This window comes from Haemaphysalis longicornis, unplaced genomic scaffold (assembly GCF_048455015.1).
Source record: "Haemaphysalis longicornis isolate Haplotype H1 unplaced genomic scaffold, Haemaphysalis longicornis Haplotype H1 scaffold_3, whole genome shotgun sequence".
NCBI lineage: Eukaryota > Metazoa > Arthropoda > Arachnida > Ixodida > Ixodidae > Haemaphysalis > Haemaphysalis longicornis.
In genome coordinates, this window is record NW_027526335.1 from 169,241,444 (window position 1) to 169,385,305 (window position 143,862).

The window sequence follows — 143,862 nt, forward strand, 5'->3', positions numbered from 1 at the left end:
CAGTGTTTCCGTGAGATAGACAACCGCTCAGCGCCGTCGGTATCGTCGTGAAAGCCGAGCTTGATAGAGAAACGACTGGGAAATTTCCACTGACCATTTTCGCGTCGAGTAGGCAGCACTGCAGTGCCTTAGTCATTAAAATGTCGCATATGTATTGCCTTGGTTTAGCTTCGTTCCGGGCCCTCGCGCATACAACGACGGAGGCGTCCCGCTACACAGCAAAACAGCGCGGGTTGTGTGCCTAGCTATGGAGGCAGCATTTCTGATACAGACGAAATACGAAAGCGTCACTGACGTCTCTGGACACGTTAAAGAACCACAGTTGGACGAATTTTACCATATTCTCTACACGGCGGGCATTACCACCTCACACTAGCTTGGGCGATTTACACTACTCAAGCAACATTTTATGCTACGCGTAGGCTCTTCGGCCCAAAAGGGCGAGCGTGTGCGTTTAACACAACCTTTTATTTTAAAAGGCGGTAAAGTAACCACGCTCTCGGGAGTCGTGCGGATGAGCAAAAAAATTACACCCATCTCCCCGAAGGGAACCATGAGTAGGATGCGGAGCGTCATGGGAGTTCCGTTTGCGTTTCCGTGATGTTGGTTAGCCAAATTTGGTGGAAATGTAGTGAACCCCGTAATGCTCATATATCCTACTCATGGTTCCCTTCGGGGAGATGGGTGTAATTTTCCTTATTGCATGCGTATATACGCCAGTCAGACGAGATTGAAGTGGTATCTAAAGGTCTGTTAGTGTTTGCGCTGATGCTCTCACTTAATTGCGTCAGCACACTCACTGACGGGGCTGTTGCTTCCATCGTACTTCATCTGAAGAATCACGGAGTCAAGCGCAAGCACAACCGGAGTCAAGCGAAGCATGCGGCCAATCGCTAGGCCGATCCCTAGGGGCACCCTGCCAAAATCATCATCAGAAGTGCTGCGGACGGTGCGCCCTCCTCTTCGCAGCTTCGTCTTCTTCTCCTTCTTCGTCTTCAGCGGTTCCACTATGGGAAGATGACGACGGGGGCGCATGCGCAGGTGGTGTGCGGACGCCGGACCACCGCCGACGCCGCGGGACATACCCCCGAGCATAAGACGCTCCGCATCTAAAAGAACCTGCTCACCGGGCGTTCCCCGCGCAGCGAGGCCATGGATAAGGCAACGCACCGCCAGCGAAGCATAAGACAAAACGCGTCATCCCTATTTCATATTTGCCGCGCTTTCGAGGCGCTTTTTCAAAGAAAGTGCTACGAGTTGTGCCGCGCCTCAGCCAGATGGCGCCACGGGTCCCGCGACCGAGAAGACACGACCGAGGACGGATTACACGTGTGATGTGTGACCGAGAAGAGAAGACGCAGTCCCCTCGCGAGGGGCACGATCAAATTCAGAGCATTTCCGGGGGCGCACGTTTGCGTTACGTTAATGTTGTTGCACTTGTGGCAACTGCTGACGAGAGAGCGCTCGTCAGCAGTAATCTGAATGAGTCAACGATATAAGGCGCGATCGTAGCGTTCCATTCTGTGTCGGCTTTGTGGCGCAGTGGGTAGAGCACCATGCACATTGCGTTCCGCCCGCAGGATCGATGGATCGAAACCGGGCGCTGGATAGTATTTTTTTATATAGTAGGGAGGGGTGCGGTGCGGACTACGGACGTCAACGCGGGTGACATCGTCAGTTACTGAAATGCTCTGCATTAAAAAAAAAAATCTCTGGGCCACAGTGAATTAAAATTGAAGCTTATCTTCACGGAAGTGCTTTGTGCTCGAAACCTGGCGACAGTACATTTCTTACTGCCCCCAAGCAGTTCCACTTGAATTTTAATCTTTTGCCTCGAGTTATTCGCAGCAAGGAAACTTTGACAAAAGGCGTAGAAAATTTTGACAAAAACTGTGCGTCCATCCGCTGACGCCATGGGTGATATACAACAGTGCAGTACTGCTGCCTTCGGCCATTGTTACCCTGAAAACAAATTATTTTGCGTCCATCTTCTTCATATATGCTTCCCAACAGTGTTTAAATATATTGGGAGCATAGGGACGTTATTGCCGGACATTATTCCCGAACGCCACATCTCCATAATCGCTTGCACTGTGGACAGCAAGGGGTGTGTTTCGCGCGGTCACTCATATCCTTGCATCCATCGTCATTATCAACTGTAAATGATCATCATCATCCCCTCGCTTCGGCTGCGGACGAACGTCTGGGCTCGGCGACCGAATAACGGCCTTCTTGCGAAACGCCGTCTCTCAATATTTATAATGTGGCAGTAATCATTTTACTCCTAATTCGAGCTCTCTTCACGGTAAACAGAACAAAGCAAAGCCTTCTCAGAGCTAACATACGAACCAACTTCGTGCCATTTCCGAAAAATTCCGGACAACGTTCACAAACATCACTTGAATGGAGGAGGTGTAGTGCACCTTGGTGTGGCACTAATGCTGCATGCAGTGCCGATTAATGCTGGTCGTAGTGGCCGAGGCGTTCTGTTGGTTCTGGGGCAAGTCTCGTGTCGCGCCAAGAGTGACACTAGCTACTAATCTTGCGCTATGGCACAGTACCGCGCTGAAATTGCGTCAAGCCTCCTTGATGGCGGCGCGGTGTCGCTCCTTGAGTGCGTCATTCCAACCAGCAACACGGCAGCCAGCGTTGCTAACCGCGAAAATGAAGTCGTTATTTCGCCCTTCGGGATCAGGTATTGGGGGTGGAGGAGGCCCAGAGGGCCGCCGCGACCGCCACGACTTGGCCCGGCTCACCCGGGTCACGCAACGTCTGCTCCCAGATGTGACGGGAGGGAAGGAGGCGGTATGAGACTGCGGGGCATTCTCCGAGGGCATGGTAATGTGTGACGAGTGCCCCTCAGGATCGACAGGTAGGGGCAGCAAAGAGGTGTGGATGAGTGTGCATGAATTGTGTTCTGTGTGGGAAAGTGCGCGTGTGTCAGATGCGGAGCATGCGGCCTGCCTCCGGGGAGAGGTGTGGGTGCGGGGGTTGGTATCGGCGGCGGAGGAGCGGCAGTGCAGGACAATCAAACAGCTCTGTTTTCAGGCATTACATTCTGGACCACAATACCGGTTGAAATTCAATTGTCTCGTTCCTTAACTCCTTTTCACTGTAGATTAAAAAGCTTTTTCTTTGAGAGCTATTCGGATTCCGGCACTTAACGCAACAAGGTGTTGTATTATGTAAGCATTGTACGTCGCCTGAACAACTACGTAAGTTGTGTGAGTTGTTAAGCATGGTACCGGGTACCGCGGTACCATGCTTTTTTTTCTCTGCCATGTTTTGGATTTTATTGTATAATGTCTACTACACAACCACAATCGAAAGGCTACAGCACTGTGAATTTTTGTACCATATAACGTTATTACAGGAAGTCCCCCCGACAGTGCTTCACTTTGGGACCTTCTTCTGTATGTATCCATTATTGTATTTCAGTGTACAGTCGAGAGCTTTATGCCTGTAAACACGGGAGCGCGTGCCGCTCAATACACGCAGAGCGCTCTGGGGAGAAACTGGTGTGCTCTCGCAGGTTGTGCGTTTGGCGGGCGCACTCCCTGAAAGCGCTTTATCGCACGGCTGTCTGCTGCATTACTTACGTCACGGAGGATAACACTTTTTTATCACCCAATCAGGCAGCGAAAAGCAAATGTTTTAATGCGTTGGCTGCGTTCCGCGCTTGATAAAGCCTTTTAATGGACGCATGTATTCCCTGGAATCGTTTCCAGATATCTAACGTATCTACCGCAGCAGACAACAGCGCGATCAACCGTTGTCAGGGGGTGGATCCCACAAGTGTACGGGGGACGACAGTTCGCCATCCCATCGCTAGACCGCTCTGCATGTAGTCAGCGACACGCGCCGCTCCCGTGCTTACTATCATAAAGCTCTCGACTGTATTAACTATATTTTTTCAATAAACCTTCGAACCTTCAACCTTCAATACTCCAGGATTGCATGAGGAAGTTAGCTTGCCTGCAGGGGCATCGCGTGCAGGCGTAGTGAAAATGACGACTAAGTCAACAAGTTCACAAGCACGTACGTGCACCACTTCATTATACGCCTACGCCTGTGTGGGCTGGTGTCCGCACCGCACTCACGATGTTGGATGGAGGATTTTTTGAGAGAATTCGCAAGACAATGGGAGAGATGTTACCGCCAATAAAATTGCGGATGGCCTGCTGAGAGTCAGATAGGACGAATTCGGAGGTGGGACGCTGGGTGAGCGCAAGGGCGATGGCTGTTGTGTTGGTAGTGAGGATGGTAGCCGCCGTGACGTTTGGTGGCGTGTGCTGGCCAACAACAGCTACACAGTGTGCCGGTTTATGGGGGTAGTGGCATCAGTGTATAGTGTGCATGGTAATGGTGAGTATGCTTGGCGTGGGTGTTGGCTCGTGCTAGTCGCGGGGCTGCATAGAAAGTTGGCTGCATGTGGCGAAGAATGGGGCGGATTTGGACGCTGTTGCGGATATGGCCAAGGCAAGAGCACCCAAGTGCGGAATTCTGAGTTAGTCCGTTCAAAAAATGTCCATTTCGCGCCCGTTTCAGTCGTGACGTAAGCGCACTTGCAAGGCCTCTGACCAATGACGTGCGTGGAAACCGACGCCTCGCCTTGCTTGTGCTACGTCACACCTGATCGTCTGCATCCAGCCAATCAGGGCTCGCTCGAAAAGTACACTTTTAAGCGGACATGAAACGAACAAAACTGAGAATTCAACACCAGGAAACAGAACCTGACAGGAGAGCCAGCAAAAGAAACAGCCCATGAGAGCGCCGTGCTGCTGGACACCTGTGGTTTGTTGTTTGTTGGCCGAAAAAAGAAAGGAGAATAGAATGACGCGCTCCAGATATTATTGAACCGAGTCACAGAGTATACAACTGCACACAACGCAGTGCAGAAGGGGAGAATATGGAGGGAAGAGAACAGGATAGAAGATGAAAGAGTATAGCGGGAGTCGTCCCTTGGAGGCGGGAGAGTACACACCGAAGCACACAACAGCTGAGTCACACACTGCACAGCCCAAATCGTAATGTACGGGCGTTGAACACTGCTCAACACTCTGCGCCACGTGAATAGGTCGTACTTCAGAAAATCCGCCTGGGCGTCGCACTGACGCCTGCTGTACGAGCAACATGGGCCTCTAGCCTTGCAGTCTCCTCTTCGACCTGCCCCTACGGCCCTGCCCCTGTTGCAGAGCCGACATTGGATCACTTCCTAGAGTCGTGTTCAGGGTTATAACCAACACGAGCTCGACACATCACAGGACATCGCCCTGGCTGCCCTCCCGATATTCATCGGTGCACGCACGGTCACCTTTACAAGAACCCGTTAGACTTCATTTCCGAAACTAGACTCAGCAGTTTTCTGTTGTGCAAGAAGCCACCCACATCATGTCGTTATTTTTTATATTTCTTTCTGTGTCGTACCTATACCCTGTCATTTACATAATGTTTCTATGTTTCTTTGCCCTGTCGCAAGATGGCGCAATAAAAAATGGTGACGGAATGCCTCCCCTGGTCACCGCCGTCACGTGAAATCTGGGAGGCGAGATTCCACAGGCATGCGGGTGATCACGGGCACAGCCAGCCGCAGATAGCGTGAAAAACCGAAAGCGAAGTTAAGCTGGAGAAAACAAATCATGAGGAAAAACATGAGTTGCATCGCGGCCTTGCGAGGAGCCGGCCGCTGTTCACGTGAACACTGGCGGTTTCTGCCAAGACGCGGCACGAGTGACATGAAGAAGGAGGGGACGAAAGACGCGTCCCACTAGTGTCCTCAACTCACCCAAGCGCAAGAACGCACACGGAGACTCACTCCTCAAGACTCACACTGTCCCTTGCCGAGCGGTACCCCACCACATCCACCTCTCCCTCTTCCCCTCTTCCGATAGTGCGTGTGGAACTCGCTCCGCTGTACCCTAATCAATTTCGTGCTGCCCTAATTACCCTTTCCTTTTAATTTCCTCTGCCGAGTAGTGGGAGGGGGCGCTGAATAGTTCTGACCTGGGGACACAACTCTCCCACGTGGACAGGTCTTAGTCGCCGCTAGGCTGCAGCTTGTGGCCACCGCGGCTTTCTGGTACCCTACTGCGACCAATCAAATCAAATCAAGACCTTCATTAGGACAAGGATGACATAGCAACCTTCGCCGGAAAAGGAGGAAAGGGGGTGGGGGGGGCAGTGCGGTGATTTACATGCGACGGTCAATGTCTGTGGAGCGGGCCAACTCCCACAGAGACAGCAGCCTCAGCCTCCGGAAGGTGAACCGTTGCATGTAATTAGTGCCGGGCATTCCCATAGCATATATGCACCGTGGGTCCAGCCCCTGTGGAGCAGAAGGGACAGGTAACCGCTGTTGCAAGTGGTGGGTCCTGGTCAGCATGCTGATGGCGCTTCGGCACGAAGGCCCGCCACTTTGCCAGCACATCCTCCGTGAGTGCGGTTCCAGGGGCCCAATTCTTGAAAAGGGGGGCGTCGTTATAAAACGGCGCGGTAGCGCCATGCAAATGCATGCTGGGTACTTGTGCTGGGGCGCCGCTTTGAGTTGTTGAGGTGGAGCGAGAATTGCCCTGCAGGGGAGCACTGTGGCAAGTGCTCAAAGCGACGCGCACTGCCCCCCGTCGTTCTGCTTGTCGTTTTGAGTCTTTTCTACAGTGCTCCCCTGAAGGGCCGTACTCGCTCCTCCTCAACACCTCAAAGCGGCACCCCAGCACGAGAGCCCAGCATGCATTGGCTATAGGCGCTACCGCGCCGTTTTAAAACGACGCAACTTTTTTGAAGAAGTGGGCCCCTCTCGTGCCTTGTGCAGGAGCACTTCGACGCCACGCAGCAGTCCTGCCGGCAATATGGAGCAGGGTCGCGGTGAATTAGACTCCACAGGACTCACTTGGAAGCATCCTTAGCTGCAGCTTTGACCTCTATTGGGTCAAGATCGCGACCTTAAGGTCTCTCTCTCTCTCTCTCTCTCTCTCTCTCTCTGTCTCTGATTGATTGATTGTAGGGTTTAACGTTTAACGCGCCGACGCAACGCACGCGATGAGGCGCGCCGTAGTGGAGGGCTCCGGATTAATTTTGACCACCTGGGGATCTTTAACGTGCGCAGAAATCTCGCACACACGGGCGTTTCTCTCTCTCTCTTTCTCTCTGCTAGTCTGGTTAGACCTCCTTTGAACGGTCCTTTTATGGAGTGTGTTCGTCGCCCTACATGATACTGGCACCAAAGCGCCCTCGTAGCTGAGGAGGATCGCAGCTGAGGGCCCTTAATTGTGGGTCTCCAATAGTAGGTACATATCGAGCGCCGTCATTCTTCGCACTGTTGCTATATGGTATCGCTATTTCCGTTTTAACGTTGAATAGTGACAACATTTGTAGTTTCATCTCGTACGTCGTATTCATCGTAACATATATGCTGCGAGCGTGCACGCTATGCGTGTATGTTAGCGTTGTGCCCATACTGTAAATTGGCAGCGCGTTTTCTCCTTGTCTTGCCGCTATATAACGATTGTTTTGTTGTCCATTCGAGATTACGAGTACGACTCACTCTCAACGCTGCAAACGGTTAAAGTCGCGCAGTTAATCAAAGGACAGACAACCGGTTTTTGAGGAGTCCGTGTCCTCTAGCTCATGTGAAAGCCAGTGTTTTATATAGTACGTGGGGTAACACCTACGAATTTTAGGGTAAATTCCTTGGGGTCACCCCAATAAAATTCCTAGGGGTCACCCCACTATATAAAACGCTGGCTTTCACATTTATTTATTTATTCATTTAAATACTGCAGACGGTTTTTCACCGTCCTAGCAGGAGAGCTAGGACGGTGAAAGCAAGGAGAGCTAGGACGACCGGTACATGAGCTCTTAGAGAACCCGGACTCCATAAAAACCGGTAGTCTGTCTCTGTACGTCTAATTTTACACAGTGCATTAATTGGCAGAAATAATCTGTCAGTAAACTTTCTGAAATGTGAAATGTGGAGCCCGGTGGTGTCTGAACCTGGCATTGCCGAACGTGTACAAACAACTCTGCCAGTTTCTGGATGGCTTATCCGCGCTATAGCCTCCCCTCCGCATAAATCTGCCGCCGTGTTTTCAAATATGCACGGACTCCATTCAGGCAAGGCAGTTCTGGTACACAGACGCGTCGCCAAGTTTTGCGACTTGGCCTGGTATGTGCATCGCATATTGTGAACTCATTTCTGTGCCCCGTGCGAGTTCTGTGAAATCGGTGTTTGACACCTGCCCACACCGACGCTGACGTGGCCTGCCATCCCCAGAGGATGACTAGGCCACTACCCCTGCTCCACTTGTCGCAGAGTGACACCCTTATCATTCTCAAGGGGTCTCTCCGGCGCTCCACGCGTGCCCTCCGCGTGCGTCGGACCTCTTTGACGGTTTAACCCTCCGCGAGGAGGTGGCGTTTCGGGTGATCCGCGTGGGCGCAGCTTTGACCCCGACGATTAGGACCCAAGTTGCCCCGGAAACATGTACTTTTTGTCCAGCCCCTGCCACTGACGCTACCCTGGACAGTGCCTTGTGGACATGTCCGGGTCTTCACAGTCAGCACAAGTTCGCCACTCTCTCTGCCCTTCTTGAGGGTCCTCTCTCGGACCACCCGACCGTTGCCGCCGGACGCAGTACGGTTCCCAATACCGGCCCTCCTGAACTTGGTTGTTCAGGCGGAACTTGTAGGATTTACGAAGCTTATGCCGAAGGGCGTAGTTGCGCAGTAAAGAGAAAGGAAAGACCGCGCTTAAATGATATCAATGCTTTACGTGGGGACAAGTTTTTAAAACCCCTTTTCATCTCACGTGTTGCCGCACGACTCACTGACATGATGGTCAGCATTTATTTTGGCAGCACAGGTAAGGCTGGTAGACCGAAAATTCCACTTCAGTACGTCCAATGGGACTATCAATAAAATTGTTTCTATCCAAGTTGTTCCAAATGGTGCCCTTTGATTGGGAATAAAGAGCATATATACCCCACAGAAATCAGTTGTCTGTGTTCACTGTTTAAAATGTACAGGATGCGTGCCAAGAGTTGTGTCCTTTCAACACTTCAACTGTGGCGCTTCTTTTAGATCCCGCTGTAAGCACAAAGTTGACATGGCTAACTGCCAAAACTGCGAGATGACGCCGTGGAGCAGCAACCGCGACTCGCATCTCATCAAAGTGCAGCAGACTCCTTGTACAAGGATGACGCAGGCTATACTGAAATGTTTCATTAACAAAGTTAACTTTTCCGCAAATGTATTTTGAATAAGCCTCATTTGCAAGTTCCGTTTGGGTCTGTTGCAACTCCATTGGTGCAAGAAAAAATTACAGGGGATGCTGACAACCTTCGAATGATTTAAACGTGAAAGCGTACCTGCCGACATACGGTTGATCTACTCTTGAACTTTCAGTTGAACTTTGCGGCCACACCTGTCGCCACTTGACCAGACCCTCAGAAACTCGTTACGCTCGCTAGCCACCACCAGGAGCTTCCTGCTCATTTGCTGTTGAACTTAGCAGATGCACCCATCACCACTTGACCAGCACCCTGGAAAGCACCCTCCGAAGCTCGTTCGGGAGCTTCTCGTTGAACTTTGCATGTGCACCCATCACCTCTTGAGCAGACCTTGGACAGCACTCTGCAAAGCGCGTTCCGCCGCTCGCTAGCCACCACCAGGAGCTTCCTGTTCATACGCTTTTGAACTTTTATTGTAGTGTGTGGCCGCACCAGTCACAGACATTGGACAGCACCTTCTGAAGCTCGCTGCGCTAGCAAGCCATTGCCAGGAGCAATCTGTTTGCAGTCAGGTGCTCCAGTTCTCAGAACGGCTCATACTGCACATTGCTCCTTGTTCAAGTCCTCCTCCCGCACTGCTCTTTTCCTTTCCTGGCTAGCGATCCTGGGCTTACGCACCCTGGCTCATGCAATTTTAACATTTTGTACGATACTGTGCAGCTCACGCATTCCATGAAACAACGATAGAAGGCTTTTGCCTTAAAAGTCGCAGCCATGCATCTTTGGCACATTCAAAAGTGCAAAAAAAAAAAACCTGCCCACATGAATGTGTGTAAAACAGTTTTATTTGGCAACAGCAACAAGCCAGCCTTGGAGCCGCTTGTCTCGCATGGAGTGACCAACATTCAACCTTCTAAAAAGAAACAGCCGCAACATTTTATATAAAAAAAATGGAGTGACGAGGACACGGGAAAAAAATCTCTACAAGAAAAAGGGTATGTTACACACTATTTACATTAGTCGGTTGCAAAATATAATACCTTGCTGGATGATAATGGCAGTTTTTCGCGCCTCCCAACCTGGGAGGCCTTGTCAGTGTTGTCCTTGGCAGACATAACAATGACTGCACGCGTCAAAAAAAAAAGCAATCGCTACCCTCGCGGACTTTCTTGTCGCACAGGAAAGTCGCGGAAATGGTATCTGCACACACAAACACGCACTTCAAATATTTCCACTCGAAAGGACAAGCGGGAATCAGTTTGTCCAACACAGACCCACACAAGCAGGTTTGTCTGCGCTGTATGTTGCTGCGTCATTTTTTCAATGAAGGCACACAAAGCAGTCTCAAGCACCGCATGGCGGGGTTGTCTGGACGATGCAAAACTCATCTGCCCCGGACCACTATATCGGAACAGACCCAAGCCCTTCACTACAGCAGGTCAAACCACAACATGTGTCGCTCCGAACAGAGATCATTCTTAAATGGCTGGCTTGAACAAAGAGGCATTGCAAAACCACCTTCAGCACACTGCGGGAAACAATGGTACTCAGGAATTGATGGCACAGCTTCGAGACTTGGACCAAGTAAAAAAAAAAGAAGCGGTTGACATAGTGTGAAAACCACTGACCCTTCACTGAAGCAACGAGCAATTGAGGGCCACCCACGAACATCACCTGTTCCGTCTTTGAGAATGCATTAAAGTGACGTGCACTTTCACATACCCACCGTGGTGTGACCAACTTGTAGCCTCCAGTCTAGCGACGGTGGGAGTGAAAGCACCTGCTTTCTAGCAATCCCACTTATTTCAGTTTCGAGCGGTCTACCAACAGCACAGAAGTGCCTTCGGTGAAGTGACACCGAACAAATATGAATGCCTAAATGTCGGCAAATCGTGTACTGCCAGTAGCAGTACTGATTCACTTCCAACGCTGAGCGAATGGAAGTCAATTTATTCGAACACGTAAAAAATCAGCACTAAATAACTAATAAATAACATTTAATCCCATGTCACTGACAAAGAAAGAAAAAAAAAAAAAACCTAAACCCTGGTGAACTGTTCATACAAACTTCAAGAGTGGCTTACTTCAACTCGAGAGTGGCCTGTACAGCAGGCCAATTACTAAAAATGCAGCCTCGCTTACGGGCATGCCCAGAGCTTGCAACTGACTGGCTGCCCAGACTAGTAGCCAAATACTACAACCACTGCGCCGGAACACAACGGTTAACTTGGGCGCCAAAGAGTCTCCCTCTAATACCTGAAACATGACTTAATCCCTTTATTCCTTTTTTTTCACCCTTAAACTATTAATCAGGGACTCCAATATTTTGTTATAGCATTTTGTTATCTGCAGAACTCCGAGAACATGCCAGACTCTTGGCTTGTGGCACAAAGGAAGCGAGGCTTTGTTACCTAAAAAGTTAGAAAACAACGCAAAGCCAAAACTCTTTTTTTTCCCCAGGATTAGCTAGAAAAAACTGATCGATAGTACCAGAAACATAAGCAGCTCGCGTACACCAGCATTGCACAAAAAAAAAAAAAAAAAGGCACACCAGCAACCTAGCGCATGACCAGCAATGCAAAAGGAAACGGTAGGCACAAATACGCGTGGCCTGTTCCTTTTCTGCTAAATGTTCATCCACGAAAACTCAAGTTTCACAACCGCGCCTACCCTTTAGCAACAAGCGCCACCCAAGTTCCTGATTCGTAAGTTTCCACCTTTGCGACCGACACCAAACAATGCAAATCTGACTTCCGAATTAATCTTCTTTCCAATCTCACCCTGGCAGCACCGAGCAGTGGGACTAGAACTGCACCACCCTTGGCATCGAGCAGACACTTTCAGCGCACCACACGACACACACATCAGCCCAGTCGGTTCGTCGCGCTTTAAATTACATAAACCTAAGCCTAAAACAGCCAACCGTTAAAGCCGCATCTGTCGTTCGAAACAACGCTTGCAAACCCGGGCAAGCTTTTGACCTTGGTGCCGTCGCATGCTTCACGCCTGAACATTAATCCCGCGAGGTACGCGAAACTTAGAAAACCGTGCAGAATGCAAGTTCGACACCCTTCACCACAATGAGAAGACCTCGCTGCACGTGGGTGAAAGACAAGTGACCGTCGGGAGCATGTAACAAGACTCCTCACGTCCCTTTTGTGACTACAGTGACACCAAAACAAATTATCAACGATTGACTAAACGTAGCCTGAAGAACCCAATACTGATGGCATCTCCGGTGGGCAAACAACATCTTACAAGGTGACCTAAAAGAAACGTTAACAAAATGACGAAACAGCTCAGGCATAACTTATGCTTCTATCCCACTGCCTTAAAAAGAAGCGATTGCTCAAAACCTCGTAGGCGCTACACGTACAGTGCTAAGGCCACAGTGCTAGTAAGGCTTCGCTGCAAAAGATGTGCGCACTCCCCCACACATTGGCAAACACGCGGATTAAACACCAACGTCGAAAAAGCGAGTTCCTTGAAGCCGCCCGAGAAGCAGTTTGCAAAAAATACACTCTTAAACGTCTTGCCAGAAGACCAAGCGAACACGACCATTGGCTGCCGGAACGGGCGGCGGTCTAAAAAACTCACCTCACAAAAAGCATAAATATAAAAGGCAAAGAAACAGGACAAACAGGAACACAACATGAAGGCGGAAACTCGACACAGCACTGTCACGGTCACAGGAAAATGACGTCACGTGGATTCGGTGCACGCGCGCGCAGGCAAGGATTCACCAAGGACTTGCCAAAGCTTGAACAACGCACGGCACGGAGGTTTGATTTCTTTCTTCCCTTTCTTTTTCTTTCTAGAGGAGCAGTTCCTCTGGACACCGTCACGCGTACACGCACGCGCAACGCTGACGGGGCAGTGCGAGCGAGGGGGTATGGCGTCACCGGGAGCCGACGACGTGGACTGAAACGACACAGTGGCTAGTTTTTGTACTTCTCGGCACAGACAAAACAGGGGAGAGGGGGAAAGGGAAAGGTCGGAGGGGGTCGGCCGTCACTTGGTCGGGCAGAGGTCGGAAAAGTCGTAGTCGTCAAAGAGGTCAGCAATGCCTTCAGCTTGGTCGAGCGTGAACGCGTAGTCTTCCTCGGACAGCGGAGGCTCGAGTTGGACAAAGCCGTCGGCAAGCAGCTGGTCTTCCGTCTGCAGGAGCAGCTGGCGGCCACCCATGGGCGCAAGGTCGTCCTCTTCGGAGATCAGGGCTCGCTTTAGGCACAGTTCTCCTGCGAGTTGCAGACGAACGCACCAATGCTTGTTAGGCAGGTGCGAACTAATTAGAACAGGTGATTGCCGGGAGAGGTAAAGCACGTGACAGTAACAGGCGCAGAAACCTTGCATGTACTGCATACATTAAGACAATCACCCCTCAAGGCTTCGTTCTCGTACATATTATGCAGACAAGAACACTCACGCAGCAGACGATCACTAAAAGAGACAGCAGATGAAAAAAAACAAGAGTAGAAACATGTGCAAGTTTCATGCGAGATTACGACAGATCACATTTGCAGGCCAATCTGCTGCAAACTAGAATGTGGTTTGTGTTAGATGAGACTGAGATGTCAGACGAGATTGAGGTAACACAGGGAGTACTGCAGGGATTAGTCTTGAGCCCTCTCATTTTTTAAGTTTAAATGAATGCTATGTGTGCTGATATTTCACTCCCTGCGTGATTATTCACCGATGATTGTGTGTTATACAGAGTCATCCATAAAGTACATGATTGTTTGGCCATGCAAGAGGATCTGAACAAAGTTGCCAACTAGTGCAAAAAGTGGGGTTCAGGTAACCGCATGTTTGCCTTTTACAAAAGAAGTACTTGAAACATTTTTCTCTTGAAACTAAGTAACTCCTGCATGTTATGAATGTTACATCTATTCTTGATTATCCATGCACTGTACTTGATTATCCATGCCCATGCACTTTTGTCTAAAGTTTCTCACCAGAAGTTACAGGGCAAAATTTAGTGGCTCGTTTTGTGTTCCATAACGACCCTCCCAAGCAACCACGGACGTCCGTGGGACGTTCGAAATACACCCGAACATCCCATGCCCAGTTTGGATGGCCACTGTACGTACGTCCATGTTTGTATGTACATTTTCGGAGGTACAGTGGACATCCAGAAATGGAGGTATAAGTCTGAATGACATCTGCTAGCGGACATACAAAGTTACTATGTTGCATTGTTATTAATTTAATTAATGGCTTAAATTGAATATAAAAGCAAAAACAAAAAGCTACTTTGCTTTTGAATTAGAAAGATTTTGTAGATCAACACCCTGACTTGTATATTGCAAGTTTCATCAGCATATTTCTAAAATTAAGCTGTTTTTTTTACGTTTTTGAAGCACCTCATCAGGGGTGGAAGCAGGGTCTAGCTTTATGGAGCAGGCACAGGAGCAGCAAAAGTCTTATTTCGGAGCAGCTTTGGAGCAGCAAAGATCCCATTTTGGAGCAGGTTTGGAGCAATTTAGGGGCTACTTCAGAGCACACTGACGGCCTTAAATAATGCGGCTGAGCGCACTTATAGGAGCAACTAATCTAAAAACTGCATGAAAAATAAATCAAATAGGAGCTGGCACCTTGATATTACCCTTTACTCGGGACTGAAACCTGCTTTTTGCCAATTCCTTTAATTGTAGCGACTTTTTGGTCTTTATTTGTATAATAATCAACACTATGTTACTAACAGTGGCTTCTTTTTTAAATTTTTTGGTAAAGTAGTTTCGAGCTAAAACAATCGCGTACAGTGCGCCGCCCCGCTGCCGCCGTCGCCGCAACCGTGAAATCAGGCGTCGTGAACGTGCCCTACCCGCGCGGCGCTCGCCGAGCGCGCATCGTCTCGCATCGATATTCCCCAACACGAAGACGGGCGCCGTACAATATGATGCCGTATTTGCAGCAAGCCGCCGCCGCCGCGTCGACCGAGAAGGCAGGCATCATAGGCAGGCAAAGTTAGGCAGCGAACAAAGATGGCGATTTCACGACGCCTCATTCCGTAATAGACGCGAAGGCGAAAGCAGGCACGGCATCCCATCAAGACGCCCACTTTCGCGGTCGAGTCGGGCCTCGTCGGCGCGCGAACGAGTATGGCGGCTATGTGGCGCGCTGCACGCAACTGTTTTAAAGGAAAGTGATAGCGTCCGCCGCAACACTCTAGACGAGCGTGCGCATGCGCTCAGTGTCGCAGAAGAGCCCTTCACGCGGAAGCTCGCGTCGTCGCGGTTCTCGGTTCGTGCAGGTCCCGAAAAATTAGACTTCAATCACCACAGTAACTGCGTACTCGCGCAAAAATAATAATAAAAACAAACTACTGATGCGAAGGATGTGCGAAGGATGTGCGAAGGGGTCGTTCGTCTTACTTCGAGCAGCTGCAAATTCCAGAGGCCATGCCTCAAGTTATATCACTAGATAACTGTTCAAAGTACTTTTACTCATGCTGGTGACAGCCTTCCGGGAAAGCCGCGGCGATAACAACGTTGCGATAAACTCCACGAGGAAACCACGAGTGCACCGAACTGCCGTGGCTATGGATGCGGCGTGGATGCGGCTGCGTCTATTGTGTAGCCAGCGCTCAGTGTTGCCCGGACGACGACAAGACTTGGCTAAATTTGGCGTTTTATGCTCTCAATGGACAATAATCGCGCAAATTGCCGTTTCTGCGCAGCTTGGCAAATTGGCGCACAATGGCGCAATTGGCGCAGCAGTTCCACCCCTGCCTCATGGACTAAAACGATAACCTTTTCGGGGATGGATATATAAGAATTGATAACCGCTAACGGAACATGTGAAGCAAGTTCACTGTGTTCATGTATGCCTCTCAGCCCACTAGTTTGTCGGTCTTGTGCAGTGAGTATTAACTAATCACATTAATTATTAATCATATAAGCTTCTCCTTACGTGACTCTGGAAATTTTTTGTGAACATCCAATTTCGGATGTCCGACTAGACGTACAGAAATGTTAAATCCAAACGTCCCACGGACGTACATGGTACATCCGTTAGTCCCGATACGAACGTCCAGAGGCAGACTGGACGTACGATGGACTGCCGAAGGACGTCCGGTGGTTGCTTGGGCTCGGCATTGCAGTGGGTCACGTGCAAAAGAGAATCTTGGCAGGGAACCATTAGAGGAACGAAGAAAGACTCTTCAAACAGAATTTCTATAATGTATATCGTTCGAAGACTGGTAGTGAATGAAAGCGATACCTATTCAAGCCTGATGATCTCTCTCTTTGCCTAGATCATGTGAATAGTGTTAGATAAGCACAATTTATGCAGATATGCTAACAATGTCATTGTTTCTTCCGGGCAACTTCGAGCTAGAATAGCTTACCCTAGGATACTACCACAATTACGTCTAAGATGGATTTTTTCCCTTGTTATACATGCCTTGTTGGATTCAAGTCGTGTGCTCATGATGGATATGTTGTCTCAGGATGTGGTGTATTCCTTTGCATTCATTGTAAAAATGACTTGTACTGATTGTTGTGTATTCATTCTCAAAATCTGCAATAAAATCAATAAACCAATGGACCTCATGTGCCAAGGACTGCAAAAAACTGGAAAGCAAGGGAAATTTCCCATAAGACTATATTTATAGGTAAATTTGAATGAAACTTGCAATTTTCGTTTATATTGCAATTTGCTGATCTCAACTATGTTACCAGTTTTCTTCCTACTGCACCAAGTCGTTTTCAGTACAATATTAAATTTTGAAGGGAGCTAATTACTAAGCACTGCCCATGTGAAGAAAGTGGACTAACCTAATTTCAAACGTTAGAAATAGCGAACAACTTTATAGTTTCAAGCCATACAAATGTCACCACTTACGTTACGAGGGGAATAGTGTTCTAACTGGATGCCAGCATTTAAGTTAACATGCTCAAATGGAACCACAGAGACCGAAATGTTTTTGGCGTTGTTTCCAGGAATTTCACATTGCTTCATATGACCGAGCCAGTGTCCCCTCTTGCTGATGCCTGTCCTGGAAATGGTGGTGTTTTTTTTTCCTTGTTTTGCACTTTTAGCCAATGTTGAATCCAATACAATTCAAGAGGTTGCTACAAGAAAGCACCACCAGCCATTGCCGCCCCTGCCTTGGTGTCAGTGCTAGGAGCGATCGTCTTAGTTTGCCGTGCATTCGTATATGCTGCAAAAGGAACTCAAAGCAAAATAGCAAAATGGACCACCTGCCCTCTCGCCGTTTCAAAATGGAGTAATGCTACCCACGAGCGGGACAAGGACTACAAAGTTTTGCTGTAACAAAACTTTTGAAAGTTAAAAATAGGAGGCAAAATTGAGGTATGATTCCCTCGTCTTCAGAGAAGAAGCCGGTAACATTTTGTATACGTTCTTAAAGAGCAAAAATAACTCTGGACGCGCGGTGGGCAACAGACTTGTCCGAAGAAGCTGTCAAGACTGCGAAATCCTACAGATGGGGAACTTCAACACTTCAAGCCACTAGCTAAAAAAAATGGAAGCAATGATTTGAGAGTCCCCGAGCTGCGGGTAACCAATGAAAGCCAGAAGATTGTGCTGATCTCCCATGAGCATTTCCCTCTGCACAACATCGCAAACATGGGCGAAACAACAGTTCGAATGGATACTCTGGCAAATCGGACCAACAGCGTTGTGGGAGCCAGCACGATACAGATTTCGAGCACCGGCTGCGCCAGATGGGGCTTTATCGTTGCTTTGGCAGCCTGAGCCTCTGGCCACAAGAAACCGGCTTTCGTCATACTTAAGGAGCCGAATAATACGATAGGAACATTACAAGCCCCTGCGTCCCACATAAGGACGACTTTTCGTTTGCAATCTTGAGAAAATAAAGAGTGGCTAGGGAAAATCTGGGGCCCCAATGCTGACGACATGCTGCAGCTGCTGGTGTTGTACCACGCCCCTACAACACACAGGACGCACGTGGCAAAGGAACGCTATCGAGGAGCAAGACACTGGCATGATCTACGTACCATCCACTTGCACCAGTATGCTTTGACCAGCACAGATGTTTTGGAATAAGTTCTATAGTGAGCCATCGGAGGACCTGGCAGGTCTTTATGCGAAAGGAAGAGAAGACGCCAAAGGGCAACCTGTGAAAGGCAACACAACAGTACGTTCTCGACTTTCTAGACGAGGATTGGTATTCTGCTCCAGAAAACTGTTTCACGTTCTGTTTGAGAATGTGGCATCGCAAACGCACTCAATGGGTCTGAAGAGGGCAATCTTTGTGAACTGTTGTGAACCAAGAGCTGTTGAACGAGGGCAAGAGGCTCCAACCAGTGTGACGGCAGTGCCAACGCTTTTGTTTGTTTTATGTTTCCAGCAGAACCCATAAGTCGTCGGGCAGATTAGTGAAGGGAAGACGGATGGTGCGACTTCCCTCTGTGTTTGTAAACACGACTTCCTCCCTTGTAAAAGCCACTGTGCCTTGTCTGCCTCAGGAAGCATGCACGCGAGCAAACTGATGTCTATTGTTTCTGTGTTGAATCTGTGTGAAACGTTCGCGTGTATACTGCGGCACCCAGGATACGGCTTCAGGAGCCTGGAGACCCAGGTTTGTAGAGGGAAAGTATTTGACTGTTGCACCAAGCATTTAGCTATACAGTCGAATCTCGCTACAACGAAATTGACGGGACGTGCAAAAAAATTCGTTGAAGCGAAAATTCGTCGAGGCAAAATCTGGCCCCAACACAGCGCAGAAGGGCAAGAAAAATAGCACCGGATATTTCCGCGTCATTGGAAGCTTAATACAATGTTTAGAAAAAGGAGTGACGTGCAGCAACACTGTGATTATTCAGATAACAAACATACCAATGGTTATCTGTTTTTTTTTTTTACCAGCACGCAAAGAGCGCGATACTGAGGAGGCGGGAGAGGTGAAGAAATGAAGAAATGCAGGCGCAAAGTGTATTGCTGCACAAAGCGTTTCTACCGAGCTGATTACTTGCAGACAGCTGCTAGGCGGTTAGAAGCCCCCCTCTCACTTGTGGCAGGAACAGCGCCGTTATCTTATCTTCTGACAAGGCAGGGCAGCAACTGACCTTGGCAGGCAAGCCGCGCGCGCTTGCATTTAAAGCAAACGCGCGCTTGCGATTTAGATAGGATGACGCGGGTTGAAGACTAAACACGAAAACATTATTGAAGAATTGTAGAAGGAAAACTGCAAGGACAGCTGCTCACAACACATACATGATGGCACTGCGCCAGCAGCAGAGCACATTTGCGCGATTTCAACTGGATATGGATTGGCTATCGCTCCGGCTTGGCAAACTTGGCTTGCACCTCATGTAGAAACGGCCTGCCACATCGTTATCGCCATCAAACAATGGCGTCCACCTATGAGTTTTTTTTTTTGTTTTTTTTTTGGGTGGCAGTGTGGGCGCACCGCACAGGTTTTCGGTAAAACTAAGCATCCTGAATGTATAAAAAGTTACGGATAGCTGGCGCTATGCTTATTTTATTGTAAAATAATTGCTCAAACCCAGCCCCAGTCAGCGAAAATTTCGTTGAAGTGAAAGCAAGCCAGACAAATGGTTCGTTGTGGCGAGGGACTTTGTTGCATTGACTTCTATGGCTAGCTGACGGGGAATTGGAAATATTTCGTTGAAGCGGACTTCGTTGTAGCGGGATTAGACTGTACATAATGGCAGCTGCTGACCACTGCACTGGTCAAGACACTACCTGTGAGGTCTGGGAAAATGTCAATGCTTTTGCTGCATTCACGGATTCACAAATATGTCTTTAAACTGCAAACATTTTCTGATGTAAGAAAAATGTGTGTCTGGAGGATTTCTCAAAAGAACCGGTACGGTTATTGTTCTTGTTCCTGCTTTAATTGCTCAACATAGCCACAGGCAGGTATGTGCTTTAGTGCACAACAGCAGCTATAATTTTTGGCAAACGACTTCCACTTGTTTCCTTGAAACTACTGTAGAAGAAAGACAAAGCACAAGTTTTACAGGACCACCTATTTGAACGTCCTTTCCATAAAACTCTAAATCTGCATATCCTGACCGAAGCTGCTGTTTCACCCGTTTAGTGTGACGCCTTGTGTAAACATTTAAGGACGCTTGTGTCATCATTTTAAAGCATCTTTTAAATATTTTTGGCAGTGCAACTATTTACAATGAAGGCACGCATATCCGTGCGATGCTCCACGTGTGTTTTGATGCATAGCATCCCTCATCCCGACACCGAAAGGCTTAATTATTAGGAAAGCACTCACTGCGTTGAATTGAATATCGAGCGTTTTTCGCAGCTGTGACCTGCCAAGTAAGATGCCGATACACAAATGCATCTATTGTTTTGTACCTTGTATTTTTTTTTTTGCGGCATACTGTATTTTGTACGCAGCGGTGTTGTAAGTGGCTGATCCGTGTACTGCCTCAAGTTTTTATTAGTGAACTGACAGTATAGAAACACGTTAAATGTGTTCTCGAGTGCTCAATAAATAGACCTTTATAACTATTACAGGAGTTATATGAACTCAATAAAACATATTCTCTTCCTTTCGGCTAATTTTAAGCCTCTGTAACGAAGCCTCATTGGATGGCACTGCACATTTTCATTTTAATTGCGAGGGGAAAACCAAAGCCACCATTGCTAGGTGGTGGCATGCATTCACTTGGGAATGGAATGGCTGTGCATGAGGCTGCCAGTGCTGCCTATATATAGGGTTGTTCGTTTTCGGATTTTATATTATTTTTAAAATCTGGGGGCAAAAACCGAGTGCTATTTCTCGAACTGATAATCAGGAACAAATTGGGCTTTTTCTTTTGCAAAACCATTCTGAAACTCGTTTTTTTTTAGTTAAATCCACAGATGTACTAAGTAACACAGTTTATTTTAGACAGTATTACAATCTTTCTAACTGTTAATGCAATAACCAGGAACAAATTGGGTTTTTTTTGTTTTTCAAAACCATCCCGAAATTCGGGGGGGTTTTTTTAGTTAAATTCACAGATGTACTAAGTAATACACACAGTTTATTTTAGACGGTATTACGATCTTCCGAACTCTTAAATGTAATAAATAAAGCTGGTGTTTATTACAAGCTGGTAATCGGGACATCAGGGTTTTCTAGAAAAGGCTTTCTGAAATTTGACATTTGTTTGGAAATGAATCAGTAATGATGACAATGTAAAAAAAAAAAAAGAAAAAAAAAACTGATAGCTTCTAAGAAATTAAACATTTTATTCACAAAAAGCTGGTCATAATTTTCCACTCATCCTTGTTTACAAACTTTATCATCTGCTTGCGGAACATGTCGGTCTTCTTTTGAGATCTGTCTGATCGCTGAACGTATCTCAACTGGGAGGAACTACCTTAGACAACACAGCTTACCTTAGCTAGGCACAACAATGTCAGCACCGCATTTGCCAGCCCGGGGGAACAAGCAGTGGAGTCATGCCAATACTCAACGAGTTCGGAATCTGTGTTTTGGGGGCTTGTTTACAGCAAATACTGGTAGAGAACGGCAGACCGTCAGCGCACGATTGTGCAAATTGCTGCTTTGAGAAGGTCCATTCAGGGAGAAACCGGGCTTAACCCTCTTTTCCTTAAACATGTTCGGTTCGAGGTGTAAGAATTGGGTAAAAAACGAACAACCCTATCTATACGGTCTGCGGGAAGCCAGCTTGTGTGGCAGAGTGGATGACTCTGCCAAGTATTCACCTAAAACGTACTACCTGCACTTTTCCGACCTCAACATGTCACAAATTTTATTTCATCAAACCTGAGGTTGCGCAACGTAACAAAGACACCAAGAACTTGTGAGCATTAGCATCACATGGTCCAAGCTATGTACACAGAATGTCAATGGCAAGTCTGGGCAAAGAAAGAATTTCACCTTCCAATGAAAAAATGAGTAAAGACTTTGGTCAAACAATTTGGAATCTGGCAGTTATAATGTCAATTCCATTGCATAGAATGTACTGCGGCCAAGTACGGTAGAATGGTGTGGCCATCCAAGCTGTGTGCACAAAACATCAACTGTAGGTGTAACTTTTACCTTCAAATCAAAAAACAAGTAGCAATTCTTGTCAAACAATTTGGAATCTGATGGTTCAAACATCAGTTTCATTGAACACACAAAGTGCTGTGGCAAGCGCAAGACAAATTTAGACTGCAGTTCGTATGCGCTCGGTAAAACAATTTGGAATCTGATAATCAGAATGTCGGTTTCATTGCACGCAACGTGCCGAGGCAAAGTTTAATACGTTGGATTTGACCTCACATGCGAAATGGATAGGAATTTCGGTCGAACGATTTGGAATGAGAAAGTCCAAATGTCGGCTCCCTTGCACACAACGTACTGCGGCCAATTTGTGCCCACCGCAAGCCGCTAGCTGGCGTAAGCGCCCCACGCCACTGCCCTAATCGAGGCAGAGAGGTCAGCGTCCCGACCTTGCGAGGGTCCTGCCGAGAGGGAGAGCTCCTCGTGGCTGGAGGTGGAGGGCAAGATGGCGGCCAGGGTGTCCGCCTCGCTACTGCCACTGGTGCTGGAAGAGTCCATGCGGTCCTCGGGGTTGGACAGGTACACCTCGATCTCGCCCTTGTCGCTTTTCAGCCAGATTTGCAGGCCCTGCAAACGAAGCGAAGCACGGCACTCCGTCACTCACTGACAGCATCACCAGCGTTTTGTTGTCATTCGAAATTTTTTACTCTCAAAGGGGCCATGAACACAAAATACCAGGGGTGCAACAGCCGAAACACAGGGGTGAGACAGCTGAATCAGATTTGGGAGCAGTTTTTGGAGCAGCGAACTCTCGATTTTGGAGCAGACATTTATTACGTCACCTTAGGAGCCTAAAAATCAAATTTTTGGCAACTCGAGGGGGGGGGGGTGCACTTTTTAATGGGTTTTGAACATACATAACACTGAAACAGCCTTTCAATGAAGTTTTTTCTACTATAGTATCACAAGGCACGAACTGCACTATCTTTTTACAAGCCATTAATAAATTCTTAGGCTCCATGCATAGATAGCATGGCGTGCCGTTGAAAACATCGAATCGAAAAACTAAGCAATCATAACGCATTTTCATTATCATGTGAATGCTGAAATTATTATACTTGTAATCCCAGACTTTGCTTTACACACAATTGTGGAGGCATGGCAAAAGTTGCGCAAAGCGAGACAATCTTCGCACCCCATCAGCCCTCCCATTTCAATCCCCAAGGTGCGCATTCACTACGATCGCAATTTGAATAACGTTGGTATGTTTAGCCACCTCCCTCTTGGCATTAAATTTCACTTCAGATAGATAAACCATTATTACTAGCGTGCAATAATAGCCCGTCCCGCTATCGTCCACTGCTTGAACATTTTGCGGCGATGTAGCCTGCACCGCCACTTCTGCAGTGTCGATCGTCCCATTTCCGCCACGCGCAAGCTCGTTGTCAAAGGCAGCAATAACTCAGCGTTTTATTATAGCACCGCAATGAGCCCGAAATTTCACTTCAAGCACGCACCGCACCTCTCACTCGAGGCCGAAACACTGCGAATTCACGTTGTTTTGGATGAACTCCCATTCTTCCAAGTCACGCAACTTCCCTCAACAGATGAAACGACTAAATGAAAACCCAGCCACCCCCATAACCAAAACCACAGTACAAATCGGCGAAGAGCACTCTGCCTGAACCACGAGCAACTGCTTCGCCCGACGGCCATGTTTTCCAATATTCACCACACCAAGATGGCGGCGGCCAGTAATGTCGTTCTGGAGATATACCGCGCTCCGAAAATTGGTGTCTTTTCATCAATTTTCACCAGTAGTTTGTCGCCTGAGTACACATACGTATTTTTTCTACAGGAATTTGCAATTGTTTTAACTTTAAAAAAACGCACAGAATATAACATGTGCAACCCGACATGGTGACCTTTGAAAAAACTATCTTGGGGACAATTTTATGCAGGTGTTTTATTGTATGACCAATCAATTAAACCTTTACAAACAGGATCACCTTGGGGGGGGGGGGGGGGGGGGGGCTGGAAAATTACGCCGTCAGTAAGCATTTTTCCCCGCTGAAACTGACGGCAGCGTTAAAATCCTTGGCTCTCAGACTGTTTTGGAGCAGTTTGGCACAATTTTTGCAATTTCCAAGCTTTTGGAGCAGCCTGGCGCAGGAAAGCAGATTTTTATCAAAAGTGCGCAATGTGCGCAGCTGTCTCACCCCTGTAAACAGGATTTGGAGCAATTTTTGGGGCAGCAACGTCTTCGTTTTGAAGCACCAAAACCCAAATTTGTAGCAGTCTATTACAAAACAAGTGCAAACTATTCAACGGCAGCGCAGACACACTTTAGCTTCAGTGGACAAGGTCCTCATAAAGTGACCAACAGACCCTGCAGAAATCTGCAGGGCATGGTGTATTTGTGCCAGCCTACAAAGCAGGTTCATCCAAATGCTTAAACTCTTTACAAGATCAAGAATCAGGCAAAGAAAGAAAAAAAAAGAGAGAATGTTATTATAAAAACTGCAAATGATATTTTTACTTGTACTCCAAAATGCCCTCATAAATAGCTAGTCCTAACCTAACTGTATAGCAAATAGCTTTACCACCTATGCAGCACCTGGCTACACTAAAAGCAAATACAGTCGAGTCCACTTATAATGATAGCGTCTATAACAATATATCGGACATAACGATAAACAGCTATGGCCCCGTCAACTTTTGTAATCTTTCTATGGTAAAATAAACCGCTTATTACAATGCTCCAGTGCCACGATATCAGACATAACGATTGAATGTGGTTATATTGTGCACCAAAAGTGCAACAGTGACGACTTTAATGACGCGGTTGCGCGGCCTACTCAGTCTTTGTAGGAGGCCCAATGCGTGACACAGTCCCTCAGGAACTTTGTTTCCGCCAAGGACATTTACCTCAGCTAGGTGAAGCACCTGTAGATGCTCTTGGAAAAGATTTCCGCTAGCTGCACATGCAGCCAACAAAGGTGACCGACTGTGGCTTCTTTTCCGCAAATTAGTAGTATGGCCTTGCTGGCATGCGAATAAAATGTTTTGAGCTCTCTTCCGTCTTTTTATTTCACAACCCACTTATAACAATTATTGGTTATAACGATGGGATTTCCTTGGCACTTGGATATTGTTATAAGTGGAGTAGCCTGTACGATAAACTGTTCTTAAATACCACCAGAAGGTAAGTAGCAGAAGATGTTTCATGGCATCATTGGTATTACATCAATACTTTGCCTTCCGACATTTTTTTAGTTCGCCAAGCTTTCGGAGAGTCTGCTCAAGGCTCCCCGCTGTTTGCTAGTTTTGTGCAGCGCATCGCCTACGAAGCTCTTGCCGTCGGCGCACGGGCTCTTCTTGCTGTATGTGCCGGACCAGCGCATTTGGGTTGTGGCCTATTAAACGTGCAGTAGTTTACAGCAGTGCCAACAGCTCTATGAACACGCACTTCCGAGCAAGCAGCTGAACTGAAGGTGCTCACTGATATTGGGTTGTCAGCGGGTGCACTTTTAGTCGGCCGCCATCACACCTGTGCCCTTTTCGCATGTTTAATGGTAGAGGGTCACCACACCCGCGCCGAGGTCAAAATCATTAGACGACCAGCCTCTGCATTTCAGCGGTTGGTATCTTCAAAATTGGCACGTATCAACGACATTTCATGCAAGAGCGCTCCACTACACAAGTGCAATAATGACGTTTTCATCGGATGGCGAATGTTTTCACCGGATATACCGGTGGCAGGCCGAGCACTTGTCTGCGCTGAAGTCCCTTCGCATGTTTTAGAGCGACTTTGGTTTCAGCATAGGTACAGTACTGCAGTGAACTAAAATTCCTTCATCGCCTCTTTGCCAGTGAACTAGAATAGGCATAGATGGCATCAGTGGCATAGGCTATGGACTGCGTATATATAAAGCGCTGTCTGCTCTACTGGATTGAATGATGTATGAATAAAGTTCCTAGAATATACCCAGTATATTCTAGGCACTACGGTATGAACCTCACGTATGTTGCCAACGCGTCCTTTATTCCCCACTAAAGATTGCGAAACAGAAATTTTGCACCAAGTAGGCCGTTTTGGTGCATCTTGGCTCAAAACTATGAAATTGTATCAAAATGGTGCAATTGGAACAGCTGTTGCACCCCTGCAAAACACAAGGTCAGTTCATTAAAGTTGCATTTGATTGCATCAGTTGAATGCTAGCGTGCAGTTAACAGACTGATAATGAGATGTATTTCTCTTCATGGCAAAACTACACGTGGGCGCTGAGGCGTGCCCTGGAGTAAGTTTAGACTACATGGGGATCTTTAACGTGTGCCAAAATCTTGACGGGCGGGGGTGTTTTCACTTGTCGCCTCCACCTGAAAGGCGGCCACCGCAGCCAGGAGTCAAACTTGCGTCCTTGTGCTCAGCAGCCTAACTTCTTAGCCACCGAACCACCGCGGCAGTTACAAACGTTCCTTGTGCCTAATCAATCGGCTTAAAGGGACTCTGCAACACGCTTTGAGCATGCAAAGAAACTCGCGCAACGTTTAGATTACTTTTAGACGTTTAGGAATACCTCAGCATGTGAAGCGGTAAGCTCGCTTTCTTCATTTTCCCTCATTATGCACCATTGTAATTACATCATTACAGTGGTGGCTCCCTACTGGCTGTGGCTGGTCAACTTTACGGCTTATTTCACGCGTTGTCAGCGCTCTGCAGTAACCTCTTCTATGCCTGAACCTGCACGAAGTTTCGGAGTTTCTTTTGTTTTGAGTACGCACAGGGTTTGAGTGAAGAACTTAATACTTCCCTTTCATATACGCCACTCAACAACAAACGTTTATAGCTTCAAAAACACCGTACCAGCCTGAGCGCGCACTTGCAAGCCGGCAGACATGCCTGCTTTTTTTTTTTTTGTTGCACCACACCAAATATAGACCCCTTTACGTTGGGAAGGAAAGGAAAGAACTCCCTGGCCAGTGATATATAGAAGTCTGCTGATGAGAACGCCACAAGCGACCCCCTGTGAGACAGGTATCATAACCAAGAAATCAATTTTGAACAAGACTTACCTTTCAAATAAACACACACACTGATTATGTACAAGAGTTGCGCTGTGTTTATTTCTTCCCAAAGACAACCTCACTCAAGAGTCCAAAGACACATTTCCACCACACGCTGCCTCGGAGTCCAAACTGTGATTGCCGACTGCGTTTTCGCGCTCCAAAAGCAAGTTATCCTCGGTGTCATCGAGCAAGTTTGACATCTCCACCTTCTTGAAACCCTTGACGGTCGCATCAATGTCAATCTCGCTCCACGTTTCCAGAATCTAGGTGCAAAGAAACTCGACTGATGGCCTTTTGATTTTGCCACGGCATGGCGCCACAGGCATGGTTGCCCGTGGCCCCATAGCCCACATACCGCCTCCGAACATTACCCCTGAATGGTTTGTTGATTGACTGATTGTGGGGTTTAATGCGCCGAAGTGACACCTGGGCTTTGAGGCGTGCCTTAGAGGAGGAGGGCTCAGAATTAACTCTGATAACCTGGGGATCTTTAACGTGCGCACAAATCTCGTCACAACGGGCGTTTTCACTTTTCGCCAACATCAGAAAAGCAGCCACCACAGCCAAGATCGAACCCATGTCCTTGGGCTCAGCAGCACAATGCCTTGGCCGCTGACCCACCGTGGTGGGTGGATACGTCAAGAGGCAGTAATAGCATGACAGTGATGTTTGTGCATACTCCTTAAATCTCTGCACAAACATTTTCAACCTGGTGGCCACCAAACAGTCCACCCCCAAGAAGTGACAGAAGAAGAAGCGATCCGGTCGTCGTCGTTAGGCAGTTGAAGTCAAATTGACCATAAGTCTGTCATCATCCATCGCTTTTTTGTGCACTCAGATGCGGATGCCACAGGAAAAATTTCTCCTTGGAAGAATGTTCTGTTTAAAAATAATGAAAGGCACCAGCTTTCCTTCACCTGCCATCACAACCGACACCGCAGTGCACCTCTGCTTTTCAGCACCTGACGTCTTGATGAAGGCGCTCCATGCACCCTTGTCGCCTGTTGTGTTTCACGGCATGTTGAAGCTCAGTGGGATCTGATCAACATTTCCCATCCCGTTTTCGTTGGCAGATTAGGATTGCAAACTGGTGATGGTCTGAAACTTTGTCTTCACTGGCAGAAGGCAATCGCTGGCACAATGTCGTTTGCTGTTTGAAGGTCAAATCACTGTATCGCATAGTTCAGTGAATGCTTGCTTGGAACACTCGCGCAGGGAAACCCTGCCTCCTGGAAATTGTGGGCACTTGATTCCGAACTAGTTCCATTGATTACGGAATTCTTGGTGCAGCTTCTTCTGTAATTCAGCAGCGCCTCTTCGATGAACAAAAAGTTGCTGCCCTTCAACCTAGTGGGTCTCATTTGTAGCCTTCAACTTGTTGTGCTGGCACTTTCAGCATCGGAAGCAAATCTTCTCACTTCCAAAGTGCCGGCTGGCCGCACAGTTGCCAGGCTTCATAGCATAGTAGACTGCCTTAAACTTAATTGTAGCAGTATAACTCAGATATTGCCAGAATGGTGAGGAGACTGGAAAAGCCAGCACCGTAGGGAAATGGCAAGTAACTTGTAGTTGCGGTTGCTGTCCTAACTGCTGCTGCCACTCCCGATTGGCTACATTCCTTCTTATTGCGCACCATCGTTTCTGTAGCGTTCGATAGATGGCACTCGGTTCATGGTATGCTACTCATGGCAGCAATTTTAGGGTGCGATTCGATGCAAGAAAAAAAAAATCGGCCCTTGGTTTACAAATGTTGGGGGTGCGTTCATTATGCAAGTGAATACGGTAAAAAAAATCGACGAGGAGGCTACGTTGGTAGTGGTTCTTGAGCATCTCGAAGTAGTGCAAACACAACACAGACACAAGAAGGAAGTAGACAGGCCACAGTGCTGACCTGCAACTGAAATTTAGTAGAACTTGCGCAAACTTAAATACTAACAACCTCATACCCATGTGATCAGACATTATGGAGACGTCACAAACATTATTGTTTTTTCCCCTTTTTTCTTCCGACACATGTCAAGTACCAACCACATGTACGATTGAATGCGCGTATTGCATTTTTCTACAACAGAGCATTTTAGAAACACAAACTCACTCTCATGTAAATGAAGCAAAGGCACACTCGTACACCAATCTCCACTATTTCTTATACTGTATGTTTGGATAATTTATCTTGTCAGCTCATCTTTGGGCACAGATAATTTCTCTGTCCCGAAACACAGGCTCGCATCCAAACTTTTAGCTGTGCTGAGCTGCGTTTGATAAGGGGGCAGACTGGTCTTAGATGAGATTTTTTTTATTTACCAACCAATTTTAATGAAACTGCACTGCGTTATAGAGTTTTTTGTGCTGATTTCAAATCTGCCATTAGATTTTTTGTAAGTTGATTATATTTTGAGTTAATGATTAATTGCCATTATTTTGGGTCACAGTTACAAAATAACCACTCCATAGAGAATGGAAATTACCACGTGGCTAAGCAGACAAATGACTAAAGAATACAACATAGGAAGAGCTTTTTTGATTCAGCTATTTTTGGTCGTTTTACAACACAGGGAACTTCGTTTCTCCCGCGCTCTGCCAGAAATCGCTCGCAGGTGGTGCCAATTGAACACAATAATAATTTTCCAAAGCCTCCATTTGAAAAATTTGTTTCCAACATTGTATTCCCCACACATTTCAGTATCAGAAGCAAAAAGAATTAAAGTTGTACCTGCTCTGGGTGCCCAGATATCTGAGGATGAAATGCTAGCTTTGCATTGCAAGAAAAGTGCTGTTTCACCATCGAATTCTGTGCTTACTGAGCTGTAGAGTGCACTTTAAAATGCTATTAAATATAATAACAACAAAATATGGTCCCTTTTGATGAGGAAATGTACAGACTGATAGAAAAATGGCCGTGGAGGCCGAAAATGCCATTTTTGAGAAAACGCTTTTTTTGACCGTTTTTCGGCCTCAAAGACCCAACTGCCGCCTTAAGTGTTTCCTTGAAGAGAAGGCTCATGCTCTAGCATGTTATACTGTCAAACAATTTGCTCTTGCAGCTAACAGTTACCGAACACCTGTATGCTGCCTTTGGTGTGCCTGGTTTTTCCCCATAGCTGGCAGAGTGCCCTGCCAAAAGCCAACATTGAAACTTGTGCCATGTGGAGAAATTAGGCATAGAAGTTGCGCAGCAAAGCCATTTCTCGCACGGCCAGCAAGGTTTAGCAAATTTGCAAAAAAGAAAGGATAGTGGGGGAACAGAGAGAATTTCAGCAAGGGTTCGCAGACCCCTAAACAGCCCTCGTGGACCCCCTGGAATCCGCATGCTCCCATTTTAAAACCACAGCTCTAACAGCCTAACATTGCTGCACCAACTGGTCTGTCCTCTATACACACAACCACATGGAAATGGTGATAGGCATACAACACCAGTTTTGCACGGTACAAAAGCAGACACATGCTTCACCCCTCAACCCTTCCCGGTGACACGCAATAAGCCTTCTTTGAGCTTACTGTCAAAGATGCCACAAGTTTTTCCAGTGCCGAGAAAACATCTGTATGATTTGCGGTCACATGGGCATGAGGTTGTCAGCATTTAAGTTTGTGCAAGTTCTAATGAAAAAAATCAGTTTCAAGTCAGCTCTGTGGTCCGTCTACTTCTTTCTCGTGTCTGCGTCGAGTTGGCCCTATTTCAAGTTTTTTACGAATACGATAAGGCTGCTTTTGTGATCTGAATGCAAAGGCACTATGGCTTCCTATGGAGATACTTACCCAAATTAAATTCGCACAAAAACTCCTTTGGAACCGACTATTGTTTCAAACTGATTAATATCAAAATTAATCTACATACACACTTTGTTTACATTCTACATTCAACATTTTTGCGTTTTTCTACCTTTACGAACGGTGGTGGCCATTTTCTGTACTGGGACAACGATGCTGCTTTTTTGCACTATCGGACACTTGAAGGGGTTATGCAGACAAAACACAAGTTTGGTTAATTCGAAAGATTGCCTCGTTAGAATCATACTGACAGCACTTTTAACGTAAAGTTTGCTCAAAAAAGCTACATAATTAGGAAAAACGGGAATGGCCATGTGACCCACTAGCCGAATTCCTGCAACAGAACATATGATGTCATATGCCCAGCTGTGTGATTGGCTGAGGCCAGCAAAAGCAAACACAAAGTAGGCAGAGCTTATAAGCTTGCCGAACGAGCTTATTGCGCTTAAATGTAATGCATATTCATATTACAGCAGTAAGAATAGTAGTAAAAAGACAATGACAGTTATGAAAGTACATATAAACATAGAAGTGCGACACTGCTGTTGGTACTAAGCGCACTATGATTGTTTTAGCTGCACAGCAGTCCGTTGCTTTGTAGTTGTCTTACAAGACACTGGCAGATTGGCTTAATTTAAGTGACGTTGTCTTATGTGGCCCTGTTTGTCAAGGATACACCATGTTTCACGAAACGATTACTTTCTAGTTACCAAAACTAGCCCGGTGCAAATACGGTCAAAAACAAAGAAACGGTGGACACTGGTCCGTAGATGAGTATGTTAGCGCCATCTGGGAGGACTGACGGCAAGCAAAGCTGCAGAGCCGAATGACACAGTGGAAGTTCATTTGAATATGCGCACTTATGACTTCACTGCTGACATTGCGAAAACACACGATTTGGTGGGAGAATCAAAATTTTAACGTAAATTGATTAATTTCTCAGTGAATACAGCATTAATTGTTGTTGGACAAGTGCTGAGTGCCTATAAAACACAAAATCTTTCGAAAAAAACAAGCTTGTATTTTGTCTGCATGGCCCTTTTAAGGTTGTCAAGCCATGCCAGACATAGCCGTACACGGCAACACAACCGTAGCGGTCCGCTGTCGGGGCACGCCCAACTTCGGTGTTCAAGGTGAAATTCCGCGTTTTTTCTCACAAGTGGGTGAAAGGTCCGGCCGTTCCGGTCCGGACCTTTTACCACCTTTCGGACGGGAACAGCCAGAAAAAGGGTAAAAGGTTCAGACCGGAAAGAGTTAAGATGACGACATGTTTTGTCAAACAAGCACTGGCAATCGCACACCCTTTGACTGCCACAAAGAAAATAACTTTGAGAGGAAAATCATCACAAAGTGTTCTTTTCTTGCCTTGTGGGGGTCGGGCACTTCCAGGCGGGTCTCGGGCGGTGCCTTGACGGCGATGACCGTCTGGTCGGACAGGCTGCTGATGCCCCTCAGGTCCCGATACGTCACATAGGCATACGTGAGGGCTTTCAGTCAAGGAAACTCCAACACGCTCTGGACTTATTTCTCTGGCAATTTCGGTACTTCAAGTTTGCCCCCAGTTTTTCCCACTGAAACAGACGCTTTGATGGGGACACGCCATTTATAGACTTTGCACAAAAAGGACTGCAGTGAATATGCACTGCTGCAGTTTTTCTACGGGGACCCTAAACTGTCTTGCAATGATCCGGTCCCCGCAGAAGCGTTGTCAGACTCAGCAGACTGAACTGGCCAAAGTCACGGTTAGACTACACAACAAAATTTGGTTGCAATGAAATGAGAGTGGTCAAATTTCGGTCAACAGAAGCAGACTATAATGTACTGACTATTAGAAAAACCTTTTGTGCAACGAATTCCACTTAAAAGGACCCTGCAACACTCTTTGAGCAGTGCAAGTAAACCTGCGCGACGTTTAGATTACACTGCCAGGAATACCTGAGCCAAATATTACACGTGCACATGAAGCGGTGAGCGCGCAAATCAATGTGGAAGACGCGGAAAAACCAACCGCTCTCTCTTCAGTTGTTCTCATTATGCAACCCCTGGCATGGCCTAAGGGACGTCACATAGGCCATGGCTGCCCGATCGGCTGTCACTGGTCAACTTCGCGCTAGATTCTCCAATTTCCGTCGTCGTCATCGCTGTGTACGAACCTCTTCTATGCTTGAACCTGTAGGCACAGTTTTGCCGTTTCTTTTGTGTTTTGAGTGCGCGCGAAGTTTGAGTGATGAGCTCAATACTTCCCTTTCAACGGGACCACTCGACTAAAACCGTTTACTGCTTCAAAAACGCCCTACCAGCCCGAGCGTGCACTTGCGAGCAGGCACCCATGCCTGCTTTTTTGTGGCACCAGACCGGAAATAGGCCCCTCCGCGTTGCGGAGGAAAGGAGAAAACTACCCGGCATGTGATATATCGAAGGCCGCTGAAGAGAATGCCGCGAGCCGCCCCCCTCTCCAGGAGAGAGCGCGCAGCTTTCGTCGCGTTGTACGCGGTCGAGTTGAGAGGGAACGATTATGCGCGATTTCTCATCACGTGTAGTTTCGTTAATTGTGAACGTATTTTCATAATTCTTGAGGGAGGAGATTTCTGGGACAATAGACTTTATCCCAAAATACATTACTAGTAGTCGATGGCAAGTGTTGCAGGGTCCCTTTAAATAGGATGGGAGTTTGAAGATCCGCGTTTCTTCCATTTCAGTGTGGGAGCTTCTAGGGATCATGATGAATGAAATTGCTGATAAAAGGAACAAGTTTTACTTGAAGAAGTACTGACAACAACTTTAAGGTTGTGTTTTTTGCTTCGATGACCATAAACTATTATGCACAAATTAAGACTGCCCAACTGCTCCAGCACGATCAGTTGTGTATGGCATAAAAAGTAGAGGAGGGTGAAGATCATGACACTATTCTGGAAAGTGTGGTGAACATCATGAATACATCATTCATGATGTTCACCACACTTTCAAAGAGATCAAAGCGGTCAAAGTGATGTTGGTTGAGCGCATACGCTATTTGGCAGGAAAAATGCCACGCAAGAGCTACCTGTTGTGACAACAATTTTTTGTTTCAGCTGTCGAGAGCCCGGGAGCAGGTGAGAGGTGCTTGAGAAACTGGAGCGCATCCCTTTTCTGTCTAAGCAAGACACGAGCCTTGTCACCACAACCGCAAAGGCTCCGCTTCCCCCCAGCTCAATTTAAGATTAGTCTCGCCGCATTCAGCAGAGCTGAAATTGCCCAGGGACAAAACACGCCACAAGCTCCACCAAAGGGTTATACCTCTTGTTATTTTTGCCATACAAGGCTTGTTGGTTTTTCCCCCAGGAACCAACCATTCTAAATTGGACGTTTTTCTGTCACTCACTTCCCAAAGCCAGTTTGACGTCCCGCAACAGATAAGCTGCCAATGCTTGCCCCTCCAAGAACTGTGGTAACAATATCAATTTAAAAATGGTTCCGAGCAACGCTTGATGCCCATAACTCAGCGAAGCCGTCCTGGCATTATCATGAAACGAACCATGCGAGTTCTTTTAAACATCAAACTTTGGCACCAGTAATGCAGGGCTGGTTATGCTATGAAAACTAAACTGCTATGAGCCAGATTCAGGAGCGGAGGTCTAATCTATAGGGCGCATAATGTTGCAGCCTTTAAGCTGCCACTGTGGATGACAGGAACTGTCTAAGATTTAGTGAAGGAAGTGGAACGTTCAAGGACAGCTCCTGAAGGACTAAGATTCCTCCGCTAAATGCGAACACTTGCAAAGAGAAAAGTGCACCATGTGCTAACTTATGCAGAAGAAACCAAGACGCGTACAAAGTATACTTTAGAAGACTTAGTTTTGATGGTACTCCAAGCCTGCCTTAGCTTCAAGATTGTCCTTCTTTTTAGCCACGCCTCAGTATACTGGGCGGGTCTCAACGAAACTAGTACAGGTCATGTTTGTTTTACCTGTTGAAACAAGAGGAAGCGCGCTTTGTAGGTTAGCAAGACAGCCATGTGGGCACAATTCTGGCTCATACTAGGAGGAAGAGCCATCTAGGCCATGCCTTGCGCAGAGAGGAAGGCAAATTAAACAAGATGGCCACCAAGGAACGAAAAGCGTGGGAAAAAGTAGGGAACCCAGCAAGTGACATGATGTAAAAAAAAAAAAAAAAGAAACCCCAAGGCAACAAACCCAGCGGGTGTGACCGCCATTCAGAGTGCGATGACACCAACAGAGGGAGAAGCAGAGGCCAAAAAAAGGATATCTTCGGTCGGCATGTTCAGTGATGGCGCGGAGGTCGAGGGCGGCCCCCGCGAGCAGATGGTCGAGCTCGTCCTCGAGGGCGGCACACTGGTCCACCTCCCGCTGCAGGGCCTCCTGGGTGGAGCGCAGGCAGGCCCCCCGGCCGCCCTCGCGCCACCGAATGTTGTTCTTGGACTTCTTCTCGATGAGGCCCACCCCCTCGAGCACGTTGGTGATGTCGTAGATGCGCCGCTTCTGCACCCCGAGCTCCTCCGATGCACGGTTCAGGTCCACCACCTGCGAGGGGCAGGGGACAGTTCTCACGGGTTACAGAGATGCCTTACGGGTTACCGTATGGGTTCAGGTCGCCCATTTAAAGAGTGGACGTTTGGGTTACAGGAATGCCATACGGGTTACTGTATGGGTCCACCACTTATGGTGGACGTAACATTTTGGGTTATGGAGATGCCGTATGGGTTCAGGTCCACTACTGCAGGGTCCGTTTTGGGTTACGGGCATGCATATGGGTTCAGGTCCATCACCTGCGGCGGACATTTTGGTTACAGGAATGTCATACGGGTTATTATATGGGTTCAGGTACACCACTTGCAAAGGCGGGAGGTCTTTTGGGTTATGGGAATGCCATACAAGTTTTCACGTGGGTTTAGGTCTAAAAGTTATGGTGGATGTTTTGGGTTACCGGGAGACCATAGAGGAGTGATAGTTTGGGGTTGTTTGCCAATTTTTACGAGGAAAATAGCACTGGTGAAGACAAGCGTGAAGAAACAGCTCTCTCCCTGTGTGTGCAACCCTCCCTTCATCCCTGTCAGTGCCATTTTCCTCGTTCAAATGTCAAACGGGTTTAGGTTGACCAGTTGCAGAGGCATGTTTTAGTTACAGTAATGCCACACTAGTGAACATCAGTTTTGGCAGCATTGCACGGATCACTTCAAAGAAGTAGACAAGGGACCTTGATTCTGTACAAAGGCTTCTGAGAACGCTTCCTTGCTCTCTAATACAGCTGAATAAAAGATCAAGAAGAACAAGAAAATGGACAGAGACGCTTGCCTTGGCCTTTTATAAACCTGGCTAGCAGACAACACAGTGCACCGAGAGGTGGCATATATGAGTTCAAGAGCCAAGTGCCGCAACAACCATATCAAACAACTCTCACTACAGGATCTCTTTCCTGTAAGCATCCAGGGATCATTATCAGTTGGTGTCTGACTTATTAGTGCATAATTTTTCCAAGTCAAAGAATCCTTCACATTTAAAGATAATCATCAGAGCTGAATTCTGCCTCTAATGTTTTTTTCACCAGGATCTCTGGGACATTTGAATGGCAACAGGTCCCATATTATTCTCACTGCAGCCTGGAGAAAGCCTTGCCTCAGATGTCAGTGCAAATTTGCTTTAGAAAGCTGAAATGTAGAACCCATGGTAGCTTAGTTGAAACTTTATACTTTGTCATTTCATGCCATGGCCTTTCACAGAGGTTTAGTAGATGTAGAACAAATGACATCCACCAAACCTAGCAAACTGAACTTGCCCAAGTCAATGTGCACCATTGCCAAATCAACCCAAAAACTCACTTCCTTGCACAGCTCACAGAGGGAACGTTATTCCCTGCAGTGCAGTCTTGTCGGTGTTCAAAGGCCAGTCGTCTTACTGTATGGTTTAATGTAGCATTTATTTTTGTTACTTGTGTTCTGTGTCAATCTTGTGCAACGCTGTGGCAGTTCCTCGCATTGTCAAACGTTCTAGTCCTTAGCTGCCATCCTTAGGTTACAAGGTTTATTTCAAAGTGAACTACTTTCTAAGGTTGTTTACTCCTCAGACAGTTAAAATCCCACAAACACCTGGCCCACAAGCACTCCTTTGTAAAGAGCTCTGCACTCTATGAGGTGTGCCAGTAACTGCCTCCTGCTCTTACATGAACAACAAATCCTGCTCGATCGACCATGTCCCCGATACCCAATGCCCATCTGATACAGAGCGTGTCTGCAGCATGAAATGATCCACAGAAGCCCCTAGGCTGCTTTGTTGCCGCCGAGTTGCAAAAGAGGGTAACGGCAGTTGTTTTCTGCAGATACCATCACAGCCTTAGATGACACAGGGTTTCAGCAATTGATGAAGAGTTTATTGAAACCAACCAGTGCTCCAAAATAAACACCTACAAAGACCTGGTCAAACTAAATGACTTCCACAGACGAGTTGGGGAATCGAACCCTGCATTTGGTCTATGTGAGCTTATTTTATGCTAGAGCGCAGCCTTTGTTAGGAAGATACAATTGGGTTGAAGGCACTGCCAATCAGGTCAGAGTGACTTAGATGAGTGATGGCAGTGTTGCATTCTTTTCCCTACGAAACAAACTAGCCAGGTCAAAACTTATGCCAGCAAGAACACAGGAAAACAGACGGTGAAAGCAGAATGCAAAGACACTACCAACAGAATATACTTTGCAGCAGTACCCCCCTGTAATGGTGCATTGCACCAACGCTAGAAGAAAATTGCCGAAAGAATGAAACGAAGTCTGTTACTTAGTCCAGTACAGCTTGAGGTACAGTTTTCGACAGGGCCCACTATCGCGGTGTCCTGTAGTCATCATCTTGGACAACCACCGAAACAACCCATTGAATTCTGTATGGGCTGAAATACCATGGCAGGACCTTCTTACTGAAAGGAGCCATGAAGACAAAATACAAGTTGGGTTTATTAGAAAGACTGCTTAGTCCCGATAACAATGATACCAATATCATCGCAATCTTCGAACAAATAACGGAGATATTAAAAAAAAAACGTGTGAAGCAGTCGCGACCCCCTAGCCAATTTCCCTCAACTTTTCTGTGACGTCACGGAACCTTGTTTGTGCAATTAGCGGCCGCCTAACTGACCTGTCGCGATGACACATGACTGTACGTCTGTAATGGGGCCTCTAGTTCCAGTTGACTGGATCACTTGAATGCTAACGTGCAGTTAACGCACTGAAAATTATGTTTTATTGTTGGCCCGTATGACATAATTCTTGCTCATAACACGTCACTGTGGCGCAAAATTTGAAAGTTTTTGAATACTTCTTGCTTTTTTTTTCGTTAAAAAACATCTTTTGTGGCTGTAATGGAGCTGAGTGAGATACTGAATCCTAGTTCTTTCAAATTAAACGAAGTTGTATTTTCTCTTCATGGCTCCTTGAAGTCACGTCATAGGATTGGGGTTCTAATGCATGCTCCATTTCTTGGAAGATACTCGGCGCCGAGGTTGCAGTGTCCAACGTCTAGCAGCTGCAGTGCGTCCATGTGCAGGCGCAAGCAAGCTGGCAGGCCTCCTCCAAATGTTGCACATAAGTGTTGATGCACTCATCTTTGACGAGTTACAGCACAGCACTAAGCATTGCAGTAGGCCGTTTTACATAGACAAGCTCGCATAGACATTCATGTAGTTTCCTGGATAGCTGTACCATATGCAAATGTTACACGAGAGATGCTTTCGTCTCAGGTCTTACATTCAGCATCAACAAGCCCATCAGCAAGAGCATTCCTGAAGGGTTAGAGGCTAGTTTATTTGTTCTGTGTTGTTGCAGCTTAATTAAGACCCCTAGCATCTGCTCCATCGTTAAAGTCACTCCATAGTTCGCGATAACCAGTTCTGGTTCCTTATGTCGCAGCATAACTTGGTGGACAAAGAGTTTAGTGACTTCTTGCAGAGTTCCCTTTAGAAGAGCAGTTGTTTCGGAGTAGCGTGTGCTGTAGTCTCTGGCTACAGTTACCCACTTGTTCTGGGACCTTGAACAAGAGCAAGGCTGTAGGAGATTCACTCATACTCGCTGGAAAGACCTTTGTGACAACAGGCTTTGGCGATGGTGTTTGCTGTGTTGACAGTTGCAGCAGCTCTGTGCACAACCTGTGACGGGGGTCACACGGCAGAACCTGTAACACTTCGCTATCATCTGGCACGCCGTTTCTAGGATTCTGTCCAGTAGGTTGACAGGAGTGATGAAATGATAGTTTGTTCTCATCACTTCAAAGGTTCCCTCAACTAAGACAGCTTTTGAGGAAAAAATGCAAAAAGGCCGCATTTGAAAGCCCTGGGAATGGTGATTCGTTCTTCAAGACATGGGATCATGCCAAATAAATCAAAATCCGCCTGCCACTGTCAGGCTATGTCAGGCAACGTCATGATGACAAAAATGCAACATCTCCGTCAGAGACTAGTGGAGAAGGGTTAACCAGTCAATTACCATCTGAGTGCTTCCTACTCCACTTGAAGACAACCGTAATCTTAAATTCCTGCAACCACGGCATCCATCGCCCAAGCTGGCCTTAGGGGTCTTTCAAGTTTAGTAGCCACCACTGTCGATGATGATAGCCTATTCCCTTGAATAGTCTGCCTTTCAAGTGTGTGCTTGTAACTTTGTTCTGTTGGCAATACTTGACGCTAAACTGTTAAATGTTATCTCTATTCTCAACAAGCATTTTGAAGACAACCGTAATCTTAAATTCCTGCAACCACGGGATCCATCGCCCCAGCTGGCCTGAGGGGTCTTTTAAGTTTAGCAGTCACCACTGTAGATGATGATCGCATATTCCCTTGAATGGTTCGCCTTTCAAGTGTTTGTTTGTAACCTTGTTCTGTTGGCAATACTTGACGCTAAACTGTTAAACGTTATCTCTCTTCTCAACAAGCATGAGCAGGTCAACCCAAGGTCTGTTGGAAGGCTCAGTTGCTGGTACTTTGCAGTCAGAGCTGTATACACTGCTATATACATCTCTCCACCCTTGGAGGCCACATGATGCACTAGCGGCACAGGTCTCCCCGATTTTGATAATTCCCTTCAAGGCGTCACATTTCGCGAAACTGATGACAGTAGTGAACTTGAACAAACTGATAAAAAAATATATATATATCCCGGGCCATCTCCACTAACGTGACACCTGGGGAGGGGAGAAGCATGCAGTGTATAAGTGTATTCTTGGCGCCTTGGCGTTTTTGACAATGGAGATGAGACTGTTGGGGGGTACAGGTATACAGCTTTGCTGTAAAAGTCTCTTGTCTTTGAAGCACGAAGCTCTGTAGCATGAGGCGTAAACGAGTGTCCCGGTGTTTTTTAGCACGCGTTACGTTCTAGCGCGAGGTGTTAACGATTTTCCCGGTGCTTTAGTACCGTGACTACACGAGACGATTACGACGATGACAGGAGACGCAGACAGCCCCAGACCCTAGGGGGTAAAATTCTTCCCTTCATTTCAGGCCCTTGTTCAACTTGATGCCGTGTTCAGCAGAACAGGTGAGATTAAGAATGGCACTGCCACTCTTTACGAATCCACACCATGAATGACATTGCAGGAGAGCTGGTCAAGTATACAGGCATGCAGAGGATATGCAAAAATTGGCCTTCCACTATATGTTACCAGACGATCTCCAGCTGAACAAATGCATGCGCCATTTCAGCCGATTGTCATTTTGTCACTTACGCAGCAAATCATTTTGCGCACGATTAACTGGACTCGGCCACTGCCTCAGACACATTGTGAATCAGCCCCGGGGACAGTCCCTAATCTACACTTTGCATTCAGAAACAAAGCTTTTTGTCTTTGAGCCTGCTGGCGTTGGCGCCAGAGGAAACGCCCTGCGATTTCTGAAATGAACACTACAGGGCCTTGGGTAAGCTCCAGCCTTCACGTCTACAGCAGAATCTCTGGTTGTTTCCATACAAGGCCCAGCTGCACCCGTAACTACTGGGCCTCAAAATCAAACATCTTTGCATTCTTTGGCAGCATGGCACTAAACATCATAGCTGGCTGTCTTTCAAAGACATGGTCACATAGAGACATCCATGTAATTTCCTGGACAGCTGTACCATACGCAAATGTGCCACCAGTGATGATTTTGTCTCGGATCTTTCATTCAACGTCGACAAGTACATCAACAAGGGGGAGTCTTTAAAATAGAACAAGACAAGCTGAAGTTAATTGCACCACTAATTTAACACCACAACACACTCAAACAGCTCCAAGTTTTTCTCAGGACCTTTATAATGAGAACTGCGAACAAACACTGGCTAGCAAGGTCACTGCAGCACAACAGGAGCTGGTGTCATTGTAGCTGTCAAAGCAACTTTAAGACTGCACTGCTTTATTTTTATTTTAGGAAGCGGTCTAAACTGGTGTCAGACCTCACAGCTGTAGACTTGGTGCCCCGACGAAGTATGAATGTAAGTACATGCCTTGAACTAATATCACACTTTGCTACGATGTACAATGCCTTCATTGCATACGCAGCACTTCCGAAATATGTAGTGGAAGAACATCCACAAAGGGTAAAGGTGGAGGCTGTCATCAGTGAAAAGCCAATATATCTCCATTATGTACAGAGAACCATGTTGTGAATAGCCATCTTGATGCCTCCACTGGCCATCTGCTTCATCCATCTATGTGCTTCTGCTAATCTGTTGAGTGTTTCATTTTTGGCCTCATTGAAAGTCCCTACATCCCACCCGAGAAAAGTTTGCCCAAGCGGTATGACCTTAGCCCATGAAGACACTCAGCAAATCTTAGCTCTTAACTGGCAGCAATCCTGGACAATGATTGCAGTCAATTTTCTGTTTCTGAAGCATGGGGTGATGAATTTTAGGCAGTCTTCCATTTGTGTCCACAGGGTGTCTCAAGTCATCCGTCCTCCTTTTCTTTTGACCTTGGCCCTGTGTTTCTTCACAGCGACTATGTCAGGTGGTAACCTATAGGTACACTTTCCCACATAGCGTCGCATGCCCGCTGACTTGAGAGATTGTTGTTGTGTCAAAGTCTAGTGTTTGTGCTTGACAATCCCATTTCAACCTCGGATATTCACGCCTTGTGCTTTGTGAAATGCTGTAGCACCATTTATTCCTCCACATTTCCCTGACCGTTTAGTGCCTTGACGTCGTCATGACCACAGCAGTACCTTTTTTCGATCTTTTTCCTGGAGATGAGCAGCCGTTTGCAGTAGCCCTTGGGCTGATGTGAAGGTGTTTGATCGCCGTTGAGTGGTCTGTGCTTTTAACATAGAGCGCGTTTGGGCAGTGTTTTTAGCAGTCAGGCCCTCGTGTGGCGGTAGTGCTGCAGGCCCTCGTGTCAGGCCCTCGTCAGGCCCTCGTGTGGCGGTAGTGGCTGCACTTTTGCTTCCTCCGAAACATGGGCATACTATGCTTCTTAGTGATGACACTGCACCGTCCGGTGCAGTTTTTTTTTACTTTTCCACATAGCTCATCATCATCATCATTGCATTTTCTTTTGTGAAAGTTATTCTGCATACAGCCCGCAGGATATCTTGTCATCGTATTATCATCATCAGCCTACCTACGCCCAATGCAGGACAAAGGCCTCTCCCATAGATGTTCAATTACCCCGGTCCTGTGCTAACTGCGACCTATTTATCCCCGCAAACTTCTTGATCTCATCTGCCCACCTAACCTTCTGCCGCCCCCTGCCACGCTCAGTGCCTTCTCTGGGGACCCACTTCATTACCCTTAATGACCAACGGTTATCTTGCCTTCGCATTTCATGCCCTGCCCACGTCCATTTCTTGTTAATTTCTACTAATATGTCCTTAACACGCATTTGTTCCCTGACTCACTCCGCTCTCTCCTTGTCCCTGAACGTTACACGTATCATCTTCCGTTCCACTGCTTCCTCAGTCGTCCTCAATTTAAGCTGAACCCATGTCATTGTATACTGACACTGTGTGTCAGTATACAAGCACTCCAGCTATATAGACCTAGCTGGTCCAAAGCTAGTTCGTCATCGAGGGTGTTTTCTTCTGGTGGTGATGCAGCCGGCATAGGTTGCAGTGATTCTTTCAGGCCTGCCTCCTGTTGCTGTTGTGGCATTTCCAGTATCACGGCATCTTCAGTTTTGGGTGAAGCATGCAGTTGCCTGGCTCATATCGAGCCACAACTCAGCTGATCCATTTTCCACAGAGGGTATGGTGTAGCCATGCTTGAAGGTTCTCGGGGTCGATGACCTATTGTTGGAATACCCAGGGATATTCCTGGAGTCATTGCTTTCACGCCTTATCAAGCTCCCTTCCGTGGCTCTCCTTTGATTGATTGATTGTGGGGGTTTAACGCGCCAACGCAACGCAGGCGATGAGGCGCGCCGTAGTGGAGGGCTCCGGATTAATTTTGACCCCCTGGGGATCTTTAACGTGCGCCGAAATCTCGTACACACGGGTGTTTTTGCTTTTCGCCTCTATCAGAAAAGCGGCCGCCGCGGCCGGGAATCGAACCCGCGACCTCGTGCTCAGCAGCGCAACGCCTTAGCCACTGCGGCGGGTGTGGCTCTCCTTTCATCGTGTTTATATTTCTAGATTCATTCTTCGATATGTGTTGCCCTTTCTCTTCTGCGACAAACGGCTTCAGTGGTGCATTTTTGTTTCGCCCGTGAAATCTTTGTTCAAGTGAGCCAATAATGCTGTACGCTTCCTTAGCGGACTTTAAAGGGGAACACTGGTCTTGAGGGCCGAAAATTTCCCAAAAAATCAATTTTCTGTATTAATTATATTTGCAGTCTACAGGTTCCAAAGAATGTACCTGCAAAATATCATAGCTGTATCATAAGTATTCACAAAGCTGTCGCCCTATGAAGTCGCCTAAATGACCATTTTTGCCTAAGTTTGCAAACTTCGTGCCCTGTTTTCTCAGAACCAATTTTTTTCCCACATGGTCAGCTGTCGGGTACAATATCTTGGGATGTAGGTACTGGTTCGATTTACATCATTTTTGCTGCATTTGAAAGCTTATGAACTGAACAGTGCCATAAAACCACAAAAGTACAGAATTTCCTTTTGCTGGCACAAGATTTTATGCAGTTAGTTTTACAAAAACATTGTAAATTGATGACTCGACATTTGCGAATTTTACAGCGTTTGCAGAAACCATGTTAAAATTACTGCAGTGGTATAGTTGCACTCCCTGGTCCTTCTAGAGCACAAAGGGATGAAAGCTATTTGAGTATTTCATAGGTACATAATGAAAAAATTGCCCGAAACGGAGTGACATAACATGTTGCACAACTGTAAACTTACACCCCATAGATGAAAACTGACTGCATATTTGTGCTCAGGGTGTTGAAATACACTCAATGTGTAAATCTCAAGCACATAGGTTAAAAAATAACAAAAATGTCCTCAAGACCAGTGTCCCCCCTTAAAGGAGCACTGACACCAATTTTCGGCGTTAATATTATTGCACAGTTCGCTTCCTTCACTCAACAGAATACCCTAGGTTAAATATAAGTGGCCTGCGACGCGAAGAACATAGTTTAATTGGATCTCATTTATCGCGCCGACGGAGCAGCGCGCGGAGCGGCACTCAGCAAATGGACATCAGCGTGACATCATCCAGGGAGAGCCAAAAGAAGTGACGCGGCAGCGCTCGTCAAAAGCTCGTGACGTCACTTCATGCGCGCGGCCCCATGAGCGGCGAGCGGGCGCAACACCCTCTCAAGCGGGCGCCGGTGACGTCCGCACAAAGCGGTGAGGTCAGGCAGGGATGAGGTCAGGCAGGGAGTCTGTCATATGCGCCGTTCGGGATGAAAGCGCGGGAATTTGAAACAAACGATTTTCAGACCGTTCAGTGTAATTAACTATCGCGCGCTGCAGTATTTGAAGTGCTGTTTCAGGTTCGCCAGGCCATTAAGCATCGATAAAAGCAATAAAAGTGTAACATAAAATTTTCGTGTCAGTGCTCCTTTAAAGCACGGTCACGGTGCCTGGAAAATGTGGTTGGGCCAGAGCTTGCAGCTTCTTATTCGTTCCAGCAAGAGTCGGCACTGTGCTGGAGCCTGGATAATGAAACAGGGGCATAGACATCTTTCCATCTTTCCAGGGTGGGCCTTATTTGGATGATAAACTATTAATTAAACACGAGAAGGCTTTTCTGAACAAGCTGTGGCCGGTTCATCTGCTCTGACACCTCATCCTCGCATCGGAGTGAGCAATGCGTTCGAGTAATTGAATTCCGCTCCGTGGCTGAGCTCGTGCTTTATCCTTGACAAAGTTACAAGAAATGTCACAGTCAAATACTATAACGCACATAAAAGGAAACCTGAGAAGATGTATCAAGCACACATTTTTGATCGGATAGCAGTGATGTCGATGACAGGTAGTTTATAACAATGGCTCTTTGTGCGGTTGCAGCATTGTTTTGTAAAAGAAAGGAAAACTGATTTGACATGATTTGATTCGTTCAATAGGCGAATTCTGTTGCTGATGGAAATATTAAGATTTTTATCAGCATGAGCTGGAACGAGCACTGCCGTTTGAATAAATGTTGGAACATCTGTACAGAGGTAGCTAGTGGCGCTTGTGCATTGGTACTTGGACAAGCAACGCTGAAAACATTTTTGACCAGGAAGTGTTGTTTTCAGTAACAAAGTTAACCGGAACAATGTGTAGAAATATTTGCGTTTGTACGTTTTTGTGCTTTTAACGAAACAGCTGACCTCATCACGCGATGCCCACACAGTTGCGAAATGAGTGGTTGCGGCACTGAAGGTCATTACCTTCCTATTTTCAATGCTTTTGGGGCCATATTAAAATTATTTCCCTTACTTTATACATTTTTGTCTTTATCAAATGCTCAAGAAACTTAACTTGTTACACCTCTTAAAAAAGTTACGTAGCGTTAGTAGCAAAAAGCTCGATCAGGTCAAATATCATCTGTGGCTATGTCCCAAAATTGTTGTATTTAGCCACTTGCAGTCACCGCCAGTTGAAATAACATTCGGTGTGCTGCAAGGCGGTGCACTTAGACTGCTTTTATTCAGGTGGAAGATGCGGTGTACTGCAAGGCTGCGCACTTAGACTGCTTTAATTCATTACTTACTTTTAAATAAAGTGGTGGAAGATTTGGTGTACTGCAAGGCTGTGCACTTAGACGGCTTTTATTCGTTACTTACTTTTAAATAAAGTGGTGGAAGATTTGGTGTACTGCAAGGCTGTGCACTTAGACTGCTTTTATTCATTACTTACTTTTAAATAAAGTGGTGGAAGATTCGGTGTACTGCAAGGCTGCACACTTAGACTGCTTTTATTCATTACTTACTTTTAAATAAAGTGGTAGAAGATTTTAAGGGGTGGAAGAAAGGGGGGCCAAACGACTTAGTCAAGCAGAGTTGTCAAGCAGAGTTAGCATGCCGATGAGCACGTGAGCTGAAATGTAACCTAGCCTCATAAAACGGCCCTGTCTGCGTATGCTGCAGTTGTCTCATCATTCTATCAAACACACAGCTTAGCTCAGACAGAATATCCTGAAAAAAAGAAAAGGAGATGTCACGTTAACTTTCCACCACTATGATTGACTGTTCTGTAACGGCCTCGCCTGCACATGTTGCCTTTTTGCATAAGGCAGCTCAAATGGGCACTGCAGTCATAGAGTCCTTTCATTTCATATTGTTTTATCACTTGTAAAAAAAAGGCCGAGCGGTTAAAAATTCATTAATACCCAAGTACAAAGACAAGACTGTCTGGTATTTTCCTTATGAATAGTAAAATTGCAACAATCACCTTTATGGGTCCCTGGTCTGGCTCAATGCTGAAAGCTCGATAGATAGCTTCCCTCCACTGTCATTTATTTTTTTATTCTTGTCTTGCAATGTCTTAGGAATTGAGTATTTGTAAAAAAATAAAACAAAAACAAACAGGTTCAGTCGCAAAACTTTTCCGAAGACAGTACACTGGTGTGACTTGGTAGCACGATATCTTTTTTAAAGCTTTGCACGGCCACTTTTGGCTCTTGTAGTGGTTACCAATCAAATTCACTGACAAAGTTTTCATTTGCTCGTGGCCTTCGAAGGCCAGGTGATTTGTGCTCCAGCCTTTCTCTACTAAGACAAAGCACGTCAGAGACACCTGTTCCAGCACACTTGAAGATGCCTTCTCCACATTACACAGCCCACCTGCCTGTCGACAAACTCCTGTTCCCAACTGCACATCATTCATTTTACTTCTGGCCTTGGCATTAGGGATTCCCATCTGCGTATTGTACTACACTGTCCTGCGGAACCATTGTTCAGTGCAGCTGGCAATAAAGAGAAGTTTCGTTTTATACTTTGGGAAGAATGCCAGCGGAGAAACAAAGACAGCTGCAGTGAACTCGAACAACTGTGTGCAAAGCTCTGGACAAACAACTGTCCTCTCTACCTCTGCTATGAGCTTCTGTTTATGTCATTCATTTTACTTCTCGTTGATGTGACAAAACAACAATCCCTGCCCCCTCGATCACCTGGTAGGTGCTTCTCTTTCTTGCAAATTAGCCACGACTCTACAAGTACAGCTTGTTAGGCTTCCACACTTGCAACATCACTAGTGCTAATTTAGCTTGCAATCAGCACTGAGCAAATTATCAATGTTACTAAAGAAGATTTGCCAGAAGCACAAAGTGGCTCTTCTGGCAGACTTTCAAAGAGCCATCTTCACAGGCCAATGAATCATCATCATCATCCCAATCACCATCATCACAATCCTACTCAGATCCACTGCAGGGGAGACGCCTCTCCCATTGACCTCCAACCGCTCCGCTCCCACAGTTTACCCCCCTAGTTCTGTATTTCATCCCTTCATCTGGTTAATGGCCTTCCCCTTCTAGACGTATCTCTTGGTATCCACTCTGTTACCCTTATTGTCCACCGGTTGTCCGTTCGTTTCACTGCATGGCCAGGCCAAGTCCGCTTCTTTTTCTTTACTTGAACTACGATATTGCTACGAACCATGCATTTGGTTTGTGTATGTTTTGTTTTTGCTTACCGGCTGCGCCGGGCTGTGTTATCTGTGTCATCCATAGGCCAAGTGAAGCGCACGTTCCATTTTTTATGTCGCACGTGTTATCTCCTTTGATAGGGAGAGTGGATCGGACAAACGTTACCATCCTAGAATTATTTTGGTTTGGCTTCGTGACATCTGGTGGAGGTGCGCAGTACATGAACCCTAAACCCTCTTCTTAGCCGTCAACCAAGCCCAACTCGTGCCAGCCGCCAACAGCACGGCCTAAAGCCGGAGTTTGGACTACTGCCGGATAAATCAAAGGCAGAAGAAATCCAACTGGTGCCGTGAACAACGCATCCATGATGACTAACTCAGCGAGAACTCCTGTAGTTTGTCAATGAAGTGACGTGCGCAGGCGAGTGTCGGCGAATCAAATACCGCAGCGCCTGCTCAGCGGGCATTTATCTCTCAATGCAAGTGTTTCTCGAATCGTCGAATTGCATCCAGAACACTGTAGATTAAAGAAGATAATTCTAGGCTGGTGACGTTAGTTTGAAATTAGTTCCTAGAATTATCTTCTTTAACTACAGTGTTCTGGATGCACTTCGACAGTTCGAGAAACACTCGCGTTGAGAGATAAATGCCAGCTGAGCAGGCGCTGCAGCATTCGATTCGCCGACACTCGCCTGCGCACGTCACTTTATTGACTGCTGCTTCGCTGCTTCTGTATTCTTTTATTCTTGAAGTTGTTAGGGGAGCAACTTGTTTTTCCTTCAAGCCAACGGCGTCATTTTTGGCTTCGTGACAATATCACCTACTCGAGTTTGTTCCCTGATCCAGGAAGCTCGTTTCCTGTCCCTGAGTGTTACTCCTAACAGTATTCCTTCCATGGCATGTTGAGCCAACCTAAATTCTCTCCAAATGTTTGGCAAGGCATACCCTTCAGCTGCGCAATAAATGTCGATATTTGTCTGGTATTGCCTCCTGCATCCATTCGACTTTTTTGACTGTCTAATATCATAAAAAACACTGCGATTTCCCCACTTGTACAACCATTAAAAGTACAGAAGGTAAATAAAAACGAAAAAAGAAAAACTGGGTTTCAAACCTGGGTCACAAAGTAGGCATTCTACACGTCTGCACTACCAAGAGATTCGGGCATGCCGCGAGAAAATTGCCACCAATAGCGGCAAGGCACTGTATAAAGGGGAAAAAAAAAACAGACAGGAATGTCAGTGTTGATGATGTAAATCATCAACGCTTAAAAAGGAACAAAAAAGGCATGAGCAGCTTATTCAAGGGCTTTTTGGAACCGCGATGTGCATCAGTGTGCAGAAACTATTTACAAAGAACTTTTCTCCACCAAGGGCAGTTGTTTATGACATGTGAAGAAAGAGAGAGAGAGAGAGAAAAAGAAAAGACCAAATTTAAGGCGTGTGTGGATGTCTGGTTGCATCGAATTTGTATTTAAAGGAGCCATGAAGGCAAAATGCCAATTCGGTTCATATAAAAGACATCTTTGTCCCAACAGCAATGACACCCGATAAAAATGACACCATCGGCATTAGCAATGACACTTTGTGGCGATTTCTCTAAGAAATAACAGAATCTTGTTTGTGCATTTGGTGGTCACCGACTTAGTCCACCGCCAAAAAAGATGGCTCAATAATTGCGGTGGGGCTTGTTGTTCTATTTTATTGTACCACTTTTATGCTAATGTGTTTAACTGTTAACATGCTGATGACTATGTTTTAGTGTTGGCCCATCTCGTGCCGCTCCTGCCCATAATACGTCATTTCCGCGTGAAATTCGAAAGTTAGCAATATCTCTTGCATCTTTTCGAGCTTGAAGATGCATTTTGTGACTGGAAGGGAGCTGAGTGAGTTACAAAGGCTAGTTCTTTCAAGGTGAACAAAGCTCTGTTTTGGCTCCACTTTGTGCTGGCCTGACGTCACGCACAGCCAACTTGCCATGCACCGAATTATTTAACACCAAAGCAAACAGTGAAGCAGTGGCATAAACACAAGCTTTACCAATTTCTGTACCAGCTGTACTACTTTCTATAAGGCTTTACTAGCCTTATATACTTACACATATAACACATATACTTACCAGGGCTTGTCCCAAAGCTGCTTCATTACATAACAAAACTAATTTGCATTCTGAATGCTGGAAAAGATAAACACAGGTGGCCACAAAGTTCTCACTCCTTGTTTGTTTTTGGAATGGTGACCCACTTAGATAAAAATGGTTCATTTTGCTTCTGTTTGTATTTTTATCCGTGGAATAGAAATAGAAAGCTTCGTTTCGCAACCCTACAAAGATGTAAGGAGGGCTGAGAAGGGCGTGCAGCTTTTTTGAACGGTCCCTGTTCCATCTAGCCTTTTGCTTCACACCTTGAGCAGCAAGAAATCCTTGATCAAAATCCGCTGTCAAGTACTTGATGGAGCCTTTTTGCTGCAGGAATTGGCATACCGAATTCTACCTGCCTAATTTCCTTTTCCTTTCTTCGTATTTTTGGTACTTTATTGAAGGCATTCCGAAATGCCTTTTGACAATTTCAGTTTTCACGTAACAGCGTCAGCACCACATACTGCTCCCCTTCTTGATCAAGGTGCAAACAAACCAACAGCTCAGGCACACGCGGTAAAGCTTTAAACAAAAACAAAGAAATTTCTCGCAAATCACTTAGTGTGAGCTGGTCAGCTCCAAGGTAGGCTCCAAACAAGAGAACCAGGCATCTACAGACTCAACCTGCCAGCGTGTAGGCCAGTTATCAGCTCCTTGGAGCAGACACCAACTGTGAGGTGGCTTCCCTTGCTAGGTGCATCGACAGCCCATTTAGAGTGTCTTTCAACACATTTTGTGGTCAGTGAACATCAGGTTTGTAAAATTTGCTGCAGTGGAGTTAGACTAATTTATACACATGTGGAGACTAGGGCTGAATCAATTTCATGTACATCAGCATTGCACAACCAGCCTTTCCCAAGTTGCTCCAAACTCTTTATTGTTTCCTCGACAGAAGTCTTTGCGCACCTTGTATACCTGAAACACTACTTTCTTAACAACACTCATGGACCCCCTTCCATGCTTACCGCATTTTCGGGTCCAACATCTCTCTTCCTTGAGTGGCAATTTTCTTCGCACAACAACACCGTTTCACTGAAGCTTCTCTTTCCTTTGCCATGTGCAGCTTTATTCTATTTTACCTACTGGACATCCCCTCATGTTCAACTTTATTGATTGGTTGATTGTAGGGTTAACCGCGCCGACGGCTACACGGGTGGTGGGGGGCTCTGGATTAATTTTGACCACCTGGGGATCCGATCTTTAACGTGCGCCGAAATCTTGTACACACGGGCATTTTTGCTTTTCACCTTTACCAGAAAAGTGGCCACCGTGACCGGAATCAAACCCGTGTCCTCGTACTCAGCAGCACAACTTTATTGATTGGATTGATTGTGTTAGACATACCACCTTTGTAGCGGGGTGATGGTGCGACATCTATTAACGGCATGCACAAATTAAATTTTGCCCGGTGCGGGTGGTAGCTGTCCTAGGCAATATTCTCCTCTATGCACTCGTTAACTTTAATCCCCTTTCACTCCTCCTCACTTTCCCCTCCTTCTCCACTTCCCATCTCTTGGACATTATGTTCAGGTTTCTCTTCCTCCAACAAAGGCAGATCGCCGTGGCAATGAATAAGCTCTATCCTGGATGCACACCTTACAATAACTCTTCACGCAACTCTGTAAACAAAACAATTCGACCACCCGCCCTCCTTTTCTCCATCCCTAGGACAAACCTCCCGTCACATTGGCCCCTCCTCTCAATTCTCTCAAAACCTCCCCTCTGAATGAAAGTAGGGCTACCCTGTCCTTGACATTGACTCTCCCTGCCGGCCGTCTTCTAGCCTCTTCCCACTAAATGTGAAAACAGCTGCAGCCACTTCCAAATTCGTACAGCCGACGCTCTCCCACAATTGACCTTTGCAGCTGTGTCCTCCATTTCCCCCTCCCCTCCTCCTCCCCCTTGTACTTTGAGCCACGGCATTTCCCTTCGTCTTCCCCGAGACAGCATCTTCCTTGATACATAGTAGAAACCGTCATTTCCAGCAAGACGCGTCGGACAATGACCATTGTTAGACTTTTACAACTGCTCTTTTAGCTGGCCTATTCTCGCACTTGCCTGTTCCCTCGAGAGTGTTGTGGACGTTAAGACCCAAACCAAGCACACTTCCACAATCTGCAGACAATTTGTATAACACACCTTCTCCCCACATCAACATCTAAGCTCATTTCATTCCTTGATTGAGTTATTCCGGAGTTTAACGCACCGAGGCTACACAGGCGATGGGGCGCGCCGTAAAGGAGGGCTCCGGATTAATTTTGACCACCTGGAGATCTTTAACGTGCGCCGAAATCTCGAACACACGGGCGTTTTTGCTTTTCGCCTCCATCAGAAAAGCGGCCACCGTGGCCGCGATCAAACCCACATCCTTGGCCTCAGCAGCGCAACACCATAGCCACCGCCAAGGGGTCATTTCCATTTTCCCACCGACCTTGACCTTTCCTTACGTCCTTTCCCATGAAAGGTCACACAGAAGAGAACACTTGAAAGCATAACTGACAGGTCCCTTGAGCCACATATAACCGGTAACGACCGTTTAGCCTTACCTGGGGGGTAACCTGACAGCTACGATGTTTTCAGGTTTGCTTTCCCGGCCTGCTCTCAAATTAATTCTTGCCCCTTGATCTTTCCCGTTCATACCTCTATTTCTTCCTTGTCATTAATTTGAATTAAAGTGCATTCTTTTCCCACCCGAAGGCAATTCGCTGCTTCACACACCAAAGATTTGTACTTGTGCAGATGCCCTTTCCAACTGTGGGCTCCCCTTTGACCTTAACAACTGGCTGACAAAGGTCACGGACTTCACAAAGTTCGTGACCTTTTGCCCTTTAACTCAGCATCACGAAGCTAAGCTTGTCCCTTTCCGTCAAGACTACACTTGTCTTTCAGCAAGCTGACATGCGACTCCTACCGTTCAAATTCATTCCTGAAATCTACTTTTGGCCTTACCTTGACCTTTGACCTTTTCCTCCACTCCCATCTCCTCTTGTGCTTCTTGCCCTTCGATTCATATGCACTACCTTTACCTGCACGGTTTTTTGTAATCGTGCTACCACGAACTCTTACAATGCGACTCTGCTCCATTCCCTTTGACGAGGCTTGTCGCACTTCACCACACCGCACGGCTGTGTGCAGAGAAGCTGAACCAAGAGAGGCAAATAGCCAAGCCAATCTTGGTGCGCAAAACAAAAATAACCAGAATAAATACGGATAAATCTGAAAGCAGCAGACTTTCCAGGCAAACTCCCAAGACTTCTTGCCACATTAAGAAAGTGTTCGTGAGGACGACTTCACTAAAGGTACCACAGTGCAGCCATATAAACGGAAAGAGCAGATGTCATGAGTCGAGGCATTCCTCCTGTCACGCACGAAACTTGGAACTTGACAGATTAGACAGCGAAAGTCATTAGCCCACAAAACGTAGTAAAAGGAACCTTCTGACATTTTCTTTGTCATCACTGCACTTGACTTACCCCATCTGATGCACCTTTGAGGAGGTCGACGAACTTCTTGGTGAGCAGACCTAGGGAAGTGTCGTACCGGTTTCGTTCACCTCCTGTGTAAAAAAACAAAAACAAAACAAAAAAGCGAATAAATTGTAGATTTAGACGCGCATACGTCAAAACCTATTTTTACCTGTAACAGCAACAGCATTTCCCAACAACACCTGCTACGTGGCCGCAAAGAATACGTCAGATACTCGGCTCCTATGCTACTCCAAAATGACTCAAAACGAAATAGGAAGTCATTTTCTGCGGTTTCGTATCCACCACCAACATCACTCCATTCCTCCATGCACTGCGATGCCTAGTTGTCCCAGTGACCAAGGGGGGCTGCTTAGGGTGATAAACTCGAGGAGTTACCGCAATAGTGTCGTTTAAAAAAATGCATGGCAGCAAGTGGAACGTACCTTTCCTGTGTGGACCTGCTGCTGTCGTCGTCGTATTCGCAACACGCCCTTTCTTAGCGGGTGGTGCCTTGAACACAAACGGCTCGGGGGACTCCATGTCTAGCCTGCGCTTGACCTGGAACCACAAAAAAAAAAAAAAAAGAAAGACACCACTGAGGCAAGGTATGCACATAAACAAGCCCTCAGCCACCAGTAAATCAAGGTACCTGAAAGCAATTTCCCAATTTACGCACATTGTCACCATCGTGGTTCTTTGAAGTTGCTGACAGTTGAGCAGATTTTTACTGCTTACGTCGTACACGACGGGTACGTACATGACGCCGACGATCTCCGGCTCGGTCAGCACCAACCGAAAGCTTGCCGTTCGTCGGGCGTTTCGCACGTCTCGACCGACGTAGGATCCACCGCGGACATTTCAGAGAGTCGGAATCGTCTTGTCACCGAGTTTAAAAAAAAGAAACGGCACCCCCTTTATCTGAACGAAGAATAAACTGGTAGGATTAGGAGGAAATTGGAATAGGAGCAGCCGGAAAAGGCTCGCGGGGCCCGGTGTGAGGGCCATGTGTAGTACGGCAAAGAAGAGCCCGCGAAAAACACCGCGTCGGCAGCAGGAGAGAAGCGTGGGAAATGCCGGCGGCGCCGAAGCGTATCGGAAGACGCGGTCGCCGGGCGGGGGGAAAGCCTACGACCGACCGCGTGCGTGGTCGTACCGCCGCTATTTAATCGGCCCCCCGGGCAGGCAGGCAGCCGAAATCCACCGGCCAGGGCCGATCGAGACGAACACCCGGCTCACGCGAGCACCACTGCGCAGTCCCGCACACAGGTCTCGCGAGTCCACGCCACGACGACGACACGTTGTCCTCCGCATCGCCCACCGACAACAACATGCGGGGTTTCCGACGGCCCGCAAAGGCAGCTGCGACGTTTCTTTGAGGAGCCTCGAATCGAAGCTACGGAGGTGTGAGAAGGGATTCTGGCGAGATCGCGTTTTTAGGGCCGGTTCAGCGCGAGAGGCAGCTGCCGCTACGTGCACAATACACCGTAGGACTAGTGGAGACGGAGCAGTACGTACTGCGCCAGCGGAGCCCCCAACGCGGCTTCGATCGCAAGCTCGGGGCACGTTTTCCCGCCGAGGCGGCAATTAGGCAGGGCAGGTAGGCGCGCAGGTGACCAGCGAGGGGCGATGCGTACACGCTTCTGGCCGGGAAGGAGGGGGGGTCGACACGTTAACACCGCGGCCCCTGCCCGCCCGTGCGGAGCCAGCATTGTTCTTCCGGGCTGCGCGTCTTCTTTCTCGCGCTTTGGCTCACACAAACCCGAAAACACTTTCTAGAAAACAAATTCGGAGGCGAATGAGCGAAAATTCCTGCATCCGCAGTGGAAAACCACCGGCGGGGCCCAACGGCCACTTGGCGCTACGGAAAGCCGCACCGACGGGCCGGACAGCCGGGGTTATTCGGGAGAAAAAAACGAGTCGATGCGAGCTCGCGCTGATTGATCCCGATCACTGCGGAGTGCCTGGTACAACGTAGGACCAAGGGCCACGATTTAAAGGGGCTCAAACCCCCCGGGGGGGGGTTGGCTGAGCGGAAGGCCCCCGGGCCGGATCGCGGAAGTCGTTTGTAAACAAAGGAAACCAAAGGGCAGAATGCCTTTCCGTGAGCGCGTACGGCGGCCCGCGAATCGAGCCCGGGTCGAGTACGGGGTTAGCGGGGACTTCGGGCGACCCACCTGGTTCCTCTCGGCGGGCGGCTTGGGCGGATTGCGGGCCAGGTAGAAGTGGTCCGGGGTCTGGCCGTACTCGTCCATCACAATGGCACCCGCCTGCAGCTGGCCCGGCTTGACGAGCGAGCGACGCGACCCAGCCGATTCCTTGGCCGTGGGCGTCTTGAAGCTCCCGCTGGCCATATCTGGACGAAGGAAATCCACCTGGCGCGTCGAGATCATCATCCCTCGTCGCGATCCGCACCGCACCGCGGGCAGCCGGCGCCCGGCAGAAAATAGGCTTCCGCTACGCGGACATCACCGTCTCGAAAAATCGCCGCTAAAAGAATATTAAAGGCTCCGCTGGTCAAAACTGGGCCATGATTGCGCAACTAGATGGATTGAGGAGTCGATCTGATAAGATCCGGGGCTCGAACAAGGGTTTAAAGGGACAGGATGGCTCCGATTTAAAAGTCCAATCCGGACGGTATAACGACCGGCCGTTTCGCGCAAAAAAAGCGCCGCGTACAAAGACGCGCGCTCTCGTCGTATTTCGCGCGAAAATATTCCCGCCAGAGGGTTGAGGCCGGTTCGGCGGCACCGTCCGCCGCATCTCGCTCCTGAAACCGTCAGAAACCGCGTTTTCTTGTCACCTAATGGTCACAATTTGAAAGTTGAAGTTTATTTTCCCCTCTTGAATAACGGGAGCGCAATTTCACGCATTAAATTTGAGTTATTTGAGCGAACGATGCAGATTGCTGCCCGAAACCCGGCGAGTCAGCCGCTGTTTACGTTTGTCAGTCTGCGCTCACAGTCACTAACGCGGCTTCCTCGCGCAAAAAATACGGGTTTTTTAACATCCGTCGTCTCAATTCAACCTTATCTCGCACTTAACAATCACTTATCGCTTGTCAAACGCCGTTCGCTTTAGTTTATGCCGCGACGACTTTGACAGGAGTCGTCTGCTTCACACAAGCCCCGCCCATTCATCTGCGTACGGCGCGGCGCCATTGGTCCGCGCGGAGCCAATGGAACAGCTGGCTCTTTAAAGATGGCGGCTGTTTAATACGCAAGCGCGAGAGCGTGCTGTTGATTGCCGCCGGAGAGTTCGGAAGTTCGCGGCGGTGTAGAGCTAGGCCAAGGCTGACGCGTCACGTGATGGGGCTTTCGTGACAGCTGTGTGTGACAGCGGCGGCGGCGGTGACTTGTGTGTCGCGGGACGGGCTATGCCGGTGTGCGATGACCGCTACTCTGGTCTGCGATGTCTCGGAGAAGAAGAAAGCCGACAAGCGAGTGCAATACGCCCCTTTGGCCGGCGGCCAGAACCCGGCGGGACGCAAGCGGACCCTCTGCCGTAAGCACGCGCGCGAGCTCGGGCGGCCGATCGTCGCGCTCTCCGATGTGCCCAAATGTTGTCGCACGCGCGCGCACGACCGCGTGCGGGGCTCGTAAAGTGTATCTTGTCAAAGCGCTCGCCGCGGAGGAGCTTTGAACGCGCGGCCGAGGAGCACCGGAGGCCACGTTGTGATTCGGCGGCGCTCGTTGAGTGCAACGTCCGACCACAGGCGGACGGTCCGTTGCTTTGCAAAGAGGGCAACGTAGCGGTGTCGTATCAGTGATGCAACCACCTCGTCGGTTCGGCATTTTTGGCGCGTGGAGGTTCCAAGTACACGAAGGCTGCGATTGTTGTAGCGCGGTGCGGGGGCGCACGCGTTCGAGTCGATCTTCGTTTGTCGAGTCACCATATGCTCTGCTAGTTCTCACGGAACTTGCGCGCGAGCTAGGTAGATGAATGTTGTTGAGGGAAGTTTTGCACCGACTGTTTTGTTGCAAGCTTCCTGTCACTGCGAAATCACACTCGCACGCATTTCACTGCTATGAGCTCCGACGTCGGTCGAAGCATCGGCATTGGTGTTTAGGCAGACCAGTTTGTTGTGATTGCAATGGCGAGAAAATTGCTTCGGGCTCGATGTTGGAACCACCTTGGCGACAACGAATACCATATACTGCGTGTCCATACGATTCTGAGGAAATCGTAGTATCTCTATCCGTATATAATGAGAACGTTGAACAGGATACCACGGACGCGAACCCGAAGGGGAAAATTGCTGCACTCGAAGCGGATGTTGTTATATGCCATCTGTATGCCCTCGCCGATAACAATAGCCATAGCTTCACCACCTTTCGTCGCAGACAATTGCTTACCTACCAGATAATGGATTACACTCTTAGGACGCAATACAATTGGAATCCAGGGATTCGGAATCGACAAGTTAAACACAGGTCGTAACACTTGCTAGAAGCAACAAAATAATTGTACTTTGTGGGTCTTACGCACCTCACCTGGGCTCTGAGGCGCGTCATAGTGGAGTGCTCCAGATTAATTTTGACCACCTGGAAATCTTTATCGTGTACAGAAATCTTAACACAGGCTTCTTCGTACTGGAAGGAATCAAACCAAGGTTAGTATGTGCTAAAGAGATAACCCACTTTGGAGCAAGCAGCTAGGTTCACCCCAGATCAACTGATGAGTTTTCTAACGCGGAACTGACCACCTTAGGACGGTCGCTTTTTGCGATTGTGCACAGTGGCTTTGTTTATTTATCATGGTACCTTCAATGGCGCGCTCAAAATTGAACACAGCTTCGCCTGTATTGATGCATTGCAGTGCCATGACTGTGTATATGTCATCTGCCGAAGCGGCAGTTGCTTAGTAACGCAGCACATTCCAAAAACATGAAAGCGGCTATCGCCACCATGTACGCTTTCGTTGACTACGATGTCAAAATCAAAGTAAGTTTTATTTACATCGCCAAAAAGAACGATGCGGGTAGGCCCAGGCAACAAGCGAAAAAAATCACATGACGGACGCCCGAGCCCCCCATGTACAAGGCATAAGCGAAATCGCACAGAGCGTATGTGACATTATTATCTCTAATATCACAAGAACTACACAAGCTCAGATGAACTTACGAACAAAGCATAAAAGCAAAGCGGGAACAACACAGCATGAAACAAACAGGGAAAAGGCTGAATGCAGGTATGCTGAACGAGAGAGAAAGGAAAATATATAAACACAACATTACGAATGAAAAGATTAGATAAATAATGCACTTCTAAGGCCAACTAGTGAACATGTTTCGGGAATTACACCCGTTGACAACAATGTATTCAAGAGAGAGGGCAGGGTGTTCCGGAGCATTTGGTTTCCGTACATTGTACTAGAGAAAGGAACGTGCCAAATTTCTTTTTTGCGAAGAGAATATTCTGAGAGATTTTGTCCGAGACAGGTTATTTCAAGAAAACTAAGTTGGTTCTGTCGGATACATCGCTTATATTTTAAGGCTAAATAATATTCGTACGTAGTATTAATCGGTGATATGTGGAAACGAGGAAACAGTTCTTCTGTGTGAGCAAGGTAGTGTACGTTCGAAATATAGCGTACGGCTTTCTTCATTGCGACATCACAAATCGTAAATGGTGAAATGGAATCGGTCGAACTTGTCCAAGCATTTGTCCAAAAACAAATGACGAGGCAGGTTCTTGTAAATGCAAAACAAACCTAGGTGGAAACTTCTGGCCACTTATAAGGCGTCAGCTTCAGTTGTTCAACTTTATTAAGCAGGTTCTGCCACTACAACTGGTGGTGAGATTTCTTTCAGTTTTTATTTTCGTCAAACGCTTTGCATTGTCCTTACAATAAGTACAGCTAGGACATTGGTGTAGATAAGGACAAGAGCTATCGCCCCTAGCTACTGTCGGTGTTTGTTTATATACAACCAGAAGCAGAAGTGCTGGCGTATTCCTGTCCTCTCAATATAGCCTGTCCTACGATCAGCTGCCTTGCTGGGGAATTGCTTCATTATTTTTTACTCCTTCCTCAAGGTGGCAGAACGTCCCTTGCTTGAAAGGCTCATTTCTGTCGCGAAAAAATGTAAGGGAAACAAGAGAAATGTTAGCTTTAATTGTTTCTAAACAAGCAATGTGCAAAAGCCGCTGTGAGGTTTTTTTAGTTCAGACATGAAGTCATTCAGCGTTTAGTGCCCCTTTAATTGTTGCTGCCCTTATGGGGTTTAAAATTTAGAGGAACAATTGCCTTCGAAATGAATTCAGGTAGAACTGAGTGCAAAAGAAGTTTGCAGGATTTAAAACCTGAAGAACAGAACTAGCTTTCGAGTGAATGCAACGAGACTTTAATGAAAAAGTTTGTACGTAGTTTCAAAGAAGGGTCGTTTTATGACTGGCTGCATGCAACGAGACAATGTTAACAAGCAACTGTGTGCAGTATTTTTTGAGAATCCATAGAGATCTTGGATGCTTTAAAAACCACTAGATTGCCCTCAAACAAGAAACCAACGGGGATTTTGAAAAAGGGCTTCGACGTGCCTTTAAAGAGGCCATAGCGACACCATACAACTTTGTTCAATTTGAAAAAGAACGAGATTTTGGTAACTCTTTCTGCTCCATTCTGGCCACGAAAGACTTTTTTTTATTATCAAAAACAACATAAGAAATACTGAAAAAGTTTCAAAATCTTGATTATTTGTTTGCAGTTTGTGATAAAATTGGTATCCTTATCTTCGAGGCAAAGCAGTTTTTTTAATGAACTAAACTTGCGTTTTGCCTTTAAGCTGTACAGAGGGTGTTTGGTAAGTAATTCGAGATGGCGAATTTCAGTGTGAAACTTGATAAAATGAAAAACAGATACGAAAACCCATGTTTTTGAGCTGATAAGGATGGCAACACTAACAAAATTATCCGGCAGTTTGAAAAGCCGCTGTAATGTCACTTGCCAGTTCCTACGGAAATACCTGAATTTTGAGGCTTTCCAAAAAATTGCTCCGTGTCAAATGTTTAAGTCTGTGAGGTATAATGTATGTACAGGTGCCATCATAAGTAATTGGAATGAGGATTTGTGAATATCACAAAGTATTTGTCTTACTGGCTTCACGACAGCCATTACCACTTTACAGAAAGCTTTTACTGTTAAGGAGGAGTTTTTTTAAGCGCACACAAATGCAGCTGGGCAGTTTACGGGAGAAGAAATTCATGTAAATTTTCGAGGCCATGTTCTAATTACCTATGACAACACCTGCACATCCATGAAGCACACAAAAGAACAGTGACACCAAATTTGTCTTGCTCTTTTTTTTTTTTTTTTTCACTTTACTGAGTTTTTTATAGCCCATAAATTATAACCCACAACTTAGGACTGTGAAAAACGTTGCCGCAGATGAGTCGCAGCTCTATTCATTTTATCGTCAGTTTTGATTTTGGCACACTCGCCGCGGTGGCCCAGTGGCTAAGGCGTTGTGCTGCTGAGCACGAGGACGCGGGTTCGATTCCCGGCCGTGGTGGCCGCTTTTCTAATGGAGGCAGAAAGCAAAAATGCCCATGTGTTTGAGATGTCGGCATGCGTTAAAGATCCCCAGGTGGTCAAAATTAATCTGGAGCCCTCCACTACAGCGCGCCTCATCGCCTGCATTGCGTCGGCGCGTCAAACCCTACAATCAATCAATCAGTCAGTTGATTTCGGCACCTGATAGCCTAGGAGAAAAGGCTGGATAATCTGGGGCCAACTTCGTGTCACTTTTTGTGTCTGAGCAGGACGGCAACCTTGTCGTTGGCTTCAAAAGCATCCAGGGACACCTTTCACTGGCACCAATACCCTCCTGCTTCCCGCTTAGCTCAGTTAAAGGTGCGTCCTGCTGCATTCTGATGGTCTGAAACTGCTCGGAGCTGGGCCCGGTGGGTTGAAACGAGGCAAAAGTCACCACAAGCCCTTCCAGCAGCACATTTTTTTTGTGCTGGTACTTCTGGCCTGCTTCTGTTTCTTGGTTGCATTCCCAGCTGATGTGCATATCGCTGAGGGAAGGGACAGAGCATTCGGAGTTTGATTGGCAGGCACCTTCTTATTGCTGTTTCTCAGCCTTTAAAAATTGGGGCATTAATGTCGATTTAAAACTGGTTCCCAATAACGTTTGGACACGCATCAATCTCGGGAAGGCATTTTTGCATCTTGATGGAATGAACAATATGATATCATTTATGAATGAACTTTGGTGTCACTACTCCCTTAGGATGGACACGAAGGTTTGCTTTACTTAGAAATGCAAAGAACATCCATTCAGTATGAGTTTATGATCAGATGAATAGATTCTCCCAACCTTTTTGGGTTTGTCTTGAATCCTCCGCGGTGGAAAGCATTGTTGGATCCCGGTCATGGTGGCTGCTTTCATGATGAAGGCGAGAATCGAAAACTCTCATGCGTGAAGATTTCAGCGCATGTTAGAGATCCCCACGTCGTCAAAATTAATCCAGAGCCTCCCAGTATGGCACGCCACAAAGTCCTGGTGTGGCTTCAGTGCATTAAGCCCCAAATCAATCAGGTTTGTCTTAATGAAAATCTGAAATGCTGTGCATGCGTTATGATGTGTGTGTGTGCACGTGTGTGTGTGTCATATGACAGCTGTCCTTTTGCTGTATAGTTTACTTTGCCAACAGTTCAGGCAGTGGAGCCGCTATCATCAAATCAAGCCTGTTTGTAGAAACAGTCCTCGTAGGGTGGTCGTACTACCAAACTGGTTCGGGAATAAAATTAAATAACAAAAGGACAATACACTATATCCCTCTCTGTCATTACACCTTGCGCAAAACCGGCCCATTCTGCCGTGTATGTATATAACGTACACGTCTGCATGCATTCGCAGAACTTGAAAGAAATGAGCATTTACAGACACTTTTTTTTAACAGCAGAGCTTTCAGTTCCACCGTCGAGCGTTACCAGAAAACTCAGCCCATCCGAGCGCGTGTGAGTATGTGCCTCGTGAAGAGCGCCAGGCGTCATTCGAGAACTCTGCCCAGTGTTCGTGGCGTGCTCTTCTCCTCGCCAGTTCACGTGCGTTTGCGCCTGAAGGGGAGGGCACGGACGCCGAATTCGCGAAGCCGGTTGCCGCAGGTTCTAGCGCGGACTAAACTTTGGTAGAACTGTGAAAGCCTGCGGACAAAAAGATCCCGGCCCGCCAGTCATGGAGAACTTCCAGCGGCAAGTTTGGAAATCCATGCGAGGTGCGATAGCCGGGTCTCTGACGAAAGGAGAAGGGCTGCCAGCTCTGCTGTTTCTCCAGCCTTGCGTCACCAGTGCAATATGTTGGTTTGCTACACTTGCGCGGGCATAAGTAGCGGCCAGTAATTCACTGCTGCCGGAAATGACGCCACCTGTGGAAAAGTAATGAAATAGTGCAGTTCTTTCACAGTCACCTTCATGCCATGCGGTGACAGGTTTAAGGGAAAGAGAGTGACAGTGAACGAGCCAAGAAACATTGGCCATAATTGTTAGCTGGGCTTACAACTGAAACGGTCTTCCTGTGCCACTAGCGTTGCATACCAAGCACAGTGTACACCAGTTGCGAATCTCTGTTTCTGACTTTGGGCCATGAAAGCCCCTCTGCTCCCTTGAATCGATCGATTGTAGGGTTTAACGCGCCGACGCAACGCAGGTGATGAGGCGCGTCGTAGTGGAGGGCTCCGGATTAATTTTGACCACCTGGGGATCGTTAACGTGGGCAGAAATCTCGAACACACGGGCGTTTTTGCCTTTCGCCTCCATCAGAAAAGCGGCTGTCGTGGCTGGGAATCAAACCTGTGTCCTCGTGCTTCTGCTCCTTTGGAGCTGAGGGGCAAAGGTGACAAAAACTGGAGTTTGCTAAGCATTTATTTATTTATTTATTTCATACTGCGGACCATTGAAGGTCCATGCAGGGTGGGTAATTACATAATATTCAAAGCAAGAAATACAATGGAACATGAATACAGTGAAACAAATGTAGCAACGAACGTCACTTGGAATGAGATATAGGGCCTGTAAGAGAATCATAAGTAAAACAAAGCAACAGACATTATTTTGAACAAGGTGCGGGCTCTGCAAGAGAATTCCAGTCAGCTATTGTACGAGGACAGAAAGAGAATTTAAATGTGTCGGTTCTAGCGAAATAGGGCATTAGTGAATGAGGGTGGTGATGGCGCGAAGGTCGTCTCATTAGAGGGGATAGATACGGAGTGGCGTCAATGGCCAATTGTTTGTTGACGAGTTGCGCTAGAAAATCCAGGCGAAATTGTTTCCTCCGAAGTTGGAGGAAAGGGACATGGTTAGCTTGCATAAGGTCAGAGGGGGAATCAAGTGGGGAAAATTTAGAGAAAACGAATCTAATGGCTTTTCTTTGAATCCTTTCGAGTTTAGTAATGTTAGCATCAGTGAACGGATCCCATACAATGCATGCATATTCAAGTTTAGGGCGAATAAGTGAGAAATAAGCAAGTAATTTAACGTTTGGAGGTGTTTTACGGAGTTTGTGCCGCAAGAAACATAGCTTTCGCAGAGCAGACATTTAACTAACAATACAACCTAACAAAAAAAGCTTTTGTTTTAAATAACAAAATATTAAACTAGCTAATCTTTGCTTGTGTTTCCCCAGTTTTTCTTTTTATGGTTCACAGCAGCAGCAGCAACTACTCGAGTACTGCTTCGATTTTCTGCCAAGACGTGATGACAGGCTAGTCAGCTTGCCCAGTCAGTTTGCCCCCAACACAGGCCCACTGCAGACCATAATTCAATACATGGGGCCAATGGGAGTTCCACAACTGGTGGATATTGTGTAGCTCTCAGCACAGCTGGGATGCTCAAATGGTTTTTCTTTTCTACATCTTATTTTTAGGAATCACTGCAACCAATTCATTGCCCCAGAAATTTTTGGTCAATGCCTAGCCCTAATAACTTGCCACGTACGTAGACAGCTTTTAAGTTCAGGCATCGAGCTGCACCCATTGCAGTCTTCCACTTTCTTCCTGGAGCAGTCTCTGTTCAGATCAACTACAGCAGGGTCAAAGTAGAATGGAAGCAGTCCAGGAGTCATATCGTTACTCGTGCCACACGAGTTTTGGAAGGGCACTACTGAAAGCACTCCCACACAGCCGCAATGTTCCAGAGGAGCACCTTTGTTGGGTTTACCCAAAGTGCTAACAGGGACTTTTAGAAGAACACTCTTACTCGCTTTTGCCTTTCTCCCCATTTCCACCTCTGCAGTAGAAAAAAAAAACTGTTTCTCAGTACGTGTCTTCGCAGAAAAGAAGCCGAGCCTTGTCAAACTGCCCTTGGCACTGATCCCTGCAGTTTTGCCTTCTAGATTCTCGCTAGTCGAATCCCAACGTGGTGGAAGTTTCCTGCAATTGCACTTGCTGGCTTCGGTTTGCAGGTGCCCCAAAAAGCATTGCAAAGCTCCCCAGCTAGCAGCAGGCATCGCTTTCATTATCGCATTCTCTGTCATGGTGTGCCCCTTGCCCTGTCTGCCTGGAGAGAGAGAGAGAGGGAGAGAAATGTTTAATGAAAGTGGAAGAGGTCAGCCCACTAACGGTAGGACTTGTACTCCAGATGGGGGTGGATTCAGTGAGGTGAAGTGGGGAAAAGGAGAGAGTAACAGAAAAGAAAAGGGGGCGGGGGTGCAAGAGCAATAAATCGCAATATACTGTATTTTCACGTGTGTAACCCACCCCTGCATATAATCCGCGCCCCCTACTTTCAGCCCGCCGGAAAAGAAAAAAAAAACCCTCGGGTATTGCCTGCACATTTGATACAAGAAAGGCTGCACCAATGCTGCTGCTTAAGCAACACATCACATACTAGGTAGACAGAAAAAGCGTATATTTAGCTAGTAGAACACACTGACTGCAAGGCAAAAGTGGCAATTCACTCAGTGTCACTGCTCTTGCCAGAGCTATCACTTAAACTGCAGTCCTCACTGTTGTACACAAGGTCATCTCCATGGCACAACGCGCATTGCTGTGAAGCTGCACTAAAGGAGAAACCCCGCATATTATCCGCACCCCTACTTTGCCACTGCAATTTGCGCATTTCTGGGGGGGGGGGTTATATGCGCAAAAATACGGTATATAGGGATACAGATGGCGATATACACGATGATACATGAATTTTAAATATTGCTACACAAAACACGATGTGACTGTCCGTAGTGGGGAGATGTACACATAGTTAAAATGTATATGGTCAAAGGGTTCACGGGACGTCTTCCATCCCCGATTCTTCAAGAGAGGTAATTAGAGTTTTAGTCCCCAGCGCTACCTCGCCATGATTTCACCAGAGTCCGACGAAGTGAGAAAGTCGGCCATTAAAGCAGCTTCCAGCTCCCTGTGCCCACAACTTTGAATTTGTGGGATGAACAGTGCGGCAGTCCTCCCCGAACCATTTTCTTTTATTTGTGCTGGCAAAAGTTTGGGCCCAAGCCCAGGACTTCTTCTAGATCCACTAGCGAGTCTTGGCAACCGATTTCTATGACCACGTAGTACGGTTGTCAAGCGCTACTCCTCCTGACATCACCACATCAAAAGTCCAGAAAAGAATTTGCCCTGTTTCACAATTCAGAGCATTACGCCGCGCTGGCCACTTGTTTCTGGCTGTAATTCATCAGTAATAGTTCCTGAAAGGGGCCAAATTTAAGGGGGCACACTGGTCTTAGAAACTGTTTTTGTTTTTGCTTTCCAATCAATTTTAATGCTTGTCCAGTTTTTTTTTTGGCTGAGCTCAAATATCTAATCCATTCTTATGTGAGGTAATTAGTTTCCAAGTTAATTAAAAATCGTCCTGGATTGTTCTGGAGAACAATAGTGGGAAAAACTAGGTATTCAGAAACAAGGCATTAATAGATACCAGAAGCTGTGGATAATGAAATGTGGGAAGCAGTTTTTTTGTTTTGCAATCACAAGCAAGTTTACATCAATTCTAACTTGTAGGATTGAAGTGCACCTGCTAACCAATTAAAAATAATGCTAATTAAACGACTACTGAAATGCAAAATCTGCTTACCTTAGTAGATGGTTTAAACATTCAGCTTGACAGTGCAAAGGAAATGGTCTTCCCAGCTGCACTACATGCTGGGATGTAACTCTCGAGAATTTCGTGTCACTGCGATACCGCCCATGGCGAAGAATTAGGGAATTATCGGAAAATTGTGATTTTTTTTTTTTTTTTTTTTTTGAAATTGGGTTTCAACGGCTTTTTTTATAAGTACCTGGTACTGTCCCAAGTACAAAATTTTCGGAGGGAAAAACTGTGCAAATCGGGAAAAAAGTGATACCTAGAAAAATGCTTTATTTGGGCAAATTTTCGATCCCAAAGACCCATGTAAATTCAGAGGATCACGAGAACTTCTGCTTGAGATCCACTCTCCACTGTTCGGTCTGCCAGCTTCTGTGAAATGGTTTTGCCATGGTAGGGTGCCAATAATAGCTTCAGGCTGAGCAACGTAATGAGATTGTGGAGCAGGGAAGGGGGGAATTACAGAGAAGGAAATTGTATGCTTAAGCTAAGGAGGGGTCGTTTGAAGTTTAATTGAATTTATCAACATAAATCGGTTTTGCACCCGGAAGAATAGTATTGCAACTCTATTCACGGGCATCAAGATGGGGTCCTGTCTGACTTTCTTTTTGGGTGTTCGGGGACGGGAGGGGCGTCCGAACAACACGACGCTACCCCTTACAGCATTTTCCGATTGAAATACATGGTCACACAGCAGATGTGTTAACATAACAGCTGATGACTCTGGTCAGAAGTTCATTGACACAGACTCTACTTATTGGCGCATGCTGCGAGCCATTCCGAAAACTTTCGGCCAGGTGCGAGCAGGTTTTCTTCGACATAATCCCAAGTGGCTCACTACATTTTGGTGTCTTGCAGGTTAGTGATTGTTTTCAGTTATTACATGGCTTAATCTGCACGTTTATGTTAAGGGGGCAGACTGGTCTTAGAGCTATTTTTTTTATTTACGAACTAATTTTAATGAAACTGCACCGAGTTATAGAGTTTTTTGTGCTGATTTCAAATCTGCCATTAGATTTTTTGTAAGTTGATTATGTTTTGAGTTAATTAATGATCAATTGCCTATATTTTGGGTCACAGTTAAAAAATAACCACTCCATACAGAATGGCAATTACCACGTGGCTAGGCAGACAAATGACTAAAGAATACAACATAGGAAACATAGGAGGAACTTTTTTGATTCAGCTATTTTTGGTCGTTTTACAACACAGGGAACTTCACTTCTCCCATGCTCTGCCAGAAATCGCTCGCACGTGGTGCCAATTGAACACAATAATAATTTTCCAAAGCCTCCATTTGAAAAATTTGTTTCCAACATTGTATTCCCCACACATTTCGGTATCAGAAGCAAAAAGATTTAAAGTTGTACCTGCTGTGGATGCCAAGATATCTGGATGAAATGCTAGCTTTTCATTGCAAGAAAAGTGCCGTTTCACCATCGAATTCTGCGCTAACTGAGCTGTAGAGGGCACTTCAATATGATATTATAATATAATAACAACAAAATATGGTGCCTTTTGATGAGGAAATTTACAGACTGATGGAATAATGGCCGTGGAGGCCAAAAATGCCATTTTTGAGAAAACGCTTTTTTTGACCGTTTTTCGGCCCCAAAGACCCAACTGCCCCCTTAAAGGCTGAATCTCATGACACTGGGGCTGCATTCTAAACGAGTGACACAAACTTTAGACTGTACTGTTGTTTTATAATCTCTTCTGCCACATTTTATGCATTGTGCTGGGGCTAGGCTGTGTAATGTCAAGCGCTAGTGACAATCACACCAATGGGGGGGCACAAGATCAGGAGATGTAGAGATTCGTCAACACATCACTCGGGTAATTGCAAAACCAATGTGTGAGCAATGGGCAACAACCGTTTCAGGACAACCCTAAATCCCGACCTTGTAATCCAAAAGTACTGTATTTATTCAATTATAAGGCAAGGGTGCAGTTAGGAGAGTAAAAAAAATCGCCATATATATATATATATATATACTGAGCTTCGAAGGTAAAGCGGGGTATGACTTTCAGACTATGGATTTTGAAAAAAAACCTCGCCTTATATTCGAATAAATACGGTACAATGTCGCACTAAGGGCCTTCCATTTTCTTTTTAGCATTTCCTCTCTCTTCCGACTCTGTACCCTCGGGGAGGTGCTGATAGGAAAACTCTATCTAGGACTGCTTGGTGAGACTTGCTGACGCGCTTCTTATATCGTCTTTATCGTCTGCTTCCGTCTGCTTCCGTAGCAGACGACGCACTTGAGCGGCGACTCTTTTGCGTCAAGAAAAGCTTCTGCCAACCTCTGTCCGTCTGCCTTTTAGCTTCGGTTCTATCTCTTTTTGGTAGCATGAACTGCCCTGAACTGAAATTGAAATGGCTTGCTTTGGGGACGTCGCCTTACAGTGGCCAAAACTGTGAGTGGTAGTAGTTTTGACATCGTTGTTTGCTGTCGTAATCCCTGTTGGAAAAAAAATTTCCTGACACTTGCTGTCAGTTACTAGTGCTCCATGTGGAAGATTAGACTTTTTCGCTTATTTTTTTATTTTTCTTCGATGTTCTCTTTACCAGTGTGCAACTTCTTCCAAATCGCATTTCCCTCCATTGCAGCTTTATAATACGTAGCAGTCTTCTGAGGGTATTGACAGACCGATCTCAGGACACCTTCACACGTCACCGGGTATTTGTGCATGTTAGCATGGGCTCGTTTAGAGAAGATTCGAAAAAGAAATTCATTGTTCAGCACCTGTGGCGAATCCATTGGCAAGGATGAGATGGCATAAGCAAGGTACTTCGGTAGACGTGCTGTTTTTTGCACCAGCATCGCGAAGCACAACATGTGCGCGAGCATCTGGCTTATTGAAACTGTCGCAAATTTTGATGAGATCTACCAAGCCAAGTTTTCAGCACACTCCAGCATCCTTAGCTCACTGTTTTTTGAAATGCAGCCGTGTTTGAAAGATTTCCCCCATCCGACATCTCCAAAAATGTTCCACCATTTGCTGCATCTGCTCATTGGAGGAGGGAGACTGTGGCAGTGAGCAGAGTAGATTCGATTCGGTGCTTTGTTTGCCGCTTGTCTGATAGTAGACGCACCAGATGCAAGAATGTCCAATTGTGTACAGCTCTTCAGCGCTCATGGAAAGAACAGGTGGCTCGGATTAGTGTCAGATGTTTACTGTGTTCATACCCTCGAAGCTCAGTGGGAGATTTCGTGCGCTAAAACCAAGTTGTGAAATCTTTACAAAATCGTCTACTGACGTACGTGGAAAACATACAATGCACTTTTTTGCAGTCGTGTTTTATTTGTGTGCTGGGTGTTTACTGTTCTTGCAAAAAAAAAAAAAAAAACTAAATGCTGCCAGGTTTATGCACTTAGCTGCCAGGGTACAGCTGATGTATAGAGTCATGAGAGTAGGTAAGTGGGTGGAAATACTTGCAAAGCAGCCCTTTGTTTCATCAACAATGCTCTGGTTAACTCTTCCCTTATAATAAAGAAACAGATGCTGTTGAAGTAAGGCACTGTGCTGGATAATTCTTCCCGTACAGCAAAGAACAGATACTGGCCCGAGAGGTCTCGAAAAACTGCTTTTGCGGCTCCGAAAGCAAGTGGATGCCTTTCGACATGCTAGAATGCAGTTGAACAAAGCACTTCTTTAATTTTTATTATTTCTTCGCGAATTTGTTTTGTATGGTAACAATGGAGTTCAAAATTCTAAACTCACAGCTTGTGTTGGCCACACAAGGAATCTGGCGTCCTCAGAAAAAACAAACAAAAACTTCTTTTTAATGAAATCAAAACAAACATCTAGAGGTCGCATTTTGTTACAAGAGTACTCGCGAGTAACAAACACTTAAGCACTCATTATAAGTAATTTCACTTTTAAAACTTGCATAAAAATAGCGTGCAGCACCCAGTTACAGTAAATTAGAGCTCTGTCATTCTTGCGAAACTTGACCTGCACAGCATCTTACATTTGTTGTCATGTCTAGGTTTAAACTTTTCCTCAGCTTAAGGACCTTGGATGTGACCTGTGGGTTTGCATCCTTCAGATGTTACTGAGCTGTAATCGCTGTACTCGAATTCAGTTAGCCATCATTGCTGTTCCGATAATTTGCACAGGCTTCACATGGTGCCAACTAGGAAAATTCAAAGGGTCTCCAAAGGGGTGCTCTCTCTCTCTCTCTCTCTCTCTCTCTCTCTCTCTCTCTCTCTCTCTCTCTCTCTCTCTCTCTCTCTCTCTCTCTCTCTCTCTCTCTCTCTCTCTCTCCCCCCCCCCCAGCACGCACACGCACACACAGCTAAGGCACAACCGTTGACCGTGTCCGCTGACGTTCTAAGGCCCAAGAAGAAAGATTGCCAATCAATCAGTCACTGGTAAATTATTTCCCGTGTATACTTGGTTGTGAAATGGATGCCATCAGAAGAGAACAATGGCAGTTCCAGCCAGCAGCTTTTTGTCCTGTCCTTCGCATTCACACTGAAACTTTGCTATCAGGCACTGCTTGCGCTTATTGGTAGTGTACAAAAAAAAAAAAAAAAGGACGACTTGAGGTAGCACAAGAGTGGAAAGAGCTGCTTCCAAAGCACAGGAAAGCTGCAGAAAAAGAGATCGAAGAGGAAGGGCAGATTGTTCTCAAGGAACTTGAGCTTTCTAGGGAAAGGTCTCGGATAGAAACGCTGGTTACGACCCATAGTGTCAGAAAAAAAAAAAAGAAAGAAAACGAAGGCGACACTTCGATTGCTAAAATTATGCAAGAGCGTAGGGCTTCAAGGAGGGCATTAAGCCAAATCAATAAGCTGCGAGTGTGCTGGGTTGAGTCGTAGGAATGTTTGTATTGGTTCCCACTGCTGAACGAATGCCTCTTGCTTTATTTTATGAGTTCGGAACACGTACCACAAGTCATAGATGAGTAGCATTCATGGAGGTACCATACTTCTGCAGTAATTCTGATGTGGTACAACATTCTATGCAAACCTTTTTTCTCGTATTTAAACAACTTTGCACGACGTCTTTGCATTTCAAAGGCAAGTTTTTTTACATTCAGGTAATCTGCAAGTGTCAAGTATTTCCCGCAATGCCAGAAACTTTGTCCTGCTGGTGCAGCTGATGTTTTATTTTTGGATGCCACGTCCGTCCAACACATTATAGAAATGTTCAGTTTTTTTTAACTTGTGACAGTTTATTCAATAGTTCTGAACCTCACAGGCCTGCAAAATGTCATGGACATCTAATTCTCACCGACGTTTAAATGACTATCAATCAGCTCATGAATGAATTGCACAAAACGCGTGCAGTTGTACCAGTTAGGTAGGCAGATTTCGCAATAGTTTGGACAAGAATAAATTTAGAAGAATCGGTGCGCACATTTTGAGACGGCCATCTATTTTTTTGGGAACTTCTTTAATACGAAAGTTAAAGCTAATAACCTCCTTCATTTATGGTGGCGCATTACATTGTGAGGTCCACTGAGAACACGTAATTTCATAAGCACTGAATTGAAGGTGCCCACAGTGGTGATAGCATGAAATGTGTGCATGGCAATTTGTTTTGAAGCAATCATAATCAAACAATCTGATTATTTGCCAATTTTTTGTAATTGTTTTTTCATTTTAAGCTAGCTAACGAAAATGTGAAACCTTACCGGACGGTAGACCTTTTTTTTTTTTCACTTCTGTTTTTGTTAATGCCACTGTGAAGTTCTCAATTTTGTTCTTATTATGTCAGATCACCACCACACTTTGAATGCACAAATGCACAAAGCTATTCTAGGCAGGGCTTTTACATTGTCACGTCAAGTGAAACTGGCCGGAACTGCATCTTTTTCCTTTAATTCCTACGCAGTTGCTGTTTTTATTTTTCATATTTTACTTATTTTATGGCTTTTCTTTTTTTCAGCTTGGGCATTAGTATGACCTACTCCATTGAATATTTGAATGTTTGAGTAGAATACTGTTCTTTTTTTTAAAGTGTCTTGTGCCCCCTGCCACTGTGGAAGTTCAAAAGGGCATGATGAGCTGGCAAACATTGCCGTGCTCACTTGATAACAACCTCTACCAGATATTATAAAATAAGAGAAAGAGGGAGTTCTTCTAAGCTCATAGATACTGCGTGCAAATTATGTAGCACCACTACAGTCGATTAGGGTAAGCTTTATCTATGCAGTTCCACTAATTAGGTGTCGTAAATGTTCATGATCATCGTCCACTTCGTTGTACTAACCATCATAGAAATGATGATCTGGCACTGTATGGCCACACAGAAAAGCCAAGTGAAACGTGCCTTCTTTCTTCTTATGCGCTCAACTAAACACCTTGTATTCGGTGCTTTGCATTCAACCCTGTTCCCATCAATCACGATTGATTGATGCTCTGTTGGGAACATAAAGAGGAAAGAAGAGCTTCACCGATGCTCCTTTTGTGTTAACGCAGTGGCTTCGGTGCGTGTTGAACATGGGGGCCTCGGAAATGCTCGGCTGTAAAGAATTTTACGACTACGTTGAGCTCAGGGCTCGTTTCCTTCTTCTGTCGTTCGTGATGGAAGCGTCGAGTGCCTTGCCCTTGTTGCCTGGCAAGGAGGCAGAGCAAAAACGTAGCTCCACGCCCAGTGGGGAAGAAAAGGATGGCAAGTGTAAGGATGTGTTGTTGTACGCAAGTACTGTGATGTGTGTGCGTCTGTGTGAAATGTGTGACGTGTGGAGTGGGTGCAGTGCACTTTGAGTTGTTGCTTCGCTTGTAGCTGGCGGGCTGCTGATCTTTGTGAGACGTTTTGTAGATGCGGGTGTGGGAGTGAGCGGCTTCGGTGATGAAGTGCAACAGCTGATTGGGAAACTCTGGTCTGTCGACATGTCCGTGTAGGAGGAGAAAAACAGCTGTTACTGAAACTAACTGTTGTTGTCCGCTGTATGTGAACTGATGGGAGTTTTATTTTCAAAGGGGGGAGATTGCCACGGGTGTAGCTTTACTGGTGAGATTAACTGGTGCATTAGTTTACGAAATCAAGGATTGGATGGAAGCCCGCCTGGTTGGGGAAATGCGTGACAGAGTTTTTTGGTTTTTATGAACATTCACGGTCGGTGTCAGTTTTTAATTGTTGTCAGTGAAGTAGTTTGCTGGTTCACTAGCTTTATAGTCTACTAGTGAGTGAGCTTGGCTTTGTAGTTGGTGGAGCCTGATTACTTCTTTGCTTATTCATCGTAGTTATTATCATCATCAGCCTTTTTATGTCCATCATAGAGTTTCATAGTAATATATACTATAGAGAGAAATCCGGTGACAGTGTCTAGATGAGTCGCGCTTCAGCATTTTCATCGGGTGCTGGTTAAGAACGTTTCACCTGTCCTTGGAGGGGCTCATGAACAGGCGGGAAAGTTTCCTGTGGCCACAAAAAACAACAATTTTGCTGTAAAAGATTTATTATTAGAAAATCGAACTCCAAGAGATTCATTTGAAATGAATTATTTGGAAGCTTCATGCAAGGCAAACAAGGAAAAGAATGCTACCATTTCTTGTTCATTTTTGCTTCAAGCGCAAAAAGTAGCCATGTGAGTAGCCAAGCCAAGTAGATGAAGAACGTTGCTAGCTGCAGTGGCGGTGCTCATGACGGAACATGATTACAGTGGCAGGTTTAACTCTAGTATATATAGGTATGAAACTCTGTCTTCCATAGTCTTTCAACCGCTATCACCTTGCATCACCCAAGTTTGATCTTTTCCCACAAATTTTATGAGCTCGTTCTACCACTGAGTTAAGGGCCTTCCCGTACTTCTCAGCCCATCGTGGAGTGCAGCGCCCACCAGTCGTCCACCTGAATTTGCTCCCTTATCCAAGACACTCGCTTCCTTTCCCTAAGTGTTACTCATATCATTCTTCTCTGTGAGTCTCATCAGGCTGACCTAAGCTTTCTTTCAAAGTCCCCAAGTTTTCGTCCCGTAGGTATACTCACCGGGAGTACGCAGTGTTTGTGTACCCTTCATTTTATAGGCAGAGGGGGCATGCTGTTCATTATTTAGCGCTCACTAAGCGCTCTATTACCGAATTGGACTGCAGCGCAAGGGCTGAGGCAGCCTTTTGCACCAGCAAACCATCATCTTGCTGACGTTGCTGTCCTCGCTGACCGAAATCCAGGATGTCCATTCCCGCTGATGACGGACGCCTCGAGCTCTGCTGTAGGAGCTGTCCTTTAACAGCAGGTAAACGGCACATGGCAGCCGTTGGCCTTCTTCTCGAAGTGCCTAACTCCACCACAAACCCAGTACAGTGTGTTTGGGTGTGAGCTATTGGCAGTGTACCTGGCTGTGCATCAGTTCAGACAACCTTCCAGCGTCATCAGTTCACCATCTTCACTGACTACAACCCCCCGACGTACACCATCATCCGGTCCAACACACCTTGCATGCCAACTTGCCTACCGATCCGAGTACACAGGGGACATCAAGCATGTCAGTGGCGTTGAGAACACATCTGCGGATGTTCTAAGTCGTGTGGACGCCATTGCCTTCACTTCGCCGCTTTTTAATTGCACCCGACCTCCGCCGACAGGCTGCTGATCAAGCAGATGACACTGAGCTGACACTGACACTGACACTGAGCGCCGTTAGCGCCCAAACTTGACGACATGACACTCGACGGGCAGCAGATCGTTTGCAACTTGCCGACCGGAAAGCCACAACCGTTTGTGCCCAAAACCTGCCATCACGAGCTCTTCGATGCCTTGCACAACATGGCCCATCCTGGGATTCATGCCACGTAAGAACTCACAACAGCTCATTTTGTCTGTCTCCGCATGAACGCCGAAGTCTGCGACTGTGTCCACGCCTGTGCTCCATGCCAGCGAGCAAAGGTTCGCCAGTACCCGGTTCCTCCGGCAAAGAGCGCTTTGCCATTGCACACATTGACCTTGTCGGCCTCCTTCCCCCATGCCAAGGCAAACACTACCTACTGAATTGTGCAGACCTATTCACCTGCTGACCTGAAGCCACACCATTACCCGACATCTCATTTCCCACAGTAGTGTCAGCATTCGTGTTGACATGGGTAGCACGCTTCGTATGCCCATCGACCATTGTCACTCACTGTGGACGGGAGTTCAAGTTGACCTTGTTCGCTGAGCTACTTCATTTTCTCGTCATGACTCATCTGCGTATTGCAGCGTACTGTCCCCAAACGAATTGGTTCATTGAGCGCCTTCACCAGCAACTTAAGGCTGCATTCACAGCACACAACTGCCCAGCACAGTAAGTCCAGCGCTTGCCCCCTCACACATCTGGGTATATGCAGCGCCTTCAAGAGTGACCTCACCTGTTCTTCGGCTGAACTCGTTTATGGCACCTAGCTTCACCTACTAGCTGACCTGTTCCAGGTACTATCTTGGACACCTTCTGCTGCAGGCTACATGAAGTCCCTGCGCTTGATCCTCGCCAACCTTCAACTGCAGTCTGCACGTGAATGAAAACCTCGAGCAGCTTATGTGCTTCCAGACCTTGAACAGGCAACTCGTGTTTGTGCGGTACGGACCCGTGCGCCGCCCTTTGCAGCCACACTACATTGGCCCTTTTTCTGTGGTCGAGAGACACTCGTTGGCATGCGTCATCGACATCAACGGCTCTCACGGCACCATAGCCCTAGGGCGCCTGAAGCCGGCAGACATCGCCACCGCCAACAGTGACCCTACGAGTCTTCCCACCGCGGCTGCACACCAGCACGACCGTTGTACATTGGGTTGTTGATGAGAGCGTCACACCAGCTCCTCTCTTTGGGAGGGGGACCCCAATAACAGCAAGCCAGTGTCAGCGGCAGCAGCATTACGTAGTCAAACGAGTGTGCTAACCCGCCGGAGGGCTCCCGTGCCCCTGGCGTCAGAGGGAGACGTCTCCAGCAGATGGAGACTTGACTCGATGGTTGGGTACTCTCCTTAAAGTTTTTCCTCCTCCTCCTCCTCCTTCAACGCGTCCGTGGCATGTGCTCTGTGGTCGAGACTTCTTTGTTTAGGCGCTCGGCACTCATTCATCATCGTTGTTCGGAGGCTCCTTGGGAGTTTGGACTGCCACTCACCAAACAAAGGGCCTTCTCACCTTCAACCAAGCCTTTTCACCAGAGTCGCTCAAGTGGTCAAGGTGCACTTTGACCGCGCGACCTCATCTACACGATTTCCCTGGAGCTCTGATGAGGTCGACAAATTCTGCAGTTGGTTTTCGGCATGCAGGCGTAAAAAACCACCCCCGCTGATAACAGCACCCTTGCCAATCTCCTTGCACCGGTGTGCACGGTCAGCAGCCGCTAACGAGATCCACAAATTTTCACCGGACTCCGCGATGATGACGTGGTAGACTGGCTGGACAATTGTAACAGTGCCAACTCTGTTAACTGGTGAGACGATTTCCCCAAGCTACTCAATGTCGCCTTCTAAGTGACGTTGCAAAGATGTAGTTTTTAACCCGTGAAGAGGACGGTACCTCGCCAACTGGTCCCTCTTAACTACATCGCTGCGGCTAGATCTTCTGGTCACCTACAACGCACTCAGAGGCATAGTAAGGGAATTTCCAAGTTTGTGTTTAATGCTTTCACCCTGTGAAATCTCACTACTGTTCGAGACATTGTATCGGCTTGCCAACGTCTCGATAACATCCAGTCCCAGTGCCTGAAACCTGCCATAAGGGACCCACTGATAGCAACCTGCATGCCTTCATTTGCTTGATCATACATGAAGGCCTGCAAGGACTGCCTCAGGTGAGCCTTTCTGGCACTCGGTACCAAAGCTACGTCCCAGGCCTGCGTGACATGATTAAGGAAGAGATGGCCTCTATTGCTTGTGCTTCTGCACCAAAAGGAGACATTCAGTGCACTACGACGCCTACTCAGGTTCCTCCATCTTGTCCCATACCATACACTTGGACACCAGTGCCATCTTCGGAGACTCCTCAAGCCACTCAAGCACTTGTGGCTCCTCTGTCAACGACGGCTACTCCTTATCTCTTGGAACCCATCACACCCCGCTTGCTTCCACTGTGGCATCTGGTGCCATATCTCTCCATTCTGCCAAACACACAACAAGATGAGTGACAAGCCCCTGCCCTTACCGACACCGAGACACCAGCCCACCCTATGACTACCGCCGGTGGCCCTTTGACCACCGCAAGCAGCCCTTTCTTTACTTCTCCTTCTTTCCACCCGCTGTGTTCCCCTGACACCTCCAATCTCCTGCCCAACTTGCGAACGTACTTCTCCACCACCTTTGAGTCGCTCCTCCCCTCCTCTTTGCCACCCCACGCAAGCTTGATGATCACTGTCTACTGTGAAGATGCTGCTCCGGACGTCGACGCTATCGTAGAGAGTGACCAAAGGTTGCTTCTTGACCATGGTGTCTCCGTCGCAAGAGGCATTGCACGCTTTAAGCAATGGCAATCCCACGTTTTGGTCACTAATTTCACCGAGGAGTACCAGCATTTAAACAAGGGAGCTGCAATTGCCCGCCGCTCACACCTTCGACCATAACCCAGAAAACTAAAACGGGCAGTTTTCCCTCCAAAAACTGCGTCAGGTCAAAATTTAGCTAGTCCTATTTTGCGGCCATCAAATACATTGTTTTTGTTGAAGGCATCTGGGTAAAAGCTCTAGTCGACACTGGTGGTAGCATATCCATAATTCATGTTCCACCTGTGCTCCTAACTATGTAAAGCCAAAACAACATATGCCGGTCAGGCTCCGCGTGGTGCTAACAGCGTGACAATAAAACCCACCACATATTGTACAGCACGCGTTTTCATCGAGGGCATTCGTTGTCGCATCCAATTTGCTGTAGTATTGCTATGTGCGTGCCACCAACTCATTCTAGGATGGGACTTTCTACCCCAGGCTCTGCGGTGATTTCTTGTCGTCAACGTTTCATTCACATCACTGACACCGACTTCGCCGTGATTTCGGAATCCCCACAGCTGCAGTTGGTGGCAACAACTGATTTTGTCCTGGTGCCAGGCAATGAAAGTACAATATCAGCTACGTCTAGCGAAGTCGCCACCACAGATGTGTTTGTCGTGTCAACTGGAAATTTTGCACCTAAAGGAATTGTATTTCCTCCCTGCCTAGTCTGATTTTCAGGTGGATCGGCCCTGCTAGCCATCAGGAACACTACATCCGAGCCGGTTATGTTGTTGCCCCAAGGTACCACTGTCTCTTCTTTCCCCAAGAATGAGGCTGTGGCTATCCACTTATTTTGTCCCCTTACCACAGATTGATGTACAAGTGAATCCTGAACTTCAGCCTCGCAATTGGCCACTGCTCAGCGCAGACCTTACGCCAGATCAAAAAAAAGTGCTACAAAACCTGTTGACAAAACACAAGGAATCTTTTAAATTCCATTCTTCATCCTTGGAACAGACAGCAGCAGCGTCCAACCAAACAGAAATGGATCGTTCTTGCATTGTTCATCACTGCCCGAGCCGTTTCGTTCTCGGAAAGTAAGATCATACAAGAAAATTCGATGAAATGCTCAAGAAAAACATTGTTCGACCGTCATCAAGACCCTAATCTTCGCCCGTTGGCCTTGTGCAGGAAAAGGACGGTTCCGTGTGATTATGTGTCGATCATCGGGAGGTGAACAAAATCACCCGAAAAGACTTGTACCTCATGCTGCGTATCGATGATGCACCAGACACTTTACAAGGTGCAGAATATTTTTCGAGCCTAGATCTCTGACCCAGATATTGCAAATCCCTATGAATGCAGCAGATGAAGAAGAAATGGCATTTGCCAGACCTGACGGCCTTTGTGATTTCATTGTGGTGCCATTTGGCCTATGCAATGCGCCCACAACCTTTAAAAGAACACTCGAAACCGTCCTTCGTGGTCTAAAATAGAGAACCTGTGTATGTTACCTTGACGATATTGTTCTTTTTTCTGTGAATTTTGAAGAGCAACTCAGATTTCTGGACGAAGTATTAACATCTCTTGGCAGTGTGGGGCTTCAGCTGTATGCAAACAAGTGTCCATTTGCAAGCGGTTTAATTAAAGTGTTGGGACACATTGTCAGCAAGCATGAAATCCACCCTGATCCCGATGAAGGGCATGCGGTTTTCAATTTTCTTCGACCAGCCCGTTTAAAAGATTTATGCAGTTTTCTTGGGTTGGCCTCCTACTTTCGTCGTTTTATTCGCAACTTCGCCATGATTGCATTCCCTCTTCACAATTTATTGGCCATCGTTTCCTCGTTCAATTGGTCCGATGGATGCGAAGCAAGCAGCATTCCAAACACTCAAGCAAGCCCTTACTTCAGATCTTGTTCTCTGCCACTTTAAAGACACTGCTCCGACTATTCTGCGCACAGATTGCAGTGTGAAAGGATTAGGTGCTCTGCTCTTGCAACGTAGTGCCTCATCACTGGAAAATGTTGTTTCTTCTGCAAGCCGAGCTTTGACAGCCGCCAAGCGCAGCTATTCAATAACTGAACAGGAGTGTCTTCCAGTTGTTTGTGCAGTCCAGAAGTAAATTTCTCCCGTACTTGTACAGACGTCCCTTTACCATTGTTACTGATCACCACGTTTTGTGCTGGCTATCGTCACTCAAAACTCTCTCGGGACAACTCTATCGCTGGATCCTCAAGTTGCAGGAGTATCATTTTACTGTAATTTGCAAGTCCTGGAGAAAACATATGGATGCTGACACCCTCTCTCATTGTCCTGTGTCGTTGTCGGACAACATCAGTTCCATACTGCACCTGCACCTTGTCCATGGCGTCATTGGAGGCCACCCTACTTCAGTCCCTTTCGAACCTACTTATGCGCCAACATGAAGACCAATACTGCAGGAACTTGATGGACCAACTGGCCGAATCAGTGCAGCCACCTAGCAGTTGCTGCCGCCGTCAGCTGAACAAATTCCAGCCTTTGAATGGAACTTTCTACCGTCATAACTATCATCGTACTGGTAATAAAGGGATTCCGGTCGTCCCGCAATTTCTTTGGACTAACAGTTGTGAAAGTTTTTTTATGACGACGCCATTGCAGGACATTTAAGGTTCCATAAGACATACAGTCGCATCAAGAGCTATGTCTTCTGACCCGACCTTTCCACAGGCGTAGCAAAATATGGTGCTTCCTGCATACCTTGCCAACACCGCAAACGGTGCTTGCCACCGCCTACTGGTGACCTATAACCTTTACCATGCCCTGTGGCCCCATTTGAGGGCATTGGCATTGAACCATATGGACCATTGCCTGATACTCCACCTGTTCGTCAGCGGTTGTTACCACCGTTGACCATTTAACCGGATACGCCGAAACTGCACCTCTCCAAACTGGTTGTGCTTTAGAATTGGCCAAATTCTTTTTACACGCCATTTTCTTGCATCACAGGCCTCCTCATGCCCTTCTCAGAGATCAGGGCAGAACATTACTTTCGGCAGTCTTCGTGGAAGTTCTTCGGGCTGTCGAAACGGTGTATAAAACTAGGGACATCGGGCTACCATCTGCAGACAAATGGCTTGACCGAGCGTTTCCATCACACACTTTCGGACATGATCATGATGTACATCCGCCCTGATCACAGAAACTGGGGCACCATATTTCCATTCGTAATATTAGCGTACAATACCACTGTACAGCGTAGTTCATTGATTTTCTCTGTTATGTCTCATCTATGGCCATTCTCCATTCCATTCTCGACCCATCTTTCTTTTCAGCGTCTCACTGTTCGTTTGACTAGAAACGTTCCTGGACAATTTCTAACCCTGGGTTGCACACTGCCGCGAGTTCGCATACGAGAACACTGAGGCAAGCCAGCAAGTTTGGATTTCTCACTACGATGCCACCCAGCGTGCTATGCCGTTTGTGCCAGGGGACAAAGTTAACTCTTCTTGCACGTGCCGTTCGCACGAGTGGCGTGTACAAGAAATTCCTCTCTCACTTCATTGGCCCGTACTCTGTGCTCGAACATGCATTGCCAGTGAATTGCCGTGTGGCTCCTGTTCGCGCCGTTTCTAACCGCCATCGCTATGGGCCCAAAATCGTTCGTGCTTCTCGCGTGAAGAAATTCACTCAGCACTCTCCCCAGACTTAGCTTGCAGCCAGGATGACTGCTTCTGTGCGCGGGAGTAATGTGTGAGTGCCGGCAAATGACTGTAAGCGCCAGCGTCCCTGCAGCATTGCCCTTCATGTATTCATTACCAGCACTTCGTCTTCATTTTCCCACGGTGCCCTTTCATGACCAAGACATCTTTGTCCAGCCATGCGGCACATTCATCATCGTCATTGTTCGGAGGCTCCTTACGTGTTGGGCTCCCGCACTCCAAATAGAGGGCCTTCTCACCTTCAACCAAGTCTTCTGGCCTGAGTTCCTCAGTATGAAGGATTATCGTGCCCGTACATTCTCTATTTATGTCCTCCAAAAGCAGGTCTCTCAATGCTCCCAGTATTGTAGTGAGGCCTACAGAGTCAGATGCCTTTTTTATAATATATAAACGCCGCGTAAAGAAGTTCATTATACCTTGGTCACTCGATCTCCTCCTTTAGTGCTGGCTGCGGAATGCTCCTGTCCACTGTTTCACTTGCTGAGTACGAGGACGCGGGTTCGTTTCCTGGCCGCGGCGGTCGCTTTTCTGATGGAGGCGAAAAGCAAAAACGCCCGTGTGTACGAGATTTCGGCACACGTTAAAGATCCCCTGGTGGTCAAAATAAATCCGGGGCCCACCACTACGGCGCGCCTAATCACCTCCGCTGCGTCGGCGCGCTAAGCCCTACAATCAATCAATCAATCAATCAATCCATCAAATCATCAGTTCTCTTTCACTCAACCACGTTGCCTGTGGCGCTCGCTATCGGCAACGCTGGGAAATGGAAGGAACCTTTAGTAAAAGGGTCTTCAGAGCTTGCAAGCTCGGCTGTCCTCATATTGCTGAACTTTCTCTCTGAATTTGCTGAAGTTTTTGCAAGCACTTGTTTAGCCTCTGCGCTTTCACTTCAAGGCAGTGTGCATTTCTTTTCGCCTCTGCAATAGCATGTCCAACCAGTTGAAATGCCGTCTGGGATTCTTCAGTTTTCAATCCACTTTCCAAGTGTCCCTGAACATCTGCAGACTTGCCCAAAGCTATCTTTTCTTGTGTATGGTATCCGCTGGCTGAGCATGCAGCGTCGCGTTCTTTAAGACAAAGGCATTTTGCTTTTTTCCCTTCTTCCGCTAATGCTGGTTCCCCTGAAATTCTCGCTTGCGTGTAAGTTGGGCAGGATGGAAAATGAACCGGCATGGCTGTTGGAAGCATTTCATTCCGGCCTTGTGGTCGTCTGCGGTAAAGCAAAGCAAACACACGACGGTCCTGGGTCTTGACTGCCGCTAGCTGCCTTTGCTCACTCCCTTGTTGGGAAACATTCTGGAGCTAGGCATGCCGGAGGTTTTTTTTGGACGGCAGCTAATGGCAGCACAGTTCCAAGTTTCGTGAAACATTCGACTTTCGAAGCAGCACGCGTGCAGTGTAATTCATCAGGGGACTAGTAAACGCCTAACAGCAGAACGCGTCCCCTCCCCCAAAATAAAAAAAAAATCGAGCTTGCAGGCTGCAGAAAAATTGACATTTGGGCGAGTTGGTACTGGTTAAACATGTTTAAACAGCAGCATGAATACACCAACACGAGGGAAAGAAGACGACAGGACGACAGTGTCCTCCTGTCGTCTTCTTGTCCTCCTTTCTGTGTATTTGCACTGCCGTTTAAAGATGTTGGAGGCTGGCTGAACGACAGCAAGGTAAAAGTGTCGCAGAGTAGAAAAAAATACACCTTTGCACGAGGTGGTGCAGGCAGGTGCAAGGTGCTTTCTTCGTCGATGAGCAGCGCCCCCACCTCCCGCCGTGGCCAGTGAGTCAACTTCTCCTTTCATGTGCATTCGTTTGTTCGCAAGACGAATCTGCAGGCCGCACCAAAATGGGGGAGACAGAGTGCCTGTGATTATACTGTGTGAATTTCTCTATTATTTGATCAGTGGAGGGATTGGAATGAGGTGCAACCACACAAAGCGATTTTTGTGAGAAATGTGACGAGCGCGACCAGTAAGACCTTTGTGGGTACAGTGCCCTATAGGCGGCAGTGACAAGGGTCTAGATCGGGCTATCAGAGGTGCCCTCTGTCACTGACTTTTGTAAAGCCGCTTGCTTCTTCCCGACTTGTCGCCCGAGAGTGGTAATTATGTGATGTTTTTTTGTTGTTGTTGTGTTGCTGCAAACAAACAGTTGTTTCGTAGTGTTCCACTGCTTAAAGGGACAGACTAACTTTTGCAGGGTATGTCACTTCGAACACCTTGAACCGAAACAGTTTTCCTCATAGGGCTTTAGAATGTTTAAGAGGAGAATTTTAGGTCTAGTTGCCTTATGTACGCTGTCAAAACAAATGCTGGCAAACATGGCAGAAAGCTGCGCAGCAACATACTTTTAACTGTATGTGAGAGGAAAAAAAGTAGTTAAAAACATGTCTTGCTGAAACAATATTAAAATGCAGTATATTTCGTATTCCTTTAGGTGGTTTTTGAATCACACACTGAAATTGAAGTGGAGCTGCTTGTGTACGTATGGTTTAGACCAGAGTCTGGTTTAGACTCTGCATGATGTCACCGTTCAGACTTCAGATAGTATAAATGGAGAGCATTTCCACCAATTTATTTAGAAAGCCGTCGTGGTGTCCCCTTTATATAGATCGCTGGCTTTCACGTGAGCCAGAGGACATGCACCCCACAAAAAGCGGTTGGCTGTCCTTTTAAGGGGGGCATGGATGACCCTACTGGGTGGCAAGTAGTATGAGTCACTGTTTTGGCTGACCGATACGCATACATACCGTACCACCTGGGTTGTGACAATGCAGGCCGGCTGCTCCCGTCCCGGTACGCCCTGAGCCTGCTGCTGTTCTGGGGCTTCTTCCTGCTGTATGCGCTGCGGGTGAACCTCAGCGTGGCCATTGTGGCCATGGTCAACGGCACGGCCGTGCTGGCCGCGGGCAAGGCGCGGGGCGGCGCCGACTGCCCGGCGCCCGACGGCTCCCTCTTCAACGCCACCACTGACACCACCATGGTACCCACCAGCTATAGTGGCAGACAACAGAGCAGCGTCTGGGGGAGGGGGGGAAGGAGGGCAGGGCAATGCTTGCAGCGTGCCACTAGTGTAGCAGAAGAAGGACACGCGGGAAACCGTGGCTGCTTAAAACGGGGATTAAAGCTTTAACCTAATGATTGCATACCTGCCAACTATCCTGAATTGTCCAGGAGACTCCCGAATTTTTACCACATCTCCTGATTATACGAATGCTATCTCGAATTTCCCGAAAAGTGGCCTGTTGGCGCTTTAGAAGAGTGGTCGCCACCATACTTCTAGTTCCTTATAACCATACCATAGAGTACCGCTAAGTATATGCTAAGCACTGTTGTACCGAGTGCACCATGTATCTAGATGTTGCCGGAATGTTGTTTATACTAGCTTACAAAGGCCGGCCGCGAGAGGCACTCATAACCGGACCAAAAGAAGGCGAGGGAGAAGTTCCCTTCTCAAGTAAAGAAGTTTGGTGCTCTCCGCTGCAAGAACCAGGAGTAGAGTTTTTTTATGATGTAAGAACAAAGCAGCTCAAAGGAAACACCTTGCAACTTTCTGATGTGAGTCTCTCTAGTAATTTTGTAATACTAAACTAATCCCCCTACCCTCCCACCGTGCCCCCCCAATGCGGTCTCCCGAATTCTAATCTTGCTAGGTTGGCAGGTATGCGGTTGATTGGTTATCAGGTTTAATGCGCCAACGCTACACGTGACAAAGTGCGCCATAGTGGAGGGCTCCGGATTAATTTCGACCACCTGGGGATCGCTAACGTGCAACAAAATCTCGAACACGCAGGCGTTTTTGCTTTTCACTTCCATCGGAAAAGCGGCCGGGAATCAAACCCATGTCCTTGGGCTGAGCAGCTCAACACCTTAACCACTGAGCCACTGCAGCGGGTTTTAATCACATGGAAATCTTAATGTGGTGATGGTGGTGGTAAATGATGCACACCTAGGGTTGTACGCTTTCGGGTAAAACCCAATTTTACCTGATTCTTCCTCCCCAAACATGTTTCAAGAGGTTCGGTTTAAATCCGATTTATCCCCGAATGGGCTTTTTCAAAGGAGCAATCTGCACAATTCTGGTCTGATGGTCCACCGTTCTCTACCAGTACTTGCTGGAAACAAGCCCCACAAAAACACCCTCCGAACTCGTTGAGTATTGGAATGACTCTACCACCGGCAGCAACCTGAGGCTATCAAAAGCTACCCTGACATTGTTGTGCCTAGCCAAAGGTGTCGAGAGAACCTTCTACCATTTGAGATACATTCAGCGATCAGACAGCCCTCGAATGAAAACCAATAAGTTGTGCAAAGAGATCACTATAATGTACGTAAACAAGGAGGATGGGGCAACAATCGATGACCAGCTTCTGTGAATAAAATGTTTCATTTGCTAAAGGTTTATCAATGCTATTTACTGTCGTGATTTATTAATTTCCAAGCAAATGCCAAATTTTGGAGAACATTGTCAAGAAAGCACTGAAGTCTCTCCGGTTACCAGCTTGAAATAAACTTTAATGCATTAGAGTTAAAATCTCGTGATACCCTCTATAATAAACCGAGTTATCACAATAACCTTAGTGCATTTCGGAACCCCAAATTTCGGAATTGTTTCACAAAAACACCTGTTTTCTCCACGAATGTCGGTTCGAACAATAGCACCCAATTTTTACCCCCTGATTTTGAAAAAAAGTAGAAAACCCAAAAATGAACAACCCTATGCATATGCAGTGGGAGGTTTTTACAACTACCACAGAGTTTCACATTAGTATAGGCTAAGGCAAAATATTGCACTAGGGTCTATGCAAACTGTGCCATGGTGAGTGTGCTGTCGTGGATTATCGAGAAGCGTTTTTTTCTTACTTGGAATGGTTCATGAACAAGATCAAAAGTGGCACGTGGCTTAAAAAACCACTGATGTAGTTTCAAGACTATTTAAAGTTGTTTCATCAGTTTGAAAGGATGGCTTTTAAGGGTTCATTCATTGGGGATTTTTTAAAAACCTATATGCAGGATGTAAAAGATATAAAAATGTAAAAAATGTTAAAAAAGTACTCTGGCGCACCTCCGCAGCAGGAAAAAGTGACACAATTTTGCTTTCCAAGTGCGGTGAATTCCGTGCCAAAGAATGGACTCAGCCACTCCAGGACAGGGGTGGCTGGAGGTCAGTAGAAAGGGCTTTGCCTTGCAATGTGAGGGTCCATTCAATTCGCCTGTACCACTTGAACCAGTACAGGCAGTGCAGCACTTTGCCATTCATTTGAACGGTGCAGCTCACAGCACCTGAAGTGCTCCGTTCGACCCATGGGTGGTGCAGATGGGTGCAAAACTAGTTTCATGGCTTTACCTGCACTCCCTGCCGAGGGGCTGCAGAAGCAGATGAAGAGAAGAGGGCATGTCTGGTTCCGCTGATCATTTAGGATGGCGGAACCGACACTGCACTGCGGTAAACTGGTTCGAGAGGTACAGGGTGAATCGAGTGCACCCTACATGAATATGGCGATGAGGATGGCAGGGTTAATGATGAGTGGCATTGAGGACATCTGCAGCGTCAATTGCAAGACTGAAAAACCACCAGTGGTGGTGTCTCTCTTGTTCTGTACATCAGGCCTTCGGTTTGCAGTGGCCCTAGATATGATGATGATGGTGGTGGTGATAATTATGAGTGCAAGTGAGGCATGTGTGGGCGCGGTTGCGGAACTGCATAACCAACTGCCCCAGATTGTAACATGCATCCTCGCTTCTCTTTCTCTTCTCTTGTCTGCTCTTCTCTTTTCTCTTCTCATTTGTCTTCTCGTTCCCTTTCCTTCTCTTCTTTCTCCTCTTCTCTTCCTTTCCCTTTACTTCCATTCTCTTTCTCTTCTTCCCTTTCCTTCTCTCTTTTTCTCCTTCTCTTCTCTTCCCTTTGCCTCTCTTTCTCCTTCTCTTCCTCCTCTTCTCTTTCTTCTTATCTTCTCGTCCCTTCTCTTCAATATTCTTTCTCCTTATCTTCCTATTTTTCCTTCTCTTTTCTTCTCCTCTTTCTTCCTCTTCTCTTCCCGTCTGTTCTGTCCCTCCTTCTCTTCCCTTATCTTCCCTTCCATTTCCTTTCTCCTTCTCTTCCCTTGTCTCTTTCTTCTCTTCCTCCTTCACTTTCTCCTCCTATTTTCTCCTTGTCGTTCTCTTTCTCCTTCTCGTCCTCTTCATCCTCCTTCTGTTTCTCTTCTTCTCTTCAATTCATTATCTTCTATTCCCTTCCCTTATTCTTTCTCCTGTTCTCTTTTCTTCCCTTCTTTTCTCTTTCTCCTTCTCTTTCATTTCCCTTCTTTTCTCTTTCTCCTCCTCTTTCCTTTTCCTTCTTTTCTCTTTCTCCTCTTCCTCCTTCACTTCCTCCTCTTCCCTTCTTGTCCTCTTTCTCCTTCTTGTCCTCTTCATCCTCCTCCTGTTCCTCTTCTCTTCCATTCTTTCTCTTCTGTTCCCTTCCCTCTTCTTTCTCCTTCCCCTCTCTTTCCTTTTCCTTTTCTCTTTGTGTTTTTCTCTTTCCTCTTTCTTCTTTTCTCTTTCTCCTCCTCTCTTTCCTTTCCCTTCTTTCCTCCTTCTCCTCTTCTCTTTTCTTTCCCTTTTCTATTTCTCTTCTTTCCTTTTTCCTTCTCTTCCCTTCTCTCTTTCTCCTCTTCCCTTCTCATTCTCTGCATCCTCCTTCTGTTTCTCTTCCTCTTCTCTCCAATTCTTTCACTTCTGTTCCCTTCCTTCTCCTTTTTCTCCTTCATTTCTCTTTCATTTCCCTTTTCTTTTTCTCGTCTTCTCTTTCCTTCCCCTTCTCTCTCTCTCTCTCTCTTTTTCCTTTTCTCTTTCTCCTCTTCTCTTTCCTTTCTCCTTATCTTCCCTTCTCTCTATCTCCTCTTCCTCCTTAACTTTCTCCTCTTACCTTCTCTTCCATTTTCACTTTGTTCTCTTTCTCCTTCTCACCCTCTTCATCCTCCTCCTGTTTCTCTTCCATTCCCTTCCCTCTTCTCTTTCTCCTTCTCTTCTCTTTCCTTTCCCTTCTTTTTGTTTCTCCTCTTCTATTTCCTTCCTCCTTCTCTTCCCTTCTCTCTTGCTCCTCTTCCTCCTTAACTTTCTCCTCCTCCCTTCTTTTCTATTTCCTCCTTCTCATTCTCTTTCTCCTTCTCACCCTCTTCATCCTCCTTCTGTTTCTCTTCCATTCCCTTCCCTCTTCTCTTTCTCCTTCTTTTTGCTTTCTCCTCTTCCTCCTTCACTTTCCCCTGTTACCTTCTCTTCTATTTTCACCTTCTCGTTCTCTTTCTCCTTCTCATCCTCTTCATTCTCCTTCTGTTTCTCTTCTCTTTCATTCTTTCTCTTCTGTTCCCTTCCCTCTTCTCTTTCTCTTCTCTTTCCTTTCCCTTCTTTCTCTTTCTCCTCTTCTCTTTCCTTTCTCCTTCTCTTCCCTTCTCTCTTTCTCCTTTTCACTTCTTTTTTATTTTCTCCTTCTCGTTCTCGTTCTCCTTCTCACCCTCTTCATCCTCCTTCTGTTTGTCTTCTCTTCCATTCTTTCACTTCCGTTCCCTTCCCTGTTCTCTTTCTCTTCTCTTTCCTTTCTCCTTCTCTCCCCTTCTCTCTTTCTCCTCGTACCTTCTCTTCTATTTTCACCTTCTCGTTCTCTTTCTTCTTCTCATCCTCTTCATTCTCCTTCTGTTTCTCTTCTTCTCTTCCATTCTTTCTCTTCCGTTCCCTTCCCTCTTCTCTTTGCTTTCCCTTCTTTTCTCTTTCTCCTCTTCTCTTTCCTTTCCCTTCTTTTCTTTTTCTCTTCTCTTTCCTTCCATTCTTCTCTTCTATTTCACCTCTTCTCTTTCCTTTCCCTTCTATTCCCTTCTCTTCTCTTTCTCCTTCTCCTCCTTCTTTCTCTTTCTCTTCTCTTCCCTTCGCTTCTTTTGCCCAGGCCTCAGGGGAGTTTGGGTGGGACGAGCGCACCCAGGGCCTGGTGCTGGGCTCGTTCTTCTACGGCTACGTGCTGACCCAGGTGCCGGGCGGCCGGCTGGCCGACCGGTTTGGTGCCAAGCGGCTGCTGGGCGCAGGCATCCTGCTGGCCGCCCTGCTGACCCTGCTCACCCCCTGGGCCGCCCGCCTCCACTCGGCGGCACTCATGGCGCTCCGCTTCGGGGAGGGCATCGCTGAGGTCTCTCTCCCTCTTTCTCTCTAGTGCCGCTTACTCACACGTGGAGTCGGCCAAGAGTAGGAGATAAAAGCTGCAGGCAGCGTGCTAGTAGTGGCATCTTGTGCATTTGATGATTTTGTCGGGGCAGGATGAGCTGCCAGTCCTGATCTCTTTATTCTTTCTTGCCGAATATTAGTGCTGCCTAAAATATTTCTCACTGTTGGTGAAACACATTAGCCATGCATGCATTTGTGTTTCTTGCTGGTAGAATCGGTTGCATACACGTGTAAGTTCTGGTGACGTTTTTCAGTATGTGTGTTGTTTAAAGACGAACCTTCAAAGAAACTGAGGAGTGATACAAGTAAAAATATGTAAAAGCGCTTGATTGGAAGGGGCAAACTCAAGCTATCCCTGTTGTCTGCTCAAAGGCCGTGCTCTGGTTGTTGCATGTTCACGGTTAGACGTGTTCCACTGGGGCAAGTGGCGCCACCTTGTGCAAGCACCTTTTTGTTGTCTGCAGATAAAGGGAAAAATTAAATAACTGAACGAAGATAAAAGCTCGAAGGGACGAGTCAAACTCTCCCATTTGTTTTTCCACTCAAGGGGGTGGACACTGCTCTTAAAAACAACTTCATTTAATTTTTAAGTAAACCCTGTGAAACTTGTCAGTCTTGCTGCTTTTTCCCCACTGATTTTAAGTGCGCCATTATTTTTTGAGTCTGTCAATTCGGTTTGTTCCCAAGGTAATTAGAGATAGTCATTTTTGGAGGAACAATAGACAAAACAGTGTTGGTCGTAAAACTGCAATCTTTACATTTTCCGATACTACGAACCCTGGTGAATGCAATAAGAGATTCGGTTTTTTAATTCACCTCTTGAAACTAATTTTACAGCTCACTAAACGTTGGTGGCACCAGTGGCAAGGAACCATTTCGAATGCCCATTTCAAGCTCCAAAGTTTAATAATGAACTGTAAAGTTAGTTCCAAGCGATGCATCAAAAAAACTGCTTCTCTTATTGCATTCACCAGGGTTCGTAGTATTGGAAAATGTAAAGATAACAGTTTTATGACCAACACTATTTTGTCTATTGTTCCTCCAAAAATGACTATCTCTAATTATCTTGGTAACTAATTGACTCAGAAGATAATGTCATTTTTGAAATCATTGAATGTAAAAGCAGCAAGACTGACAAGTTTCACAGGGTTTACCGTATTTACTCGCGTAATGAACCACTTTTTTTTTTTCGAAAATTTGGCATGAATTTGGGGGGGAGGGTTTATTATGCGAGAAAAAATTTCAACAGATTTTTAAAACTTAAAATTTCATACAATAAAGCTGCTAAGAGAAGCGCTATGAGAGCCTTATCATTTTGGTAAAAACATGTAGGTGTAATCAAATTTCTTTTTTATTTCCAACATGCATGTGACCCCCTACTCACCATGGAGCTGTCGTCGCTTGCAGCTTCACATTCATTGTCGGCCAACAGCGCACCATCTACCGCGCTGTCAAGGCTCTCTTAACACTTGTTTCCCACACCAGGAAACTTCTTTTCTTTGGGGCCGCGAAACACACGGGCATCCCTGTTCATCGCCCCAAAAATGTTTCGCAGGCACTGGGTCAACACTGAAATGCTGCCCAGCCATGCAGTTTCCATGTGCATCAACGCATGCTCCACCACCTTCAGTTTAAAACTGCCTGTGTAGCTCACATACTAGCCCATCGTACAGCGCACACCAGGAGCACAAAAAAAGGTTGGAACACAGCTGAACAACAAAACCACGGAACAGCAAGAGCAGAGAAGGGCGGGGTACGTTTAGTGCTTTGTTCGCATGCCACCAGAACCGGCCTAGGTAGAGCAAAGAGCAGGGAAGGAGTGCGGAGTACGTTTTGTGCTTTGTTCACACGCTGCAGCGTTTTCATGACGCAAGAAGGTCCGTTTCAGCAGGTGGCGCTACGCAAGCGCGCTATTTTTAACTTGTGAGCCACGGCATTTGCGCTCACGTGTCCGGCTACCGCTGAGGTTTCTTTTTTGTTATAATGCGTTTTTAGCATTTCTGCGCGTACTCTAGCGTGATATCAAGTTACTGCGATCGTCTACGGCATTATCAACCATGCTGAGATAAAAGCATATTCTCGCTGCATTTGCTATTCAAAGTGACAAAAAGTAAATTCTCAGGAAGAAAAGTGGGGAGAGGGTTCATTACGCGAGTTTTAAGAGAAGTGTTTCCCCCTTAAAGACCACGTGGTCGTATGTGCACACGTTCGGTGGTGGAGCCAGCTAGTCACGGAGTGGGCCAGTGGCGCCATCCTGTGAGTGCCTTTTGTACTGCAGAAGGATCAACATTTGGGCGAGTTGGTATTGGTTGAACATCTTTGAACAACATCTTCGAAGCGTCTGTGTTTTTACGCTGTTGTTCGAAGAAGGGCCTTTTGTAACGCGTCTCACGCTTGTGCGACAGGGTGTGGTGTTCCCCTCATCGCTGACGCTGCTGTCGCACTGGTCGCCTGTGCACGAGCGCAGCCGCATGGTGAGCCTCAACGCGGTGGGCACCTCTCTGGGCACCGTGGTCACCCTGCCCCTGACGGCGCAGCTCTGCGCCAGTTCCTGGGGCTGGCCCAGCGCCTTCTACAGCCTTGGTGCGTATGCGTACGCGCGATGTCGCCCGTGTCCCTCACGTCTGCTTTTGTGTCCCTTTTGACGTTGGGAGTAGTTACCGTAAAGTTCCATAAAGTCCCACCCCCGAAACATCACCCACCCCCTTTGGGGGGGGAATATTCAATTTGCTAAAAGACCCCAAAGATCACCCACACCCTAAAATCGATGGCTGTAGCACCGATGAGTGAACAAAATAAACGTGAGTCATCTGTTCATGTGTTGATGCGGTCACTTATTGGTCCTTACCGCGTTTGAGGTGAAATACGCCCATCTGGTATTTTTTCTTGATATATCCGCGGTTTTGGTTCGCAGTGCAGCCATTTTTTTTTAGTTCTTCGCACCTGACCCAAAAGATCGCCCCTGCCTTATTTCTCACTTGATATCTCTGTACTTTAAGTGGGTGTTCTTTAGGAGCTTTTACAGTAATTTCATGTCATGTCAGAAAAGAGGTGAAACTTTGCTCTTTCTTTTTTGACGCCTAATGGTAATACACCAATGGTGTAGTGTGTTGAAAAAGTGCTCTTGGGATCATCGTCAGCACGGCTTGTGAAAGCGGCGATGAAATAACTGCAGCGATCCTAAGCCTTCTCTACCCAGACTGGCCACAGGGGGACCTGTTTGACGCATCGGAGAAACGCAAGCGGGGCGCTAGTTTTTGTTGGACATCTTCAAAAATTGTCGTGAGCGAGCGTGTTGTGCTTGGGGGCCTGCCTGTCTGACCTGAAACACTTCGTTCCCCTATTCTAAAACTAATGTGTGGGCGCTGGCACAGCGGGCGCGAGAAGCAACGCATCCAGTGGTGTCCCCACACAACCAGTAGTAGGGCTGTAGCAGCACTGCCGAAGATGACAACGTACCACTCTGAGGCTTGCTGCGCCGAGCAGAACCAAGGACTGTGGGTATCATGGAGCACAAGGGCCTGTATGTGGTCTTGCTCCGAGCTGGTGGGCTTGTGGCGTCCACAGTGCTTCGAGGCACACAGAAAGAGTGAAAGCCAAAGGCCTTATGGCTGCCTCTTGTTCGTGAACAATAGCTCGGCTTAAACTTAACATTTTCAAATTATTTGTGCGGGAAAATGTTCCCTGGATAGTGCTCCAAGAATTGCGCCCATAAGATCGCAGCCTTCGGAATCCTGTTTAGGGCCTCTTTAAGGTTACATTGAGTCAAGTCCATTTCTATAAACCTCCCTGTTATGCCGTAGGGCAATCTATTGCATTAAAAAAAACGTCAAGTCCATTTATAGCAGTATATTAGTGTGTCTGGAATGTTATTAATGTTACTTGTAATTATTGTAAATGCGTTGGGAAATGATTAATGGCATCTTTTAATAGCAGGTCACGGTTTTTTTTATCAAGCTTTCAGGAAATGAATTTTGCCTCTGAATATTGTATTTGGATTTAGCCCATACTGTGAAGCTGTGTTTCTTGTTACGTCCTGTAGTGAATTGTTGGGCCTTTGCAATACATGGCTTATTTTTCTTTATTACGTGTAGTGAAATTGATGTCGCCCTGGCTGTCTGTTTTTATATTCAATAAGCTGTTGTAGCTGGTATCATTGCAAGTTTTCTGAACTACACAGCAAACTCATTTTCAAACTAGCGGAGAAAGGTCCGTGCAACCACAGATGACATTTCATCCTAACCGGTAGATGGTGGTGGGCTTGGCCTAAAATGTTATGCCCAAACAAGGCTTGCACTTTTTTTTACTGAGAGGCCGGTAATGGAAGTGGGAGCAACATAAAATAAAAGGCTCTTGAACAAAGGGTGGATAATGCTGTAAAAGATATGGAGCGAACGGCTGTAGGAAAAACTAGGCACTTCGCCTCTGGGGGGCGTATATAGCTTTTCAGCTGACACTATTCTTACGGTGGCAGTTACTATGTTAGTGGCAGTTATTACCACCAAGTCTAGTGCCACCCTATCTCCGGGATGCCGGGCTGTGAAGCGGGCCTATAGCAATTACTTATGAGGAAACTGACTGTTTCAGTACAAAAGTGGGCCTATAGCAATTACTTATGAGGAAACTGACTGTTTCAGTACAAAAGTGGGCCTATAGCAATTACTTATGAGGAAACTGACTGTTTCAGTACAAAAGTGGGCCTATAGCAATTACTTACGAGGAAACTGACTGTTTCAGTTCATTTGTATGTCAGTTGTAGTATCAATCTTGGAAATATCAACGACTGTGGAAACAGGTTTACCACTTTTTTCTTAAATTTTTTTTCCACAGGCCTCGAAAGTGGCAGTTGTGATAGCAGCCTACTAAAGCATGCATAATTCCACCTCCTTGAGCCTTGTGTTGTACTTAATGTGTCTCGTTCCAGCCTTGCTTTGTTAAAGCAAAAGCACAACACATAGTACGGCATTACTGTATACTGGTGGTGTGCGAATACTCGAATATTTGAATGCGTATCGAATAGTACCTCTGCGTATATGCAGTGAAATGTCGTTACAAGAGACCTAAATTAAGGGAACCAAGAAACGTGTCTCTGGTAACCAAGGTAAGGTCTCTTATATGCGATGTTGCTAACATGGCGAACATAGGAAAACCAACCAAACAGTCTTCATTCGTATGTCTCTTATAACCAAGTGTCTCTTGTAACAGTGTCTCCTGTAACGAGGTTATACTATAATTCGATTCGCAAATCGAATATCTACTATTTGATTTTTCGAATAGTCGAGTGGATTTTCCTGATGTGTCCAGCTCTGTGAAAGTGAGATATCGGCCCACGCAAACGCACTGCTGGTGCACCGTCTGCTCGGCAAGTTTCATCCACATCGCGCTTTTGACGAGCGCACCTTGCAGAGGCCGTAAATTTTATGCCGCTGCGCGGAGTAATTTCCAATCGCATCAATACGATCTTTCCGATCTTTCCTTCGTGCTGTCGCCGTCAGCTCTGGCAGCCACTTTGAATACTGCGGCCGGATATTTGCATCTTAGGGCAGCTTTCAGCAAAGCAATCGCTGCCACTTTTATTGTTTTTGACAGCGCCTTCGTCTTCTGCCTTTTTTAAATGCAGTTGGTGTAGTCTGCTGCATTTTTTTGTTTGTTTTTTTGGACCACAGGAGATAGCACAGGTTCATGTGCAGCGAATGTAGTGCAAGCTTTCCTTCCGCAGTGTATTGTTCACGATTGACGCTCCCGATGTGCTAGCTTCTGAAGAAGTGCCTCATTGTGGTCCGCGATTGTGGTTCTGCCATGTTTTCCCGTCATACTGTTCATGCCTGCAAAGTGCTCGCTTAGGTGTTAAGAGGCGCTGTCTAGCCATTGGCTATGATTGCAGTAAAGCAACCCCAGTGCAAGTCGTTATCTTTGTCAGATGTGATCATGCCCGCTCCAAATTCCTGAAATGTCTCGCAGTGGGTTCAGCGACTGGACTGCTGCGAATGAGAGTTTGAAAAGTGTGTTCTTTGGGTTGAAAATGAACGTCATGGCTCCCAAACATGCGAAGTAGCATCTGTTTTTGCCCAAAATCCTGTAGAAAATGTAGGCCTCTAAAAAAAATTTATATTCGATATTCGATTGGAATATTACTATTCGGTATTCGCACACCCCTACTGTATATGCTTCTTGTTATGATAGTCCTAAAGCTAATGAACCCATTCAAATACCTAGGGTAAAGCATGCTTAATGTGTGTTTTCTTCATGTTAGCGTCGGTTATATGGGCCAAGCACACCTTGCAGTATGTCTGTATTGCTTCTAAGTATTTACATGGGGTATTACCCACAACACAAGCCAGGCCAGTCCATTCCTGGCTTGGTTTGGCTTGGCCCGCGGGTAAACTTATCTTCATTTGGCTTCTTCATTGGCTTCTTTGTGATGACGGGGCCCTCATAATTGTAGACACACTGCCATGGAAGAGTCCTTTGCAGGTCATTCCGTAGTGTCACGTACATATTGAATGAAATGAAACTGAAAAAAATCTAGTTAGGTCAGGTTTAGTTAATTCGGGGTTTGATTAGGTTTAAGTAATGTTAAGGTTAGGTCAGGTCAGGCTACGCGATGTTAGGTTACATTGCATTGGAACAGCCTCTTCAGGCATGATGCTATGGAACGACCTGCAAACTGGCTGTTCCCCTTGCTGCAGACTGAGTTACTCAATATCACCAGTTGTGAAGTCCCAGATAGGCGCCATGTGTCAAAACCCTGTCCGCGGTTGGCCCCCTTGCTCTGAGGGCAAACGGGGCAAGTGGACTACCATCTCTCAACTTGTGGTTGAACTAGTGCTGAAATGCTTGCACCTGCTGCCACAAGTCATGGAAGAAAAATTATGGAAACATAAGTAATGATTTCCTAATTTAGTGTTTCCTAATTTGAAAAGCCAGCCTTGGTTTATTAAGTTAAATGTTTGGCAACGTTCAGTTCTTGGTCCCGTAGGTGCTGTGCCAATACAGTTGCCCGTCAGCTTGAAAGAAGTGGGCTGCTCGTGCGTCCTGTATTTGAAAGTGCAGTTTTGCAGCTGGTGCATACCGAAGAACTCTTGACTGTAGGTACGAGGCAGTCTTGTCTTGACTTGGCTTACTTAGCTTTTGTGTTGGCTTCTCTCCAATGGTGGTGAGACCCACCCCTCCACTCACCGCGCTGCCCATGCAGGCCTGGCGGGGTGCGTGTGGTTTGTGCTGTGGATGTGGCTGGTGCACGAGTGGCCCGAGATGCACCCAGGCATCTCCAGCCGGGAGCTGCAGCACATACAGCGGCACCGGGGGAGCTCGTGCGCAGCGCAGCAGGTACTGTGCGGCCTCCTCCTCTTCTTTTGCATTTCCTGTCTTCCTTCACCCTTACCGGTCTTCCATTCACCGTGTGTTGCATTTAAACCTGCACAAAGGCAAACCAGTTGCCTACTGAGTTATTGATTTGAATAGCTATTGGTGTATCAGTCTATAGGAGCATTGGGCCTAGTCCTGTAGGTGTGTTGGTACCTAGACGTGTGTATTGGTACATTAGCCTAGGCCTATAAATTTATTGGTATCATGAGCCCATTGCAGCACCAATTGCAATATGGCCAAATGCATGCCAGGGCCATTAGTTTTCCGCAGTTTCCGCAAATGTTTCCACAAAAACATTTTCCGCAGTTCTATGTTACTTCTAGGAGACAATGCCTTTGTGGAAATTTCCTCTCGTTTGTTTTCTAAAATAAGCAAAGCTCTTGAACAAGCTCTAAATGTTCTAAAAACAAGCAAACACACACAAAAGTAAACACACAGTCACCTGTTTGGTGCATGATAGCCTTACTTGCTTATGTGCCATCAAACACAACTCAACTCAACACACGATACATTGTTTCTATTGAACCAATACAAATTTCTATTGTAATTTTTGTAGGGGTGCACATATCATAGTTGGGTCTTTTTTTTTTTTTTTTTTGCGGTGTCATATTTCATTAAAAGTTGGAGTTGAAAGCTTGCTTCTTAGCCCCTTGAAAACAGTGCTGAAAGCCCCCCTTCTCCCGCATGCAGTATTGTTGTCATAAATTTCACCCCCCATCCCCTCCCCTTGCCTCAAATTTTGGTGCCAGGCCCAAAGTAGGAGAATTTAACAAAACACTTAGAACGTGAACAACAAAATGACAAGAGGAGGATGGTGGGGACAAGTGCTCACTTGCAACTGAACTTTTTTGAAGCATCAATAAACCCAGTAAGGCTTCAAATGAACTGAGTTGCAGGTAAGCACTTTTCCCATTGTCCTTTTTCTATTACTGTCAGGTTCTGCAGACTATAGTTCTTCAGAGAAGTAAGGGAGGGCAAGGGGTGATTTAAAGGGGGAGTGACAGGGTGGGGTGTAGGGACAAAAAATGGTCTTGGGAGAGGCCATTACCCTGCACTGGGCATGACTGGGCTGTTGTTGAGTGGTTTAAGGCATTCTTACCTATGTGCTGTGCTGGGCTGCCCTTTTCCTCAAATTTTGGTTGTTTGAAGTGAGGCCATTTATATCTTCTATAGCTCTCAGCCCATCAATAGCTCAAGTTGACGATTGCTCTTGCCATACGCATGCTCTCTCAGACATCTTTGGCTCGATGAAGTCAAGCTGTTGGGGAGGCAAACCATCTTGCTGCAGAAGAACGGAAAGTTGGGCTAGTTGGTATGTGTTCATCTTGGTGGAAAACAAAAGCGCTCAAAAAACAGGGACAAAGGAAGACGTAGATCTTGCTGCCCAATCTTTTGTGAAACTGGGAGCATCATTGGGTGCTGGAAGGGTACAGTGCTCGACGTCATTTCCCGCAAATGGCTTGTGCATCACTACTGTTCAGGCAAATTGTCTTGGACATGGATGAAATTTAGCCACAACTACCGTATTTTCGAGTGTATAACCCGCACCCCCCCTTTCAGTCCAGCGGAAAAGAAAAAAAATCCTCTCGTATTGTCCACACATTTGATACGGGAAAGGCTGCACCAAAGCTACTGCTCAAGCAACACATCACATACTGTGTAGACAGAAGCAGCGTATATTTAGCAAGTAGAACACACTGAGTGCAAAGTGAAAGTCACAATTCACTAATAAAATTCAGTTGTTAGATTGCGATCGTCCTTGTTTTTTCTTTCTTGTCCTTGTGTGTCTTGCGCAATCGCTGTCAGTGTTACTGTGTAGGAGCATCACGGCACAACGTGCATTCCCGTGAAGGTGCACTAAAGGAAAAACCCTGCGTATTATCCGTACCCCTACTTCGCCACTGAAATTTTTGCATTTTTGGTGCAGGTTATATGCGCAAAAAATATGGCAACTTATTCAACGGTGTCTCTCTTCACACCCTGAATTCTGTTTCTCTTAGGTTTGTTTGCTAGTTTGTAGCATCTGCTTTAGTTGAGATCTGTGTGAACACCAATGTGAGGCTGCCCAAACGTCTCGTTAGAGGCGTAGGTACTCTAGGCACCTGCACAAACACTCGGGGTGGGACGTGAATGTCGCAGTATTGTGAAACAAGGGTGACTGTTCGTGACGTGACCGCATTTTCTTCCCCCCTTGCCCCTTGTTCTCTCCTCTGTCGCAGCCACACAGTGCGGTGCCCTGGGGGCGCCTGCTGCGTTCGCGCAGCGTGTGGGCCCTGGGGGTGACCATGTTCTGCGGAAACTGGGGCTTCTACCTGCTCCTGATCGACCTGCCCAACTACCTGCAGGGGGTGCTGCACCGGCCCATCGGCAGCGTAAGCACATGTTGGCTCGTTGCGTCAAACTCAAAAGAACTACAATGGCAGTTGTCATTCTGTCCACGAAGCAAGAACATATTTAGGAGGTTAAACACCCGTTGCGGTTCATTGTGGGCACACAACGGGGTAATGTCATCACGAAAAGCAACGTGGACTATGAAGTTTTAAGTGCAGAGCATTTCAGGGGCTCGCCTTGTCGTCGTAGCTCACTTGCTGGACCCAAGTAGAGCCACACGGCGTTCCGTTGTAGCAGCTGTCGTCACGGTGGACCTCAGAGGCTTCGAACTCAAAGCGTTTTGCGTAGTCATAAGTGTTCAAAACTCGTGAACTGCTGGCGTTTGTCATACATCTACTCGTTGTTTAGCACAAAGAAAACTGCAGGTACATTTCAGGCAAAATATACGTAATTGATCACCAGCGCTCGCATTCATTTAGTTAGAAACCCTCGCTGGGTTGGTTTTTACGGTAGTAAGCGGAAAAAAGTGGCAGTGCAACGCCAGCACGTGCGGGAGAAAAAGCAAGCACAGAAAGAAAAGAACTCCCACTGGTGCAGTTTCAGGCACGGGGCACGCGAGCACTACGGAGGCGGGAAATTCGAAATGCGTTGGGTGGTAGCAGTGAGCGGATAACGGCGCTACAGACCATTATGGCGAATCACTGCTCTGCACTTCCCACAGCTTTCACATTGAGTGGAACTGCTGCGGCAGTGAAGGAGAGGGTAGCGGCACTTGATGGACAAAGTGATAATGGCCGCATTTCCTCCGTAGCTACGCGGCGTTTTGGCTGCGCAGTGGAATGCCGATCGTAACAGCCACACAGTTCCTTCTCCTGCGACAGATGCCACTCGTGTAACCTGCACCACTCACTTGTGACGTTATTTAGCTGCCCCAGAAAACAAAGTTTGCCTTCCTGCCCTGTTTCGTACTCTGTGGTTCTTCCATAATGCGAGTCCTGCTAGTCGAGATCGAGGAGTGAAAGAATGTCGCATGAGCAAGAACGCTGCCCAGGCGCGTCGGGTGTGCTTGGCACAGCGGAGGTCCCGTCACATATGCCTTAGGCATGGAAGCTGCTGTATGTGCTAGTGGAGAGTGTGGTACAAGCTCCGCAGTATGCGCTGGGGGTGACAGTTGGCAGAGGAGGTTAGCGTACATGTAGCGGGTTTTGTCTCGTGTGGCCTGATCTCCTCATGTTTGTGCAGTGTACCACTACTATAACCTAGGAAACGACCAAGTGGCATTGCCCTCACTTGAGTGATAAGATACCACTCGCATTCACCTTAGGGAAATGACGTTTAGTTTCTTTACACGAAGGAGAGGGAAAGGCAAAGTAATGTTCCTTTTAAGGCATACACCTACTTTGCTTCCATCTGTCATGTGGGAAAACTGCTGTTGAGACACCCTTGCTACAGTAGCACATAGCAGCACTTGAGTGTTGCGCACATGTTCTCTGTGTTTGGAGAGCACGGCCATTTTAAAAATGTGACTCCATTCCGCTCTGTGAAGGGAGTTGGACTGCAAAGCTTTAAACGACACCCACAACAATTACCCATGCTACCTCACTTGAAGTCTCGCACGTGGCTCTGCGAAGACTGAAACCAGAGACAAGGGAAATGTAGTTCACCACAACGACATTCGCGATCTTCTTCTGATTGTTGTTCTGACAGCTTTACTTTACGTGATCTACCCAAGGTAGCCTGGAGTGAACTGAAGGAGGCACTATACTGGGGCGGTATTCTCGTAACTGTACCTTTTGAAAACGTCCCTTTTGCGTCCCTTTCATCGTGACGTACTTCCGGTTAAGCAGTAAGCGTTGGCAATAGGTTTGTTGCACTTGCGTTACGTCACTTACGGTTGTTTGCTTTTAGCCAATCAGGGCTCACCAAAAGGGACACTTTTCAAAGGGACGCAAAAGAGACAAAACTCGAGAATACCGCCCCTGGTCTCCTTTTTTTATATATTTGAAAGCGTGGTGACGTCACTACGTGATTTTTATGCTTTTGAGTACTTTTGCACTCGGAGTAGCTTACGCAACCGTAATGTTTACTGGCATGGCCAGTCCTCCTCGGTAGGTATGTGCTTGCTGTCAGTGAGTATTTGGACGCCTTCCTAATGATGATAGTTTTCTGCTGACATCTGCTTTTCTGCTGACAAAAATCTGCTTGGATGGTAGAGGTGTACTGCTTTGCAAGACAAAAGTTTGACCATCTGGCAGTCAGCGTACAAACCCAGGCACTGTCGAGCGCGCTGTGCTCCCAGGTTCGCGCGTTAACTTCATATGTAATCAACAGCCCCTGTTGGGTACAGTTTTTGTATCGCACTGACCTATTATTGCGGCATGGTGCAACAGTGGTGAAGCGCGAGTGCTTGCGCTAAATGTGCGAGAAAATTGCCGAGTGCTACGCGGAAAAAAAGCACTAAAAACGGGAGGGAGGATGACACAGGTGTTCATGGGGGCTCTGCTTTTTAGGGGGGGGGGGGGGGGGGGGGGGGCTGGGGCTTAATTTATCACCTGGGAAATGCTTGCTGCATGCGGGAGGGGTACTAATACATTTTTAGCAAGACGCAGTTACTGGTAGCCTGCTGGACTGTACAGTTTGTGTATTAAGAGCAAACAATGAGGACAATGTGCACAAAGTGTTTTTGGTGTCAGAGTGAGTGAGAACAACAAAAATTAGAACAATGTAAGAAGGGTCACTGATCTTCAGTGTGCAGGAAGAGTGCTCCAATCGCTCAATGTGTGTGCTGAATCAGTACGCGTAAGCAGCCTACAGGCTGAGCAGTGCGAGCTGCTCCTCTCGCACTGCATTATTTGTACGGTTTTTCGAGAGCCGTGTCATCACCTCGACGCTTCTATTACACTGCGCTGCGATGGCTAGTGCACAACAACGCACTTTGGGCTCGTGTTCATACTGCATGTTGTAATGTCCCCTGCACACATGTGTATTTCTCCTTTTTTTATAGGGACTATTTAAGTCTCTGTAGTAAAATGCTACGATTAGAGGGAGGCTGCAAATTGGGCAACTTTCCTTGTTTTCCTTTTGTTACTTAGAACGTGTGGTTTCACAAAGGTTTGCGCCAAACCAAGTGCTGACTTCTTTGTATGTCTTACAAAATGTTCTGTGATGATGAATATGATAACAGGGATGACGACAACCATCACCATTGTGCTGGTGCCGGTGGAAATGATGATGATGATGGAGTAAAGTTTATTGGGAACACGATGGCATGAGGCTTGCTGCAGTGAGAGCAAGAATAGGGCATTGGAATTACCGTAATTACCCGATTCTAACGCGCACTTTTTTTCCGGAAAAATAGGTCGAAAAATTGCATGCGCGTTAGAATCGGATACGGAACCGAAACTGCCGAAACAACGGAAATTTCGTCCCGCCCATCACCATCGCCATCTCAAGCAGGCGCCAAAGCTTTTAGCAACGATTTTTCAGACGCAGGAAGCATAAGTATAGTGCCTAGAATATTCTAGGCACTATAGCATAGGCGCCTAGGCTTTTCTATCGGCGTTCACACAAATAGTCAAATCGTTCCACTTGCGCGCTTGATAACAGCAATGGCGGCAGCGGCTCTCACACGTTCAAAACGAGCGGTCGGCTGAAGCATGCGCCTCTGGAGAAGCTCGCAGGATGGGCGTGCGAGGCATGGGCCACGATCCCATCGATCATGTTTGAACGTTCGTTATGAAGTGTGGCATCGCGAACGCGCTTGACGGCACCAAGAACGAGATGTGGTCAGCTGAGAGCGACGAGGAGTGAGATGAGTGAGATTATTTCGAGAAATAAATCGCCCGTTTCTCTCGCATTCGTTTTTCTTGCTCACAAAGTTCCGTGCGCGTTGCAATCGGAGGTGCAAATTTTTTCGGTTTTTTTGCCAGGAAAATCGGGTGCGCGTTAGAATCGGGGGCGCGTTAGAATCGGGTAATTACGGTATGTTCCCGCACAGTTTTCGCCCTCAAGCTTAAGACTAAATGCATCAGATATTGGGGAGTTGCTGCTGATTCTTGTTTGGAGACATAATATCTACCTCGTGTGAGCAAGTGTTACATACTGTGCGCCTTGCTGGTTGCTTTGTAGAGTTGGCAGGGAAGGCTGTGCCGTGAATTCGAAATGCCATAACTGGCACGGAACAAAGCCCTTGCCTGTGCTCCCAACCTGTTGCCAAACAAAAGAAAGGGAATGAGATGCCTCAAAGAGAAAATTGAAATTTTAACAGCAAGCATTTCACAAATATGAACAGGTTTCAGGGACTAAATGAACAGGAGTACAAGACGGATAAAAAAAAAAAATCCCGGGACATCTCCACTAACGTGAAGCCTGGGGAGGGGCGAAGCGTGCAGTGTAAAAGTGTACTCTTGGCGCCTTGGCATCTTTGCCAACAGAGATGGCACCGTAGGGGGGTGGAGGTATACAGCTTTGCTGGAAAGGCCGCTTGTCTTTGGAGCACAAAGCGCTCCAGCGCGAGGCATAAACGAGTTTCCCGGTGTTTTACTACCGCGACTACATGAGACGAACGATGATTACAACAACGACGACGACAGGAGACGCCAACAGCCTCAGCCCCTAAGGGGCTTCGCCCCTAAAAGCAGCACCCTTCATGCGCACTCTCACTTAATGCGATGTGGATTTCAGTGACGAGCCATTACTCGAGGAGGAGAGGGCACACTGTTACCAGTAGTCGACAGGCTTGACCAATAGCGTGTCCTTCTGGTTCAGTTCAGTTCAGTTCAGTTCAGTGTCCTTCGTAGAACGGATGTGGGTCCCTCCGAGTCGGCCTGATGGGGTGTGTGCGTGGATTGTAATGCAGAACGGGTACGAGAATGCGGCGGTGCACATAGCGGGCGCCATCAGCATGTTGCTGTGTGCCCCCGTCGCGGACGCCCTGCGGAAGAGGCAGGTCATGCCCGTCACTGTCATCCGCAAGCTCTTCCAGACCATAGGTATGTGCAGCACTCGCTGCCTTTTTTTTTCCCCCCCTTGTTTGTCATCATCGCACGTTACTAAGGTGAAAGAGCCTTATGTGTCTCAAGCTTCAATACAAGCCCATTTCTTGATTTCAGTAAACTCTCTCCCTCTCGCTCTCGTGCTCTCTCTTGCTCTCTCTCGCTCCCGCACTCTTTCTCACTCTCTATCTCTGTTGCTCTATCTCTCACGTTCTCCCTCGCTCTCTCTGTGCCCGTGTATGCCTAAAAAGGTTGGGCCAAAAGTCGACCCAAAACTCGAGGACACGGAATGTACTAGAGTTACCACATGACCACGAGAGGCCTGGCAATGTGAAGGGGAAGCATAATATCTCTGAGCATGGGCAGTCACTAACAGGTGGTGGGCCCCAGACACCTCATCATCATCAACAACAACAGCCTACTGGGTTGTTGTGTTTTAGTTTATTCCATAGCCTCAAGGCTTAGTCGATGCAAAGCGAGTCCAATCTATATCTGGGAAGCTGGGTTGGCATCACGGGTCCGCTGCAGGAAGAAGGCCTCCCTCACCAACCTCCAGCCGCTCCTGTCTTGTGGCGTTCAAGTTCAATCTTTGCCTCCAAATTCCCTTGTTTTTTTTTTTTTGTTTTTTTCCCCTTTTTTTCCCCCCTTCGAGTTATTGGCCTTGCCCTTCTTTTAGGCCCGTCTTTCGGTAGCCTCTCTGATACCCTAATTGTCCACCGGCTGTCGGTTCGTCTCGCTACATGGCCAGCCCAAGTCCATTTCTTCTTCTGTATTTGAGCTATGATATCGTCTACTCTAGTTTGCTCTCTGATCGACGCAGCTCGTTTCTTGTCGTTGAGTGTTACTGCTAACATTGTTCGTTCCATGGCCCATTGAGCAGACCTGAGTTTGCTTTCCAGTTGTGTGGTGTGTCGCCAAGTTTAAACTCCATATCTCGTCACTGGCAGTATGCACTGGTTGTATATTCCGCTTCTGAGTGACAGAGGTAGCTTATACTTTTCATTATTTTGGAGTGTTTGCCGAGTGCTCCCCAGTTACGGTTGCCACCTTTCCCCCAAAAGAAAACCGGCCCTCCGGGGGGAGCGGAGGGGGGGGGGGGTGTATATAGAAGTTCGGATTTGTGTTGAAAAACAGATGCCACGTGTGTTTCTTTTCGCCATGCAATGCTGGGTATTGTAGCGTTTTGCTAGTGAGAAATCAGCCTAAAAAAGTGAGTAAAAGTATCAAAAAGGAACTGTGAACGTGATTTTCTGGAAACACGTGACGTATTTTCTTTGTTCACGTGTCTTTGCGCAGCTTGTCGGCACATGTTTATCGTCGTAGTTGCTGAATTGACGCTTATAAAGCGCCAAAACGATCATAATCATGGTCCAATGGCCAAAAAACTGGCAAATGATGGCCGGTTTTAGGTGTGGACCGTCAACCGGCCCGCTGTCTAAAAAACTGGTCGGGCCGGTCAAAAACCGGCCAGGTGGAAACCCTATCCCCAGCTTATACCTATTCTGTGCCGGACTTCTGCTGCTCCCAGCTAATGGAACACCCGCAGGCATCTTCCTTTTGAAGAACTGCTGGAACCACTGTTTTTCTGGTGGCTTCCTGTTTAAGCATGTCCACATTTTCACCTTCATTGCCCCAAAGAAACCTTGCAGTGTATGCATGTCAAGGCTTTCGCCCTTGCACATATTAGGTGATGTCTAAGGACACCTGGTAGTTGTTGACAGGTTTCCTTCACCAGTGCTGAGAGCAGCCTTGTGAATGCGCCACTTACAGTGCAACTCAGTAAAGCACTTCTTGTCCTTGTCTTCTGTGTCCATGTGTTTTTTGTGCACTTACGATAAACGTTATGAACACTTCTTTGGGCCAGTTTGTACGTGTTGAACATAGGTTTCGATACATTGTGCGAGGCTCCGTGATGTTGCAGATAGGTTTGGATATGTTAAACACGTTACAAATAAAAGGCACAACATGAACGGGTGCACGCAATCCGACTTGCACCCATTTATTTGTGTTGGGTCTTTTGCAGCCCCGAGTAGGCTGTTGATGATGATGGTGATGGTGCCCAGCTATGCAAACCTATGTTTTACAGTGCGACATTCAGTATATGTCCCCCTCCTTGTGTGGTAATCGACATTTTATGGCAACTTTTTGACCGTCCTGTCGAATGATAGAGCTGCACTGTTTGCATCTTTTCAATGCAGTCGTTGTTTTTCAGCACAACACTGCGCCAGAAAGCAGGAAAGGGCTCAAAGCTGTGCCGAGTTGCGACAGAACAGCTCAAAGGCAAGAAGGCTTTCACGCTTTCACCAGTTTTAAAGGAGCCATGAAGAGAAAACACAAGTTTGGTTCATTCGAAAGATTGCCTCGTTAGAACCATAACGACACCACTTATAACGCAAACTTCCCTCAAATAAGCTACATAATTAGGAAAAAAGGAAATGACCATGCGACCCAACAGCTCATTTTCCGCAACAGAACCTATGATGTCACTCGAGAATGCTCTGCGATTGGCGGAGGCCGGCAAAAGCAAACGCATGTTAGGCAGGGCTTACAGTTTGCATAGCGAGCTAAATGCCCGTGAAACATACTGCACATTCTTTTTATGACAAAGAACGGTGGAGTAAACGGTTTTAAAGTTCCGAACGAACACGCAAGTGTGTGCGCCAAAGCGTACGAAACTACCGCCGACCGAGCTCGACATCTCGCTGTCGCGCAGACGAATTTTCGGGTTCGAGGCTTTTAGGGGCCAATGAACCGTCCCAGCACGCACAGCCGCGACCTTGCTTGGTATCGTAATCGCTTCACAGGAGGTTGGCCGTCATATCGCCAACCAGCAAAGGTAAAAATAGAAACGAGGGGAGTAAGGAACAGCAAGCAGTGATGAGATAGTGACAGTCGTCGCAGTTTCGGAATGGTGTTGGCTTGCTGCTATTGTTAGGAGCTCGTTTCCAGTTTACAACCACTGAAAACTTCAGTTTGTTCGAGTACTTTACAATGAAATTTCGTTGCTACGTTTTGAAATGCCCATGCAGTACGGGCAAATCGTCGAGGGAGTGCGACATCCCCGGTGAGGAGATCTCCTTTCATGTGCTGCCCAACGATGAACCTCGACAAAGCAAGTGGCTACGTTTTGTGAACTTTGCAAACGGAGGAGAAAGAGAGCTAAAGGAAGTACGAGTGTGCTCGCTTCATTTCCGAGGAAGTGATTACGGCAGGGACCCTTACGTTAGCTCACTCCTGGGACATGCTGGCGCTCGTCGCCAACTTCGTCAGATCGCCGTCAAAGCGCTCTGACCTTGGGGGAAAAAAATGCCGTAAACACCGTGCATTGACGCTCGTATCTTTCTGGTCGAAGCAGAGAGCTTGCGCGAACAGCTTTCCATACACGACAACGGCCAACTGGCATAAGTGATACTGCTACTGAAATTGAACTATTATTAATCGTAATAAAAATACGACACATACGTACCAGTCTGTATTCGTCCGTCGCGACGGGGCTGACGAGGCAGCGGTGCCGACGGCAGGGCGTTCGTCTGTTGTGGCTATCGCGGAATGGTCGCTTTCCCGTCTACCGCGTATCCCACAACTCTTGCCGCTCGTGCACTTAGAAGCATTGAGCGTTCAAGTGGTGTGAGGTTGTTAAATGCAAGCCCGAGCTCCTCGGCGAGAGTTTTGTTCTCCGGATCAGGTGATTCCATGACTAGGGCTGCGGGTGCACTAGGTTTTTTTTAGTATTTTTAAAATGGCCACCGTCTCGGTCGACTCCCGCGTGTGGGTGCTATATGGAGTCGACATACTAAGTATATGTTTCATGGACCGGCTCGTATGACGCCATGGTTCACGTCACGGAATGTGCAATTTTAGCGGGAGATTTAAAATTTTGGCTTAAATTGCCTTATTTCTCAGTGAATAAAGTATAATTTGCTTCCGGGAAAGCGCTTGGGGTACTATGAAACACCTAATCTTTCAAATAAAACAAACTTTTGTTTTCTCTTCATAGCTCCTTTAAGGTTGAATGAAAGCTGAATCAGTGGTGTGCCCTTCTTCAATGTGAGTGCTACAGGCAGTGGATTCTTCAGCACCATTTGGTGCTGTGCGCACACTTGCATCCATATGCACACCGAGTGCAGCTAGGCTCACTACACTTCTGTATGGCATGGACACTCAAACGGCGAACACATCCGAGGCTATGTATTTCATGGATGTCCTTAATCACTCCTCATGTCGAAGTGTCGTGAAGGGTTCTTCCACACAGCCGTGCAGTGATTGTCTTCGTAACATTTTGTTCTCTGCTGTGGTATTTGTGGTTGTTAGACCCTCCGTGCTACACAGTACAGAAGTGCGGTGCGCAAATTTCCACATGGGGCATGTGTCTGGCGTACAGTCTTTTTCAAAATTTTTTAGGCCATGCCGGAACAAAATAGGTGACCAAAAATTCTGAGCCCAAGCTTACCTCTCGAGCAAGGCTGAAACGTTTTATGGTAGGAAGCGGGAGAAAACGCCCGTCTTTCTTACTGTCATAAAATACTCCGGTCACTGTTGAACGTTAAGCTTTGCCTGTGAAATTCTTTGTGGCCTGTAAACCTAAGGCGTGGCCTAGAAAACTGCACAGGTGCCGTCATAAGTATTTGGAACAAGGATTTGCGAATAGCACAAATTATTTGGCTTACTGGCATTGTGATGGCCATTACCGGTTTAGAGAAAGCTGTTTCTATTAGGGGGGACTCCTTTAAATGCACACGAACACAGCCACGCAGTTTCCGGAAGAAGAAATTCTTGTAAATTTACGAGACTGTGTTCCAATTACTTATGATGGCGCCTGTACATGTGCATGTGATGTGACATCATCGTCTGGTCTGGTGCAGGGCTGATTGGGCCCGCGGTGTGCCTATCGCTGGTTCCCCTGGTCGGGTGTGACGCGAGGGCCGCCCTGGCCTGCCTAGTGGCTGGCATGGCTCTGTATGGCTTCACCGTTGGAGGACAGAGCCCGCTGGCGCTGGACATCGCGCCGGACTTTGCCGGTGAGTGGTTGCCCAGGCAGGCAACTGTAGCGCAAGCGTACACGTGCACCCAGCCCTTGCGCGTTTACGGAGTCCCTGTTATTTCTCGCCGTTACTTTCTGTTGTGATGTTGTAGGCAGTGATAGAAATGACTACGCGGGTGCAGAGTGGTGTCACTGTTGAAAGTAAGTCACGCTTGAGAAAGCAAGAAGAAAAAATGTTGTACTGGCTTGCCCAGCAACTCCAAATGGGCTCCAAATTGTAGATTGTAGATGGGCTCCAAATCGTAAGAACGGCACTCCAACACTGTATAACAGTGTGGTGGCACCCACAGAAGGCCAACTGTTAATAAGGCACATGCTAATGTAATGGGCCCTGCCTGACCTTCGTCAGTGGTATGTACCGTATTTGCACGAATGTAACGTGCCCCCGATTGTAACGTGCAGGTAAGTTTATGTGGGAAATTTCGAAAAAAAATTACTTCACCTCGATTCTACCACACAGGTTTAGAATTGGTTTTTGGGAAGACTTTGTGTCCATGGCAATTCTGCTGGCCACTTTGGCTTCGAGCCCGATTGTAACGTTCACACAAATTTGAAGGCTACTTTTAGCAAAAAAAAGTGTGCGCGTTAGAATCGTGAAAATACGGTATGTGGTAGCTGGCATTGCTGTCGAAAAATTCCACAGCATTGCCTGTGAATGTGGCAGCGAGGCCACTTGTGCTACTGGGAACAGTGTCTCCAATGTGCTGTGCTGTTCTCGAGTAGATTTGCTTACGGCAGGCTCTGTACTCATCCTTTCTTTCCTTTTTCCCCCCCCTAGGCACTGTGATGGGCATAGTGAACTGCATGGGCAACCTGTCCGGCATGCTGGCGCCCCTGGTCACCGGATACTTCATCGAGCACGACGTGAGTGATGGGAGAGTGAAGGGGAGCTGCTCCTTTATAACACAAAAGTTGGGCAATTTGTTGTTACGTTCTGGCAATAACTGCGACAAAGACGACACATCTTTGTCACGCTTATTCCCAGAGTGTATCACCATTCATGCGCCATCCTGCGTGTTCTTTTCTACGTGTAATTTTTTTTTTTGCTCTATAAAAAAAAAGAAGATGGGCTCATAAAGCCAAGCATTGGAGAATGGTTTATTGGAGAGAAGCAACTGAAAAGCAGAAGAGCTTTGGAGATGTCACTGAGTGCTCTCTTGATGCCAATCATAGTTCATTTACAATCTTGCAGGTTGCGAGGACTTGTACTTCGCCGAGGCACTGAAAATGAGCTGGTTTTGTTATAAGTGTTTTTGTAATATCACCTGTGCGCTGCCTCATGCGATATCCCGATTAGCCAAGCGGTCAGGCCACACTCCGCTCAGTCTGCAGTGTGCCGCGCATCGCACTGTCCACGCCAGCCGCACTGCTCGGAGCGTTCCTTTAATCATAGTACGGAAAAAGAGTAGCATGTGTAGACCATTACAGTGTAGACAGTGTAAACCAATGTAGACTACCAGTGTAGACCAGTGTTGATATACAGTGTAGACCATTTATAATGTAACCACTTACAGTGCAGGACCGGATATAACACGGATTTTTGTGACCACCGATTTGCCTCCCATAGAACTCAGCGCGTATGCGTACTGCCTCAAACGCAGTTGCCCGAGGCACAATACCGTTTATAGTGTGTTTTTGCCAGGTGCGCTGATCAACTGGCGCAGCTGGGGAGTAGCGATAAAGAAAGAAAAAAAGATGGAATCAGCCATATGACGCAACATGCGTTGCCTGCTCTCCTCTTAACTTCGACACAGAAAACAAAATAGGCACCCTTTTGTTCACGTGTTCTGTTCGCACTCACGTGACAACCGCAACTGCCCTTGCTGGATGCACCTCAGAAGATAGCAAGACACCCCTCAGGCATGAGTTAGGGCCGAATAAACTCTCCTGCTGCATTGCAGAATGAAAAAAGAGTGAACTGCTTTTCTTCTTCCCTCCTCGACGCAGGAGAGCCTGGCGCAGTGGCGCAAGTTGTTCCTGCTGGCCTCGGCCATCTACACGTTTGGGGCCATCAGCTTCGTGCTGTTTGGGTCTGCCGCGGTGGAGGAGTGGGGGGTGGCGCCCACCAGCAAGAACAGCCTGGTCAGCTTCCCGCACCCAGAGTCTGACTCCGACGAGGACCCCGGCGACGACTTCCGCGCAGTGGCTGCCGAGATGCACCTCATGTGACGCGGACGCAGCCGGTGTCGGACTTTTTGGACTTCCCGTCAGGTAGACTGGGTTCGTTGTGACCCTGTCTGGAAAGTCTGCGACGTTGCGTGTAACAGTCATAACCTCAAGTTCCTGCTACGGTCTCAGTGATATGACGTCTATCGTAGCGATGAAAGTGATGTGACCGGTTTCCTTCCCGGTGGATGGTATTTCTGGCATCTTCAAGTCAGAGGGAAGGTTTGTGGGCAAGATTTTCAAGATGTGACAGCAGTGCCCCTCTTTTGATGGCCAGAGCACCTGTACGAATGCCTACAGGTGCCTGGTTGATACATAAAATAGACACGCGGTTGCGTGTTACTGGCGTAGATGTTTGAAAAAGGACTTACAATTCCAGCTATGTCAGAAATGTTGCCTACTTGTGTTACGATTCGAGACATTCCGTTTGACTTTGTTTTTTTGGTTTATGTTGATGGAGGACAACTTTTTGGGTTGTCTGTAATGTTGCGACGTATAATGCAAGTGAAGCAAGAAAGCTGCGTTAATGCAGCCCAGTGTGTTAAACTTCTCGTGTCATTGCTTGGGGGGTCAGAAAGGCAACATTTCTTTTTACATGTGTAAGCATGAGACCCAAAAAAGAAAATCCCTTTTTTGGGGGGGATGGGTGGATAGATAGCCAAGGTACATGAGTGGCATTGTTACTTGTTCAGCCGTGTAAGGTTTTAGCATGATTTTATGTAAGAGGTGACCCTCTCTGGCATCCCGGTAAGTCTCACCAATTTGAAATGTCTACCGCTGCTGCACACCTGTTTATATTTTAACACTTAGAGAAAATAGCTAGCGAGGCAGAAACTGATCTCAGACTGCTAATCGTAAGAACCCAATTGTTTCGAAAAAGCAAATGACAAATGCATTGTTTACACGTTACAAGCAAGAGCCTCGGATAAGCTGGCCTGATCTCAATCGCATTGGGTGAGGACTCGGCATTGCTAAGAGCAGCACATTGTAAAACCCGTGCACTGCCGTGGGTGCAGCTTTGGGCTGCACGTGACAGTACTTACTCTGGTGTCGTCTCAGCTCTGCACTAGTGCTGCTCTGGCCTGCCTGCCACCCAATTGGGGTCATGCTTTCATCGAGGCAAGCACTAGTTTTGTTTATCTAGGGAACATACTGCCTCGACCGAGAAGATAAGTCATCTGGTCCCCTACAGGTAACACTAGATGAAAAATCAGGCAGGAAAGCAGCTTGTTTAGTCTTCCTTTCAACTCAGTGTGGCTTTGGCTTTGGCTTCTTTGTATGGTAGTTCTGGTTGCTACAGCTTAAGGGGGGACGCGGGTCTTAGAATGGTAAAAAATGGCCAAAATATCATTTTGAGAAAATCAAATTTTTGGAATTATTGTACCTTCAAGCACCTGTTTTCAAAATATCAACGCGAAATTCCATCGGGAAATACTCTAAAATTATGTTTTGAAACGCCTTGGGGGGCACAAAATGCCCCGAATTGGGCAAAAGTTGCTTCAAATTCCCGCGCGCCCCGCGGGCGAAGCAGCCGACCGATCGCCGCCATCTTGGTCTTGTTTTGAAGCTTGTTTCTTTGTGTGCATTTTGCAATATCTCAAAACGTGAACACAATCTTGGAAAACTTTGCAGTGGTAGGAAAATTCGCCATGGTCTGGGATTCAAACCCAGAACACCGCTTATCCAGAACAGTCGCTTTACCAACTGAGCTACCAGGGTGGGACTTCCTAATTACTCCACCGCTTGTGCTTCCAGGTAGCCCAACTGTTGAGCAGAGGTTTGGAATAACGGCAGCGTCGGGCCTCGAACCAAGGCGTAGATGAACCTTATACCCGTGCCACACGTACACAAAAAATGACATTAAGTGCTTAATGCCTTAAGTTTTAATGCCATTCATTCGCTGGTACATGCAAAAATCTGATGCCATTCGCCCTAATGTCATTTTTGGTTTAAGGAGTTCCGCACAACTCATTCGCCTTCACGAGCGCCTTAAATCTGCCTACTCTCGAACGCAATGAGCACCAAATGAAACCAACGAAACTCTCTAAACCAGAGTGTTGACGTGAAAATGGAGACGATTTGCTGTGCACTCCTGGGGGTGAAGTTCTGAAGAAGACGAGGTTCACCGAATCAGCGGCAAAAGGCAAAACATCGTGTTACCTGTTGTTTTGAATTTTTCGGACTTGGCTACTGCTGGCAGGCGACGGCAGCTGCTGAAACCACTTTTAGGAACGGCTCACACCATATTTTAGAAAGCACGAATTCTCATAACGTTTTCTTTCACAAAAAACATTTTTAACCCTTGTAAGAAGTTTTTCTCTACGTTGAGAACTTCTAAAAATGAGTGCATTTCTCTTTTTGGTCATTATCACCCGTGTGCCTAACACATTTAATGCCTTTGCGTTTGCACGTGTAGCACGGCCCGCACAAATAATGTCATTCGGTAACTTAAGGCGTGAAGGGGGTGGGTCTTCTTTTACGTTTCAAGTAAACTCTGTGAAACTTGTCAGTCTTGCAGCTTTTTTTTCTTACTGATTTCAAATATGCCATTATTGTTTGAGTCAGTCAATTAGTTCCCAAGATGGTTAGAGATAATTCTTCATTTTTGGAGGAACAATAGACAAAACAGTGGTAGTCATAAAACTATAATCTTTGTGTTTTCCAATACTATGAACCCTGGTGTATGCAATAAGAGAATCGGTTTTTTGATGCACCGCTTGGAACTAATTTTACAGCTCGTTAAACTTTGTGGCACCAGTGGCAAGGAACCATTTCGAGTGCCCATTTCAAACACCACACCACCTCCCGCGGTGGTTCAGTGGCTAAGGCGTTGCGCTGCTGAGCACGAGGTCGCGGGTTCGATTCCCGGCCGCCGCGGCCGCTTTTCTGATGGAGGCGAAAAGCAAGAACGCCTGTTTGTACGAGATTTCAGCGCACGTTAAAGATCCCCAGGTGGTCAAAATTAATCCGGAGCCCTCCACTACGGCGCTCCTCATTGCCTACGTTGCGTCAGCGCGTTAAACCCTACAATCAAACCAAATAATTTCGAATACTAAAGTTTAATGATCACTTTTCATTTTTCGTGTACGCGTGGTACGGGTATTACTTTGACTACAATATTTTTGCCAAGCTGTTACAGATATTTTTTGTTAGCTTTTAATGGCAATCTGTGTACTTAACAATACTCTGCACTAAACAATATAGTCGACATAATTATGCTGTCTCACCTTGGCCGATGTCAACCAAGGCATGGGCCAGCCTTTGACGAGTGCCTTATTTCTCGATCAGTTACGAAGATGAATAACTTGAGTTAGTGTGTTGTGTGACACCTCCGTAGCTCAAAAAACTGCCGTGGGCAAGGTTGTGATGTTATTTTTGTGACTGGCGCTGAAACCCTGAGTGATACACGGGCATTCACTCAAGCTCGGGTTCATTCAAACCTGACCTCATTCTGCCTTAGTTTGCTCGTTAAATCGAAGTTTGAATTAACGAGTCTGCATTGCATTGCTTTACCGGTGATAACCCAGTGATTATTTATTGAGTGCAAGATGTAAAGAAGTCTGTAGGCTAAACAAGCAGCAGTAGCACTTGTACTGCTGTGGTGGCGGTGGGTGGAGAAACTCTTTTCGTGGGGGTTTTGTTTTTACTTGCGCATTTTAGTGTTGTGTAGAACTGACAGCGCCGCCTAAGTTTAGTTCTGAAGGTAACAAACATCTTCAGTAGTCGCAATTTAGACTCAAAATAGCTCTTTTTTCTGGCAGTGAATTCGTTTTATGTGATTAGTTACGCAAAAATAACTTTGAGTTAGTGGCAAGGGATCTTCAGAGGGATCTTCGCATATTGTAACCGATTTTTTACATTTTAAATAGTCCGAATACAGTTCAGGTAGTTAAGAAACTCCTAGCTGCTACCTCTGACACAAAACGCGGTATTTCATGAACATACACAATCAACACTGGAGATGTGATGTTGTAGCCTGCTGGACAATTTGCCATGTGTGGTGGGTTCACTCCTTCTGGCAAACAGATGTGGTAATAACTCGCTTGCTGAGATTCTTTTTAATTGTACTTCGCTCAGTAACAGTAGCAATGGCATGATTCACTGTCCCGTACTTAAGTTTCATTCTTGTGGGGACACTTCTCTCTCGCCAAACCATTTCCTTGATGTAAGCATGTCATGTCATTGTGCGTTTTGTTGGCGGTGTACTCTGCGGGAGTGTTTCAAGTGTGCACTGTTATGATAACCGCATAATTTTAGGCAGAAGCAGAGAGCCCATTTTCCAAAGAGTAAGCATTAGCGCAAGAGTGTTCTGTGTTTTTAAAGAACAGCTGGTGTCTGACCCTCGGTTGATATGTCATTTTCATTTCAAACCGAGGGGTTTCAAGGAGGGCATCTTTGGGTTATTGGTAGCATACTTGCAGTTCATCGCGCTAAGCACGATTCCTGTAGGAGAAGATGCACAAACTTATATCGCACTTCAGGGGTGGAGGTTAATTCAGATGCATCTCTTCTATTTTTAATTGTTGTTAAGCGCTTTGTTATTTGGCTATGCAACATTGGCAAGATTATTCATTTGTGGCGCATGTGAATATTAAGCAAACAGGTTACGGTAAACAGAATGAGTAATTTCGCTCTAGGCCCATTCTGCACCTGTCTCTCTTTTTTTTACTACTCATTTATTGTCCGATCCATCGGAAGTGTCAGCAGTTTTGTGTCAGATGTGTTCTCTTGCTTGTTTTGCAATCACTGTCGCATGCTACCAGCCGTTCATCGTGAAAATGCGTGGTCTGTTTTTTTCTGTCTCCACTTTTCGTTTTGTTGTGCTCTTTTTAGCACCTTGTGGCCTTTGCTTGTGCCGTTTTTCAGTTCCATTGTTTTGTTTTTTGCATTTCGCTGCGGTTCTTAGTGTCATGTCACTGCACTGCTTCTGTTTCTACTCGATGAAGCACTAGAGTTCTTTGTAGGATGCTTAAAAATGGACAAAAATGTGACGCATGTGAACTGAAACGCACAGAAGTTTGAATTAGGAGGAGGTGGGGGGGGGGGGGGGGGGGGATTCCTGCACAATGTCTTCACTCAGCGTAGCATTCTCACTGAAATGTCGCAGAATAATGAGGACAAATAGGGGTTGGCACGAAACTTCTGACCTTTTTAAGTTAAACAGACAGCAGCATCCTCCCCCCCGCCCCCTCCTCCTCCCTCCACTCTGTATGTACGCTTATGGTGTATGATGTGTTGTGACATTTTACACACGAGTGGTTTTGTGGGGGATGGACTATAGGCTGCAAATGCACTGTGATAGGCCAAGTTGCTTTCATCCATCTAGTCTCTCTAATAACTGTTGACATCTATACAGCCTCTTAGTGTCTTTACTGCGAGTCGACCTCTGCAGGGGACTGATGTGACCGCCACATTCCGTTTTTGATTTAATGTGCATTTATTTTTCCTATCGGTGCGAGCATTCCTTATTTGCAAAACTCTCTAGCTTTCCGAAGTGGTGCTATCAACTTGGTGCTTTTATTACACGGCGGCGAAAATGAAATGCGCGTTTTATTTTGATTATTTTGCGTCGATTGCTAGTCCCTCGTGATATGCTCGGTTTAATTTTGAGATTAATCACTGCGTGATCGCACAAGTCTGAGTCCACCACCGTTCTAAGCGTTTCGTTTCTGGAGTGGTTTGGCCAGACTACCTTCATTTCTTTGTTTTATATATATTTTTGTTGTGACACCTGACCAGTGTTTTTAAAGAGAGTAAAAATGCGGAAGCACGTCTGCTCACGACCTTAGGTGCGCATCAAACTGAACATTTCGTGATCTGAATTTGTGCAGAGCTTTCAGCTGTGGCAATGGTAATAAATCGCGGCTCTAGCTAAAATCAATTTGAATTTGGATTTAAGCTGGGCACGAAATACAGTGGTCGTAACTAGATGCTCATTAATAGACTGTACACACCCAGTTGTAAATGCCTAGACGCACAAAATAATATTTGTGTTATATCCTTTTTGTATCTTTCTCTTTTATTGAAATGTTTGCGCAGTAGTGCCCTTTTTAATATCTATTCTTGTATTTTGTTTTTGACAACACATTGGTATCTCTTGGGCGCACTTCATGCATAAAATTGCTGTCGGCCAGAGATTTAAAATTTTAAGAGTTTGAGGCTTTCTCAGCAGTTGTGGCAGAGCTTCTGTACTTCTTTGAATTTCATCTGCACGTAAATACTGTCTACAGATCAAGTTCACATCTCTAGAATGTTGTTTTAGCAATGTCGCCTTAAGTTCTTCAAGCACAATTGTTTCTTCTCGTCGTTTGTTTCTGACTCGCGTCGGATGCCAGCACATTCTAGTGCTTGGAGAGCACACCAGCTTACTTAGCAATGAGCCCGCCTTGCGAGCTAGTTTGTAACTAGCGGAAACACTGTGTTCTGAAGTGAACATTTTCTGTTGCACTTTTTTGTTCCCGCGTACAACTGCAGGTCTGTGCTCTCTGCAAGTTCATAGAGGGATGCTCACATGAGAGATCAAGTTGATCGCGTGGGTAAAAGGCATCCACCGATGCCTGCAGTCGAGAGATTGAAGCAATTTGTTGTGTATCAGCCAACAGTGCTCAAATGGTTGTATAAATTGTGTTCGTGACGCAGTCTCACGCGCTGTACCCTGTATAAATACATGCACTTCTGTTTTGCAATTTGTGTCGTGTGTTTTTACCGGGACAGCACTAGCTTCTGCAACTCGTCTGGCAGTATCTGTCGAGTGCAAAGCCTATCAATCGAGGTCGCGGGCTGAAATAATGCACCTGATCGAGACTGCGGTGATCAATTTCACTACTGGAAAATTTTAACCCATTCTCCTCTGTGGTGTTACCGCATTTTCGCGCGTATAACCCGCCCTCCCCCTTTCCGTCGACGAATAAAAAAAAATATATGTCCGCATATTGCCCACATAAAAGGATAGACCAAAGCTACTACTCAAAGAACATCATACACATTTGTTTATGCAAAAGAATTCACCTAACTGGCTACGTAACTAGATGACTTGCCGCATACATTTTTTCAGGTTGTTATATTGTTGAGCTGTGTGTGTGCAAAATAAGCACTGTCAATGGGATTACAGTGGCTTAATCGCTATTTCTGCTGTAGGGGCATCACGGTCAAACGCACATTGCAGTGAAGTTGCACTAAAGGAAATACAGTACGTTGCATATAACAATCCGCACCTCTACCTCACCCCTGAAGTTTTTACATTTTCGGTGCGGGTTATACGTGCGAAAATACGGTACTTAATCCTGGGAAAGCACTGGAACTAGCATTGAAAAAGCGTATCTTGTGTTTGAAAAGATAAAATTTGACATTTACCAGAAAAGCAGCCACATGGCTACAATGGAAAGCTGTACAGCTTTTTGAGGAACTTCACAAAGAAAACTTTGTCCTGGTCCAGGATTTGAACCCGGGGCCACCGTCTAACTAGAACAGTCCCTCTACCAACTGAGCAAACCAGGAGGCTAGTTGTTTCGAGCTGAAGAGCGCACTGATTTACAACTAAAATGGCAAGTGTTGGTCAACCAGTTTCAAGGTGTTCTATTCGAATACGGCTTGTCTTCTCCAGGTGGCATCGAAGTAGGTTTTGTCTGGTGAATTGCAATGCTCAGCGGATATTCGGCTGCAACACGGGACAGCTTGGTGGTATTGTCATGTTGGTACTTCTGCATATCATTTGGACAGGTTCTGTAGTTCCTATTTGAACTTTGTAATGTAATAGCCACCTTTTCTCAACATCTTATTTTAAAGCCACTAATGCTCTTTGTGCAAAATGTAATCAGGTTGCATTGGCAAACTACCTTGCCCAGAATGTACCAGAAGCACTTAAACTTTGCATATTGAAACTCAAACTGGCTTTTTTTTTTGTTAATAAATACCTGCTGAAACTAGGAGTCTTCCCACAGCAAAATCGAGGAATAATTGTCTGGAACGTTGTGATGAATTGAAAAAAGGCTTATATTGTAAGCCCCAGTTACAATATGTAAGCAGGGGTGACTCAATAAAACAGGTATGAAGGGCCCAATATTTTGAACAAAATAGTAGTAGTTTAAATAAAGAAATTTATGTTTAATGAGAGTTTAGTGTACTATTTTTGTTCACGTCCCCAGCAGCATACGTCGTCAAAACTGCAGTGCTGCATAAGCAGGGCTTTAAAAAAAAAAAAAAAAGGCAGAACTTTGATCTGCAACTTCTAATGGCCGCCGTCATTATTGCCCAATCCCACTGAGTAAGTACCGTCAAAACTGACACACGTGCTCAAAATATAAGAGGCAGTGATGGTAATCCCTAGATCTATACGCGTTTGCATTGCCATGTACGTAATTTTTCCTTTTGTTGGCTTGGCATTCGCTACTTCCTCTGCACTGTTGACACCACTTCCTTATTCATCTTTCAATTTTAGTTTTGTTGCATTTTGAATGTCATTTCTTCATACATTTGTGTCTTTTTCATTCTCTCCACAATTCAGCCTCACTCTCTCTCTCTCTCTCACTTTCTCTCTCGTGCGCACACATACAAAAACAAAAAAAAAGAAAAGCTCCCTGATTTGACGAGTTCAGTTATGGCTCCAGTGAAGATCGAGAGACGTGGCACTCTAATTCGTTGCGGCTCTAACAAAACAAAAACACTACTGGTCCATTGCTTTGTGTCTGCAAAGAGCTGGAGGCAACTTCCGCAACACTGCTGGGAACACCACGGATGAGTGCATCATCATCAGCTTGAATATAATTCCATTGTTGAACCGGTATTGATGCCATCTGCCAAGCCATGAAAGTGGTCAGTCTCTCTTAGCGGCATCAAGAGCACTTTCTTCTCCTGCCATCTGGCTCTTCCAACCACGGACCACCACCGTGCCAAACAAGTAGTTCTCCCCCATCAATCTTTCATTCACAGTTTTCTCAGCTGCTCCACTTTGCAAATTGATATGCACTCACTGCCTGGTTTAACACTCCCCTAGCAGGGAACGTCTCCCTCACTGCGTGAGAGGGGGGGAGAGGGAGCACAGTTGTGCACTGTTTGCAGTGAGCATCCCCAAGCAAAACAGTGCATCGCTGGGCTAGGTGCAGCACAAATGCGGGTAGCGTAAAATGTGAGCAACAATTATGCCTACAAATACAGTTGTTTCATGGGACAGATTTTCAAGAAAGGTCAATGTAAACTACAAGCTAATTAATGCTTTGCAGGGCTCGCAAACCCAGATCACTAAAAAAAGTAACCGTGAAAAGAATAGTGCAGTACAGGTGCCAATCATGCTGAATTAAAAGAAACCTTGTACCGCAGTCCACTGCCGCTATTCCCGCCAGTGGAAGAAATGAACACCTGCACGCTGCCTCGACGACCACTGCACAACAAGAGGAGGAGACGCCGGTGACGAGAGGGGAGAGTGATTGTGCAGGAGGAGAGCTGCTGTTGGTAACAGAGGGGCTTTAGCTGTTGCAGGGGAGAGAAATGAAAGATGCGACGGAGAAAAAAAGCTATGCCGGAGAGAAGCGATTGAGCGGGCTCAGGGTCCGCAAAACAGGCCCGCAGCTCTCATTTCGTCCGTCAGTCGGTCATGCGCTTCGCGTGGGTCGTCGGATAACCGAGGTTTTTAACCCATTAATACCCAGAGTTGTTCAGGAGCAACAACCTAAACAACTTTTTTTTTCTCCAGGCTGTGGGGTTTTGGGCATTTAACGCCATCTTAATGGAAGAACGTACGTGGGCTTTCAAAAAGTGAAAGTTTATGCGTGTCGACTCGCATCAAGCCCGGCAGCTCGATGGGCTCATGACAAGCAAAATTGTGCAATTTTGTTGTTATTACAAGTGATAACAATACCTACTTTATGTTTACGATCTCCACCTAAACCATAGACTATGCTGATCACGGTAGCATTCTCATTCAAGTGTGGTATGGAGCAGCAAGTTCTCAGTGTTGTGCTGGAGTGACACGTCTAGGGTTGCCACCTTTCCCCGAAAAAAAAAAAACGGCCCTTTGGGAGGGGGGGTGTGGTATGAAGAATGTTTAATTTGTGTTGAAAAAAACGCCATGGTTTTGACATGCAGTACCATTTATTATCGTGTTTTCTTAGAAAGAAATCAACACAACGTTTGTACTAAAAGGGATTGAGAGCTTGGTTATTGCTTGGTATATGTGCTTCACTGCAAAGTGATCGCAATTGCTGACCGCGGCGGCAGCATTTCGTTGTTTTGTTCCTTCCTTAGGTCCCCCTCCATCTCGGGCAGCGCGCTAGCCCGCGTATTTTCTCTGCTCGCCTGTCTTTGCACAGCTTGTCGACACATATTTATCGCCTTAGTTTTTGAATCGACGCTTATAAAACGCCAAAACGAACATAACCACGGCACGAAGGCCAAAACACCGGCCAATGATGGCCGGTTTTAAGTATGGACCGGCAACTGGCCCACTGTTAAAAAATTGGCCGCGTATCTGCTTCTTTCGTTGCAAATGTCGTCAAAAGACGATAGTCTTTATCGACTTTTGCCAAGTAAATGCCTCCCTTCGCTTTCCCGCTCACCTCTTATGTTGTTCCTCGTGCGTCACGCTCCTCCCAAGGTAAAGACGCCAAAGGTTTGCTTAAATAATTTTAAATTTCCTGCGTTCCACTGCTCTAAACCGGGTGTCTCGATGCCAACGCTGCCGTACGGCGAAGAAGCGCATGAATCGAGGCGCCCTACTTCAACGTTTATAGAACCGAGTTTCCCTACTCCACGTGCGTTGCAACCAGAACGTGGAACCTATCTAGTGGAAACTTGCGTAACTGTTGCCGGTTGATTTCTTAAAATGGCGCCAGAAGCTATAGTGGCGCGGGCGACAGCAGGCGACGGCAAAGTGAATTTTTTTTCTGGAGTTGATGAAGTATTTAATTTCCCCAAAGTCAAGCATGTATGATTTTTTATAAAGGAACACTGCAAATATCACTTATGTACTAATTTGTTCTCTTACATTTGCGTAGTGTCTTGTTCTTCAACAATGTTGACAGGTATGAACATTACACCGGACTTAGACGGGTAGATTTAGCTGTGACTATATAAGAATATAGCGCCAGCATTGTTTCAGTTTGGCCGGGTGGCTATATCGAGTCACAGACAGACAGACATACAGACAGACCAAAATTTCTGGATTTAAGTTGCCCAAGAAACACTATCGTCTTTACAAACCGGTTGGGCTGGTCCAAAACTGGGCAGGTGGCAACCCTAGACACGTCATTGTGTCCGTCCTAGTGAACCTAATTTTTTTCTGCCTTCACATTTGTAATGCCTGGAGTCCTCTTAGATCACAACAACGTTTTTGCGATAGTAAGCAAAAAATAAATGTTTTCAGCATCAAAGGATCAAAGCACTATCTCTACGGGGACTGCACCGGAACTCAACTATTCCGTCATAAAACTGGGGTTTTGTCGTAAAACGTAGGGACGTACAACCGGGGTTCCACTGTACCTCACGTGGAGCCAGCAAAAAGGGCACAGGACAATAGGAGGAGGCACACACACAACACCGCCGGACTAACCACTGATTTATTCAAGAGAAACTACATTTATATGCTTCCCCTGTGCATGCGCGCACATTGAACTAAGTGAACAACAAAGTAGAAAAAGAAAGTTGCATAGACGAGAACCGATACTCCTTTTTAGTTACGACAACCGAAGGATCGCTGATGCAAATGTGTGTATTTATTGTGTATTTATTTTCATCGAGAACGCTCCGAGCAGCTCACGCTAAAGTTTTTCAGAATTGTGTCCCTCAGCTTTATCTCATTATAAGTCATGAGAAATCAAGATGTGAGCGAGAGTAATAAGAAAAAATAAACAGATTAGTTTCAGCGATCCTTCGGTTGTCATAATCTAAAATGAATATCAGTTCTAATCAACGTAACTTCCTTCTTTTCATTTTGTTCAATGTGTGCAGATATGCGGGGGAGGCATATAAGTGTAGCGTCTTCTGAATAAACCGGTTGTTAATCCAGCGGTGTTGTGTTTCCACTGGTGCCACTTTGAGTCTCAAGGCAACAGTGCACCTTTTTTGGGGGTGGGGGGGGAAGCAAACGTGAAATATCGTGTTCCCAGTCTGTCAAAACGCTTTTGCCCAACACGCCAACAAGCTGCTCTTTCCGCACAACCTCTGCAGTCATGCAATGAATATATGCAGGCACCCACACGCAGGCACTAATAAACACCGGTGTAAAACATTAGGACAAATTTTTCTGGCAGTCAGAAAATTTACAAAGATTCCATCAAACAGCTCCTTGACGTGGTGAGCGTGCTGATTTTTAACACCAATTCGCAGCCTGCTTTTCTGAAATCCTTAATTTTAATTTTGAACGTGGTGACAAGCAGCGTGGCTTGCCAACATTGAAGTGCATTAGTCAAAGTTTTATTTGTGGCCTTATCATTTTGCCTATCCCGTGGAATCGTATTATTTGTCCACTTCGACGAACTTTACAGCCTTACTTTTTCTGTGATGGGCGGTAGATGGGAAAAACACTACCACCTGTTCACAGCTGTTGCGCCAACTAGTACCATAACGCTGTCACTTAATGTTGGCAATGTGTTTTCATGCTATCTCAGCCTCCTCAGTGTTTGTCTTTCCCCATTTCATGATGAATGTTGACCTGTTTGTTCAAGCACTCATTGTACAAGTTGCTATAATATCTCCAATTACGAAACCAGCAGGGAGGTACAAGGCACACCGCATTTCCGCACAAACCTTTCTTAGAAAACGTGTACACTCCGAAAGAATTCATAACAGGGCCCACAAGTTTCGATTTCATCAGTTATCAGACGAAGTTTACAACTCTCTTTACTGTCACTTTAACTATTTCAGGCCTAGATTTTTTGTTTCCATTGTAATATTTTTTAGTTTTCTTTGCTAATTGGACCCTGTAAATTTAAAATGAAAAACTGATCTTGTGATGCAAGTAATTAGCAATTTACAAGTATAATTAGGCCATCAGGCAATTCAAATTTAATTTTACAGCAGAAATTTTTTTTCCTTGTTTTCCTAAATTCTGGAAAGCAAGTTAACAGCAATTCATTGAGCTCGCACAAAAAAAAAATAAGGCTGGTAGTGCAAGTATTTTTAGATTTACTGCCACGTCATCAAACTAGAACTTCGGTCCTTGGGGTCACCCTGACGTCAGTTTGGCCTTCACTGCAATGCCTTCATCCTCCGAGCATTCGGCGCTATAGCAAAAAACGAACAATGGTGACATCTATCTAAACAAGCATCCTTGAAGAACTTTTTACCAGAAAACTAGCTCTATTGTTTTTTTTTTGTTTTTTTTTCCTCAAATTGCTAGAAGACTTTTCGTTCATGCCCTAAATACAGGATGCCACGGCTGAAAGGGTTAAGATACGGCGGGAAAATGAGGAACCACGCCACAGTCCCGTTCATCACTCCAAATGTAGACACCAACGTCAAAATTCCCCGACAAGTACCTTACCAATTTTTCGAGCATTACAAACCATTAGGGGTTTGCAATCTTATTTGTAGGAGCAGTCTTCTGGAAACCCATCTTGCATTCCTGCATTCATGTGGTTAAAGGAGCCATGAAGACAAAATACAAGTTGGGTTTATTAGAAAGACTCCTTAGTCCCGATAACAATGATACCAATATCATCGCAATCTTCGAACAACAAATAACGGATATTAAAGAAAATGTGTGAAGCAGTCGCGACCCCCTAGCCAATTTCCCGCAACTTTTCTATGACGTAACGGAACCTTGTTTGTGCGATTGGCGGCCACCTAACTCACCTGTCGCGACGACACATGACTGGACGTCTGTAATGGGGCCTCTAGGTCCATTTGACCGCATCACTTGAATGCTAACGTGCAGTTAACGCATTGAAAATTATATTTTATTGTTGGCCCGTATGACGTCATTCTTGCTCATAACACGTCACTGTGGCGCAAAATTTGAAAGTTTTCAATTACTTCTTGCTTTTTTTTCGTTAAAAAAACATCTTTTGTGGCTGTAATGGACCTGAGTGAGATACTGAATTCGTTCTTTCAAATTAAACGAAGTTGTATTTTCTCTTCATGGCTCCTTTAACAAGTGAATTAGCTGCTCCAGCTTGAGACAGTAGCCACTTATGATGAAATGCACTGTAAATTGTAACTGCGTGGCCCTTAAAAGTGATATTCGAGATCTGAGCCCAGGATCCCAGGGATGAGGATGGTAGTTTCAAGGAAGAGGAGAATTAACACTCATTAAAACAAAGCTGTATCAACAGTTGCCAAAAAAAAAGCTGAGATGAAGCGACAGCGTTTTTGTAAACCGTAAACCTATGTTAGTTTTGGAAAAGGCCAACAATGTGCCCTTTTCGCATGTCAGCATTACAAATGGTGTGCCTTTGCAGTACAAGGCTTTCAATAAAGTTTGTGAAAACCTGACCACCAGTTGCTTCTCTGTTAAGTGTGCATTTTCACTTTCATAGGCCTCTCAAAGAACAGGGGCAACAGACACTCAATTTCTCACAAAATATACATCTTTATATGCAGTAAACCAGGCTTCCACAATTCATGTTTTAGGGACAATATAAGCATCACATTTTGTATTACACAGCTCCTTCAAATTACTGTTTCCAGCAATATAAACTGCTTCACTCAAAAAAAAAAAAAGAAGAAAAGGAAAGACGAGTGCTTGCATCTGAGGCAAATATCAGCCCAATACTTAAGCAGCTACCAGTGCTAGCAAAAAAAACAGCACAGGCACTGCATGCAAGACTTCAGATCGCAGTTTGCAGACAATACTCGAAGAACAGTTACCAAAGACAGACATGGATGACATTTTGCATGCCAAGGTACTCTTCTTTTAGTGTTAGTGTTCCTAGCGGAGTCACAAAGGTTCACCCCAAAGCCGCTAGAAAAAACGTTTGGACCGCAGAGAAGTAAGCTACCACGTGTTCGCTCGCCCGTTGCTTTACAGATAGCGCACAATTCACACAAAATCAGTAACAGGACTTTAAATCTAGTTTGGAGACACTAAGCCTAATGGAAACTGGCTCACGACAGCGCAGCGCGAAGCTCCTGCATCAACATCGAGCCAACGACCATCTTGTCGCAGTGGACGGTCAACGTCGCTCGGACGGCGTCCTGTGAAAGACGCACGCTGACCAGCACCAGCGAACCCGAGGCCAAGGTCTGGCCTGCAAAGCGCACCCACCCGGCGTCTTCGCCTTCGACGGCAAGCACATTGGCCGCATGGTAGACGCGTCGCCTGACTTCCTCCGCCCTCTCGGGCGTCTTCTCCAGGTTGCAGCCGTGCTCGTTCATGCCACGTAGCCGGCCCTGCTGGGTGAGAAACTCGCCGCGGTCTATGCGTACGGGGCGGAGGATCTCGCCGACCGGTGGCTGAAGGGTCAGTGCGTGACAGGCACCATCTTCGACGCTCACCTCCAACGTGACAGGCTGTGTGCTGTCGCCGAAGTCTACGCCGAGAGTAGCCGTACGGGTTGCACCCGGGGCCAAGGACTCGGGTGGGATGCCCTTCACTTCGGACGAAACCCCGGGGCCTTTGGCACGATCGGGGATTTGGACACCTTTAAGCTCTTCTTCGCCATGGTTGGTCAGCGTCAACTCAACCGAGGCCATCTTTGGGGAGAACAGGTGTGGGGCTCGGCTGAACCGGTAGTTGATGGCAAGGCCTGCCCCCGAAACCTTGTTAAGCAGCTCCTTCCACTCGGTGGGTACGTAAGCCGGTGCTGACGCCGTGAAGAAACGGGGGGCTTCCGTTTTTCCGGGTGCTGTGGCAGCCGTAATGGAGTGGACACTGAGTGGCAGGAGAGTGGCGGAAGTAGGAACACTCGTCACGTCGTCCAAGTCAAGGAGGAGGTCCAGGTTCTTTCTCGAAGCAGGTGCAGCAGTGGCCTTCTTGGGTGGCACGTCGTCCTCATCGCTGCTCGAACTTTCCGAGTCTTCCTCTTCGCTGCTCGAACCCGAGCTTGTCTCTCCCTCGCTCTTGGCAGCTCCATTGGCATGGCTGTCGGCAGACTCATCCGAGCTCTCGCCCACCCCGCTCTCGGATTCGTCCGAAGCAGTTTCACTTCCAGAAGCAGTCTCCTCATCTGACGACTCTTCACTGGAGCCAGAACTGGACTCGTCCGCTGGAGAGCTCGAGTCAGTCTCAGAGTAAAAGGACTTCTTCTTGACGACCTGCTTCTTCTTCTTGGAGGTCTTTGTTTCCTGCCAGGCGACCGGAACCTCCACATTGCGCACCGATGGGTCGGGTGCAACCTCCGGAAAGTCCGGAAGCTCCTGGTACTCGTTCGCCCTGGCATTGATAAAGTGCGAGAGCGAACCAATCTGGTAGTGGTCCCTGTCTTCGAACTTCGACTGCAGCACAGGCGCAGGCTTGGAAGCGAGCAGGAACTTCTTGGCGTGCTTGTGCAGTGTGGCACCAGTGTCGCCCTGGGGCGTCACCAGTTGACGCAGGAACCGCACGCGGTCCCGGATGTCGTAGTTTTGGTCGTACTTGGCAAGGCTGAACACATACTGCATGATAAGCTTCGTCTGCTTCGGGTTCGTGAGGTAAAGCTTGGAAGCGAGATTGAGCGTCTGCAACTTAACAATGTCCTCCTCCTGGATAAACGTCTTGGCTACTTTTCGCAACACATCAGGTGCGATCTTGGGAACCCTATCAGCATACTCTCCCAGAAGCCACAGGATGGACGCTCGGGCCATTGGAACTGTGATGCTGTCCATGAGCTTGGCCATGTGGCCAATGATGTCCCGGTGCTCAGAGGGCTTCATCTGCAGGAGCTTCTTGATGACAACAACGCTCTCTGCAACGACAGTTTCATTCCGGTTGGACAGAAGGGCCACCAGGCCGTTGAGGCAGGTGTCAGCCACTTCGGGGATGGTGCTTGCACAACGTCCGATAGACTGGATGGTGGCTGCCACAAACTCGGTGTCAGAGCTGGCCACGTAGGTCTGGAACTCGCGCAGGATCACTGGCACGTTGGTCTCCCCGGCCAAGTTGGTGAGGACTTCGAGCTTGAGCAGCTTGATGTGTGTCGGGTCGCTGGAGCGCACGAAGAAGCTGCGCAGGAACGGCTCAAACAGGCCACGGCAGCGCGTCGACATGGTCGCTATGTTGCTGAGCACAATCGTCTGGATCTCGCGGTGGCTTCTCAGCAGACGGATCAGGGACTTGACAACTAATGCCACCTCGGAGCGCGGCGCAACGTGGTAATAGAGCTGCGCGACGGCCATCACGACGGCCGAGTTGCGGCTCTGCAGCAGCGGTTTGCAGTTGCGCAGAAGGAGTCGCAGGTCCGGGTCGATGCTGGGGCCGCGGTCGTCGTCATCGTCCACTCGCGAGGCGTCCTCGGCGTCTCCGGCGGCCGACGAGGGGGACGCGTTGGGGTCGACGAACTGCGTCCTCGCGTAGCGCGTCAGCATGAGGATAATCTCCACCTGACCCCACTCCTCGACGTCGACGAGCAGGTTGCACAGCTTGCGATAGTTTCGGTGCACCAGGTCGATACGCTCGGGGCAGACCTCGTCGAAGGCCATGACGGCGCTGCCGACCACCAGCGTCGTCTTGTCGGCCAGCAGCTTCTCGATCACCTCGACCAGCTGCTCCTTCTGGTCCGGGTCGAGCCGGTGCAGCTTGGGGATCGCGTGCGCCGCCGTCTTGCGCACGTACGGCGACATGTCGCTCACGGCGTCTTTGATGGCCAGCATCATGATGGGCACGATGACCGGCACGCGGATGCTGGACAGCACTCGCAGCGCGCTCGCCCGGATCAGCTGGTTGGGGTCGCGCAGCGCCCGCTGGAACGTCGAGATGGACAGCAGCGCCAGGTCCTGCTGCTCCTCGGCGTAGCGCACCAGGTAGACGTAGACGAGCTTCTTCACCTCGAGGTTCTTGGACACCACGTTCTTGACCACGGCCGGGAACAGCTCGGAGGCGTCCTTGCCCTTGGCGATCATTCCGATGATGCGCTTCATGGCCTCCAGCTTCAGCCCGTCCTTGCTGCTGTCCAACATGTTCTTCAGGTCTTCGTGGCGACGCAGGTCGGAAGAGAAGAAGCCCGGCACCGACTCGGCGGCCGTGGCGCCGGCGTCGCCCGCCTCGGTAGGGTGTCTCGATGACATGGCTGCTGACCCGTGGTTCCCACCAGACGGCACGTCCTTGTAGGCCCACGAGGATATCATATCCGCCGCCGCGCAGAGCAGCGGCGCCAACCTCGAAGCCCCAGTGAAGGGCCCCGGACCGACGAAGGCGGCGGATCACGCGCCGAGTCCCTGAAGCGCAGGAAAAACGCCCGGCGCTTATCGCACCAACTCGTCTGCCATGACAGGGGAGTGACGTGTAGACGCCGGAAGAGGAAACGGCGCGTGAAATGCGCGCGCTCTCTACCCGAAGCGCTGGTTTGGAGAGTTGGCGCTTCGCGCAGCAGCAGACGACGCGCAGAAGCAGACGACACTTCGTGCTTCAGACGCGTCGTTATTTCAGTTCACAACCACGGCCGCTGGATGAGCGCACGCAAGGTGTGACCTGCCGCGTCGCCTGGAATTCAACGGGCGAGGTCGTGAGTGGCGGTATTTACGTTTGCCGCCGCTCGACTCCCTCGTGGCGCTAGCGTTCGGGGACTGGGGACTTGTCCCACTAGCATTCAGGGAGTGGGGCAAGCGAAGTGCGTAGATAGAGAGCTAAAGTTGGAGAATCTAAACTGGAAAAAAACCGAAGAAAATGTTCCAGCTAGTACTGCGACAGGGACGGATGAAATTCCTATCCGGCTGATCAACCTACTGGGTCCAAAAAGCAAGTCACAACTGATTCGAGCAATCGAAAAAGGGATAAAAACTAAGCAAGTACCGGACAATTGGCGTAAGAGCAGTATGAAGATGATATATAAAGGTAAAGGAGACAGATCTGATGCCAATTCGTACAGGCCTATTACAGTTACCTCAGTGGCATACAGGCTGGCAATGCAAGCCATAAAAGCGGAACTACAGGCGGGGATAGAGGGGAACAGCATACTGGGAGAACTACAAAATGGTTTTAGACGAGACAGACGCTTAGAGGACAATTTATTTGTCCTAACCCGATGCGTAGAGGTGTCAATGGCTCAGGAGCGACCACTATGAATAGCATTTCTCGATATAAAGGGAGCCTACGACAACGTAGATAGAGAACTTCTATGGAGCATACTTGAGCGGGAGGGATTAGGTCAGGACTTTATACAGCTGTTGCAGGGAATTTACAATGAGAGCGAGGTGCAAATTACCTGGGAGGACCAAAAGTGCACGGAACCGGTAGTCACAAATACAGGTTTAAAGCAGGGTTGTCCTGTGTCGCCATTGCTGTTCATGCTGTGCATGGCTAGACTAGAAAGAAAGCTTGAAGGCAGTAAAATATGTTTCAATCTATGTTATAGCCACAAAGGACAGGAAGTGGAACAACATATCCCGGGACTGATGTATGCAGATGATATAGTACTACTAGCAGGTAGCAAACAGTGTCTGCAACAGCTCACAGATATCTGCGAGGAAGAAGCTACTGAACTGGGGTTTTAGCACAGCAAAGTCGGGAGTTCTAGTTTTTAATGACAACGCCCGTAACGAATCGGTATTCGTTCAAAAAGTAGCAATACCGTGGGTAACGGAATACAAATATCTGGGCATATGGTTAAACGAAGGTCAGGCGTATCTAAAAACTCATGAGGAGCATTTAAGAATGAAAGGGAGAAGAAACGCCTCTATCATGAAGCACAGAGCACTGTGGGAATATAACAGATATGAAGTAGTGAGAGGAATCTGGAAGGGAGTAATGGTACCAGCACTCGCCTTTTTAAACGCAGTAGTGTGTGTCAAATCAGAGATTTAATCAGGGCTAGAAGTAAATCAGAGGGCCGTAGGTCGATTGGCATTAGGAGCACACAGCAAAACAACAAATGAGGCAGTGCAGGGAGACGTGGGATGGGCATCCTTCGAAGTAAGTGAAGCACAGAGCAAAATATGTTTTGAAGAACGACTTAGAAATATGGATGATCAGAGATGGGCGGCCAAAGTGTTGCGGTATCTTTACATGAAAAGCGTGGACACACAATGGAGGAAAAGAACCAAAAGGCTCAGGACAAAGTATATGAAACCTGGAAGTGCAGGGGAAACGACCAAGGCAATAAAAAATGAAGTGAAAGAAACAGAAACAACGACCTGGAAAAAGAGGATGGATGCGAAGAAGTCCTTAGATATCTACAGGATCGGGAAGCAGGAGATAACAAGGGGAAAATTATTCGATAATACCAAAGGGAGTGCATTGCTTTTTGAAGACCGGGCGGGTTGCTTGCGGACAAAAACGCTTATCCGCGAGCCGGTACAGGAAGAACTATGCGCAGGCTGCGGGAATGAGCCAGAAATCATGCGACATATTGTAAGGAGTGCAAAAGTATCCCTCCAGTCCTCAGTGATGGAGCCATCAAGCTTCCGGAAGCACTTGGCTTTAAGGTTAGCGGAAAAGTGAATTGGACAGCAGTAGAGGTTAGTAAAAGAAGGTTAGAATGTTGGTGGGAAAAGAGCAGAGAACAATCTGGGCAGGCGCGTAGCCAGGATTTTTTTTCGGGGGGGGGGGGTTAAAGTTGTTCTCAAGCGCCGCCCCCCCCCCCCCACAAGACAAAAATCACGGTAGTTTGTAAGCATCCCTAAAGGCTAAGACAAAATACATGGTTGGTTCATTAAATAGACTCCATTGTCCGGATAGCAATTCTACCAATCTTATCGCAAGCTTCAAAGGAATAGTCGAGATATTAAAGAAAACCTAAGAAGCAGTGGCGAATCTCCAGCCAGCCACTTTCCGGCAATTTCTTTATGACGTCACAGGATCCTGTTGGTACGATTGGCGCCCAACGACCTAAACCACCGCCACAAAACATGATCGCGCGATTGTTAAAGGGCCTCTAGTTCAATTGATCCTATCATGTCAATTTTAACTTGCTGCTAACTTATAACTACGTCTTAGTGCTGGCCTAAACTACATCACTGCTACCGATATTACGTCACTGCATCAAGAAATTTGCAAATTTTTTTTATGTGTTGCCTTGCTTCGGTTGAAAAACGTCTTCTGTGTCTGTAATGGAGCTGAGAGAGTAGTCAAAGGCGAGTTCTTTCAAATTTGACAAGGTTATATTCTGTCTTCAAGTGGGCTGTGTGAGGTCTCGCTCATGATATTGGTGTTGATTATGATGTTATTTTAGGGCCAGGTGAAGTTGTAAACGGGGAAAAAATCCGCAGACAACGTGGTGCAAACCTGCGCCCGTGATACGGGACGTATACTGCACGCACGGGCACCTTGTGCAGACAACCCAGCCGAAAAAAACCATTGGCCGACCTATTGGCGTTCCAATAGGTCGGCCAATTGGTCGGCCAATAATGTTTTAGGCACCCATTGGCGTACCCATTGGCTGGCCAATTGGGCGACCCATTGGCCGTCCAATTAGGCGACCTATAGGCCGACACATTGGAACGCCAATAGGTCTTCCCATTGGCCGCCAACTTGTTGCACTTTTAGTTGGTTCATCCCACTGCCGCAGCCACTCCATCTGAGCTGCCGCTGCAGTGCGCTGGTTACCTGTATCACAAATACAAGAACTCTTGGAATGAATGAATATCTTTATTGCTCTGTTTGTATACACAGCATGCAGACAGTTCGTCGTTTAAGCAATTTTTCACAGGCCATTGTCCATGCCGCGCTCCGCTCGCCGCAGGCTGGCTGGACCTTCACAAAGTGAGTGGCAAAAGCGAACAATGGGTTAACTTTATAATAAACCGCAGTTTCGCGCATTAAAACAACAAGGCACTGAAATGTTGCGTGGCGTGAGCTCACCTCTTCAACAACGTCCCGTGCATGGCGAACTGCGTTGCGCGGCGATGTCGTGAACCCGTCAATCGTAACATGAACAGCCCTGAAATATATTTAGGCAGACAAATTAATTCTTAATAACACCGCTCACGCTATGAGGAGTGAAAATGGTAAGGAAAACTCACATATAAACAGTATACTCACATAAAAAGACACGCTTCCTTCGGTGCGAGGCTTAGCGGCGTTCAGCGTAAAGATGCATCTTGAAGCACACTGCTATGGGTGTGCGACATCATCGTCGCCACTTCTCACACTCTTGCAGACCACCCTACATTTCCAATGCAGTCAGAGAAGACTGCGTGTGCAACCGACCAACACGCCTACAACCTACACCGCCAACACCACGTTGAATACAACTTGTCCACTGTCCGTCTATGGATTGGATTCGATTGGATTGGATCGGATCGGGGTTTTGTTTCAAAACAATTTTGCTACTCGTGTCGGAAAGTTTTCATTAGTGTTTGTTTGTTATGTTTTTTAAGGACTTTATCTTGAATTGATGATTGTAATATCAAAATTAATTTCCTCATAAATATACATTTGTAAAGGTTGAAGTTCTGAACATTTCTGAAGGTTTCAAATTAAGAGTGAGAGAGAGAATTAAATTTCAGCCAATTGATGTCGTAATTGAATACTATCCAGATACTATCCAAAATGGCTCCCCGATGGGGTCATCATGCTGGAGCAGTCAGTAGTATTAACGTTATAGTTGGAGCCAATGGGTCCAATTGGGCCAACTGGCCATCCTAATCGAGCCAATGGGCCCATTTCGGATCGCTCCAATAGGGCCAATTGGACCAATTGGGTTTCCATTTGGCCCCATTGGGATTCCATTTGGACCCATTGGGTGGCAAATTGGACCATTTGGTCGGCCAATGGTTTTTTTTCAGCTGGGAATGCATTGAATGACCATAGTTTCATGTGATTACTTGCTTTATTTCAACGTGTGCAGTACGACGAGTGTGACATCCGCAATAAAACGGCTAGGCCTTGAGAATGAGTTTTTTTATTTAGTTACTGTTGTGCAAAATGCAGAAGAAAATTTTTTGCTTATGGGCATTTTACGCGCGTACAGCAGCTTTCATTGTAAGGCCAATGGAGCTCATTTTGTGCAGCCCACATTGAATGTGTAGCGCTGGTCTGATTGCACGAACATGGTAGGATTAGCCCCCACGCAAAGCAGAATAATTCAGCCACTGGTCTTGTCAAGCCTTGTCAGTTGAAATTTTCGCTTCTGTTTTGATTCTGTGACGCAGTCCACCTAGTAGCTTCTAAAGACGCAGGGCGGACATGAAAAGCTGGTGCTTTGTAACAACATCAATCTGGTTAACATTTCGGTACAGCCCAAATGTAGACTCTCCTGTAATGAGATCCCCCTCGGTGTTTTAAAATGCTTGCATTATTCTCTGTCAAGTTTTCTATGCTTCGTGCATAAATGCCCTTTAGTCTGCCGGAAGGCGGGTGCTATCGATCCAGCAACTTTTCTGGGGCGGCCATCCCCTATAATTGTAGGTACCACTCCTGGATAAGGTAAAGAAAGTCACTGCAAATTTCACTATTCAATGCTATATAGAACTTTAAATTTAGCAAGAATAAATAATAATGCAAAGACGGCATTGTCTGACCATACTGTTGCGGTTGGTCATGTTCTATGCAAGTTGAGCAAAATCTTGCTGCGTTTGAAATTTGGTCATAAGATCTGAGGAAAGAATTATAATGAGGTCCTACCATTCTGGTTTGAAACATTAATAAAAGAACATACTTTTTAGAGGACGCGTGCGCTGCATCGTTCAGCCGAGTACACACTGTCGGTTTTAAAGCTGAACGATAAAACAGCAATGGCGGGAATGTATAGGGCGCATAGGAATTTTGTAGTTTTCGTTAGCGACACGGGAAATGGAAACTATGTTGGGAAGCTCCTTGGTCCACCAGAAAACGGAGCATTGGGCACTTGTACAGAGCCAGCATGACCTTCGGGCGTGGGTCGATGCTCGAAACAAGTTAGCATTTTGTTGCCAGTAGTGCACCTAGAAAACATGCGTAAGGGCATGGCCTCGCGTACATAAATGCTACAGACTACCGTGTTTCATCACGAAATGAACAGTAATAGTAGAGTTAAGGCATTCGCTTGGTTGACAGCGACCGTGATGTTCAAGCATGGTTTCCGGCTACGACATAATATATTGGCAAAAAATTTCAAAGTTTGCGGAGATAATTCCTGTTTACGGTGATGATTCCTCGGTCATTTTGGTTACTGCCAGAAATGCTGACTTTTGTTCAAAATCCAGGCACAAATACATCAGCGCGCACCCGTATGTGGGGGAAGGCGAGTGGGGGGGGGAGCGCGGAAGTGTGCGGGTGTTCTTGAGATGGCCTGTGGTCTGTAGCCTGTTTTTTTTAAATGACTACATTCGCTCATCATGCCAAATCGATTGAGCATTGAAAGAACGATACTCTTGAGCCCACAAAACTTCAAAGAAAGACCATAAAGAGGGCAAGGAAAATTCAACTAGAAAGGCACGTTCGTTTCGTCGCCACCAGTACGAAGGCCCTTCACTTGCGCACACTGCTATGATTATTTTAAAATTGGGTGTAGCAGTCCATGGATGCACGCGTCGGTATGTAACGGGGCAACAAAAGTCGCGATGACGGGCACACCATGCAACAGCGGCTACGTTACATGTAGTCGCATGTAAATGAACCAAACTACTAGAACTGCAGCGAGAACAAATATATATTTTAACACTTCATGTACTTTAACCCTCGCCAACTTTGTGCATCATGGATAATCAGGCGGATACGAGCTGAATTTACGTTTTCCTTCGTTCAAAGTTACCTATCCGCTTCATTGTGGGCGCTCCTTTCAACAACCAATTCAAACGCAAATATTGCATTTGAAATAAAACAAGATACAATTTTTTTGGCTCGCAGGCATAAAGGTACTGTGACATTGTGTAAATATTAGGAAGCGATTATTTAAATATTAAATGACTGCAGAGATAACGCAAGGATAAATCAATGGTCAGGGGAAGAAAATGACTTACAATTGGGCCTCTGTTGTGCGTTGGCACTTCGCAAAGCCAGGGCGCTGCTGTCCTTGCGAATTTCTGTCATATCGCCGTTGTGACTACGGCCCCTGAATATACACTGCTCTGGGCACCCGCCGCCCAGGGAAAAAGCGACCGTGGACGCAATGGAGGGGCTTTAGTTGTGACTGAGGTCGAAGATGGGCAACGGGTATTTGTTACTGTCGCGACCGCCGTCTGCAGGGCTGGAGACCGTCGCGCCTTCACGTTTTGGATTAGGTCGGGAACTCGGGCGGCAAGCCGCAGCGAGCCGCAGCGTGCCGCAGAAAATGACTGTCTGCAACACCGCTTTCAGAAGGGGACACGCAGTGCGCGCAAGCTGAGACCAAGGAATTATCCCACGTCAACACCCTCCCGGGCTCCACAGAAACGTGAAAACGAAAGAGGGAAGGGAGGACGCACGGAAGTTCGGGAACAGTACGTGTTGATTATCGCAGTAGCAGCTTATGGCAGTATCGCAGATGATAGTACTTTGCCGCATCCAGCTAAAGCACACATTTCGCCCCTGACCCATCGCTTTCTTCAGTTAACTTGCAGGAGTATTGACTGTCTGCCACCGCCGCTGGCACGTGGTTCTGCTTACACACACAAAGATATTTTCCCTTACCGGCCTTTATCGTACCAGTCTTCACCCGTCAATGGCTGGTGGTCTTTTTCTACGCTTCAAGTTAGTGCGCGGACCACTCCGTTCCCCGGCCATACCGTGATGAGTCAATCTCCTCTGCTGAGAACTACTCAGCCGGCCAGTTATTCTTTGTGTGGTGACATGCCACACACAAAGGGACACAACGCACGCCTTTAGCGTCCCGTGGGCTGAGCTTACCCGAGGGCGCCATCGCTTTTGGAGCTGCACCCCTCCGCAATTATCCTTACGCGTGCACCTCGTTTGTGTAAGCACCAATGCATTAGGACAGGTATTGAGAGAAGAAACTTTAATGAGCAAAGATAAATTGTGGGGTGGCTTCCTAGTCCGGAAGTCCATGGGCAGTCGTGAATGTTTTTAGCACGTCCGAAGGTTGTGCGCCTTTGTTCACAGGCGACGTACTAGGCATAACAATCATTGAAGGACTCTGATGCGACGCATAGGCGGAGCGGCGAAGGGACCGCGTTTTATAGCGCGAACGTAACGTTGAGGGGACTGCGTAAGCCGGTCCCAGTCGACGACGACGTTGGCGTACTGCGGCGTGGACTCTAGGTGTTTGAGCCAAGCGTGGATGTTGCTTCGCCGGAGAACGGCACACCGGTTATATGCGCAGCGAGCCCGAAGGAGAGGAAACCGCGGAAGAGAGAGTACTGCACATGCGCCGGCCCATGGAGGAAAGAAACCTCTTCTTTCCTCCATGCGCCGGCCCCAGCGCGTCTGCCGCGGCTATGACGCAACACCATCCAATTTAATCCAAATACAATCCAAGCCAATCGAATCCAATCCAATGCCCCTCGCGAGAGAGGGTTCCTATCGGAGAGGAGAGGGGGTGAGCGGCGAGAGCGCAGCTGGCGCGGCGAGGAGAATGGGGGAGGGGTGGACAACGACGACGACGACGCCGGCGGGACAAGGCGAGTGAATCAGATGCTCTGCATCTAAAACAGTCGCGGAAAAATACGGGCTGCCGGCGAAATATCCAGGCATGATCTGGGGCGGCGGCCTGCGTACGAGCACCAGACAAGTCCCGGTTGCTTCGATGACTGAACTTTTCCGTACGAACGAGACCGCTGCAGGCCCATAAGGTCGATTCAAAAATTCAAATTTTATGGGTTTAGAGCGCCGAAACTACACGTGGGCTATGAGGCGTGCCGTAGTGGAGGGCTCAGGATTAATCCCAATTAAGATAATGAGAAACAGCTAGGCGTTTTCGCTTTTCAATACCATCAGAGAAAGTCAGTACTGTTGCGGAACACAGATGCAGTACGAAGAATTGAAGCACTGCGCCGGCCGTGGCATTTCGCATACTTCGCCCGTCTACAAGCCCACTGCCCGATGCAAAACAGTTCCAACAGCTAGCCATAACTATTGATGCGACCTACTTTACCTAGGACACGCATAGGCAAACAATGAGGCATTCGAGAGAGAGAGAGAGAGAACAACTTTATTTAGCCACACAAAATTGCGGCGACTACGTGCCGGATGGGGTGGTTCCCTCTTCACGGGACCCATATGCTACCGCGGCTGCCTGGCCCCTGGAGATCAGGACGAGCTGGTCTTCCAAGGCGGGGCTGGTTAGCAAGGTCTCCCATCGCTCGTTAAAGGGTGTGGGAAGGGTGATTGAGGGTTGGGTAAGGGGTGGAGGGATTGCCTCGGTGAAATCGCACTCTCCGATGACGTGCCGGAGCGTGCCCAATTGCCCGCAGAATCTACACTCTTTCTCGTATATCTCGGGGTACATTCTGCTTTGGAGATAGGGGTGCGGGAAGGATCCTGCTTGTATTTGGCGATATATCGTTTGCTGTGTTCTGCTGAGCGACTTGTGCGGGTCAGGGTACCGCCGTCTGCCTTCCCTGTAGTGGCTGGTGATCTCCTTGTAGGTCGTTATGGCCTGCGGCTCGTGCTCGTCTGCCCGGTGTTCAAGTTCTCGGGCAAGCTGGTGGGCGATTTCGTTGCCCTCCAGCCCTGAGTGAGCCGGTGTCCATATAAGTTCGACTTTCTGCTCGGGTATGCGCCGTATTCCTCCCTCTAGTATTCTGAGTGCCGTCAGAGACACCTGCCCTTTTCTATAGCTGGCATACGCTTTTTGCGAGTCTGTGATTATTTTGCTCGCGTTAGGCAACGTGAGCGCCAAGGCTATTGCCGCCTCTTCCGGGAACGCCGTTTTGACAGATGCGCACGTCACCAGAGCGTCTTTCGTCGTGACCGAGATCGCGGCTCGTGTCGAAAACTTGGGTAGAGAGGCGTCCGTGTAGAGGGTGATCCCCGTTCCACCTTCTTGTTCTTCCGCTTGTCTCAGCGTTTCGATGAGGGCCTTGACCCTGGCTTTTCTGCGCCCGTCGTTGCGACCCGGTCTCATGTTTTTGGGCAGGGGTTTGCTCTCGATTTTCTGATACCAAAGTTTGGGCAAAGGTCCCATTTCCTTGTGGTCGGCCTCTTGCCAGCCCAGCTTGGCCAGTACCATTCGGCCCGCCGAGGTTTGGCTGAGCCGCACTCTCTGGGTAGACAGATGAGCTTCTACCAGGGCTCGCAAGCTTGGACGTTCCCTGTCTTCCCTATTCGCCCCGAGCGCGAACACAGTCGGCCCCTGGCGGCGGCGGGACGAACCGCTCCTAGTGTGGATGGCGCTCTCGCGTCGTCTGCTTTTTCACGTTGCGTGTGGCGCAAGACGCGTGCTGCACACGACAAAACAACCAATATGTGTGCTCGTTTGGCAGTAAGCAATGAGACCAATGACATAGTTACTTCTGCTTGCGCATTTCCTCTAGAAACGCAATAATCAGCGGCCGTTGCGGGTTAATGCGCTGGTTTAATTTCCACGAAACATCTTCGCCGTGGTCACCGCTTGAGTGTGAAACGTGTTATAAACATTGCTTCCACACATTGCACTTTTCTTATTGTTGAGTGCAGTGGTCTGCCGTTTCGGGAACGTCGAAGGGTGCTTTTTGAAGGTGGCGTGGTGATTATTTAAAGGATAAAAGTTTAGTACGCGAAACGGGTAAGAAGCGACAAGACCTGTGCATACGCGTGCAAATTCCACACCCTTGTAAAATTGCGCTGTGTCCTTATAGAAAGAAGAAACGAACAAAAACATTTACACTGCACACGACCCGTGCGCTATCGCCCATACATTACCGGACACGTATCTTATACCCGCAAGCGCCTGTGTGATCGTGTCCTTCCCGTACCTTTTTAAAAATAAATACCATTTTTGGACAGTCGTTGTTCATACTACGGAGGAGGAATAAACATTTATTCAACTGTATCGAGTTGCTAATTTTACGTATTATTTGAAATACGTTTCTCTGGATGCGCGAAGTATTTAGGGGGGGGGGGTTCGGTAAAATTAAGCAGTTGTGAGTTTGCGTCAGTAATGTGGCATTTCGTGTGTCATTTTCATATATATCATTTTCAACTCAGACATGAATCACCTTGTCCAGAAACGTGTCTCACTCAGCATAACCAAATGCCTAATTTGGTCACGTCTTAACCTCTTAAGGTGGACCTAAGTTTAAAGAAAGTAGAGAAAACGCGTAATATAATGCACGTTGTTGCCCACATGTGTGAAGAGTGTGTGCCATGACTCGCTGTTTTTTTTTTAATTTTTTCCCACAATGCTTACTTTCAATATAATTTTGAAAAAGGCGAGCCAATATTCCTGGACAATCTCAGACCAAAGGGGGGTTAATCAGTTTTGAAAATACGTGTTAAAGTACTGCTTTTTCACCGCTACAGAACACGACGCCTAGTGTAGTTTCGATTGTGAGTAATACTGATAACCATTATCTATAGTTTGGCTTTTCGCGTTACATGCGTTCTCTTCTCGCTGCTCTTGCAACGTTGGCAGGACCGCCCCCCCCCCCCCCCCCCAAAAAAAAAAAAAACGAAATGCACAGAATTTCATTTTTTAACCAATCCTCAAGAATTAAACGCCAAGACAAAGGAGATATTCAGTTCACAAAACAAAGTAGTTACCGGGAACCCATTGAGCTGATTCGCAACGAGAAATAAAAAGGAAATGTTTTACTACATCTGCAACAGCGCAACTTCATTTATTGCCATCTCTAGGGTTCGTAAGCGACCTTATACGGAAGAATGCAAACACATCTCGCTGTTGCATGCAGGCACCTGTTAGATTTTAAAAGGAACGCAAATGGTCAACAGAGCACCGTAACAGAAAATTTGTGCTCACTGTGAGGTCCCAGAAGCTTGGTTTGCACACTGTAAACCTGCTTGTCACTTTGCGAAAACCTAGCTAAACATGAGATGTTGATTGTACTTCGTGCGTTGACAATTCAATTCGCAAGTTCAGTTGCGACGAAAGCCGTAAATAAGTGATCCGAAACAGTTATTCATCAAACCTTCCTTCAGAGTCGCTAAATTTTCATTTAAAAGACCCGTTAGAGCGGTTACATTTATATCTCTGCGCTGACCAAAATTCAGTAATTTTATGTTGTCTTTCGAACACACAAAAAATATCGTAAGCTCTTAGAAAGAATTTGGGGGCAGTTAAGTAGTGTTACCATTTCAGGGCATCCCACAAATGCAAGAATGCGCCATGCTACCAGTGAAAGCGATTGAGTATGCCGTTGTAAACTGAATTTCAGAGATCGAGACTTCCTGATTTGTTCCTATTTATGCTTTTATGGAAGGCTCAAAGCCATAGTTTGGAAAGATCGAGCTTGCTACGAGCCACAGCGTGCAAGTTCATTGTCACAATTACGGCCATTCTGAGATTCCCGATGTGTCGTCGCTTTTTTTGGCGTAGTAATGAAAACTGACTGCCGCTTCCATGCTCTACATTGAACGTTGAGGAACCGAACTACAGCGTACCACTCTTGTTTGCACCTTTCGAGCGCACATACGGCGAGAAAAAGGCACGAAGCGCGCCCACAGTGTGCATTCTTACGGGCCGCTCAGCGGAGCATCCACACTAGCAGCGCGACGCTGTCGCCACCTACATGTCGAGCTCGTGGCGAATACGCCTCGAGCGCGGCCTGTAGGGGCGCCACTGAAATCCCCCTAGCGGCCCGTTTCGAAAGCAGGCGCGGGAGTCCCCGGCCCGCTCCCCCCTGTCGCCGTTGCTTTTGGGGCTCGTTCAAGACAGCGATTTACCGTTTGTCCGCGTTCGAAATACCGAATAACGTGGAGCAGGCACTCTGTTTGCAAGCGGGGTGTGTTCACGGGAGTATAAACGTTTATGACGCGATCTTAGTGAGGTGTATATGAGCGCCGGGCGTGTGTCACAGGCCGGCGTCCCGAAGCCAGCATTTGCCTGCAGCTGATTGCAATTCCGCTGCCCTGAAATTTAGTGGTAGTGTCTCCGTAAGCAGTGTTTCCTCCGATGGTCATGTAGCGGCCATACACACTATGATGTAAATCGACTTTGTGCACTTAGAAAATCCAGCGGAGCACTCATACCTGACAGCACGCAAGTTACGCCTGCCAATATCACAAATCAGATATTGATCAGTACCATGAACCATGCGGCATGAACCATGAACCAGTACCATGCGGCATAAATTTCACAAACATTGTACCAAAGAAGTACGATGGATAATGCAAAATTACACTCCGGAGTCAGCACACGACGACAAATTTAATGCTGTGTCGTCTTGTCCCGAGGTGAGCGCTCGCAAAGATTCATCTGTTACATTTATCCTCCGCAGAAGCGCGAAGATGGGCTTATAGAGTAATCCGCGTCCGTGACCAAACTCTTCTTAGAAACATCGTCATATGACACACGGAGACTGCAGAATCTAGCATAAACCGAAATCAGAGACTCTTATCAGATACGACACTCTTCCAACGAGCCCGTGTGTACGAGATTTCGGCGCACGTTAAGGATCTCCAGGTGGTCAAAATTAATCCGGAGCCCTCCACTACGGCGTGCCTCATCGCCTCCGTTTCGTCGGCGCGTTAACTCAATCAATCAATCATTTCTTCCAACGACACCTCGTATCGCTTGTGAACTGCCTACCCTGTATTCTTCAAAAAATGCGTCCGCCGAGTGATCAGCCGTTCGTTGAAGGCGAAAAACAGACGAAAAGTGAACACGCAGCTTGTGTGTGTGATTACTAAAACGTTCATTTGTTGATTTCGCTCCGCATTTGTAAACAACGATAGTTGAGCGTCCTCCTCCTCACCCCCCCCCCCCCCCCCTGAATGTCTAGCGAAATAGTGCATTTCGCATCTAGTTGGTCTGGTGAATACTACCTTGCTCAAACAAACGTCTTTAGTATTTCACAGGCTGCACTCGGTTTTTTTTTTCATTCCCGTACGACTATTCTATTTATTCCTGACTTGCGGACCATTCATTTTCCCGTGGTTTCATTAACTTATATCTTGGTGCTTGCTATAAAGCTTCATTGGGCACATATTTGACAACGCACGGCCTTCGAGTGTACTTAACATTTTCGCGTGGCTTATACTCCCATGAAAGGCACAAGTTTTTGTCAGCTAT

The 143,862-nt window shown here is 46.9% G+C and overlaps 3 protein-coding genes and 1 pseudogene across 9 annotated transcripts; 1 reads left to right on the forward strand and 3 right to left on the reverse strand.

Annotated features, from left to right (window-relative positions):
* Positions 1-10,056: 10,056 nt before the first annotated feature.
* LOC144175662 (transcription factor E2F3-like) lies at positions 10,057-56,526 on the reverse strand. Of its 4 annotated transcripts, none has more exons than XM_077704705.1 (7): positions 55,766-56,526; positions 54,035-54,149; positions 53,598-53,680; positions 35,278-35,552; positions 32,398-32,512; positions 22,644-22,821; positions 10,057-13,462 (listed from the first exon to the last, which is right to left on the reverse strand). In XM_077704705.1, the coding sequence occupies exons 1-7, from the start codon at positions 55,982-55,984 to the stop codon at positions 13,236-13,238; spliced, it is 1,212 nt and encodes a 403-aa protein (XP_077560831.1). In that variant the 5' UTR covers positions 55,985-56,526; the 3' UTR covers positions 10,057-13,235. The 4 variants fall into 4 exon arrangements, with proteins under 4 accessions (XP_077560831.1, XP_077560834.1, XP_077560832.1 ...); XM_077704708.1 differs by lacking the exon at positions 55,766-56,526 and adding an exon at positions 55,107-55,562; XM_077704706.1 differs by lacking the exon at positions 55,766-56,526 and adding an exon at positions 54,268-55,052.
* Positions 56,527-56,808: 282 nt separating this feature from the next.
* On the forward strand, positions 56,809-118,461 carry LOC144175661 (sialin-like). Of its 4 annotated transcripts, none has more exons than XM_077704701.1 (11): positions 56,809-57,092; positions 73,061-73,259; positions 84,463-84,668; positions 89,604-89,840; positions 92,281-92,458; positions 97,071-97,204; positions 99,463-99,615; positions 104,433-104,565; positions 109,431-109,586; positions 110,388-110,473; positions 111,557-118,461. In XM_077704701.1, the coding sequence occupies exons 1-11, from the start codon at positions 57,000-57,002 to the stop codon at positions 111,776-111,778; spliced, it is 1,797 nt and encodes a 598-aa protein (XP_077560827.1). In that variant the 5' UTR covers positions 56,809-56,999; the 3' UTR covers positions 111,779-118,461. The 4 variants fall into 4 exon arrangements, with proteins under 4 accessions (XP_077560827.1, XP_077560829.1, XP_077560830.1 ...); XM_077704702.1 differs by lacking the exon at positions 56,809-57,092 and adding an exon at positions 68,914-69,044; XM_077704703.1 differs by lacking the exon at positions 73,061-73,259 and having other exon boundaries at positions 56,811-57,092.
* Positions 87,172-89,568, reverse strand: LOC144173748 (uncharacterized; annotated as a pseudogene).
* Positions 118,462-126,276: 7,815 nt separating the features above from the next.
* Positions 126,277-130,135, reverse strand: Rb (adaptor related protein complex 3 subunit ruby). Its single transcript, XM_077704709.1, has one exon. It carries the CDS (start codon positions 129,965-129,967, stop codon positions 126,812-126,814), a length of 3,156 nt encoding a protein of 1,051 aa, XP_077560835.1. The 5' UTR covers positions 129,968-130,135; the 3' UTR covers positions 126,277-126,811.
* Positions 130,136-143,862: the final 13,727 nt, after the last annotated feature.

Excerpts from the sequence above, each read along its gene's own strand:
- LOC144175662 (XM_077704705.1), bottom strand. The coding sequence starts at position 55,984 with ATGATGATCTCGACGCGCCAGGTGGATTTCCTTCGTCCAGATATGGCC. Across the intron at positions 35,553-53,597 it reads TCAAAGGTGCATCAGATGGG|GTGGTGGACCTGAACCGTGC; the intron begins GTAAGTCAAGTG and ends TGCCCCTCGCAG. Across the intron at positions 32,513-35,277 it reads ACTGAACATGCCGACCGAAG|GTATGCCTATGTGACGTATC; the intron begins ATATCCTTTTTT and ends GAAAGCCCTCAC.
- LOC144175661 (XM_077704701.1), top strand. The coding sequence starts at position 57,000 with ATGTCTCGGAGAAGAAGAAAGCCGACAAGCGAGTGCAATACGCCCCTT. Across the intron at positions 97,205-99,462 it reads GCTCGTGCGCAGCGCAGCAG|CCACACAGTGCGGTGCCCTG; the intron begins GTACTGTGCGGC and ends CCTCTGTCGCAG. Across the intron at positions 109,587-110,387 it reads CATCGCGCCGGACTTTGCCG|GCACTGTGATGGGCATAGTG; the intron begins GTGAGTGGTTGC and ends TCCCCCCCCTAG.
- Rb (XM_077704709.1), bottom strand. The coding sequence starts at position 129,967 with ATGATATCCTCGTGGGCCTACAAGGACGTGCCGTCTGGTGGGAACCAC.